This window comes from Chenopodium quinoa, unplaced genomic scaffold, assembly GCF_001683475.1.
Source record: "Chenopodium quinoa cultivar QQ74 unplaced genomic scaffold, ASM168347v1, whole genome shotgun sequence".
In the NCBI taxonomy this organism is placed as follows: domain Eukaryota; kingdom Viridiplantae; phylum Streptophyta; class Magnoliopsida; order Caryophyllales; family Amaranthaceae; genus Chenopodium; species Chenopodium quinoa.
Genome location: NW_018742914.1, coordinates 6,755,229 through 6,899,407, shown reverse-complemented (window position 1 = coordinate 6,899,407; position 144,179 = coordinate 6,755,229). Strand labels below are relative to the sequence as shown.

The window sequence follows — 144,179 nt, the reverse complement described above, 5'->3', positions numbered from 1 at the left end:
TATTAATGGTCCACAATAAATTAGTGTGAACTATTATGTTAAGTTTACTAATTTAACCCAAATATTGATAATGAGGCAAAATTCAGGAACGGATATGATGGAGTATGATACTGGATAACAATACAACAACTTTTATTACATAGAAAAAGACAATAGATAAAGCAATACAACTATCATGAGAATTGAGAAACATAACATGAATGATAAATCTTAAGATTCACCTAAAAATTAGCATTACTGCGAGTTAGCTGATCGCCTATTCAAACGACTGAATCTAACCCTTTTGAGTTTTGAGCTCTGCCCCACTGCACACCTCAGCGCTGGCCAAGGTTCATCCGGTTCATTGGCTATAGCTATAGGTCGCAATCATGCCAATACCAGGGACCAGTACAACACAAATAATAACCATAGATAGAAATGGGCCACAATCTTCCGATACAATCTAAACCTTCGCAACAATCATGTTCACCATAGCATTGATTACCTTTCGCGGTGCATGTCTGCCCTAACACCATACCTACAAAATCACAACACCAATCAATTAAAAATAATCCTACAAATTAGTAGTTATATAGGACCTTTGTTTTTATTTAGTTGATACCTTTCTATTATCACGCTTGCCAACACACTGTTTTAACGATTAATATCTCTAATTTTCGACATTGTAAATTACAAAAAGTTGATATTAATAAAATATACATTGAGATGATTCAATCAGGATCTCACTTGATTATGTTTTATTGTAGTTATACATCACAAAAGCTAATCAAAGTGTAGTTTGTGAATAGTGTAAAAGTCAAATGGTGTCAAACTAAAAAAACGGAGGAAATATACATCATTTATTCTCAATATACTGCAAAATGCGGAGCCACAAGAATTATGAAAGCGGGTAAAGGTGGAAAGCACTACAAAATTATACATGTGAATTATTTAGGGAACATATGTAAGGAACTTAATAAATGTCAATACGAGTATATTTATTGGGTATATGCAACGTGAAAAGAAAAGTTGATTTCTTTGAAGAGAAAATATTTAACATTTGCGAAAATCCCTAATTTAACATAAACTTGCTAACTAACAATAACTTCATGTGTTCAAAAAAAATAAAATAAAATAAATAAATAAATAAAAGAATAATAATAACCTGATGTCATTAGGATTAACATCAATCCTATGATAATTGGCTTTAGATGTTTTAGAGACACCATATTCACAAGCAATTGTTTTTTAGTTAACCTGGTTGTTTCGAAGTACAATTTTGCTAGTTTAGTTTGTGGTTTGGTTGGAAAGCGCATTCACATCTTCTCTATTTAATGCCTTAGCTTTTCAAATTATTAAAGTCAACTCACTTAAAATAATTAAATTGTGTAGTTTACTTTTTTTTTGGTAAGACATGTGCTATGCCTCGTCCAAAGATGCTTCGACATTGATGATACATCTTGCTGAAGATTATAATATAGTGCCATGGTATATAAACTTCACTAATAGAATATAAAACATATTCCTGGACCTCAACCATCAGCTTAATCTTTTGGTTGAAATGGTCCACTAACATGATATCGAATATGTTTTATACTCTCTATCATTATAAGAGAAGCCATTAGTATAATAGGAGTAGAAGTTTGTATTGATACTTTAATTTAGATCTAAATAATATTAGAGTACATTATTGTTATTATGTGTGAAGTTGCATGAATTATTATTAGGTTGGTGTAGAGACTAAGAGAGCCATAAATTAAGGGACAAATAATGTGGACGAAATTTAATTAAATCTTGGTTTTTGAAGTGGGTATTATAACCTAAATCTTTAACTAGTTATAATAGTCAATAACATTTACATTGGACTTAGGTTACACTATATCCTCGTTTCTAAATGATGATAACACCTTCCTTTGGCCTATTTTGAAAAAGTCATCAACAACCTTACTTGATATTTGAATGTGTGATGATGGGTCTTAATTAAGTCTCATTTCAATTGATGCCAGGCTTGTTAGATTAGGTAAATAATCTAATGCATATTATTAGTTTGTATTTTACTAATGTATCTTTACAGCTAATCCTAGCATACAATTGTATAACCCTAGTATATCATTGTATACACAATATACAATCGTATGCTATGGTTAGGGCTAAGGATACATTAGTAAAATACAAATTAATAATATCCATTAGATTATTTACATAATTTAACAAGGCTTACTATTGTTATTTAGCACAGCAAGCCTTGCCCAAGTAGCTCACTTAGCACGTACGGATGTCTAAATGGTGACAATGTGGGGTGAATGGGTGATGGCTTGATGCATGCATGGGGTTGAATGGCAGATGATGGACCGATGACCAATGGAGGCTGATTCAGCTTAATTGATCCACTTCAATCAGCTCTATTTTCATCTCATGAAGATAAAAAAATAAACTATAATTAAAATGGAATCTAAAAATCCAACCTTTGGCCGGTCTGACAATAAAAATCCAACCTTTGTTTAATCTCCAAAAATCCAACCTTTATACCCCACCTTCTTTGACAGATCCATTTGACCTTTAACCTGTTAAACAGGTTTTTTTTTTAATTCTCACTCCCCTTCTTTCTCTCTCCTCTCTACACCACCACCAGTCCACCACCTTTGCCACCACTTACCCACCCTACCCAAACCCGAAACCCTCTTCCTCCTCCTTCACTCTCTCTCCTCCCAAACCAAGGCAGCCTCCTCTTACCTCCCCATACCTCTTCTATGCCCACCATAACCACCACCCCAGCATCTCCCTCACCCATACCCAGTGCGTGTTGAATCGAAAAACCCTCAAAATGAAGACGGTGAAGTGCATGTTGGGATGGACGGCGGAGCTTGGACTACAATTTCAGGTGGTGCGATTTTGGGGGTTGAGTAGGGACTGATTTCCGCTGCAATTGGGCCAATTATTGTTGTTGGTGGTGGGCTAGGCGAATTGAGGTTGCGTGGGGTGGTAGGCTAAACGGGCTAGGCGAATTGAGGGTGCGTGGTGGCTGGAGGGAAGTGGGGAAGGTGGTTAGGAAGGAGGGTGGGGCTGGTTTTTGGTGGGTTTGGTTGAATTGGGTGTTTGGTGTGGTGGTTAGGGTATAGATTCGTAGGGGGTTTTGGTGGTTGGGGAGGTTGCAGCAAGGGGTGGGGGGGGAGATCGCCGGAATCCGACGACCCCGATGGTGGGGCTGGTTGGGGTTGGGGGAAGTTGCCGGGGAGTGTGGGAGTGGCTGGGGTGGTGCGGGGGCTAGGGAGGTGGCTGGTGGTGTTTTTTTTTTTGTTTGTTTTTTAATGATTAAAAAAATAATTGACCAATTAACGACTGACACGTGCCACAAACTTACAAAAAACGGTTATCAACAGGTAATGGATCTGTTGGAGAAGGTGGGGGGGCAAAGGTTGGATTTTTGTGAGATTAAACGAAGGTTAGATTTTTATTGTCAGACCGGCCAAAGGTTGGATTTTTAGATACCATTTTTCCTAATTAAATGTCATGTACTTATGTGATAAATTAACTGATAATCTTCATTATCTAATTCTATGTCAATTGCGGAGTATTATTCTAATTGAATACATAAACTACAGATCGGAGTAACTAATCATCTTCAATGCAACTGTACTTATGCAAGTTGATACATTTGTTTATATAAATAAATAATAATTACTTAGGGTATGTTCTCATCGACTGACTCAGCTGAACTATGGGCTCAGGGGTTACTCTTGAATAAGTTGATATAGGCGTCAAGAACGGTCCACTTCGTTGTTGTTGTTCCTCTTATGTGTGGGGTTTATGGCACGAATGCTACCCCTAGCCCATGTAATTGATCCGCCATGGGGGTGTTCAACATCCCGCCTGGCTCGAGAATTAAACAACGGAATTAAATATTGTAGGACTTTAGAATTTGGGATGCGTTAATATATATTATTTGTGACTTTTATTTCAAAAGTATATATTGCACTTTCTTAGCAAATGTGGAACATATTATCTAATGATTAATGAACTTTATACCATAGTAAATATATTTGCGAAGTAGCTAGTTACATGATCAAACAAATAGAAAAATTAATTGTAACGAAATTTCAAAACAAGTACTTAATTGCACGATTACAAGTACATACTAGTATACTACTACGAATTAATTTTGATAGTACTAAGCAAATAAATTTACTTCTAGCTAGATGCATTATTACAAATACTAGGACTTAAATTTGGAAATATGAATTTTTTTTCTTCACCGTACTTCATTTTCCGTCCTATCATAACAACTGGTCAGCATCGACGATGGTAGAGACATCAACCATACCCATCAACTCGTACATAAACCATGGTAGATCATCATCAAAGGTAACATTTTCTCGAAGGTACTTGGAAACCTTGGCACTCACGTAACTCAAAACACCGTGACTCACGTAAGCCGGAAGATCATCCTTCTTACAATTAATTAGGGCATTTGCAAGGTAACCTTCAATCATATCGGACTTCTGTGGTGTAATGACAAACATAGCCCTATAATACTTGTTGGTTGGTTCCGTCCACAAGATATTATGGTCTTGTTGGTAAATGGACTCTGGATCATTGCAATGTTGGTGGATCTCAAGCTTATGGTGAAAGAAAAGGGAGACTCCGATCTCATGACTATCAATTTTCGACGAGTAGGGTAATCGTTCAATGGGTTCAAGGGTTATGGAACAAACTTTGTAATTGTTATCAAAAGAGTTCAATATTGAAGGTTGATGATGGTGTTCCATTGTTCAATTGGTTTAATTCTTGATGACTATGGAGATGAAATTAAAGGTTAAGTTTATTTTTGGTTTTGTAGGTAAGAGATTGTAATATAATTGTTCGGTTGAAGGTTAGCTAGATTTTAACAAACGTAACAATTTATGAATTAATGAGAAGTGTTTGAGTTATTGGGAAATTTATTGGGGATTTTAGGGTTGTATTGGTTTGTTCATTGCACAAGTTAAAGTGTCCAAGAAAGATTTTGTTAACTAAAGTAAGTATACGAGTGATATAAAGATTTTCCGTAGTATCTTTTTATTTCTGTTTTCAAAACAAAATCTTATTTTAATACATATGTTTTTCTTGAAAGATTTTTTTTTATAATAAAGTAAAGTTATTTTTACAGCATATTTTATCTTCACTATTATTACATTATACCCTTAAGTGTTACGGAGTCTATTGAACTACTATATCTGATCTTTAACAAATAGATATATTGTCAATATTTTTTTTTTTTTTACAAAATCTTTAAGCATAAGTAAGTAAAATTATTCCTTTCGTGTCAAGCAATATGGAAATATCTAATCTCTGATCTAAAAATAAACTTTTTTAATTAGTTTAATTTTTGGAAAGATGTACATATATCCCTAACGGCTAGATAAAAAAAGCTAAAAGTGACAAAAATGCATGAAATTATACGAGTATTACATTTTCTCAACCTATCTATATTACATTTTATACCAAATTAGAGTCTATTCTCTTCAGATTATTTTCTGTTCAGTTTAGTTCAATTCAGTTTAGCTCCAATAAGTTTAGTTCATTTCAGTTCTTAATATTCTTCTCTTATAAAATATGCACTTCAGTTCAATTCAGCTCCAATAAGTTCAGTTCAGTTCAGCTCACCTCAGTTTAGTCAATCAAAATAGGCTCTTAGAATAATATAATATTAAATGTATAATATATAGCTCTAAAGACTTCATATGAGATAAGCTAAAATACGATCCCTCAACTTTGCCATTAGTTACACATTTGGTCCATTATCTTTCAAATGAGGCAAATTAGTCCCTCTACCACCCTTACCTCACCATTTATGGAGGAGGAACTTCTGAGTCAGCAAAGTTTAGGAATTTCTGCTGCCAACTAAGCCAAAGTTCAGGGACTAGCAAAGTTTAGGGACTGGGAGTGATATCTGACTAAGCAAAGTTTAGGGACTAAGAGTAATGACTAAGCAAAAGTTTACGGCCTTTACAATTAATGTTGAAGGATTTTAGTACAACCAAATTAAAATTAAGCTGTTACCCTTTGTGCTCTTTGGATGGATAATTGATTAGCATTATCTAATTAAATAATGACAATATTAACATATCTGACAATAAAAACAATGGACAATATTAGAATACAAATAATTATATCATTTGCAAATAAAAGATAAATAAATATCATATATGAATTATAAGTTAAAAATGTTATAAAAATAAAATTTGATTTACATAAACAAATTGATATATTCACACATAAAAATTCTTCTTAATAAAAGCATCTAATAAATTGACACACTTCTTTCAATTGCACTAGATGCTCAATTGGGTCTCCCAATCAATCATTGGGAAGTCGTGCATAACAAGAACATCTTGACATGAGAAGAATGGGTTAGCTAATTATTAAAAGAAAGGCGCAATAAAAAAAAAGGTACACAGTTCATTATAGTCTTTTATAAAATAATAAATATGAATTTTAATTATTTTTTACATTTAAATGTAAATAAAAAATGCTTTTATATCTTTCAAAAAAAAAAAAAAAAAAAAAAAAGCTTATATGTATATTTTCAATTGAATTTGATATGATTTTTAAAAATATCTTAACTATATTCTTATAGTTTGATATAATATGTTTTTCGAAAATAAAATGTCTTTGCCTAATTATTAACCCTTAGGGCCGGTTCACATTTACTGAAGTGAGTTGAAATGAACTGAACTGGACTGATTGAAGCTAAACTAAACTGCGATGAACTTAATAGAGCTTAAATGAATATTTTATGAGAGAAGGAAATAAGGAGCTAAACTGAACTGATTGTTGCTGAACTGAACTGAAATTAAGCTGAAGTGAACAGGCCCTTAATATCAACATAGTCCAAGCATTATAAAATTCATTAAAATATGGGTAATTCCCTAAACTTTCCCTTGCAATTATGAGCTCTGCCACATAAACGAACTTGGTCCCTTAACTTTCGATAGTGTAATAACTTATGCCTAGTTACTCAACATCAGAAGGTCCCTAAACTTTCTTTAAAATATTATTTTTATTTTTTGCCACATGGGCACTTTGGTCCCTACACTTTGACGACTCATCTTCTTTCCACCAGAAAAAGTAAGTTATGGGTGCTTGAGGGATCAATTTGCTTCATTTGAAAGATGAGGCGCCAAAATGCTACAAATACTAAAGTTGAGGGACAATGTTTTAGCTTAACACTACTTCATATACATCATCACCCTATTTTATTGGAGATCGATATGTACAAGATTTTTTTTATTTTTTATATTTTATTTTTTAAGGCAACTGCATATATGCATGTACATTAAACCAAGTTACTATTTTAAACGTTAAAAAGAAAACCTCAAGTTATTAGACTTACCAAATTGACGACCCTAGCATTATTTTACGGAATTAAACACAAAATGCCAAAAAAAACGAAAAAAAAAAATTATTCTCTTGTTAGATATCAAATACTTTATGTTGATGGGGAACTTTCTTTATAAATCTAATCTTTATCTAAAAAAAAAGAAATAATTTGACATAAAAACAAATGTAAATTATCTAAACTTATCTGAACTGATCTGATCTTATCTGAAATTATCTAAACTTATTTAAGTGCTAAAAATCAGGTAAATCAGGTAAAAAATGAAAGAATAATTCTACGCATTTAAGAGAGTATAGTAACTCCTCTTTTTTCATTTAACCTACGTACGTTAAGATAACCCCATTTGCTCATCATCATGACCCCTATTACTTAATTAATTACCTTATATTGTATATGATTATGTGAAGCGGTCGTTTTTTGGACGTTAAGATAACCACATACAACACTTACCTGATTTTACCTGATTTTTACTATTACGTAGCGTTCTATTTACCTAATTTTTACTTATCTGAATTTATCTGAACTGATCAGATCTTATCTGAAATTATCTAAATTTATTAGCCCTTCAAAAACTTTTGTATACACCCGGTTTACAATAATATTTGTGTACATCAGGCAGTATAAGTGTAACTTTTAGCTAATTTTAGGGTAACTTTTTGCCTTTTTTTAGGTAATTTTAAACATAATACACTTTTTTATATAAATACACAGCAAGAAAAGTTTTATAAAGGTAATTTAATTACATTCAATCACTTATATTTGATTTTTAGTCATTCAATCACCAATAAAGCGTAGATAGTTTTTATTTGTATTGGGTTTTATGCCTATTGGGGTAACTTTTATTCATTTCAGGGGTAACTTTTGGTCACTTTAGACTATCTTTATAATGGATGTACAATAATTATTGTACACCCGATTTTTTAAAAAGTTTGTGTTAGCCCTTATTAGAAACTATTTTAGTTATAAATTATACTGGATAGCCCTAATTAATCTTATCACAACTTATTTTTCATGAACTTATCTTATCTGAACTTATTAACCTTTATCTGAACTAATCTAAAATTATTAAACCTGAAATAAGTGGAAATAAGGTGAACAGAACAGGACCTAACTCGAATGAACAAATGGGGTTACTTATTTCTAAATCAATTGATTTTACTCGTATAATGAATGTGGGTTATCTTTATGGATAACATGGGGTTATTTTTACTCCCTCCATCCGTTTTTAAACACTTGCTCCATTTCTCTTGGACACGCATGTCGATACTAATCTTTGATCACTAATATCTTTAATTATCAATAAGTATAAATTCTAACAACTGAAAATTAATAATCTATTTATTGATATGATTCCAACAAGTACCATAAGACTATATTTTTTCCTATGTATAAATCACAAACATTAGTCAAAGTAGAACAAATGAATAGTGCAAAAAATAGAAATGGAGCAAGTATTTAAAAACTGAGGGAGTATGAAAAAATGAGGTTACTATACATTTAAATGTAAATAATTACTCTTATAAACCAATGTAAACACACCGTGTGGCTAACCACATACAAGACTTACCCTTAGTCCTTTGAGTGCTAAACCTACATCTCAAGATAGGGCCGGCCTTCCCATCAAATGGTCTAATCGCTGCACACTTGCTGTAAACTCCACAAATACTCGGAACAACACGCAATCGCTGCACACTCGCCGTAAACTCCACAAATACTCGGTACAACACACAAACGCATCCGGACCGAAGTCAAGAGCGCATACTAACCCTTGGCTACAAGGATTTGAAGTTCCGCATCGAGAAACTCTCTGGTTGCACCCCTGCCCTAATGCCAACCCTGCAAAATTACACCACTAATTTAATATAATGAAAATTTAAGAGTAAATATATTTATCAAATTAGTTGAAATTGACAATTACCAATTAGTATTAGGTACTCCTGGAGTACCTAGTATTGTACTCTATGGCCCAGCCCAATCTAATAAATGGGATAAAAACCCAGTTAATGAAATTAAAGCATATAAGGCTAAATTTGACAAAATAACAACTTAGGAAAAGCAAATAACATGAAACTAACTCCATATACTTGTAAAGGTGGATGAAAAAATATCAAATCATTTCATTTCTTCTCCACTATCTTCACTTTCTCTCTCCATTTGAACTAGTCCTGCAAATTTCTTGTCCATTAAATCAGCAAGATCATGTCCAAAAACAACATAAATTATCGAAATGCATATCAAGGGAAGTAAGTATTTGTTTAATTATTTAAAAAGTATTTTGCAATTGTACAATTATAACATGAAATTTGCAATTAAGACAAGCAAGTATGGAAAACCAATTAAATGATAATGAAAAACTAGATGAAATTGTATATTTAAAAACAAAAATTATAGATAAGTTCTTGTTATTTTGATCAATTTTGTTTCTAGGCTTATGTTATTCAGCATTGTATATTATGTTATTTTGATTGTGAAGTCGGATCTATATTTCTAAAATGTGTTTTAATTTGTTACTGTCATTCTTTAAAATGATTTTATTTTGCTCAATATATAATGTTATTCTACTTGAAATCTAATGTTATTTTGGGTTGATCATCATGTGTTGTTTTAGTCTTTGAAAGTAGATTTGTTTTGACGGAATTATTTAACGCTCTTCTAAAACATAATTTTTTAATTTTGTTTCATAATTTAAATTATATATTTTGTTTTAAGCGTAATGTTATTTTATTTTTATCACGTGTTATTTTAACGAAATCCTAACTTTGTGTTGTTTTGTTATTTTAATGTATCCTTTATTATTCTACTTAACCTTTGAGTTAAGTTGTTATTTTTTTTAATATCTTATGTTATTTTCAATAGAAGTTTAAGTTATTCAGTTATCAAGTTATGTGTTATTTTAGGTCGAACTTTGAGTTACTTCATACACAAATTGATGTTATTCTATTTAAAGTCTATTGTTATTTTGTTTTAAACATGTGATATATTCAAATAAATCGTATCTTCTGTTATTCTATTTTAAATTAGTGACGTTTTTAATTTTCAGAAATTACAATTGGAATAAAAAATTGATTGGATTCACAAAAATTAAAAGAAAATAGAGGAAAAAAAGAATAGCATGAAGAAAAAGAGGAAAACAAGGGAGAAGAAATTCACAGAAATTGAAAGAAAATACAGGAAACAAAGTATAGCGGAAGAAAAAGGGGAAAACAGAGAAGAAGGAAGGGATAACAGAACGATGTCGTTTGACCCTAGAGTATCATGCTCACGATACTCCAGGAGTAGGGTAGATATTGCGCATTATCTCTATTAATTATATAATTTAAGCTAAGCAATCAACTGCGTGGTTAGACAAATAATGCATCCACCACCCTTTCTTTTATACTGATTTCGATGATTAATTCAACTCTTTCTATGATGATAAGATTATAACTCAAAATTATTTAGCTTCAATTGATAATATAGAAATCGTGTTTTCCTAATCTTCTTATATTCTAATCAAGGTCAATTTGTTGGTCTACTTAAAAAGTACGAAGTACTTAATTATCATAATTGCAAGTGGACACTAACATATCTGAATTATTTTCAACGCATAAGTCTAATACAAAGTATATTAAATTAATTATTGATTTTGTTTACTAGAGAATCAGACCTTACTTTTACTCAATTGAAATTATGTTTAATTTCATAAGTGAGACGTACAATCTTTAAATTATGATGAAAACTAAACATTGTGCGTTTGTGCATTGGAGTCTTCATTGTCCAAAATTTGGTATCCATCATAAAAAAAATTAAGTGATTATCACATTATCACATTGATTATTGATATTAATTGGACTTTTTTCTAAACATATAGTACCAATTAATAATGCACTCTTATGTACAACTAAGAGTTAAAGATCTTTTAAGGATTATTTCAACACATTGTAGTGCAATTCATTTGGTTTTCTAATTTAGAATGAATATGCCCTAAATAGGTTCACATAGAGCCTTATCGGGTTAGAGATACCCTTTATTTCTTAATTTGATTATGAGAGCCGACTCAACACCTTGCCATGAGCCGTGAGGGTACACATTGAAACAAAGAGCTGATTTTCATTAGCGGTGGTTTGTTGTGACTTGTGAGAGTTAACAACTCATAAGGGATTGCAATTCGGCGCTAAGGGTGTCCATTTGATATTGGGTTTGGATTTAGGTCAGGTTCGATCCAATAATCCGAAATAAAATTTGGTTTTAAACTTTCAAATCCAATCCGATCCAAATTTCTCATCAAATACAATCCAAATTAGAATAAAATTATTTGGATTTGATTCGAAAATCATAATCAAAATACGTTGCAAATTTTAAGAGCCTAGTGTGATTATAAAAATAAAAGGCCAAGTCTTCAAAACATAATTTTACATGATTAAAACAAGTATGGAAAATATATAGTTTTACATGATTAACATTAATGTGATTAAAAACTTAGTTTTACAAGATTAATATAAATCATCTTTATTTGTGAAATCATTGTTTCATTTTTTTGGTTATTTCAGCTTTTTTGGATCCAAACAAGGTCAATCAGATTCCATCTAAAAATCCGATTTTTTACAAAATTTAAATTAATCCGATGCGAATTAATTTGGTTTGAATTGGAATGGATTCGATTTTAATCCAAATAATAATAGACAACCCTACTTGGTGCTCTTCATCAAGAAATGACTAGACTAGACATAATTCCATAACAAATAAGTTCATTGTATAAAATCACCTCCAATATTATTCCAAACAACATTTACGACATAAGTACCGACATATACGCATGTACTCATATAAGAGTAACATATGCAGGTAATTTACAATGATACTAGTACAACTCTTTCTTTCAAAAAAAAAAAAAGTACAACAACATAATCACAAGAAAGTAAAAATGCACAACATGGAAGAAACGTAAAATTCATCGCTTATAACATAAATTCAAATGGAGATGCTAGCAAGCTAAGATTGCCAAGCTAATCAAACAAGCCCGCCTCAATCCTTTGCCTCTGAGCCAGTGTTGAACACGCCCATGCTCAAGCGGGCGATCTGATCACATATTCACATCTACGGTGATCTAGTTATTGCAATCGTACCACAAACCCCAGACATGAGTGGAACAACAGTAATACGTAGACGGAGGCTCAATCCCTCCAAGATTATACGAACAAACTAATCCATCACAACAGTCGCTATTATGATTGCATTGATAACCTCTCAAGGTGCAGTCCCCTGATACCATACTATCTGCAAAATAGCAACCAACACTAATTAATTAGGGTTCATTTTTGCATCACTATGGCCTTGTTTGGCAAATGGTTGTTGGCGGTTGGTTGTTGGCTGGTTCACTTGGCTTGTTTGACCAGCTGGAATGTTTGGCTGTTTATAATGGCTTTTGAATTGACTGTTTAAGCTGGCTATTTATAAAAGTGTTTGGTAAATTAATTGTTGGTTGTTAGCTGTTTATTAGATAATTTGTGGGCCAACAAGCCAAAAGCCAATAAAAAAGCTACTCAAAACAACTTTGTCATTTTGGCTTAAAAGTCAGCTCTTTCGCTGACTAAAAAACCAATTACCAAACACACTTTTTGGCAGTTTGACCACCTAAAAAAGCCAAAAGCCAAAAGCTAACCACCTTTTTCTCGTTTCCTTTTTTGGTTTTTTGAAAACTGATAATAAAAATGTAAAAACACCTTTTTTTTGTTTCCTTTTTTGGTTTTTTGAAAACTGATAATAAAAATGTAAAAACACCTTTTTCTTGTTTCCTTTTTTGGTTTTTTGTTTTCAAAAAAATTGAAAACTAAAAACAGAAAACAATATCAAACAAGCCGTAGTTAACATTATTTTTAACAATATACTAGCTATATTTTACATGATTATTATGAGATTAATACTTCGATCCAGTATATAACTAACCTGATGCCATTAGGATTAACAGGAATCCTAGGATAATTGGCTTCAGATATTTGATTGAATGAGATGCGGCCATTCAATTCTCTTGATTATCAACTGATTACTAGCAAATATAATCTGCCCTTCTTTGGAGGATACTTTACTTAATTAGTAAATGGATCGAATGAATTACTTGGTTGGATAATGCATTAACATCTCCACCATTTATACAATGTCTATGTATGTTATGGTCAGTCAAGTTATTATTGTTTAAGCTAAGCATGCAACTTGCGAAGTATAACTATATTATCATGAATTTATACAATAATCGAACATTAATGACGACGTTAATTACACCAACAGATTGGTCAATTGTGAATAAGCCCAGTATTCTTATACGTTGCTCATAATGGTACTCCATATTAATAAAAATAAATAAAAATGAAAACTCAAGTTATTGATGATTATGGAGTATTCATTATTAATGCACTGTGCTAAGGCATACAATTATTATTTTTTATTTTTTCGATGCAATCCAGGAAATTGTCATTAAACTAAAAGAGTAGCAAAATTAGGGAGGTTTATTTTACCATCCTTAAGCTTGTGCAATGTGGTGTACAAGATTATTTCCAAAGTAATGGCTAACTGCCTCAAGACTATTTTGCCCTCTTTGATCTCTCACCACCAAAGTGCCTTTGTCCCCGGCCGCTTGATCACGGACAATGCAATTATTGCCTTTGAAATATTCCATGCTATGAAAAGAAAAGGGGAGGGTCGAAGAGGTACTATGGCGCTTAAGCTCGATATGAGTAAGGCGTATGACCGTGTTGAGTGGTCTTTTCTGGAACAGGTTATGTACAAGTTCGGATTTGCGGAGGGGTGGGTGCGGAGAATTATGGACTGTTTATGCTCGGTGTCCTACTCTTTTAAGTGGAATGGCAAGGTGTCGGGGTGTGTCTCTCCTGCTCGTGGTCTCCGGCAAGGGGACCCCATCTCCCCCTACCTCTTTCTCATGTGTGCCGAGGCTTTCTCTTCGTTGCTTGTGAAGGCGGCTAATGATAATTTGATTAGTGGTGCGAGGGTGTGTAGAGGAGCTCCGAAAATTTCTCACATATTTTTTGCGGACGATAGTATCCTCTTTGCTAGAGCGACTACCGAGGAGTGCTCCAAAATTGTTTCCATTATTTCAACTTATGAGCGTGCTTCGGGCCAATTGATTAACTTTGACAAGTCGGAGGTCTCCTTTAGCAAGAATGTTAGGGCCGATCGTAGATACGAGATTATTAGTTTGCTCCGGGTCAAGCAAGTTTCGAGACACGAGAAGTACCTTGGTCTTCCCACTATCATTGGCCGATCGAAGAAAGCTGTTTTCTCATGTTTGAAAGAGAGAGAGTGGAAAAAATTACAAGGGTGGAAAGAGAGACTTTTGTCTCAAGCCGGTAAGGAGATTCTAATTAAAGCGGTGGCCCAGGCAATTCCGGTGTATATGATGGGTTTATTTCGAATTCCGGACTGTGTTCTTAACGAAATTAACAGTATGATCGCCAAGTTTTGGTGGGGTTCGAGGGGCTCCGAGCGCAAAATTCATTGGGTGAGTTGGAAAAAATTATGCCTCCCGAAACAACTTGGTGGCATGGGTTTTAGGGATTTGGGGACTTTCAATCAAGCCCTTTTGGCCAAGCAAGGGTGGCGCCTCCTCAACGACTCTAAGTCTCTTGTCTATAGTGTTTTAAAAGCGAGATATTTTAAGAACGGGGAGTTTATTTCGGCGCCTAGAGGATATGATCCTAGTTTTGTTTGGCGCAGCATTTGGGGAGCTAAGTCTCTGCTTGTTGATGGATTGAGATGGAGGGTGGGTGATGGGCGTAGGATAAATGTATGGGAGGAGGGCTGGCTTCCAACTGAGAACACTGCTCGTGCCCCTTCTCCGAATATTGACAGCCCTGACGATTTGATGGTGGCTGATTTAATCGATCATGATCAGGGTTGTTGGGATGTAATAGCTCTTAACCAACACCTTACTGCTCGTGATGCTGCTCTGGCCCAAGGAATTCCTCTGAGTTGCAGATCTATTAGTGACTCTATGTAGTGGTGGCCTTCGAAAGACGGGTGTTACTCAACCAAGTCGGGCTATTGGTTGGGTCAATTAGGCGTTCATAATGATGTGGGGGTATTATTGGGCTGCATGACTCCGAGGGTTGGAAGGCTGTGTAGAATATTGATGGACCGCCTAAGCTTAAAAATTTCTTGTGGAGGGCGTGCTCTGTGTCTCTGGCTTCAGTTGATAGACTTGCTATGCGCCATGTCCGGAATGATGGTGTTTGCCCTCTTTGTAGACGTGAGGATGAAAGTATAATTCATGCTATCTTTGATTGCCCCAATGTTAAAGGAATTTGGGACTGCTCGCCTTTCGCTAATTTGTTGCTTGATGCGCCTGTCTCTTCCTATTTGCTGCGCTTTGTGTGGGTTAAATCGAAGGTTAGTTCTGACGAATTTTTATTGTTTGCCTCGCTTTCTTGGGCTGCTTGGGCGTATAGAAACCTCTATACATCTTTGAGGAACCGTGGAAAAATCGGGATATTGGGGCTATGGGTTTTGTTCGTTTGGTTCGTGACTACAAGAAATACTCTTGTTTGGTGGGCAATACGGTGCGTGCTGGGGGTTCGCCCTCCCGTTCTGTTTGGGCTCTTCCGGCTGAGGGACGTATCCGTATCAATTCCGATGCTGCTATGCTCCCTGGTGAGGTTGCAGGGCTGGGATCTGTGCTGCGTGATGAGACGGGTAAGATTGTAGCTGTGGGTGTGTGTAGAATGGCTGGTGTTGTGGATGTGCAACTGGCTGAATCTTTTGCTGTCAGGATGGGATTGTTTATTGCCCGTAAGCTTGAGCTGAAGTTGATCGAGGTCGAGTGTGATGCTCTATCTGTTGTGAATGCGATCAACTCGAATAATGTGGGTTTTGGCCCTTTGGATCTGCTGTATGATGATATTCGTTATCTTAGTAAATTGTTTGATTTCTTTTCTTGTAATCATGTGAAAAGGGGGGGAAATTGTGTGGCTCATTTGGCTGCTAGGCTAGAGGTTGATGTTGGTGTTGAACTGCTGTATGTTGACTCTTTTCCGCAAGGTATTTCTACCTTGGCGGAGCTTGATCTTCTTTAAATTCTAATCCGTGCTTGCTGAGCGCTTTCTTTCAAAAAAAAAGGAGGTTTATTGTACAATTATTTTTAAAATCATAATGTATAGAGTATATTTATTCGGTTAAATTTAAATTGCAATAATAATATGACTTTGAATTTTGTACTTCTCTTAAAATTGGGGGAAATTTTCAAATTAAATTACATATTCTTGTTAATTATTTCACGAATTGAAATTTTTCCCAATTTTAAGTGGAGTTCAATATAAGAGAATGAAAAAATGAGAGAGAAAGAAAGAAAAAGAGGGAAATAGGGTGGGAAAGTAGTTAGTGGGCCTCGTATGACGTCACACTTCACTTCATAGCCTATTTTATTTCCTTTTAATTTTTTGATTCAGAATTTTCATAACGATCTTATTTTTGAAATATAGTAACTCTATTTTTTTATTTTTTTTATTTTTTTTACTTTTCTATTAGTTACATCTCTCCACCTGGCCGCATGATCCCCGTATTAACCTTTTTTTTCCGGCTATTTCACCAAATCCCACTGAGTACTTTAAAAAATCACCAAATGTCATCGGATTTTTCAAAATTCACCAAATGTCACGGACAAACAATATATTGTCATGGCGTGCCATTAATGAGCTATGGCCGTTAGATATCTGTTATTGTAATTTTTAATTCACCAAATGCCACCGACTACTTTTGATTTTTCATGATATGCCATTACTTATACTTCCTCCATTATTTTTTTATTGCACCATGATTTCACACTTCCCAATACGTTATTTTAGCTATTAATTATCTTCAATTTTACCTTTGTAAAAATTATAAAAAATTGATATTTGAAAGTAAATTTCGAGACGTATCTAATGAGATCCCACATGACTATGTTTTTCCTATTGGATAAATCACAAATGATGGTCAAAGAAGATTAGGTGAATAGTGTAAAAGTCCTTATGGTGCAGTAAAAGAAAAACTGAGGAAGTTTAAATTATTACACAATATACCTCAGACCTAATGAGTTATAACGGCTAGTTAATTTCACCTTTTTTGATTTTTTTAAAGGGTAAACTAGCCGTTATACCCAATTTGTTGTGTAAATTTGATACTTAGAGCACACATATTAAGTAGCCCTCTATTTGCATAATCATGAGTATTGCCCGCTACAAAAACTCTTTTGTGACGAATTTAATTGTGCCCATTACAATTGAGGTTTTTTCTACTAGTACACCAACAAAAATTCTCAATTCTGTTTTTAAATTAGGTGTACAGATGTGTGTAGCGGTTGTGACCATAATGTTGAAGTGAACTATTGTAATTGCAATTAAATTGAATAAAGTGGGAAATTGAACATTCATTTAAGCATAATTGCTTACTGTTTAAATCATGTGCTGGAAAAATTGTTTTCCCATTTACATCAAAATGCCCAAAATATAACAGAGAATTTGTCCATAAAAAATATACCAAAAAATATACCACACTGTTTTTTGGGGATTTTGTGTTCAAACAAGGGTCACAAAGACAGCAAACAAAATTAACGGAAAATTCTTTGAGGCGTGAATGGGATCACTTTCCCAAAAGTAATTTCGACCCTATACTGTACAACCGAGTATCACGGACTCAGGAGATACAACAAAGGCCAATTGCAAACAAGTAGGATGATTACAAAAATGTAAATAAGCTTTGTGATTGGTGATGATAATTCCTTTAAAGAAACCTTGTAAACAAGAGAACGAAAAAAATAGAGAAGTTACTATTTTATCTTTCATTCTCCAACTCCCATCATATATATAGTATATAATTATAGAGCAAAACCCATCAACTTAACCGTCAAAATCAAGCAGCGTTAAACCCAGAAATTAGAGCTGATCAAAACTAGCTCGGCTTGATTTTGGGCAGGTTTTGGGAAGCATTTTCTGGCTTGAAATTGGGTTGGGCCCGACCCAAATTATATATATTTTTTGGTCGAGCTTGGGAACGCTTTTTTATGTTGGGGATCAGAACTTTCTTTATTAAAGGCAATCTTTATCCATTAAAAAAAAAAAAAAATAATTTGAAGTTAAAAGATAAAAAATTTCCTTATTTTAACCCATCAAAATTAAGGCACTGCTTTAACAATTCTTGTAGTGCAAGAATAATAAATCAAAGAATAATAAATCACCTCTATAAATATAAGGTTTAAACTCATATTTTCTTATGTCGTCAAAACCTAATCTAGCCAAAAAAAAAAAAAAAAAAAAAAAAAAAAAAAAAATTATTTACGTGAGTCAAACGAGTAGCTTCATCGAAAACCGATACTCATGAGATTCGTGTCTCTCTTCTCTTTCGCCATTGGCGTGAGATCTGCCTAAGTAATCCAGAGTGCCTTGCTCAAGAAGACCGCTACATCTTGTGGAAGGAGCCATTTAGCAACAAAATTTTCGAGGTAGCTTTTGTCATTAAACCCGAAAATCCTAATATGGTTGAATGCTACATGACTAATGCCCTAAGAACTTGTAAGAAGAATCTGCCTATTTACGTGAGTCCCGGTGTTTTGAGTTTTGTAATTGCAAAGGTTTCGCAATGCCTCCGAGAGAATGTCGTCTTTGATAAAGATCTTCAAGGGTTCCGGTTCGAGTTGGCGGGTGTTGTTGATGTATCTACCGTACTCGATGTTGGTCGTGATATATATGACGAGGGAATGGTGAATATGATAGCTGTCTAGGTCTTTAGGGGTTTAGTTAAGAAATAAGTAAAATTTAATTAATTAAAACCTAGTACTTGTTAATTTGCTATTATTCTTGTATGTTGTTGCAAATGTTAAAGATGATTTCAAGTTTATAAATTCGATTATTTTTTTAATTACACAAATTATTATATATGTTGCATTTTTGTACCCATTAATAATCGATATTAACTTATTAAGTTTTGTAACTTAATTGACATGTGAGTTAGTTACTCTATTTTCATTATTGTCTTCATCGTTTGTAACTTTGCAAATTGAGATTCTTATTTTTGAGTATTATATCTTTGATTTAAATCAAAATATTGTTATATTGCATATCATATACGTAGTACATACAATAAAATAGAGTGGTGGTGAAGCATTTAATTAACAAAAGTTTAATACTCCATTTATGGTCTAATTACTTTAAGTTTCAACAAAAAAAAAAAGTAATTTTTAACATCATATTATTTGTCTTCGATCATTTTTTTTTTTTTTTGAGAACTCGATCAATATTATATTCTACAGAGTATATTGTTTAAAATAAAACATCTGATCTCTAGCTACTCTAACAAATACAGAGTACTTATTTTTTTGTTGATATATTTTGGTGATAATTCTTGGACATAATCCTTTCTTAACTAAGGCAAGTTTCTTTGAAAAACTAAGGAAAGTTCATTATTACATTGTATTTTATCCTCAGTATCATTTATTTCCTTATCTAGGTATTAAGCAAATAAGCAAGAGGGAAAGTTACTGATATTTTTTTGTTGATATTTTTCTACTGTATTAAGAAAATAAGCAAGATAGAATGATATATTGCATCAATAATTAGGCAAGCCTTTTTATTTGTTGCACCAAGTGCCCATGTCATCAATCATACGATGCATATGACTCAAAGAGGGTAATAAACAAACCGTTCTTAATATATATATATATGATCAAGAATAATGATACGGATTTATGTTTATCATTCTTGCATTGTTTGTAGGAACAAATGTAGTACTTGTGCTTATATAATGTAAAAGCTGTATTTTTCTTTATCAATTTGATTATTATTTTTTAATAAATATGGAGTTCTGTTATCATTATTCTTGTTTGTAAGAACAAAATTTAGTACTTGTGATATATTAATGTTCATAGTCTTCATACTGTATTTTTTTTTTTTTATCAATTTGACTTTTTTTTTATAATAAATATTGCAATGTTTATATATATTTATTGCATTAATCACTTTATTAACTTGATACTTCCTCCGTTTCATATTATTAGTCTTATAATCTTTTGACTATTAAAGATGAGAGGTAAATATAGTTATATTATATCTAGTTTAACTTGTGGTAGGTGTTAGTGAGTATATTATAAACGTTTTATTTTATTATTTTCTCTAGTGTGAAATTAAAAATATTTGCGACCAACGGTACAATTTCTGTAAATATACCTATTGATGATCAAGATGGGCTTGTCCTAGTCGGGTTTTAGACATAAAATCAGATTTGAAATCATGCTTGGCTTTAGGGCCGTCAAACGGGTTGTGTCGTGTCGGTTTCATGATCATGTCAACATTAAATGGGTTGATAAAGCTCTGACCCAAACCTAACTCATTTATTAAACAAGTTAAAATGCCTTGATTCAAATCTAACCCGTTTATTAAATATTTAAATGGGTTAGTCTTGTAACCTTTTACCTACTTACTTTATTAATTCCATACAATACATTATATAGTTTAGTACTTAATAAACTAAGTAATATTCATATTTAAAATTAATAAAAAGAGTAATTAAGAATTAAGGGTGGGTGGCTAAGGGTAAGTCAAAACTATATAAGACTTTAAAGTGAAAGAGTAGTAAGATTTGTCCGCCTAAATAAAAAATTTTGTCCCCCTACAAGTATTTACGTACTAGAGTTTTTATACTAACAAATTATGTAGTTAGAAGGGTTAGTAAGATTGACATAAAAAAATTCAATTATTTTGACTACTTCAATAGACAAGTTAAGAATGTTGAATTCAAGTTAACAAATTGACGTTCAACCCATTAATATAATCGGGTTATACGTGTCGGTTTCGGGTCGCAATTTCTATCTTACTCCCAGAGTACCGTGCACATGGTAGTCCAGATTTTATAAATTCATGTTATTTTGATATTAACTTCTTATTATTTCAATTTATATATATGTTATTTTTAAATAAATGTATGTTATTTTTCCTTTTTTCTCAGTCATCTTCCTCCCATACTCTCTCTTCCTCTCTCAGCTACTCCAACTCAAAATCACACACATTCTCTTCCCTTCTTCATCCAATTTCCTGGGTTTCCCAAAAATCAACCTCTCACTCTCTCTCTCTCTTCCTCTCACTACTCCAATTCTAAATCAAAGACACTTTCTCTCTCCTCTTTTCTTCTTCCAATTTTCTGGGTTTCTTAGAAATTAATTGATTTGAAGTCATTTAAGGGTTCAGATATGTTCATGTCAAGAAATTTAGTACCTCTTGAAGTGTTCGATTCTCTTTAAACTCAAAGCTGCTAATGTTATTTTGATGTAAAACTTATTATTATTTCAATGGAAAAATTGACAGGAATATTACGACCTTTACTCTGTCCGCCCAAAATAAAACGACCTTTTGAAATTCCCCCAATAAAACGACCTTTTACCCTTATCTTCTTAAAATAGAACATTTTACTGGTTACCGGCTACAACTTGTTATACTGGTCCACGCTAAGGGTTGACCCTTCTTTTCCCTTGTAATTTAGCCTACGTGGCATTAATTACCCAACTACCCTTCTTATTAAAGATGAGAGGTAAATATAGTTATATTATATCTAGTTTAACTTGTGGTAGGTGTTAGTGAGTATATTATAAACGTTTTATTTTTATTACTTTCTCTAGTGTGAAATTAAAAATATTTGCGACCAACGGTACGATTTCTGTAAAAATACGAAAGTGAACATTATGAAACAGAAGTACAATATACTGATAAAGAATCCCATAATTATTGCAATAATGATCACATATATTGCATTACCTTGATATCTTAATTAGTTGTAAATCTCTTATTGAGTTCATGGCATTTGTGTCTCTTTGTTCACCTAGTATGTCTACTAATTCTAGATTTAGGTTACTTTGAATCATTTTCTTTATAAAAATTGCAAAGAAAATAAATTCATCTATATGAAGAAAAATACCATAGTGAAGTACAACATGTCGATTCATTGTGAACTGATCCGACAACTCCTTTAATGTCTAATTATAAAAATATAGAGTATTCTTCAAAAAATAAAAAAGGAGTACAAATATGGAAATATGTTGGAATGTGACTCGAGAATCAATCGAGGCTTGGCATATAAGCTAAGGGGATGAATTACGTGTGTTAAGCAAGGAAGCATTGGATGGGTCAACTTCAACTGGTCATATCTCTCAAACTGCTTGGAGTTTTAAGGTGATTCAAGTTGGAGGTGAAAGCTTATTTTAAGAGTTTCTAATGATAGGTCATAAGCTTAATTCAGATGAGAACGAGGAAGTTACAGCTGTTTTACTATGAGCTATCTGTGCTGACCCGAACAGGGGATGCACGTTCGTGCCAAACTTGGCACGTCCGTGCAGCTCAGAATGATTTATCTAGGCTAGCACGTCCATGCCATATTTGGCACATCCTTGCCTACCTGATACCCTGTCCAAGTTCGTCGGGGGTATAAATACCCATTAAGGGTTATTTTGTTCATTATCTCCAAATTAAGTGAAACACAATTAGAGATAGGGTTCTTGTTCTTGAAAACCCTTGTGCTTTACAGTGGAAATTAGTGAGAGATTACTCTAGTAAACACTAATTATAATTAATACAATTATTCTCCTTGTTCTTGGGTGGGTTTTATAGTCTACAAGTAATTGCTTGAAGGATTTTCCCACAATCCAATTTCTTGTTTCTTTTACTATCAAATTTCTTAAGTGTTCTTGCTAATTACTTCAATCATCAACCATTTTCTCTAACAAATTGGTATTAGAGCTAGGTTAGATCCTTGGGTAAAATTAGGGCTTGTTCTTAGTTGATTGAAAATTGAAGGTATTTTGGCCATGGGAGGTTCAAAATTTGATATTGAGAAATTCGATGGGTCAATCAACTTTGGGTTATGGAAGTGGAAGATGAATGTCATTTTGGTTCAAAATGGAACTTAGCAAATCAATTGCCAGACTCATTTACTGACCCAAAGAAAGTGACAAAGTCACATATACCAGCTAAAAATGCTCCGATTAAGATTGATGTCCCAGAAGGACAATCCCAAGTTGTTGCAAATGATTTTAAAGCACGCTTGAAGCGTGGTAGACCCATCGGTTCCAAAGATAAAAATCCTCAAAAAAGAAAAGGAGAAACAATTGACAATGGCTAGATCGAGGAAGCTATTAATGTTGAAGGATCTCCTGAAGAGACCTTAGACATGATGGAAAAGGATATTCAGGTACCTGACAATGAAGAAATTTCAACAAATTTTATAATGTCTTGAATTACATGAAACCGAAACCAAATCGACGTCGATGATGTTTTTGCATGCAATGTAGCATTAGATGTCATGAATGTTGATGAGGATCATGAGCCAAAATCCATTGATGAATGTGGACAAAGAAGCGATTGACCAAAATGGAAAGAAGCAATGGAAACTGAATTGAAATCTCTCGAAAAAAGAGGAGTATTCGGACCTATAATTCGTACACCTAAAGGTGTAATACCAGTGGGATATAAATGGGTCTTTGTACAAAGAAGAAATAAAAATGTTGATATTGTAAGATATAAGGCCCGATTAATTACACAAGGATTCTCACAAAGACCTAGTATTGATTTTGAGGAGACATATTCTCCTGTGATGGATGCAACTACTTTTAGATTTCTAATCAGTCTGACAATAAGAGAATGCCTTAATTTACGCTTGATGGATGTAGTCACAACTTACTTATATGGCCCACTGGATACTGACATTTACATGAAACTCCCAGAAGGATTTAAACTGCCAGAAGCAACAAATTAAGGTTCTCGAGAACAATACTCAATAAAATTGAATATATCTCTATATGGGTTGAAACAATCAGGGCGCATGTGATATAATCTACTAAGTGAGTACTTGTTAAAAGAAGGGTATAAGAATGACCCTATATGCCCATGCATTTTTATAAAGAGATTTGTATCAAGATATGTCATAATTACAGTATGTGTTGATGATTTGAATATTATTGGAACTCCTAAAGAGATTTCAAAAACTGCAGAGTGCTTGAAGAAAAAATTTAAAATGAAAGATCTTAAAAAAAACTAAGTTTTTCTTAGGGTTACAAATTGAACGCCTTAAGAATGGAATCCTTGTGCACCAGACAACATACATAGAAAAGGTTCGTAAAAGATATTCTATGGATACATCATATCCTTTGAGTAGCCATATTATGGTTGTTAGAGCACTTGATGTAGAAAAAGATCCCTTTCATCCTCGCGAGAATGATGAAGAAATTCTTGGTCCCGAAGTACCATATTTAAGTGCAATAGGGGCATTAGTGTATCTTTCTAGTCATACATGACCTGACATATCATATCATTTTCAATAAATTTGTTAGGAAGAGTTAGCTCATGCCCTACCCAAAGGCATTGGAATGGGGTTAAGCATGTACTTCGTTACATTCAAGGTACGAAAGATATGGGTTTATTTTTCTCTAATCTATCCAAAGAAGGTTTGATTGGTTTTGCAGATGCAGGGTACATGCCTAATCCTCATATTGTTAGATCACAAACTAGATATGTGTTTATGTGTGGAGGTACTTCTATTTCTTGGCGTTCTATGAAACAAACAATTTCAGCTACTTCTTTTAACCATGCATAAATTTTGGCAATGCATGAGGCTAATCGTGAATGTGTATGGTTAAGGTATGTGATTCAACATATACAGACAGATTGTCGCATAAACTCCGAGAAAGAAGTTCCAACAACCTTATATGAGGATAATGCAGCATGCATCCCCCAGCTTAAGGGTATATCAAAGGTGATAGAACAAAACACATGCATTTTACCAAATTTCTTCTACACTCATGATCTCCAGAAAAATGGCGATATAAAAGACTTTAAGATCCACTCGAGTGAAAACTTGGCAGATTTGTTTACTAAGGCTCTCCCAACAACCACATTCAAAAAGTTAAATTACGGCATTGGATTGTGTTGTCTTAAAGATCTCAAGTGATATAGTCATGAGGGAGAGTTAATGCACGCTGCACTCTTTTTCCCTTAACCATGATTTTTTCCCACTGGGTTTTCCTGGTAAGGTTTTTAATGAGACAGCATCTTATGTGCATTATAGTGTATTATTTTGTACGGGGTTTTTTTAGTAAATTTTAGTTATTGTTTTATTTAATATATATTCATCCAAGGGGTAGTGTTATGAAATATCTAAACATGGATGACTATTATCCCATGTACAATCTAGAACATTCTAGAGTTGGGTATTTGATCTTATCCGATGATGGAATCATAGATAATATACATGTATATATACCCCGTACTAGATGGAATAATATACAGAACGTAAAAATATTTCTCTACTCTCTATATTTCTCATTCATATTTAACAAAAAAAAAATTTTTTGACAAACAAAAAAAAAAGAAAAAAGGTGGTGCTAGACTTCAACTCACTTAGCTATCTTTTTTTTTCCTAACAATCTATATAAATTTGTTGGTTTTCATCACTTGTTTGTGATGGGTTGGTAATCGACATTATTTTATTTAATTAGTCAAGGGAGAAATTAAGGTCTTGTTTAGTTCAACTTATTTTTACTTATTTTAGAAAAAATAAATTCAGATCAGATCAAAAAAAAAATGAGTTCAGATCAAATCATCGTTTTAAAATTATGAAAATTACATATTAATAAAATACACATTATTACGAATCTAACAAGATTCGATCTACTTGATACTTTTTTTTCTTTATAAATTATCGTACACTTAAGGCCAAAGTTTGGTAAAAAATCAGAAAATAAGATCAGATTAGATCAGATTACATTAGTTCAGGTAAGAAAAAATAAGGTGAATTTAACAGGACCTAAGTTCAAGGAAATGAGGTAGATTGATCCCACTTAATTTTTGTAAAAATAAATTGTTACAAACATTTTAAAAAATAAAATACGAGATTGATAATTGTCATTTATGTCACTATTTTACAGGATTTTCTAGTTAGTTTTTCATAGTTTTGATGTCTTTTTACTTGGTTTTAATAACGTTTTATTACATTCGTCGTGTTTGCGTGTAAAATGTCATTATTGCTCAATTTTAGTTTTTCTTGCATATTTTTTTTTCTTCTTGCACTAGATTAAACTTTATTGGTTTATTACTATGTTTAGGAATACTTGGATAAGTTCATTGCTCAAGATTGAAATAAAACATAATTGAAGAAGTAATGAAGAAATGTGCACATGATTTGCAAAGATTGAATTTCAAATGTCTATATCTTTTGATATACAAAACACTTTTTGAGTGATTTTAATTGGAGATGAAATCTTATCTCAAGAGCTTTCCAACGACAGGTCATATGCCCAATTTTGATTAAAAACGAGGGAGATATGTTTGTTTGAAGTTGAGTGGTTTTGCCCAGCGCGATAAAGAGCGAGCACGCAGTATATGAGGATCACCCGCTCGAAACTTTCTGGAACGATTCTAGTGCAGCTAAAAGCGCCCGCACACAACATTTGGAGTGCCTGCTCCTATGCGTGCTGCTCGAATTTTTGCGGAGCTTCCTAGCAATTTAGATTTTTTTGCTCATTTTAGAGGGGGGGAGAATTCTTTTTTTTTTTCTTGTAGTTTTTAGGTTTTTAAAGAGAGAAACTCTCAAATTTTGGAGAGCGAAAGTGAAAAACACAATAGTTCTTACTCTCTTTTCTCTTTATGCTTTCTTTAATTGCTATGTTAATCATTTTTGAGTAGATTTCCTTCTACTAGTTTGTTGTTGAGTGAAGATTTTTAATATTTTATTAAGTTATTTGAGATACAATTGAATATAATTGTGTGATTAAATTGATTGAATTAATGATGGCATGTTGTTTGTTTTAGATTGGATTGATCTCTCGTAATACCAAAGTTAATTGCATATTGGTTCTAGTTTGACAAGGGATTGTGAATAATAATTAATATATTTGACTGCAATTTGGGTTAAATTTTTTTTATGCACCTAGTCATAGAGGGATCAAGGCTAGGAATTTGAGAGATTTCTCTTGAGTGTAATTAATTCCCATTTTAATTCTTTCATGCATGATTGATTATCAATGGATGTTCATTAGCTTAATAATTGTTCAAAGTGAATCTTTGCCCCTAATACCTTGCCCTTTTATATGTGTGTTAGTGTAGTTGTAGTGTCCTCTATCCATAAACTAACTTTGGCCTAGCTTAAGCATTAGATTGAAAATTATCTAGCATTACCGTTCCTTGTGGTTTGACTCCGAACTTACCACTAGACTTTTACGTTTAGGGGTTAGTTTAGGATTTATGAATTTGTTTCACCGTGAGGAGGTTAGTGAATTACCTAATTTCCCCGTGTTCATTTATCAAAAATCGGAGAAATTTATCAATGTAAAACATACATTTTTGTATGTGTATATATGTACAATATATAATACTTCCTTCGTTTCTTTTTAGTTGACACATTTCTTTAGTCACGTTTGCCAATGCACAAGTTCAACCATTAATATCTTAGTTATCGATAAGCAAAAATTATGAATAAATGATATTTTGAAAATATGTATCTTGATGAATCTAACAAAATCCCCCTTGAATATATTTTTTATTACGTATAAAGAAAAAAACACGGTGAAAGGGAAGTGTGTGAATAGTGCTAGTGTCAAATCGTTTAAACTAAAACAAACAGAGATAGTATATAATAAAATATGAATTTGTTTTTAGGATTTTTTTAAGTCATTATCAGCTTATATACATATTTTCATTCATAATTTTAGATGATAAATTCATTTACTTTTATTTGAAATTTAATTTGAATCCACTTGTTGAAAATCTTGTTCCTCTACTGCAATTAGTTGGGTTTTTTTTTAGAGAATGAAGAGGACTTAGGGAACATTTTATCACTACTAAAATTTGGCCAATTTGCGACCGTTTTTCTACGACCGTCATGAAAACGGTCACAAAATAGTAATTTTGCGACCGTTTTTTAAGGAGTCGCAGATTTGCGACCGTTTTTATAGCAGTCGCAGATTTGCGACCGTTTTTGAGTTAAAAAATGGTCGCAAAGGTATTTAGATATTTTTTAAAATTAAAATATATGTCAAAAAAAATTCAAAATAAAAATAATGTTGTTGCGACCGTTCGTGGCGGTCGCAAATTCCCACAATTGCGACTGTTTGAGAGTCGGTCGCAAAATTACGACCGCTAATGTCGGTTGCAAAAGATCTATTTTTTTTTAGGGTACTATTAAAGAGGAGCATACCCTAACCCTAATCAGTTTCGGCCGCTCCTCTTCCCCTCTCTCATTTTTTATTTCTCTCTCCTCACGCCTCTCTCATCTTCCCCTCTGTCTCTTTCCTCATCTTATTTCCCTGATTTGTTTCCCCTTCTCTTTCCTCTTCTCCCAGATCTCTTTCCTCTTCTCCTTTTCCTTTATTCTCTTCTTCTCCTCCCTCTGTTTTCTTTTACACCAGAGCTAGCTCGCATTTGCTGATTCTTCACTAAGCAATTAACAAAGTTTGATAAATTCAACAAGCACCAAACGAATTATGGTGTTAATGGTCGAATTCGACCATAAAAACTCCAGATCTGGAGTTTTTATGGTCGAATTCGACCATTAACACCATAATTCGTTTGGTGCTTGTTGAATTTATCAAACTTTGTTAATTGCTTAGTGAAGAATCAGCAAATGCGAGCTAGCTCTGGTGTACAAGAAAACGGAGGGAGGAGAAGAAGAGAATAAAGGAAAAGGAGAAGAGGAAAGAGATCTGGGAGAAGAGGAAAGAGAAGGGGAAACAAATCAGGGAAATAAGATGAGGAAAGAGACAGAGGGGAAGATGAGAGAGGCGTGAGGAGAGAGAAATAAAAAATGAGAGAGGGGAAGAGGAGCGGCCGAAACTGATTAGGGTTAGGGTATGCTCCTCTTTAATAGTACCCTAAAAAAAATAGATCTTTTGCAACCGACATTAGCGGTCGTAATTTTGCGACCGACTCTCAAACAGTCGCAATTGTGGGAATTTGCGACCGCCACGAACGGTCGCAACAACATTATTTTTATTTTGAATTTTTTTTGACATATATTTTAATTTTAAAAAATATCAAAATACCTTTGCGACCATTTTTTAACTCAAAAACGGTCGCAAATCTGCGACCGCTATAAAAACGGTCGCAAATCTGCGACTCCTTAAAAACGGTCGCAAAATTACTATTTTGTGACCGTTTTCATGACGGTCGTAGAAAAACGGTCGCAAATTGGCCAAATTTTAGTAGTGATAAAATGTTCCCTAAGTCCTCTTCATTCTCTAAAAAAAACCCAACTAATTGCAGTAGAGGAACAAGATTTTCAACAAGTGGATTCAAATTAAATTTCAAATAAAAGTAAATGAATTTATCATCTAAAATTATGAATGAAAATATGTATATAAGCTGATAATGACTTAAAAAAATCCTAAAAACAAATTCATATTTTATTATATACTATCTCTGTTTGTTTTAGTTTAAACGATTTGACATTAGCACTATTCACACACTTCCCTTTCACCGTGTTTTTTTCTTTATACGTAATAAAAAATATATTCAAGGGGGATTTTGTTAGATTCATCAAGATACATATTTTCAAAATATCAACTATTCATAATTTTTGCTTATCGATAACTAAGATATTAATGGTTGAACTTGTGCATTGGCAAACGTGACTAAAGAAATGTGTCAACTAAAAAGAAACGGAGGAAGTATTATATATTGTGGGTTTAATTGTCGAAATTAGGTTCGAATTTTTTGTTGAATTTAGGTTCGAATTTTTGGGTTTAATTGTCGAATTTACATTCGAATTTTTTGTTGAATTTAGGTTTGAATTTGTGGGTTTATTTGTCGAATTTAGGTTCGATTTATGAGGGTTTATTTTATTTTATTTTTTTTGTACTAAAATTCTGGGTTTAATTGTTGTGTTTGAATTTTTTTGTTCGAATTTCTGGGTTTAATTTTTGTGTTCGAATTTTTGGGTTTGTTTGTTGTGTTCGAATTTTTTTGTTCGAATTTCTGGGTTTAATTGTTGTGTTCGAATTTTTTTGTTTGAATTTCTGGGTTTAATTGCTGTGTTCGAATTTCTGGATTTAATTGTTGTGTTCGAATTTTTTTGTTCAAATTTCTGGGTTTAATTGTTATGTTCGAATTTCAGGGTTTAATTGTTGTGTTCGAATTTTTTTATTCGAATTTCTGAGTTTAATTGATGTGTTGGAATTTCTGGGTTAAGGGTGGGTGGGTGGTGGTGGGTATGGGTATGGGTGGTTGAAGGTGGGCGAAGGTAATGGTGGGTAGAGGGCGGCGGCTAGTGGTTGTGTAGGGTGGGCATTGGTGGTGGTTTGGGTGGGATCCAGGTTTAAGGGGGGTCTTTTTCTTTTTTTTTTTGTTTTTTTTAAATACTTTTAGCGACAGCTTATGACGGTCGCTAAATTCAATATTTGCGACCGTTTCATATGGCGGCCGCAATTTCTAATATTTGCGACTGTTTTTTTTAACGGTCGTTGAAAATAGGTAAAACGGCCGTTAAAAATCTGCGACCGTCAAACGGTCGTAATATTTGTTTTTTTTTTTGCGACCAAGATAATAACGACCGCCATGTTACGACCATTGACGGTCGCAATTATGTTTTGCGACCGTTTATACTATTTTTGCGACCGTTTGCGCCGGTCGTAATTTGGCCAATTTTTAGCAGTGAATGTTAAACAGAACTTAAAACAATGTGAAGTTTTTTCACAGTTTCATCAGAATAAAAAGTCGTCCCATGCATCATAGTCATTATTAACTCCATGTAGGAAAAAAATATACAAAAAGTTGATTTAATTTATTTCGTTACATTCTCATTTCTTTTTCCATGTCCCATGGATACATTGCATGCATCTTGAAAATAACCCTAACTGAATTTCCGCACCCGTTTAAAACTTTTTTTTATTTTAATCATTGAGCTTTGCGGCAACCACAATTATGTGTGGAGATGTTGGTGCGGTGGGACTCATGGGAGGATAAGAATTATTGTGATGGAGGTTTATAGGTGGGTGACTAGGTCTGATTAGTGGTTGCTGAAGGACGTGGGTGTCCAGGTGGGCAGATGGTGGTTAGGCGACGGAAATGGAGGTGTTTGCTACTATATATGATTATGGAGGTGTTTGTTTTGTTTTTCTTTGTAGTATTTTTTATTTATTAATGATTAATGAAAATGGGAGGAAAATAAAAAGAAAAAAAAATAATATATACCTATTAATATTTTTGTAACAAGTCACCGGTTAGAAAACTCATTCAAAGTTGAAGAGTAGCAAAGGTCAGTTTATTTTGAGTTAATTGAAAGCTTGACTTATTATGAGAAGATCAGCTAAAGGTTGGCTTATTTTTGACAAATTTTCCTAGAAAATATTCTCTTTACAAAATAGAAAGGTTGGATCAACGACTTTTTACACTAATAGTAACTAGTAAGTTAGTAACGTAGTAGCTAATTGAGGAAGTACTAGTGTAGGTTTGTTTTGCATTGGCAAATACATAACAAATACTAAAATATTGAAAAACATAGGAAAATTTGATTCTAACAATCCCACCTTTGGCCGGTTCACTATTAATAATCTCACCTTTAGATTATTATTTAATAATCCCACCTTTATAGGGGATCTGCTTCTGTTGGTCCTTAACCTGTTGGTAACCGATTTTCATAGGTTAATATGCCTTGATTTGTTTTTTAATTGGTTGAAAAATAAAACCGAAAAAATAAAAAAATAAAAAATGAAAAAATAACAAACAAAACTGAAAAAATTAAAAAAACAAAACTGAAAAAGTAAAAAAAAAAAAAAAAAAACCTACCAGCCACCCCCACCCACCGTGAACCTAACCTTACCATAGCCCAACCAAAAACCGACCGCGATCGACACCCTACACCCTTGAAAATGGCCAGCCGGAACCCCCATTATTGAAAACCATCCCGCCGACCAAAAGCAACCCCCAAAATAACCTCCTAACCCGAATCCCACCCCCGAAACTACCACAGCCTCCACCCTAAAAACCTTAACCATCCGTCGAAACCCCCCTCTAACCACCGAAAATCCCCTCTAACTGCCGAAAACCACTGGAAAACCCCCAAACACTTACCCAAATTCATCCTCAGGCCATCCCCTGAAATTGATTCATTGATTTTTTTTAATTCATTAAAATTAAGGGCTTTTGGAATCGAGCCGGTTTTAGTTGGGTAAGGGTGGAAATAGGGTTCCGACGGTGGGGATGGGGGTTCGGTGGTGGAGGACGGGATGTTAGCGGTTGGAGTTAGGGACCTTAGGTTGTTCATTTGGGGTTGGCTTGGTTTTTTTTTAAAAATAACATAGGTTTTCTTTTTATTTTTTTGACCAATTATTTAGCGGCACGCGTTACTCAAAAAAAAAAAATTATACCCAATGTTTAGGTTACCGGTCATAAGGGACCAATAGAAGAAGATCCCTTATAAAGGTGTGATTATTAAATAATAATCTAAAGGTGGGATTATTTATAGCGAATCAGCCAAAGGTGGGATTATTAGAATCAATTTTTCCAAAAACATATGTGGGTGAGGGAAAAGAGGAGAGAGATGGATAATTTGGACCACTTTAAAATGTACAAATACCATTGATTAAATTATGTAATGATACAATTTCTACATGTAATTAGAACCACTGAATGGATATATAATACCACTACACACATACATAATACCACTGAATTGTTCAATGGTACTATTTGATCATCCAGTGATACTATTGATCACCTAATGATACTACTCTAAATTTAGAATATGCATTTACGTGAAATGACCCCATATCATGTCACTCGTTATGCATTTACTCATACATCACTAATCTCCCTTTGGAAGGCCTCGTAGCTAACTATACATGACTCTATGAGCATCATTTTTTTAGTTACTAGATGTAAGCCCGTGCGATGCACGATTTTTTGGTATTTCATTTTGTATATTATTTTTTAATTTCTTATTATCTTTTATATTAGAAGTAGAATATTTAAAAAAATAATCAAAATAAATAAATTTTTTTTAATAGAATTAAAAAAAAATCTTTTAATCGATCTAAATGATTTTATTTAACCACCCGACGAATGAGATAATATTTTCATAGTTTATTTCAATTTAACAAATTCAAGTTTTGCATACTTGACTAATGAATAAGAATAATTTTTTAAAAAAAAAAACAAACTTATATTGATTTTTTTTTGTTTCGTATGCTCAACAAAAATATTATTTCAAAGCTTTACATAAACTCATTTTTCCTAATAAATATTTTAATAAGAACTTTAAAAAATACACATAAGCAAAATGTAAAAAAAAAAAATTATTAGATACACATAATATATGTAAGAAAATTATTATAACCTAATAATAAATATCGATATAATTGTTGCGGAATAGATCTAAAAATTGTAAATGTATAAAATCAAATCTATGCATTGGAATTTTTTCATCATTAATTATTGAATCATTATTTTGTTGTCGATATCACAACGCGATATTGCTTATTATTTGGAACGGCTGAAAAGTTTCTAATAGAGTAAACATTTCATAGTCTTCATTCACGTTTGGACAAAAATGTTCAACACAATTGGCTTTAAATTGAGGCATGAACTTGTGTAATCATCCTGAAATTAAAAATATGAGATTAAATTAATTTAATAAGTTGATTATGCAATCCAAATCACAATATTTTTTTTTAAAAATACCTCTTCGTCCAATATTACCATATCCAGACTTATTAAGCTATTTTGTTTGCGGAAATTTAGTACATCAAACAGGTGAAAAACTCGTACTTTGAATTTTTAATCATTTTTGCTCGAATTTAAATCTCTGATCTACATGTAAAACGAAATTCATCAAACAAAACATAAACATATGAAATTAAGCTAAAAAGTACCCTACCATTGATGACCTAAAACTGACACAAAATTACTAATACAAAATTTTCTAGATATGAATTTTGTATAAATATGAAATTTTGTTGGTGTCGTATAATGTGTTTATTTATAACAGTAGGTATAACAAAATTTAATTTAATTATGATTAATGAACAATTTTAATTTCTTATCATAAACACTATCAAAATTTATCTTATAATGATTCTTTATCATATAAATATAATTTTTTTTTCAGAGGTATTATTTAGTATTTGTGATATAGTGTCACAAGCTAGATAATTTTCCCTTAAATTTTTATTTGACCGGAAGTGATAAGTATTAAAGTGGAATTATCATACTTATTATACTTTAATGGTAAAAAAAAAAAATCATTTATAAGATAATTTTGATTCGGTTGCATTATTAAAGTGGAGATAAATAAAGATAATGATAAATAAAATTTGTGGTTTTTAATATACGTGACATTAAGTTTTTCATCCACGTGCCATCAAAATTTTAAATACCATATCTTATTCGCTACTTTTACCTACGTGGCGATACAATTTTTTTATTCAAAATTAAAATACAAATCTAATTTATCATTGGACGAAATAATATCTTTTATTATGTGGCGCGTCAAATGCTCCCGAAAAATGCCTACTTTATTTGTATATATTAGATAGATTACAAACATAAATTTTTTTCTCTCTCTTATTTATTTAAAAATTTAAAAATAAAAAAGTTACGTGATTCATTTTCTACTCGTATCGATTTACATCCTTAGGAATTGAAACTTTCAATTTCCTTAAAAAAGGAAAAATGAAGACAAGAATATTTGAAAGTTTATATAATCCCAAGAATAGCATTCCCTAAGTTTTTGTATGTTCCTAATATCTCTTATAAACACTTTCAAATAAAATACTTGCAATTTCGCCATTACCGTTGCCATAGGAAAAAAAATTGAAGAAGAATATTTGAGAGGTTATATAATTATTGCACCATTCCCTAAGTTTTCATATGTTCCTACAATCTCTATAGACACTTTCACATACTTGCATTTTTCGCCATAGTCGTTTCCTTTAAGCTTTGAAGACATTCATTTCGCTGCCATCACTGTAACAACGCCGAGGTATATAACACTGATCAATATTTGAATAATGTTTGATCTTTATTGATTTCTTTGGTGTTATTTACTTACTTGTATGCTTTATTGGTATTATAAAAATATTAATCTTAATTAATTGATATTAATTTAATTATAGTACGAGTAGTAGAAACTAGAAAGAAACTTTGACACTCCACCATAGGGCGACGGACGAACATCTACATGATAGGTTGTCGTACACCTGTCAAAAATAATTTCCTAACAAAACCAACTAATAATGTAGTAGAATAAGTAGGGTCGAATCCACAGAGAGATGGCTATTCAATCTAGCTTACAAGGTATGGAGAAACTAAACTATGTCGCGAAATTGGGATAAAAATATAGTCTAAATTAAAAGAGGGAAAAAATAATAAATAAAAAGACCTAGGGTTATGGTTCACCATGTTTATAGCTCTAAATCTATCAAATATCATATCTAGAGCAATTGCTAAGCCTACGGTTGGGTCTTAACGCTCTCAATTCAACATATGTAGTTCGGTCGCTAACATAATCAGAATTGCTAATTGTAGGTAAGCCTCTAAAAGTACGATCTTTCAATTCAAACTCTTATTAACAAGAATTAATCAAACAATTGATCAGGTTGCAAGATTCACTAGTAGAATAAACGTAATGGCAAGCGGTTCAAACCTCCTAATGGGAAGCGGTTTTGAACCGCATTGGCTTAGGTGGCTTGCCATTAGCCATTTAAATGGCAAGCGGTTCAGAACCGCTTGCCATTACTAGAGAAAGGGCAGCGGTTTTGACGCCAAACCGCTGCCCATTATGGGTATAAAAAATAAAAAATAAAAAAAAAATTGGGTTTTTTCCACAAAAATTGATATATAAACCAAACATATGTAAAAACATTAATATTTTTATTAATTATTTGTTGTAATATTACATTTACATTAAAAAAATTAATAAATAAAATTAATACAAATAATAAAAAAAAATAAACTGATGTTATAGATCAAACTTTCAGCCACGACCACCAAAACCACCGTCCAGCACCACCACCCCCACGACCCCCACGAGCAGCCACCACCATCAGAACCCCAACTGATGACCCCCACCCACCAAACCCTCACCGAAACCCACCAAAACCCACCACGACCCCCCACCACCCCTCACCCACCAGAACCACCAACTAACCCCCACCCATCAAAACCCTCACTGAAACCCACCAAAACCCACCACGACCCCCCACCACCCCTCACCCACCAGAACCACCAACTGACCCACCCACCAAAACCCTCACCGAAACCCACCAAAACCCACCACGACCCCCCCCCACCCCTCACCCACCAGAACCACCAACTAACCCCCACCCACCAAAATCCTCACCGAAACCCACCAAAACCCTAACCCAAACCACAACCCTCACCCACACAACCAGACCCCCAACCAAACCACGACCAGACCCCACCCAAACCACGAACAGACCCCACCCAAACCACGACCCACCACCCACCACGACCGTACCCACACCAAAAATAAATCTAAAATCGAAATTTAAAAAAAAAAAATCGACCCACCTTAAAAAAAAATCATCTAGCCCACCACGACCTCCACCCACCCCCATGAAAAGCTTGAAATTAAGGTTTTAAAGGTCAAATTCGACCATAAAAACTCTAGATCTAGAGTTTTCATGGTCGAATTTTACCTAAAAAACTTGAACACCCAAACGCATGCACGAATTTGCTTGAAATTGCACTCGAAATTCGCTCGAAATTGTCCTCAATCTGCTCGAAAACTTGGTGTTTTGGTTGAATTTGCTCGAATTTTTTTGGTTTTGGTTCGATTTTTTGGAGATGAGAAAGAACAAAGAAAAAAAGAAAGTGAAAGAAGAAAGGATTGAAGGAAAGAGAAGAGGAGAGAGGGGGAAAACGGGAGAAAGAAAGAGGAGAGAGATAGAGCACCGAAAATGAAAGAGGAGAGAGAGAGAGAGCTGAGTAAAGAAAGAGGAGAGAGAGAAATAATGGGAAGGGTGCACGGTTTTAGGTTTTTTTTTTAAATGGCCAGCGGTTTGGCCTTGAACCGCTTGCCAATTTAACTAATGGTAAGCGGTTCAAGGCCAAACCGCTGGCCATTAGTTAAAAGGGAAGCGGTTCGCGCCAAAACCGCTGGCCATTACACTTCCCTCTTTTTTTTTTTTATTAATCTAATGGGAAGCGGATTTTGTAAACCGCTTGCTTATAACCGCTTCCCATCACATTTATTCTACTAGTGATTAAAAATAAAACAATATCAATTAGAGAAACCAATAATCAAAATATCAATAATATCAATCAAGAGCCATAGTATAAACATGGATTCCCAAACCCTAGAAATAAACTATTCAAACATGAAATAAATAATTAAAGCTAAATCTAATAAAGAAAGTATAATTAAAATAAAGAAATAAAATTACCTCAATGAATAAAATAAATAAACTCAAGAACAATCCATGGAGTTGTCCATGAGAAATTTAGGGCTAAGAGAACGAACATAAAAACGGTCTAAGGGAAAAATAATAATCCCTTCAAGTATTTATAAACTTCTTAAATCTTATCTAAAACTAATTAAAGAAAAGAAATAAGAAAATATAAATTACATAAGTTGCAATGCTATAGGGCGATAGATGATGACGTGGCATAAAACCGTAAGTGAGGTCGAGGGATCGATACAAGTTATATATGCAACGATAATGCTTTGTGGGTTTCTTTGGCTGCTCGGCAGAACCTGCGGGTGCAGGCACAGCCTTTGGGCTGGCAGTAGCACCTGCTGGTGTCGAGTGGTCGCGGGATAAAGGCGCAACAATTATCCCGCGGGTGGCTGACCGCATCACTCGGATTCAAACCCCTATAACTTATGTTCTAAGAATATTCTTGGAACGTGTGACATATAATTGGAAAGCTTTTCAAGTCTAGTTTCTAACGCAACTTGAATCGTTTCAATCCGATCTGTAGAACTCAAGTTATGATCAAAAGAGTGGACAAAGGTCAGTTTTGACACTTTGTAAACAATCGTTTAACTTCGTTTCTAACTCAAATTTGACTATTTCCAACCTAAACGACCAAAATTTTGGAGAAACCTTAGAAAAGAGAAGGATAGAGGAGAGTTTTTTTTTTTAAGTTTATGTAAAATAAACATACATATTTGTATGTTATGTGCAATATATAATATATAATATATAATATAATATGAATTAGTTCTTAGGATTTTTAAGTCATTACCAAAGTTTATATAAAATGTTATTTATTAATAATTTAAGATAATGTATTTATTTAATTTTGGTTAAGAATTAATTTAAATTGATTTGAACTGACTTGTTGGAAAGCTTGCACCGAAACTACAACTAGTTAGTTATTTTTTTTTTTGGGTGAGAGTACTTGGTGTATCCCTTAAAGTTTCTAACTGTCTTATATAATACTACTTCACTATCACACATACCACTTGCGAGTATGTCAGTCAGGTTTGTTAAAAAAAACCTAGAAGAATATGTGTCCGCCATGAACACACGTTCTCTGTGGTGTTTTTGGATGATACACGGCCCACTAAAAAATTATCCCCTAATGCCTTATAGAAAACGCTAATTATCGATACTAATAAAACCCAAAACAACACAATATCTTTGTACCCCATTTTTGAGCTTCCTGCAAATTTATATATATAGATAGTATAGATTCATAATATATCAATCAACAAAATATAGATAACTTTGTTGTAAAATTGAATTTCAAGTAAACCTTAATTGAATGTCATTGAATATCAATTAGATGAAATTAGATAAACTATCCTTCACCTAATTATACTAATCATATCTTACAACAATATATCTTTTATCAAAATAACTCACATAATACCATCTTAAAAACAATAATTAACATCTTAATTATCAATTCACATTTAAAAGAAAAAAAAGTCATATTATATATTTAGATTAACACATGTATGATAAGTTTGAATTCAATCTAATGCGTAGTAATATCTAACCGAGGCTAACAAAAAGACAAATTCAATTTCTTTTTCTACACATGATGTGAATAATCTACCCCATGATTTTTAGACAATATCCAAGCGAACACTATATTGTGAAATTAAAATGCAATTATTAACAAACATAAGTTAATAACAAACATAAATTAACACTAATTAAAATGCGATTATTAAAAAAGGCCGAGGGGGAATTGAACATACAATCTATAAATTATGCTTCAACGTAGGAGGAAAACGAGGAAAGTTCTTGATTTAGGGTTGTGTTATTTTTTTTGGTGTTGAAGAAACTGAACAAGGTCAGGGGTTCAAACCCCAATCAATACAACTTTTTTTACTAATTATGTTTTAATATGTACCAGTTTGTATGTTTTTTTTTTATAATTCTAATTAAGGATGATAACATGATAGAAGACTGATGGAGTTCATTTGCGTTTTAATTTTGTGAGATAAGTAAATTTTTTTGACACAAATTACTTAATCTTAATTTGTTTGACACAAATTAATCTTGTGAGTTCAATTAAGCATGCCTAGGTCACCTACTAATGAATATCAATTAACATTATTTTTTTTAACACAAATTAATTAACCTAATTTTTTACACAAATTAATTAACCTTAATGGTTGTACTACGGAGTAGAATTTTACTTTATTTATAAACCTTTCATTATTTTTAATAATTTTTTTGGTGGGTTCAAATGTCAGAATATGATGTAATAGAACAAAGCTAAGCATTTCAATATTTCAACCTTTTTGTCTCTTTCACTTTAGACTTTTAGAGAATTCCTCAGTTAGTTTTGTTTTTTTATCCCATTTACTAGATTCTAGTTACTCCGTACCCGTACGATCGTACTAGCATTTCATCCATCCATTACCTTTTTTTAAGAATAATCATTGGATTCTAATAGTTGAGCTTAGATCACTTATCCTGTCATGCTTATTGACACCAACTTTTTATAAAGCTAAAATAATCACCCTTAACCTTTTTGGAGTATTAAGTGTTTTTATTCTGATTATATCACATTGTTGCTATTTATGAAACCTTTATCGTAGTCACTTTGCTACCATAATTTTTAAAATTGGACAATTGGGATTTAATTTATTTTAAATGTCAAAATGAATTAATATTCATTTTTCTTATTTTAGGAATTCAATTAAATTTTTGAAAATTAATTATTCTAATCGTCAATTTATTTTTTCAAATAAATTTCTGATTTTCAAGAATTTATTTCACTTTTTTTTTTATAATAACGACAACCACAGAATCATCCCGCTATTTGTACTAATCAATATTCTGTACATTTTTTTTAATTTTAATGTTATAATTTGATTTTTTTTTAACAAGGAATAAACAATTTGAAATTAAAAAAACAAACTTATTACTAATACAAGTTTTCTTGATGAAGCAAACACCTAGATTATATTGATTACCCCATTACCCCCGTCTAATATTTTTAAGCCTATTAGTGAAAGGTCAAGATTAATTGTTCAACTTCTTTTAATTTTTTTTTTTTTGAAAGAAAACTTCTTTTAATTAGTACGGAGTATATTTTCTAAGGTGGGACATAATGTAATGTAATTATTTCATATTAACAAATTAATTAGCATAAATCTATACATAAATCACATAATTTTGTAATAACTCTTTAAATATTATTATTATTAATCAAACACATGTAATATTGTTGTTGTTTAGTAAAATAATGTAAACAAGAAAACAACAGATGGTTAACCATAGTTAGGAAATCAACATCACTCATTCTACCATAAGAACCAAACGAATAACCAAACACAAAGAAACAAATTAAACCCAATCAATTTAATTCCGCATCAACTATACATTGGAAATTCAATCAACAATTTAACACCATAAACATGATTACAAATTAGGGTTCCATTAACATTGTCAACAATATATTTAAAATTCATATCGTAAACATTCCTGCATAATAGAGTACACAAATATGAAAACTGAAAAAAAAAAATTATCAAAATTAGGCCTAAAAATGTACCAAATAATGTACTTGAAGATGAAATAACCGCACTACACCAACGATGACGAAATACCCAAAATCACCGCACTAGACCAGCGATGACGAAATATCCAAAGCAGTGTCTCACTTAAAGATGCAATTTTTTCAGCCTCCCCTTTATCAATAATCTAACAGCAACAAATGAGAAAGTAGAATTTATCAATGATGGAAAGAAATAGCGAGGGAAGGGAGGTATTTAAAAGGAAGTTGATGGAACTTAGAGGGGGCATTTACGTCTTTTCCAGCTTTTTCTTAACCATGGTTCAGATTTTGACCAAGACATCCTCATTAATGTCATAATTAAGATTAAATAGATAATTAGAGCGAGCCATTTTTCATAATTCTAAAAAGTGGAGTACCATTTCAAGATCACAATAATTGGGGGGGGGGGGGGGGTTTAAATTACTGTTGAGAATTTCCTATTACACATAGTTTTACTAACAGATTCTACTCTTAATTAATACACATAAACGTAATTCCTAAATTCAATTCACATATAATCACAGTAAAAGTTTATCTTATTAATAGTAATTACTCTGTATGTATTTAATCAACTATAATATAATGGTAGTGATGCTAAGTCAAAAAGTATAACGGTGCTTCTAGGCAAACCTCTATAAATGCCGCCCTTGCCCCATGAGTATTGAATGAAACACAACACCAAGTTTGCCGAACCACCAGATGAACATGACTCAAGAGGGAGAACTCGAAGAAGGAAGTAAGCTCACTCAAGTGCGTACCAACGTAAATTAGAAAAGGGAAATGGAAGGAAGTAAGTTCACACGAATAGTGTATTTTTCGTAAGTATTAACTATATACTTCGTACATAGTGAATTGAAGTAGGATGATTATTAAGGGGTATTATAATCTTTATTGGTATTATAAAATAATTAGTCTTAATTTATTAATGTTAATTTAACTATAGTGCGAGTAGTAGAAACTAGAAAGAAACTTTGACTCTCCACCATAGGGAGACGGACAAACATCTACACTACTTGTGTAGATTTATTGAAACCTAAATTGCAAAACTAAAGAAAATTAAGGAAATTAAAAAGGGTCAAAAATAGTTTAATTTCCGAAAAATTTGACTATTTTCAGCCTAAACGACCAAAATTTTGGAGAAACTTTAGAAGAGAGAAGGAGAGACAAGAGTTATATATATATATATACATATATATATATATATATATATATATATATATATATATATATATTATGTGCAATATATAATATATAATATAATATGAATTAATTCTTAGGATTTTAAAGCCATCATCAAAGTTTATATAAAATGTTTTTAACTTTTTATTAATAATTTAAGAAAAGAAAATTTTCACATTTGCTACCAGGGAAAGCACCCTGCTTCACATTTACTATCGGTTTAATTTTTATTTTTATCATACTATCACCCAAATCCCATAGTTATAAATATTGCTACCACTTAACAGAATCCGTAAACGAATTCCGTTAAGTGGGACCCATTATTTATTAAAATAATAATTTATTTATTTTTTTAAAAAAAAAAAGAAAAACAAAACTTTTTTAAAAAAAATTCCCAGCCACCTCCCATCCCCGTCAGCCACCCTCCCCTCTCCCGGCACCGGTGCTCAAACGTTGTTCTCACGACACCGGCGAACCCTAGACCTTTACGCGACACCGCCACTTTGTTGTACCCCCTAAACACCTTTCCCTCCCAAGAAATCCTAGTATAACCCCTCCCCTACCCTTGAAATCTCCTGATTTCTCCTCGCTTAGACGCGAAACAGGATTTTCGAGGGTGGAAGAGGAACGATTAGGGGGTTTTAGAGGTAGGGGATGATGGATTTTTATTTCTAAGGTTTCGTGGGCTTCGGGATTGTGGTTAAGGTTAAGGAGGAGAGGCGACAGTAGTGTGGGGGGTCAGAGCAGAGGAAGTGGTTGGGCTCGTACTAAAGGAGCTAGAGAGAAAAATTAATGGTCGGTCGCCGACAAGGGGAACGGGATTTAGGGTATCGTTTATGGTGGTGTCGGGGCTGGTGTTTAAGGGTTGGGGTGGCTGTTTTGGGTGGGGGAAGGGGAGGGTGTCGATCCCGGTGTGGGGTGGGGGCAGCGAGGAGGGGATTAGGGAAGGTGGTGGGCTGCCACCGGTGCCGGCAAGGGGTAGGGGGTTGCTGGGTTTTTAAAAAAAAATCATGGTGGGTCGAAGGTGGCAAACGGGCAGCTGAGGCAGTGAGGGTGTTCAAGGAGGGAGGGGTGGCAGTGAGGGTGGTTGATCTCACTAACGGAAATTGTAACGGAAAGTTTTAAGTGGTAGCAAAATTATATTATGTGATTTTGTGTGGTAGCAAAATAAAATAAAGCGTTTGATGGGTAGCAAAAGTGAAGCAGGGGTGTTTGAGTGGTAGCAAATGTGAAATTTTCTTTAAGATAATGTGTTCATTTATTTTGATTAAGAATTAAGTTAAATTCCTATCAAAAAAGAATTAAGTTAAATTGATTGAACTCACTTGTTGGAAAGCTTGCACCAAAACTACAACTAGTTAGTTAGTTTTTTTTCTTTTTTCTTTTTTTTTTTTTTTTTTTTTTGGGTGAGAGTATTAAGAGCTTGGGGAACAATTTATATAAAACATAGCTTAAAATAATGTTAAATTTTGTCATAGTTTCATCAAAAGAAAAAAAAGTCCCATAAATGTCATTACTAACTCCTTGTAGAAAAAAAATAAACAAAAAGTTGCTTTAATTTATCTCGTTACATTCTCATTTCTATTGACATGAATACGTTGCATGCAAATAAATTGAATTTCCTACCATTTCGATATGAAAAATATCTTCAACAATCAATCAAGTCAATAGAGAAGTTCTCCCAAAACTCTTCAAGCGGACAACCATGACCATATTCAAAGCACCCCATTTCAATTTAAGTTGTTAAACCTACGCTACGTTAACATTGTTTTATAAATTGATATCATTGGTGGCCCATTAATGACTTTAGCTCATTTTTCTTTAAAGTTGTTAGCTAAAAAATTTCTCTAAATAATTTAGGGTTCGTTTGGCATTGCTGTGGTTTTCTGTTTTTCGGTTTTTTGTTTTCTAAAAGTATATGATATGTGTCCCATAATGAATCAAAAATTATATAAACTTATCAAAATTATGATAATTTTGAAAACTGACAACAGAAAAGTGGAAACACCTTTTTCTTGTTTCCTGTTTTTGGTTTTTGGTTTTCAAAAAAACAGAAAACTGAAAACCAAAACTGATACCAAACAAGCCCTTATATATTAGGTTTCACAAATCACTTTTCAAAGTAATAGTTTCTAAAAAGGTAGACATATAAAGGGTAAGGGACACAAAGTTTAGTTAAATGTTTATGGAGAAGGTCTAGCGCATAGCTCCTATATGCAAACATTGCATATAGGATGACAATGTAGTAATAAAGTTGAAGTTGTAATAGGAGTACAAAGTATCATTTAATAGGTAAATAATACCATTAAATGTTGTAGTTGTATAAATAGTACATATAACTTTTTTTTTTTTTTTACAGAAAAACAAGTTGAACCACTTCATTAAGCAAAATTAGCAACAACAACTGTTACAATTGAGGGCTAAAGTCCCCAAACCATACTTTAGGATCATCATAGTTCCTGCTCAAAAGAGGCTAAATTTTGGGCTACAAAATTACCTTCCCTCTTCATAAACGAGAAAGGCCCCGTTCTTTAGAGATGCTCTGCTGAGTCTTGCTCTATTCAGCTGTGCTATGCTTCAATATGGTCTTCTATGCTTGAAAATAATAATTAATATTGAATTATTATAATAATTAATATTATTTAATAATAATAATAAATATTTAATAATAATAATAATAATAATTAATATTTCTTAGAAAAAGATGTTGTTTCGTTGCTGAAGCGGGTTACTACTAAAGCTAAGCCTACTGCCAAATAATGAAAAGTTGTTCCTTGTTCCCCAATTTACTGGCTTTTATAACCCACAGAATATGAAGACCGACTTAGCAAACTCAAAGTCGGTGGATGAAATAAAACTCGCCCGATCGATTATTGTGAAGCCCGATCGGGCCCGCCTATTCTCACGCCAACTTAGTTGATCACTTGGGGTTGGGCTTCCGTTTTCTTAAGGCCCAAACCTCTCTCTAATCACCACTTGGCTCATCTAGTAAGATATTGTGATACTTGTTTGGTCCGTACTAGTAACATGAACTTTGTAGCTTGCTTATTCAATCGAGCCCTTAATTAACGAACTAAATTTATGTAGCTCGACCTTGGGCTTATAATACGGTCATAAAATACGATCCGACACCAATATCTTTATAGTGGCTCATTAAGCTCGGGAATTATCATAAATGTGCAAATTCCTACAAAATAATACTAACTCTACAAAAACACTAGCAAACGTATATTAGTAATAAAAAAAGCTCCACGGAGCTCAATAAGCACAAATATGACCGTGGGACAGGGAATAAAAATATATATAAAATAGACTCATCAGTTTGCTTTGTCACTCTACTAGTTAGAGTAGCATACCTAGATAAAATCATAAGTCTTCTGTTATGTCGATGCCTAGAGCCTCACTAATGCCCTTTTGAGTAACCTCATTAACATTATGAGAGAAAAAGACCCTAGACTTAACTCACTTTCTGCTTTGAAGCTGCACAAAACCTATCAAGACAGTCCCTTACAACCCCAGCTTGTTCAATGAAAGCCTCCGCAAAATGAATCAAGTCGTTAGCAAAAAATAAATTTGAGAGAAGTGGCCCTCCCCTGCTTTGGCTTCGTTCCACTTGTTTGCCATGATTGATTGATTCTTCAATAACTTGATTTAAACGTTCCATACAAATGACAAAGAGATATGGGGAGAGTGGATCTTCTTGTCTAATGCCACGGGTGGGGTAGAAAGCATCCGTCTTTTCACCATTCCACAAAATAGTCATTGATGGAGTAGTGATGCATTCCATAATAACCTCAATCATTCAAATAGGGAAATTCATTTCCATCAAGGTATCACAAATAAAAACCCACTTGAGATGATCATAGGCTTTTTCAAAGTCTATTTTGATAGTCATGTACCCTTTTCCACCCTTCTTTCCCTTCATAGTGTGCAAAACCTCTTACATGATGACAATGTTGTCTGTTATCTGGCATCTAGGGACAAAACTTGACTGAGTGTTTGCTATGGTTTTGGGAAGCAGAGGTTTTATTTGGTTAACAATTGCCTTAGTAACGATTTTGTATGCCATGTTACAGAGGCCTATAGGGAGAAATTGAGAGGCAGAGTCAGGATTATCAACTTTCGGGAGAAGAACCAAATAAGTCTCATTCAAGGAATCTGGCAGCCCCTTACCATGAATCACATCCTTAGCCAAATCGTACACATTCTGAGCAACTGTATCCTAGTTCTTTTGATAAAAAAGAGCCTGGAAGCCGTCTGGCCCAGGAGCTTTAAGAGAGCCCATTTTTTTTAACAACCTATTAATGTCACAATTTGTGTAAGGTCGATTTAGGCTATCCCAATTAAAATTTGAGCTAGAAAGAAGAACAAACTCCAGAGGGGATATCATATGCACCATCAACACCATCATCTGTGTATAGTTGAGAAAAGTAAGACACTACTTGATTTTTAACTTGATTATGATAAAAAACCCACTGGCCATCAGCATCAGTAATCGATACAATCTTATTTCTCCAATGCCTCACTACCGTACTAAGCTGAAAGAAGGTAGTGATGCGGTCACCATGTTGTAACCAATCAACTCGGGCTTTTTGGTACCACAACATTTCTTCCTGGTTTAGCAATATATCCAATTCCCTTCTTAATTTTTCCTTGAGTTTCAGCAATCTCGAGTCCCTTCCATTGGCTAAAGTTATTTGAATCCCCTGGATGCAAGCCATTAGAGTTCTTTTTTCTCTAAAAATGTTATGAAATACCTCTTTATTCCACTGCTGCAGATCAGTAGAAAAAGATTTGAGAAGATTCATGAAGGGGATGTCAGTTCGCCATTTATCACAAAGAAAATTAGAGAATTTTTCATGTGATAACCAAGCAGCCTAGAATCAAAAAGGGCGGTTCATGGCTTCCATAGGAGCAAATCCATTTGAAGATATTAATAGAGAATAGTGATCGGATTGAATGGATGGCAAATGCTTTACACAATCCTTGTCAAAACGCAATCCCCATTTAGAATTACAAAGGCATCTGTCCAATCTTGCACTCCTTCTAGTAGCTATGGAATTTTCTCTAGCCTAAGTATGAGGTGAGCTTGAAAAATCAACTTCGATTAATTGAGAATCTTCCACCCAGTGATTAAAGCGCTCACTTCTCCTAATTGTTTCAGTACAAATTGAATTTTTTTCCTACCCAAACGAGTTTCATTAAAATCAACAGCTAGCAACCAAGGTTTGTTAATCTGTCTTGCAAAATCAGAGAGTTCTTGCCATAAGTCTTGGCGTTTGGAAGGGTCAAGACTAGCATAGATTGAAGTGAAGTACCACGATTCTTCTCCTCATCTAGTTATTGTCATTGTGATGTATTGGTTGGATTTTACAATGGGATCAATGTAACTAATTTTAGCTTCCAGTAAACCCAAATTTCCCCACTAAAACCCTGAGCATCCACCCGAGTGTGGCCATTATACCCGAGCAATGAAGCAATCCTTTCAGTATGATCACCTCCCATGTGAGTCTCGACTAAGACAAGACAAGGGGTTTATTAATGTGAATTACTTCACATAAAGCCGCAATAAAATCTCTACTACCAGCACCTTGAACATTCCAAACCAAGCTATAATTTGGGCCAACTATTTTATTATTCAACTCCATAATTTTTATAAATCCCAAACCTACCTAAAATAGGATGATTGACCTTATTGTGAAGATGAGCTACATTTAAATTAAATACTTATTGGCCCAAATGTTAATACTTGTATTATTTAAATCCCATAATAAAATAATTTGACCCAAAATATATTTTAAAAATAAATAAATAATATATAAAAATACATTAAAATACGGGTATCACAGAAACTATTGATTTGGGCAAATTTTCTCAACCAATTTATATTCTTTCCAACGATAACTCTTTCAAGATTGGGAAGAATATTTCGAATCCCTTAAGTTAAGGGAATGGGCAAGGTAAACAACTTTCCCCTTTTCTTTTTCTCTTTTTCCTTTTTTGCCCTTTCTTTTCCTTTTCTTCTTTGTTTCATGCAGGAGCTGCCACTCGCCACCGCTGCTGCCACCATCTCACTGCTACCGCTGCTCCACCGCAGCTGTCCGCCGGCGTCGCTGCAACCTCCGGCCAGCAGCAGGCCGCCAGCCACTACCCCCCTTTGGCTTGATTCTTCTCTTCCTCTTCCTTTTCCTATTTTTATTTATTAGTTTAGTTTTGATTTTATTGATTTCAAAATGATTAATTTAGTATCAAATCATGTTTTAATTGATTTAAAGATATAATTTTAGATTATTATTTTCAGATTTTTGATATGATTAAAGTAAGGGTTTCTAATTTATTAAAGACTTGATTTTTAGGGTTCTTATACAAATTGATTTGGGACTTTTGTATACCTAATGATTTTATTGATTAATTGGGCATAAAAGTATGTTTTAATAAAGTTTTTAGGGGAGTTTTAATCAAATAATGTTTTGGAATTTTATTTAAAGTAGTGGAATTGTGATTTTAATGGAAGGATTTAATTACCCATCAAAGAAGAGTTTAATTAAGGGGTTTCAAATAGTTTTCAGATTATTTTAAGTAGTCTAACTCTAAAGTGAATTTAAGTTGCTGGAAATTATGTATACAAAGAGAAGTAATATAGTGTTATTGTCCCCTTTATGTAGGAGACTTGATTCGGGAATTATTGTAATCAGTGGCAGATCCAGGAATTGTACCTAGGGGGTTCGAACTTTTTCAAACACCCGATATTTGAATGTGCGGATATAAATCGGGTATTCAAGTATAGAGTAGAGTGTTCAAATAAATATCAATACACAAATACACAACAAAATAAGTCCAAATTTCAATAAAATTGCAAATGAAAATGATCCGATACAATAATACATAACTTCAATTAAATGTCATCAAAATACAATACATAAAATTAGTACTACATCTGTAACACCCCAATAATTCTCCCTTTTTCAAACCACTTAATTTAAATAAAATAGTGAAGAACTATTGGCATGTTACCGCCACGTGTTAAAACGTTAAGGCTTTATCAAAGTATCGCAGCGGAAAATCAAACTTAAGTCTTTAAAATAACATAGTTTAGAAAAAACGAATAAGTCAAAGCTTACAAATTGGAACCATAAAGGCCCTTATTTAAAACCAATCCAATAATCAAAATCCAAAACATAAATGAATAGCAAATCATAAATGAGTTCAGCACAAGAATCGAATACTCTCAATCACACCAATCCCTTGACAATGCGTATGACAAATCTCGAACTTCACATCATCAAGCTAACCTGTGCGATACTGCTCCCCAATAATACAAGTATAATAATTGGATCATCACAGGGTCATTAAAAGGCGAAGGCCATGACCAAAGAAAACACACATAAAAGCACGCAATCAGTAAAGCTAAGTACATACAAGGTACAACGCACAAAACCTAGCATGCTCAACTAATTAAATTAAATAAACATACAACGTGAATTCATTAATCAAGACTCCACACTTAAATAATTCAATTGACTCAACATACTTACTAACCAATTCCAAACACTTGACCTTTATATTATTTAATTAATTTAATTTGGAGTAAGCAATAGACGAGGTTGTCCAATCCACCAAATCATTTTGGTCCCAAATGACCATTTAAAATAAAGTTTAGTGCGATGTAAGAATGGGCGCGACTCCATTCTCACAAAATTAGTCTAGGATCCCATCTAACTTTCATTGTAAAATAAAATGTAATTACCAAGAGAAGAGGACATGTTGATCAAACAAGCCTCGAAAAGCCATGGGCTACCACCGTGTCCCCAACCCATAATTGTCAATACTCTAGAAGTGCACGCTTTCAAGAGTTTTATTGCTCATCCACGTTTCACTTCACGTGATTACAATTTTAATTAATAGCCGACTCATTCAAGAAGACCATACATAACAATCATACCTCAATTCACTTTTAATCTTATTTAGGAAAATGGTGATCACATCACAAGTTGACCTTTAATTCCATTAAACTTCCAAATTATCTAAAATTGTTGAACATAGTCAAACCACCTAGCCATTCGGCTTAATCCACCTTTACTCAACATACTAACAAGTCATGATTGAATAATAAATAAAATAAATAACAACCTTGTGGAATAATTAATAAATTCATTCCACTTAAATAATTCAATTCCAATCCTTTAATAATCCAAATGTGGTTAACAAACCAATTTAAAAAAATTATGCTTGTATCAACTAACATTCCATACAAACAATTAATTAAATATAATTCAACATGTTTGCATCCATGATTCCATACAAACATAATCAATTCACCAAAACATGTCTCATAAACATAAGCACATGAATTAATTCAATGTATAACCAAACAATTTCCATACAAGTGTTCCCTAAACATGAAACTAAGTTCATTCCTTTTGGTACCTAAACATGATACTCCGACTATTTACAACGAAGTAGACATGTACGTACCTCGTATAAACAATCCTTTGTGCCACTTTTAATTACTTAAAAGTCTCTATGTAATAATCACTTCCTAGAAAACAACCAACAATAATAAATTAATACTTAACCAAATTTCCAGCAATATAAATTAGATTAAAAGCTCTTAAAACTTCCTTAAAAACATGTTTTTATGCTTAATTAATCAATAGAAATACACAATAGGAACAAAAGCCCCAAATTAATTGATCATAAGAACCCTAAAATCCCAATTTCAATAAATTAAGACCCTAGGTTTATAATTCATAAAATCTGAAATTTATAACATAATTAAAATCTGAAATTATTAGTTTAAAACATCAAAAATATGATTTTGATACTAAAAATATAATCTTTATACTACAAAATCAAAACCCAAAACAAATTAATAATAAACAAGATAGTAGAACAAAAATAAAAGGAGGAGGAAAGGGGGCAGCCACGGTGGGCCACGGCTGGGCCGCTTGGTGGGTCGCCGGCGGTGATCGGCGACCGGCGGTGGTGGGCAGCAGGTGGTAGCTTGGGCGGCAACAATGGGAAGCAGTGAACTATGCTCACATGAAGAAAGAAAAGAAAAGAAAGAAAGAAAGAAAAAGAAAAAAAAAAAAAAGAAAAGGAAAAAGAAAAGAAGAAAAAAGGAAAAAGGAAAAAAAAGGAAAAATAAAGAAATAAAATAAAGAGAAGAGAAAGTAGACTAACCTTTTGTGTGGGGACAATTTTTGGGGATATATGGGGTATTTATAGGAGAGAGAGTGGTGTAGGTAAGTAGTAAGATTGGGCCTTATAAAATTAATGGGTCAATTAAGTAAGTAAAGTGAGGTTGACTTTGATAGTTTGGACATGAATTATAGAATTAAGGTACATATAATAATTTGTACCAAAATCATTTTCGACCCAAATTAAAAGTTGAAACTTTTGAAATTAAATTCCGGAAAAATACAAATAAATATAATAAATAAAATATAATATCATTTATAATATATTTAAAAAAAAACGGGAGATTACAATATCTACTGGCTACTGCCCATTTATTCATAATTCATTTAATAGTTAACAATACAACAAATGAACAAAAGTTAAAAAAAAAACAATTAACAATCAACATATTAACAATTGAGAAATTGAAAACTTAAAATCTCAAAAACAGATTGAAAAAAACAGATTAACACTTAAATACTTTTTTTTTTTTGAAGGAAATTAACACTTAAATACTTAATAGAAAACAAATTAACAATCTACAATATAAAATTTTAAACAAGTACAAATGAACAAATTAAAATACTTAAGAAATTGAAAGAAAAAAAAAGGAGAAGTGAGAAAAGATAGAGAAAGAAAGTTACCAGAAAAAAGTGAGAAAGAAAGTTAGGGTTTTAGCTTTTAGTTTTGTCTATGAGAATTGAGAAGATAAAGTGAACAAAATTTCTAGAGAGAACGAAAGTCATAGAGGAAAAAAAGGAGAAAATTAAAAAGAAAAAAAAAGTTAAAAAAAAAACTTTAAAATCGCTTCCCGTGAGAGTCGAAACCTAGAACTATTGTCCACCTTCAGCTTTACTTATCCAACTGAGCTCGCGTGTGACATGGTATAAGTTTGTTTCAGATATTTTATATATAGTTTTTCTGTTTTTTTTTTTAAAATACATTCCTATTTTTTTTTTCCCGGATCTAACGGGGTTCAGTTGAACCCCGGTTGGATCCGCCACTGGTTGTAATGTGTTTGGCTACTTTAAGAGCTTATTTGAGGTACGTACGCGTACTCAGAAATTTATTAAGCATGTAGAAACATGCTAGGAATTTATTTAATTGATTCCAAGAAGTGTCATGCTAGGAATTGGTTGGAATGGTAGAATTGAAATGAGATTGGTGATTGGAGCTGAATTGATTAAATTAAGAATGGTTTTGGTGAATTATTTGTGAAGCATGATTGGTTGAAATAAATTATTTATTGGATTTGGTGGTATTGGAAAATTCTCATTGAACCATATTTTTTATTTTAGCATGTTTGAAGGTTTGTTTAATTAAACTAAATGTTTAAATTGGTTTAGGATATTGAAAAGGAATTTTATTATAGTTCATATAATTTTTATTGATGCTTTAAGCATGAAGAAGAAGCTATTTAAGTGTCTTTGTACATGATGAATAAATTATATTTTGGTGCCTTAGTGCACTTAAGGTGTTTTTAACACCGCGAGATAGGATTTGTGGCGCTTTATGCGTTTAAGGTGTCATTGACACCGACATAAAATTAAAAAGGGTTCGACATTAAATATTATGTGGTCACTAATTATTCAAAAATTAAATTGGTATGTTTGATTGTTTGAAAAATTATTGTTGATTGAATGATTATCGTTTGAGAGTCATCACCAAGTCTAATAATCTATAAATAACGTAAAGTAAAAGAGATTACCCACCAAAAATCTTGGAACGTATATACCTTGAGTATAAACATATGGGGTGAGTTATGGGGTTTTATATTTAACCATAACTTCTACTGGAGTACAGGGCGCTGTACTTTGCTGAATGTGTGTTTTGTGTGTTTGTTGGCCTTGTCTTTATCTTGCACCTATGATGGCCCATTTTAATGGAGAGTAGTGGAAACAAGTAAAGAGAAGCTTTTCAGGTGATTGAAGCATATTCATGACGGGGCATGAGTGAAGAGCGAATCATGCTAGGTTCTATTAGTTTATGATGTGTTATTGCTTTGATTATTTTATGATATTATTATTCATGAGACTAACGCAAAATTTTGAAGTTGGTTTGGTTTTAATAAGGGCCTACAATGGTTCCAAGTTGTAGGATGATTTTATTTTACTTCGTTTGACTTTGGTTTTGACTTTACTTTCGTTGGTTGACTTTTCAAGTTGACTTGCTTTAAATGGTTTTGAAATTAGGCTTTCGCTGTGTGTCTTTGATAGTTGCCTTAGGCGTTTTCACGGTGGCGATAATATCTTAGATATTCCTATTTAAAGTTTTAAACAGGGCAAAACAGGTATTTTAAAAAAAAGGAATTTATAAGGTGTTACAGTTTCCATGTAAGTCTCGGTTCCAACTAGAACCTATGTTGACAAATTAATATCCTCCCCCTTATTATGTTCTTCCCTTTCCTGATTTTGCTCATTTAAGATCGAAATCTTGAACCCCCTTGGTCAACATGTTGACTTTTCCCTCCATGTTGGGCTTTCCCTGGAGGTGCTTTCTCCACTGCTTTTTTGGGATTTGTTAAACATCGCCCACAAATTACTACATAAAGCCCACAAAATTAATATGATTTGACAGTTTTGCCCCTTTGTCAATTTTCTCTGAAAACGAAAATTTCACTCACCGAAAAATGTGGAGTCGTACGGGGACGCCGGGGGAGGCCGGAGATCCGGGGGACGACGAATGTCATCGGAAAAGATGGCTGGCGTCCGGAGGAGCCGCCACCACCGTGGCACTGGCGCCTGGCCGGGACGCCGCCACCATGGCGGTGGCGCCTAGCCAGGACGCTTGTACCATGGTTGAGGCTTCCAGGCCAGGCGCCATAACCATGGTATTGGCGTCCCGGCTAAGCGCCACCACCATGGTGGCGGCGTCCCGGCCAGGCGCCGGTTCCAGGGTGGTGGTCCGGCCATTTTTTTTTTTTTTTTTTTTTTACATTTAACTTGCTTAAAATTCAAAATAAAAAATTTTCTCAATTACCAAAAAAAAAACAAAATATTAAAAAAAAACTAGAAATATTTTTTTCTCAATTTCCAACAAAAAAAAAACACAATATTACACAAAAAAAAGAAAACAAAAAATTATCAATTTCCAACAAAAAAAAACATTTTAGATTGTTCTTTTAGCTTCCAACTTAAACATATTATCATTGCTGTTTTTAAATTTTGATATAACCGTTCGTGGATCCGCGCAACTTACCCATGCAACATATAGAATGCAGTTAGCAATACAGTATAAAAGATTAATGTTCTCATTAAAAGAGCAACGTACAAATAAGTTTACAAATAAAGAATGTAAACATGAAAAACTAAAATGCAGCTAGGGTGTTCCATTCGTGGATCCGGTCATGATATAGCGCATCCCAACCCTCTACGCTCGCTGTGCGAATGTTGTACCACCGAGGTATAATCGGTGGCACTGGAAAATCGGATGACATGTCTAGTCGGATGAAATGTCTGTATGACGACCCAAGAAACGTAATAGCTAGCTCTCTGACCGGTGTGGTGACAGTTTCACGCGACCGCCAAGGGAGAACCGTGGTACAAGGATAATAAGCTTGACTATGCACTCCCAGGCCGAAATGCATGACTGCGCATTTGTAAATGTTTGCAACGGCAAACAGATCTAGGGGCGCGTCAAAATAATGATTTTGGCCGCAAGGTCCACCTCCCCACCGGATACGCCGCAGAGCGCCATCCAAGTCATCCTGGTACACATGACGATAAACATTTCGGTTAGAGGCAATTTCGCTGTACATCAACTGACGCACCAAACCGTAGTTGTCTTCGCCCATTTGAAAAACATCAGCCACAACCCGGAATCCGCAGTTACCATCTCCGACTACATCATTCCACCCTTCCAAGTACGACATGATGATCGCAGGTATCCTTTCCTTGTACGGAAACTGATCAACATCGTTTCTTCCTATTCACCATATAATTATAGACAGTTAAGAAGGCAGGAGTAACACTTTAAAACTATGTGGAATGTAAACAACCAAAACGTACCAGTTCTCTGGGGCATATTCACAGACGATGAAGATTGACTACGACTAGATGACGATGTCCGACCACGAGCACGACCACGACCAAGACCACGGATATACTCAAACGCACTCCTGTTCCGCCGTTGTCGACCTCGAGGACGGTCAACTCCTTCGGGTTCCTCATAATCTAAGGTAGACGTGTGGAACATGTCATGAAGTACATGAGTAGCGTCACGAATAATAGAAGGATGGCTGGAGGACACTCGGTCGTACATCGAACGAAACTGCTCCAACTCCTCCTGTTCACGGTCGGCCGTTTGAGTGTCTGCATGCTCACCAATAACAAGCGTCCTCCAGAATGAATGGACCTGATCAACATATAACGACGCCCTTTCTTCTGTAATAACGCGGTGAATGGTGCATGCGCAAGGTAATCCATGAGTTACTGAAATAGCACACCCACACCGAGCATACACTTCGTCAGCCAAGTCCCTCATCCTGTTCAGCTCAGTGAGAATCAACCCCAAGCAATAGTGCGACACACGACCATGGAGAATCTTAAATATAAAATGGCTATACATCGTACCATGTCGTCGTCTGGAGTCCTCTAGAGAGTTCCTGATGTCGTTCTTCTGAGTTTCAATTGACTTGTTAAGTCTATCGAACAGTGTATCCAAAGCAGCGGTCGATGAATCAATCCAGTCCTTGGTAGCTCTATGAGCGCTCTCAACTCTACATGTTGTAGTGTTCCCAAAATGAAGTACCTGGTTTGTCCAATATTTGACAAACTTTTCCCTGTGAGGGATCCATTGCTGCATCACATAGTCCACCAGTGCCGGACACCACTGGTACGAATCCCTGAAGTTAGCCAATGCTCGCTCATACGCTTCCTCTGTGGTAGCCTGTAGGATCTTCCGCCACTTACCATTCACCAATCTCTCTGCCATTTCCAAATTCTTGTTGAAAAGGTTGTAGGCTTTCACTTTCACGCAGTTGTTGATGTGCCATGTGCACAATAAGTGGTTCGATTCTGGAAACAGCTCTACTATGGGGGCAAAGAGACCTCCCTCACAGTCGCTGACGATGGCTGCTGGATGAACATTAGGCCCGATGTAGTTTCTCAGCTTCTCCAACACCCAATAATAACTTGGAGCCGTCTCATCCTTGATGATTGCATGACCAATCAGAAAGTTCTGGTTCGTTGGAGTCATCCCCATGATCTCAACCAGTGGGAACTTGTACTTGTTTGTCTTGTACGTTGAGTCGATCAAAATCACAAATGGCCAAGACTTGATCATATCAGCACAATCAGGATGCACAAGGAAAAGATGAGTCACCTCCGCTGTATCTTCATCAGAATCAAACCAGAACAGGTAACCACGTGATTGTGCCTGGTGTAGCAGCTGCTGTATAGGGTTCCTTCCCTCTGACCGTTCAAACCTGAGTTGCTGTCTGACGTTGTAGATGTGTCTTCGGTTTGGATGGTCTTCTGGAAATTTCTCTAACACAGATGCTAATATTTTAGCAGGCTTCACTTGAGCATCACTCATTTCTTTCACAACTAGTTTCGCAGCAGGACTTAAGCCGCTCAGTTGTCGATGACCCTCTTCATATACTATCATCTCATGGTTGTGATACCCCCATTTAGAGTAACCAATCACTTCCCAACCGTCACGACTCCGTAGTTGTCGAACCTTTACTCTGAACTCACACCCACAACCTTTCCGCTTTGTATCAAACCGAGTGGCTGTACGAAAATCTCTTTCTTCTATTTTGCAATAACGGTCACATCTCAAAATGCGATCCATTCTACCATCCCGTTGAGATTTATGAGTTACTACTACCAAGCAAAATCCAGCTGCAATTGCAACCTGTTTTGCCCAATCAATCGCCTGTTGAGCTTCTTCGAATGGACCATCATGTCCAAATATCCCACTGTAATCATTTCCGTCTCCACCATATTCCTGCATCAATTATATATTACAATAAATACATTTAACGGATAATACATTTAATTTCTATATTTACACAGAATTAACACAAAAAAAAGCATAATTATATATAATCAAACTTAATTTTTATAAAAACCCAATTCGAATTTTCAAACTAAATTTAAAAATATACCATTTCGAATTTTCAAACTTAATTTTAAAAAAACCTATTTCGAATTTTCAAAATTAATTTAAAAAAAACCCATTTCGAATTTTTTTAAAAAATCATTTTCGATTTTTTTTTTCAAAAAAAAAAATAAATAAAAAACAACAACAAAATCAAAAAAGAAAAAAAAAATTAATTTATAAGGGTGGCGTCTGCCAGGGCTGCCACAGCCACTGGACTGGCGCCTGGCAGGGCCGCCTCAGCCAGTAGAGTGGCGCCTGGCCAGGACGCCAGTCTGGTGGTCTGGGCGTCTGGGCTGGACGCCACTCTGGTGGTTCTGGCGTCTGGCTTGGACGTTCAGGCTACGGTTTGGGCGTCCATCCTAGGCGCCGGAGCCACTCCGACGGTAAACCGTGAATTTTAACGGTGACTTACCTCGTTTTCCGTCGACGACGACGTACCTCCGGCGTCCCCCGCATCTCCGGCCTGCCCTCCGGTCTCCCCCGGCGAGCCAGTACGACTCCACATTTTTTAAACCGAGATTATTTCAATTTTAGAAAATGGGCATAATGGTCACACCAAATCATATTTGTGGGCTTTATATGGTAATTTGCGGGCGATGTTTAGCGTTTCACTTTTTTTTATCCTGCCTGGGTTTTCTTCTTCTCGGTGGAGGTTTTTTCACTAATATCCATGCACCATGCATAGTCTTGGACTTCAACTATAGACTTAACCACAATTGATGGATGCTCGTGAGACTGATTATGGACTTGTTCTTCAGCATTCGAATTGTTAGCTTTCTTAGGATAATTGTTGCCTTGGTGCCCAATTTTACCACAATCAAAGCAGATCATCTTCAAGCCCTCATATTAAATTCTCCAAACTTTTCCCTTCAACCAAAACTTAGATAAGCAAGAGTTTGCTCAAATTGAGTTCAACACTCAATCTTGTGAATTGCCCCCTTTGATCCAAAGTTGTGTTGTTATCTATTCGAATGACTTTTCCAATTTTGCTCCCTATTTTATGGAGCAATTCTTGATCAAAGTATTCAACTGTCAGATCACGCAGTCAGAAATCTAATTGGAGAATAATCGGGAATGAAATTAGGCACCCATTTTCGAATAGTGAGGTAGTTATCATCCAACAACCATGATCCTTGGGTGAGAACATGGTTATAACCCCTCAAATTAGAAAACCGAGCAATAAAGAAATCATGGCCAATATCAGTGAGTATTAACCCCCTATTAATTCCCATTTTTCCTTCAATATTTTCAAGAGAGATATGTAACCATTTTTGCTATCATGCATCTTAATGATTAGTGTATGCTGTCATGGTTTACGAATGCGCTTCTTTTCCTCCTTTGAAAGAAGGATTACATCCATGTCAGGTGGAGGTTCATCATCTGAAACCTCATCCTCTTCTCCCCTATCCAGGTGATGGGGAGATTTTCCATACAACTCAGTGTTGCGAACCATGTCTCTGAAGGACAAGGTCGATTGAACATTTCTTGAGGTGCTATCATTCTAGTTCAGGGGCAATTGGGGATTGTCGTGAGTATTCTCTTCAGGAGGTGGATCTTTATTGAAGATCAGATGAGTGATCTTTCTCTTTGGTTTTTTGTTTGAGCTTGTTAATTGGTCTCTTTCTTCAGTGGAATTTTCATGTGCATGGGTTTTTTCAGCCATGGCAGAGAAAAGCATCGAGAGAGAATTTTGCCGAATCGTTCTCACTACATGTAACTCATAGTAATATAAAAATATTTGTAACATTTTTAAGGTATGGAATAAAAATTAAGCATTTCAAAGTTTATATTCATGATTTCTAACAAACAAACCAGATTGGAGTTTCAAGGGTTTTAGACCACCAAAGACCATTTTTTAAAATTTCTCGACCTAGAGACCAAACTAATACTACATATCTTAGATACGGTCTAGTCTGGTCCGGTCTATTTTTCCGGTACTGGCGTACTCCGTATCAAAGGCAGCGAAAACAACACACAATAAACCCAAAACCCTGGTTTAAAAAAAAAAAAAACCCAGCTTTAATACTCAAATCAGACCAGAGTATTCATTCATTCATCATTTGGAATTCTGCAAATTGAAATTGTTTCTCCAGCATTTCAATTTGCAGAATTTGCATGGTTTTTTTAGGGTAATTTAGAAACCATCACCAACAATGGCGGCAACCGATTCAAGTAAATTGGAATGCAGCACTTGCGGCTACCTTGGTCTTTACATGGACGAAGACGATGGCCGCTTCTACTGCACCAACTGCAACTCCCAAGCCGCCGACATCATCGACAACGCCAACGCCGACGAAGATTTCATCGACAAAGGCACCCATGGCGGCGCCATCTACAACGCCGCACACAGACGCGCTGCCCCTGTTCCTGCCCCCGACACTGAACCCCACGAAACCCATCTGGGTCCCACTGAACCTTCCGATTTTGGGAAGACCCCTAAAAGGGGTGATTTCAGTGAAGAAGATTACTGCAATGCTATTCGTCAGAGATATGTTTTGGGTCTTCAGTTAATGCTTCAGTTTCAGTGTGAATCTCTTGTGCAGAATTTTGGTGTTACTCCTTTGATTTGTGGGATTGCTGCTTCTATTTGGTTGCGCTTTCTTGCTTCTACTCGGGTTTTTGACGATGATTGGGCTGATAAAACTATCATGGATTCTGAAACTGGTATAATAAATTTGTTACTATTTGTCAATTTTGTTGTTTTTTGTTTTGTTGATGATTTGGGTATGGTTGCATTGATTAATTTGTGATTATCTTATACTATTGACTTGTGCTGAATATAGTACAGTGATTGATTTAACAAGTATTGTTGCATTGGTTATTTTGAGAGTTTTATTGGTTATGGTTGTAATTTGTTATCTTGAGAATTCCATGTGCTACCAAATATAGTGTAGCAATCGATATATTGGTATGACTGCATTGGTTATCTTGAGAATGTCTTAGAATATTGACTTGTGCCCAAAGTAGTGTAGTGATTGATTTTTTGGGTGTGGTTGCATAAGTTAAATTGAGTATGGTTGCATAAGTGTCGATTAGTGCTGCTTGAGTAATTAGAGTTTTGGTTTTGCGGTTTGAATGTAGAGTAATTATATATGCTAGGTGGTATATCATGTATTATTAAGCTTAAGTTGAGACCAGTCTGTTTGAACCTTTGTTTTCTCAGGCACTTCAACATTTATCCATTTACTTCGTATTAGTTAGTCATTTGGCCTACGTATTCATGTAGAGGGGCTTGTTGTTTTCAGGTGAAAAGAGATTACAAGTCGGAAGCCATTGTAAAAAGGAGCCTCGAAATATGCTTAACGAACGTATGGTAGTCATATGGATTAAATCTTTGAAAAAAAGGATACCCTTATCATGCTCCTTGGCTGTTTCGTATTTGGCCTGTCATATTGCTAAAGAACCGGTTCTTCCAACCGATATTATAAAATGGTCTATTGAAGGGAAGCTTCCTTATTTTGGTGCTTTTCCTAAGATTGCTGAATCCATCATACAGATTGAGAAATACCATCAACATGCTTCGGTGGTATGTCCATTAAAAGCAAGTTCTATGTTTAAGCCTAAACAACTTCCTTTACAGAAGTTGGAGTCAATGGCAGCATCTATAGCTCAATCTGTAGGCCTGAATTTGCCCCCAGTCAACTTTTACCGAATAGCTTACCGTTATCTAAAGCAGTTATCTCTTCCTGTGGAAAAAATTCTTCCATATGCCTGCCGCATACAAGAGTGGTCAATGCCTCCTGATTTATGGTTGTCTGCAAGTGAGGAAAAGCTTCCGTCTCGTGTTTGTGTGATGTCAATACTGATTGTCACAATTAGGATTCTATATAATCTCAATGGTTTTGGCAAGTGGGAATCTACTTTGTCTCCTCCAATTGTCTCTTCAAAGGATGGTCAGGCAGCAAGTTTTGACAAGTCCAATGCAAAGAAGGGGGCTGAAGAAGCACCTACAAAATTGAGTGGAGAACCTGAGACAAATTTGTTGTCTGTTCATAAATTTGAATCTGATAGCACTGAGCTTTTGCGAAACCTTGAAAAGAAATACGATGATTTGGGTGATAAATTTGGTAATGTTGGAGCTCTTTTTTCAAATGAAAAAATATTCACTGCCCTAGCTATCTACTTCCAAATATGTATGTATGTTTTGTTGTGTTGTTTCCTTTGTTACTTTCTCATTGCCCTTTTATTATTCTCTCGAGTTGGCAGAATATTCCAAAGATTTACCAACCTATCTTCAGTATTGCAAGGATGTCGTATTTGCTGGTGTTGAGCCATTATACAAGGATCCTACTTTTATAGAAGAACTTTGGGATTTTTATGAGAAAAATCGAGAGGTACATTGATTATTTTTCCTGACAAGCCATAGCCTTTCTTTATCAAAATATATATATCTGCATTGGCTACTATCTTCGATTTACAGATTTCTATTATTTAGATAATAACTTGATTTATGCCTTCATGAAGTGGTTGGTGCTATGGCTTGAATACTTTGTCACTAACACTCCAATATCATGCCAAATCCTTCTTTTTCATTCATCCAACATCTAATTGATGGATACTTCTAAGAATTCAATTCTATGGAAAAATCTGAACAACATCGATTGAGCAGTTAATTCTCCTGGAGCTTAGTTTTTACATAGAGGAACATTTTACATGGAAGCACTGACTTCTTCACAGCAACATAGTGTATTTGGTGAAGTGCGAAACTCAGTGCAACAAAACAAGCTACTTGATCTAAATTCATCACTTCAGTCCTTTTTTGTCCTTCTGATTTTCTGAATTAATTCAATTAAATTAATAATAGCTCAATTACTTTGGTAGAATGAATGTGAATATTTCATTATAATACTCCCTTCAACTCTTTTTTATTTTTACAAAAGGGTTTGGTACAATTGTTCGCTTTAATATTGGTGAGGTATCCTATCAAATAATAAGGCAGGGTAAAGCATGTAATTGTTTGAATATTTTTAAATGGAAAGTGGTCAGTGGAGCATATGACATACTTTGAAAGAGAGATAAATTTGAGTAAATGTTTGTGCCCTTAAAGTATTTTGGGGAATTAAATAGGTGATTTTTACCCCCAAAAAGAAATTTGAAACAATATAGGATACCATTATTAAGTAACAACAACAACAACAACAACAATAACAATAACAGGGCCGTAGTCCCAAAATGATTTGGGGTTAGTTAAATAAAATGGGCAGAAAAAAAGAAATGGTTGTATAAAGTAAGAACAAAAAAAAGGGTATATACAAAGTAATACAAGAGTTCTAATGGACTGTTAAGTAAGTGTGAATAAATTGAGGGATGGAGGTGAGAGTAGCTATTATTTTACTAGTCAAAACAAACATGTTTTAAATGATTTATAAGTATTCTTGCAGAACGTGGTGCCTCTAGTCTATGATGTGTGTGCCACAATATTATGCTTTGGGCTTCGATTTGTTTGCCTATGCTTAAACATATATGGGAACAACTTGTAAGGTTGTCCAGATTTTCCAGTAGTTTAGAATTTGCTGTGATTTCTTGTTTTTGCCAACTCTTAAGTGGTAACTAGCATTAGTAACTCTTAGACGGTAGAAATTTAGTTTCTTTATTGAATTTAAGCACTTCTATTGTGATGAATATACTGAGAATATATTGTACATCTTTGTTCTTATTGTTGTATTTTTTTTTGAAAGAATCGTCGTATGTTTTTATTAACAAGGAAGTTCTCTTCAGGACATTAAAACATCTGGGAAGTTTGAATCTGGATCAAATCAGAAGAGGTCAAGGGACAATGATAAATTTTTCAGTACCCCATCAAAGGGCAGCAAGAAGCATAATGATAAAGAAATTTCCAGCTCTCCAGCAGCTGATAGTGGGTTTCAGTCTAACTATAACAGCCCCAACTGGGATCCAAGTGCTGATAATACTCAGCAAAGTTCACAAACATGTCAATTTCCAGCAACTATGGATAGAGATGAGTCTTCATCTCAAAATTTGGAAGATATAGCTCTTAAATATCTGAAAATAGATATGGAAGAACACCGTTTCTGTTACATACCACCAAGGGTGGAAGTCAAGAGACGCGACCACCTGCACTATTCACGGAAGAGGGGTGATGGTTCTTTAGGCTACGTTGCCCATGCTGATTACTATATCCTACTTAGAGCTTGTGCAAAAGTGGTCCAGGTTGATATTCGTATTATGCATATCGGTGTACTCAGTTTAGAAAGAAGATTGGGATGGATTGAAAAGTGGATTGATCATAGTTTGGTGGAAAAATGTTCTGGTGGCCCTGTTGAAAATGTGGATGATTCAGAAGATGAATCTGTTAATTTATCTAATATTAGTATATAATTTGTTGGTGGGAAAAATTGCTAGACTTTGGGGATCATCAGCTAATGAAGTCATCAGCAGTCGTTAGTGAGAGGTAGAGACAATTTTCCAGTGTTTGCTCACAAGAATGAATATCTAGAAGAGGCTTCCCAGTATGCGCAGTGAGATATCCCTGCTGTCTTTTACTATCCTAGTGTTGAAAAGGTGTGGTGAGGGTGGTTTTGTGCTGGTCAAGCTTGAAGAGAAACAGCTTCCAGCTGCAGATTGGTCAGGAGAATTTTCCAGAGCTGCTACAGTTGCAATGCGTTTTGGGGGGATAAATATCAGAGAACTGCATGAGTGCACTTTGAGATGGTCTTTTGTTATGTACAATTGTACAGCAGGCAGCAGAAGTGTGCAGATTTTCTATGATTATCATGAACTGTGCGAGGACACTGTGAGACAGTCTTTTGTTATGGTTCGGCTGGCTGTAAGCTATCTTGCAGCATACCAACATTACCAAGAGGCAGTAAGCATAAATGGTTCTGGTTCAGGATGGTGCAGACGGGGGCAGTGACTCTTGGTAGCCCCTTTCAGCATGTCAATCAAGGATAAACACTGATGATGTGTTCTAGGCTCATTGGATTTGTGGATAAGGGTTGTTTTCCGTAATCAAGAATGCTTGCAAGCTAGTGAAAGAGCAGTGAGAAGTCTTTGATTTTTGAGGCAAGAGTCATGGACTTGGGACTCTTGTTTTCGCAAGACATAGTGATATGCTGCAAGGCTTGCAACTAAACTTTCTGCTATACAATTATCTTCAAGTCATTAATATGCTCAAAGTGGTTAATTTTTTTTTAATTTTGTTTTAATTTTTTTTACTATTTTTTTTTGTTGGGGGGGGGTGTGGGGGAGGAAAGAGGTAAAGATCTTATTTGTTTTGTTCCTTGCTTTTCTATATTCATTGCGAGTAAACCAAATGTTTCAATTTCTATCTCATAGGAAGCCCTAACCCTTCATGTGTTTAGGTGGTTAGCAGTTTGACATCGATTATGGATGTAATTGCTTCTGTTTTCGTTTCTTTATCTATATCTATATATTACTATAAAGTGGAGTTTGGCAACGCTACTCTAACAAATTTTAATGAGTAATGTACAATAGATTTCTCTATGGTCATGCCTCATGCTTGCTTTTGATCTTTGTTTCTATATAAAAGAAAGCCTGCTTTGTTCTCAATATTGCCTCTTCTCCAACCTCTTATGTATATAGAGTTGGGATTTGTACTGTCAAATAGAAATTGCCCATGCTTAAGATTTAGCTTCTCCCTGTTCTCAATTGTAATATACTCCATATATGCATCACAACTAGTTTATTTGGTAAAATAGGGATGAGTGGTGGTGGTCGTTGTGCCTATGACTCTTCATCAGCATCCTTTGGGTTTCTTTTACACCAATGCACCATAATAAATGTGAGATTCACGCCTTCAGCATAAGTTTAGATTATTTAAATTTACTCATCTGGTGAAGAAATACACAAGTTTCTAATACAATATTCTGTTTTTAAACTGCAGATTTGGAAATATGCAAGTGAAAATTTAATTTTATTTAAAGCTAAAACATAGGTGATGTGATGCTTGACTGCATGAAGGTAATAGAGTATTTGAAATCTTGATTACTTGCTATTTTTGCTTATTGTACATCTTCCTAGAAGAATTGGTATTTGGCATTTCTTCTTTGATAATTTATAGCTTATAACCCTCATATAGGTTTTATTAGGCGTGTTCAATACTGTTTAATTTCTTCCATCTTTTATGAAGATTTGTAATCATCATCATCAAGTTACTCCATAGTGGATTGGTGGGTTTCCTCCCGGCACTCCGGCTCCCATGGTAAATTCGTTCTTATTTCTTTGCTTTACTTGCTTTCGTTCTTCGTTGTTGTTGATTGTCGTTAATCATAAACTTGCTAGCACATTCGATAATCCTTTCACGCAAAGGTAGTAAAGTAGATTTTAGTTTGGAAAATTTGAGTTCAATTTGTGCTTTTCATGTGTATTTTAGTTGAAAAGGTATCTTTTAATTTTTATGTTTTTCTAAATATATATTTGTTTTTAGTAATTCGGAGAACTCATACCCTTTTTCTTGTAAATTTTAGGTTCTAGGATTTTGGGAGAAAATAGATAGAAACTTGATTTAGGTTGTATAATTTGGATCATTGGTTGCAAATGTAGAAAAGTAGAATTAAGTTTGGAAAATTTGAGTTCAATTTGTACTTTTCATGTGACTTTTAGTTGAAAATATCAATTTAGTGTTGCTTTGATTGGGGAAGAGAAATTGTGTTTGTTGTTGGGAACTAAAATTTGCAATTCCCAAATTGGTTTCTGATTGGGAGTTTAAGTTTGTGATGCTTCAGAAACAGTTTGTTTCTAAAGGTTTTAGTTTTTCTAATTTCAATCTAGAGCTGTCCAACTCGGGGGAGTGCAAGTGTGTATATTTTTGGTCCCTTTTTTTTTTTTGGTTATCTGATTAATTTCATGAGATCTTTCTTCTAATATACTGCATCAATGTCCTGTAATAGTGTAATTACAGAACTTATGATAATTTTGGGGTTAGTGCATATCTTGAGAGATGTTTCTTGCTACATTTGGTAATTGACATTATTTTCTTTTGTTTTGTTGGTAATCTATGCTAGGTTTGTGTACCCAAAGGAGCCTGTCCGTTTTGCAAGTCATAAGGTAAATATGTTAGTATTAACTCAGTATATAGTATATTTATGCTCTTTACACTATCTCATGAGGCACCTTTTTGCAAATTGGTGTGATCACTAATAAAGTTTATGTTTTTTTTCCCAATTAATGATGCTTTGATTGTTTTTGGGTATCTTGATTCTGTTAAGGTTTATATAACAAGTTTTGACAATGTGATTCCTTTTTATTTGTACTTTAGAGTTTAGATTATTAACTTTCTGCCTATCTACTGTACTTTAGAGTTTAGATGTTGGGTCAATATTGGTGGTTTGTAGGACATTTGATTTTGTGAGCTTTGCATTGATTGAGATTGGTCTTTTTCCAAAAAAAAAAAAAAAAAAATCATCGTTTTTTTCTTTTTTTTTTAAAAAAAAAAAAATGTATGTTTTAATTTTAAATTTCACATTGCTCCAATTATCTCATTTATGTTTACCATTTTTCTACAAATATTTTGTTTTCTCATGAATCCCTCTGTTTTTGTTCCATATTAAGTGTTTGCTAATTTCTAGGTTTCAAATCCCCTACATTAAGATGCTTGGATGCAGTTGCCATTGAATTAGAAGAGGAAGTTGACTCTAATGGAAAGAATCAAGGTAGTGAAACAAACTCTTGAAATTTATTTGTTGTGTTAAATGCTTGCTTAAAAATTCAAAATTGACAATTAATATCCTCTTTTAGGCAAGAACTTATGTGCTAATTCCAATTTAAATGTTAGGGGCCGTTTGGTGGGGGGTATTCAACAAAGGGAATGGGAATCAACTACCATGAATCCCTTTGTTGAAGTTTGATAGACAAAATCAATCATTCCCTTTACCCCTCCCATTACCCCATTTTCCTCTATCTTCATTCCCCACCACCCCCAAGGGAATCACTCAAACCCCCAAATTCCTCTTCACCCAACTACCTTGACCAAATTTCTAACTACCTTGACCACTCTTAAAAACACCAACTGACTACCGACGCCACCACCTAGCCACCATCCAGCCACCCTAACACCACCAGAACCACCGCCTAGCCACCCTAACACCATCAGAACCACCACATATCCACCATCCACCCACCAGAACTACCAAGTGACCACCTGAACCACCGCTAACATCGTCGACGCCCCTGCCGCCACCATTCAGCCACCAACGAAACCACCTAAAACCAACATTCACCACCGAAACCACCCAAATCCACCCGGAAAAAACCCATCTTCCCCAAATTACCCAATTTCATTCGAATTTACCTTCAACCACCACGTTCACCACTCATTACCCACGAAATCACCACACCCACCATGAAAACCACCCCAAAAACCCTAACCATCTCAACAAAAAAAACTCATAAACAACCCCCAAACACCCAAAAAACAACATATGAAACTCTATTAACAATCAACCCAGTAGATCTATCAAACAAATCACTTAAAAAAGAGAGAGAAGAGGGACAACATCAACAATTAGAAGGAAAGGGGCGGCGGTGCGGTGGACGAGGGAGGGCGGCAGCGCGGTGGACGAGGGGAGTAGGTCGTCGGCAGGGAGGGGTGGGGACCGACGAAGTGGGTGGGGATCTCGGCGCCGCTGGGGGGAGGGGGTTGGAGTTGGTTGTTGGCAGTGAGTTGGTACTTCCATGTGAAGTTCCATTTCATTCCCTTTCTCCTTTGTGAACAAACAACCTATAATAAATAGGGGAGTTGCTTTCCATTCTCCCTCTTTCCCTTTCTCTTAGTCATTCCCTTTCCTCTTGGTGAACCAAACGGCCCCTTAGTATACTCATTTTATGATTCTTGATTCTTCTAAGGTGGAATATTGAACTTATAATACTCCCTCCGTTTCTTATTTCTTGCAACAAAGGGGGGTTGCACATTTCCCAAGTCAAAAGATTTTAGGGAATAAATCACGAGTAAAGAGCATGTGATTAACTTTAAAAAGGGAGGGAAGTAATAAGGGACCAACCTTTTTTTTTTTTTTTTTACTTTAACATGGCAGAATTGGGGGGGGGGGGGGTGTACTTTTCCCTCCCAGTTTTTCACCAAAATTTAAAATTTCTGTTTTCCTCCTTCAAATATTTCCCTCCTCTTGCTTTTTCCCCAAGCAAGAGAGGGTATAAATAGCAGTAGTTTTCAGCACAAAGTACAATTCATATTTGTTCATTACACCACCATTTTAAACTACCACCTAATGAATACATTTTAGCATTTAAATCAACAAAAGTTAGCACTAAAACAAGTTCAAAAACTACCATAAATACTCCCAGCCTACATCCTAACATCTAATTAGTGCTAAATTAGGGGCAGCGGCTTCATTTTGAAATCTTCAAAAATCAGGTTCCGTTTGAGTTGTCCAAAAAGTTGCATCCTCCACTTCATCACCATCGCCAGACCTAGTTCAGAATAAGGTAGTATCTGTTAATGGATATGGATATGGAAGATTTTTTTTCATTAGAACAGTTGCTAGGAGAAGAACAAGAAGTTTTATCAAGTAAATCATCACTGTCCAGTACAGATTAAGAGGATGAGTATGCTGCAGAATGGGCATACTCTCAGATTTTACAGAATCAGCACACAACCCAACAAGGAGAGAAGAGGAGGGACCTTACCATTGAACAAAAAAGGCAAATAGTGGATGTCATTCTGTTAAAAATGCAAGGAGGTGAGCTGCCAAAGGGTTTTTTATCACAACAAGCAAGACAACATGACATTCATAGATCTACAATTTCAAGATTGTATGCAGACATTAAGAAGCAAATGGCCCAGGGGAATGTCATTGATGTCAGATCAAAAAAATTGGGAAGGACTGGTCCAAAACCCAAAGAGTACTCTGATGAATGGTTGCAATCTGTCCCATTATACAAAATAATGCACTGAATGTTTCACATTCAACGATTCACAGATTAAGGAAGAAAGGAAGACTGGAAGAAAGGAAGACCGAAGACACATAAGCACAAACCATCCTGCATTGACATCCAATCATAAGGTGGCAAAGTTGAAATGGGTATTAAGTCACATAAACCCAATTCCAACTCAAGGGGACCCAAAGTTTGTTGACATGCAAGAAGTAATTCACATAGATGAAAAATGGTTTTACTTGAACCCTGAAACCAGAAAATTCTACCTCCTTCCAAAAGAGGAAGATCCTTACAAGTGTCAACAGTCAAAGAAGTTTAAGATCAAGGCCATGTTCATGGCTATGATAGGCAAACCAATTTATGCAAGAGATGAGACTCTAGTGCATGATGGAAAGTATGGTATATTTCCATTTGTGAAAAAAAGATGGCAAAGAAAAAAAAGCAAAAACAGAGAAGCTGGTACATTGGAAACTAAGGCTGTACAGAATGTCAACAAAGATGCAATAAGAGAAATGCTAATGGAGCACATCATCCCAAAAATACACCAACAATGGCCAGAGATTGTCCCTAAAAATGTCAAAATACAATGGGACAATGCAAGGCCTCATCAAATCCCTAAAGATGAAGAGTTTATTGCTGCTTGTCATGTTAATGGTTTTAATATAGAAATGGTGTATCAACCAGCTCAATCTCCTGACTTGAATGTCTTAGACCTAGGGTTGTTCAAAGTCATTCAATCCCTACTATATCAATCCTTCCCCACAACTTTGGATGACTTAATCAAAGAGGTGACCAATGCATACAATGCTTTTGAGGCTAAGGCAAAGAAGTACATATGGCTAACATTACAGTCAGTCATGATAAAGGTCTTGGAAAAGCAGGGAGGAAACAACTTCTCACCACCTCATATGAAGAAGAAGAAGCTTGAGAAGTTAGGTGTACTTCCTAAACATCTACATGTTCCTAAGCAGTTGATACATGAAGCTGTCAATTATCTAAACACCATGTTCATCCCAACAACAAATGCAGCAGAAGAAGAGCAACAAATGGAAGTTGATGCTGACTGAAGACAGAGAAATGCAAACACCCTTACAAGTATGTATGACTGCCACACATAACCTTCATAGTATTTTGCTGACCTAGGTAAGATTTAGTGTTTGTTATTTAAATGTTACTAGTATTTGTAGGTAATGTTTAGGTTATGTGTATTTTGATCAACTAAATGCAACACATGTAAGGCAGTCATGTTAAGTAAGGGCATTGTTATTTTGAAAACTGGGGTGTAAATGGTAAGCTGTTGGTTACTATGATATGAATGCATGAATTGAACAAATCAAAGATTGAATTACCATCAGCAAGGGTATGTGTATATCAATTAGTTCAGCTAGGGTTGTTACCTCAACACCAGGGCCATAAGGCCATTGATGGAGCAATGCTACCACTAGCAACTGTTATTCAAATGAGTCCCTTCATCACATGGCTCAATCTACTAAGGCTTAGTCACACAAAACCTAGGTTGGGACTCAAACAAAACATACATAGGTTGGGACTCAAACAAAACATACATAGGTTGGGACTCAAACAAAACATACATAGGTTGGGACTCTTCACACCAAAACTTCATAAGACAACAGAATAGCATGGAAATTAAATGAAGTGGGTAGTCAACACACCATCAGTCACAAAGGGGGGTTGCTCAAACACCGAGAAACATAGGTTATGTGTCCCAAAAGCCAGTCATTGTGCATAAGAGTGGGACTCTTAGTAGCATAAATTCACAAAGAACACAGTTTCACCAACAATATAAAAAAAGGCTTCATCATTCATCAACAGCCAATATCAAACCAGCCTTCAAGGCATCACAGAACAACCAAGACAGACAATACTAGCAAACCAAATACCATAACACAGAAAATAACAATCATGAAAATGTTAAACCAACTAAAACAGAGATTACCAGAAGCCATATTCACACAATAATGAAACAGGGACTCATAAATCAAGTAAAGCAGCAACAATAAAACAAATGGAGAAACACATAAACATGAATTGAGGAGAAGAAAGGTTATACGCTGCAGGGTTAATTGACAGAGAACCACTCAGGGTGCATATCCCTCAGAAAATCCATGTGATAATCCTCATCACAGAAAAGCTCCGGATCAACAGACAACCCAGAACAACCCAGAACTACCCAGATCTGACCCTTTTCATCCCTGAGAGGGACCCTTTCTTCTGCTGTTTGACAGACATAGACTCACCGCCTACCACCACCGCCTTAGAACGGGACTCCTTCACCTCCCCTTTGGAAGACCCAACAGCTTTCCCCTTCACAGATCCCTTGCCTTCAGTTTCCCCTTCCAAATCTGTCACCTCAATAGGGTTTTTTAGGGTTTTTTCGGCCAATTCAGACTGGACCCCACTCTCTTCATCAGAAAGTACATCAAGTTTCGCACCACGGCGAACCCTACAGGAGAGCGGCCTCATCCTAGCATGGCGCAAGGGTTTGATCTTCCCAGAACCCCTCTCACTGATGTATCGAGTCGCACTTGGAGGGAGGTCATCCTTGGGTGATTCAGGGGGAAGATTCTCAAAGCAAAACAAGCTAGGATCGGTTTTTTTCCAGAGGAACTCATATTGTTGCAAGAGGAAATACAGTAGATCTAGAAGGGGAGTAAGGTGGAAAGTTAGGAAGAGGGAGAAAGCGGCGAATCACAGCAAAAGAACTAGGGTTCCAAAAAAACAGGAGAGAGAAAGTTTCGAATTTAAAGGGAGATGAGAGAGACGAGGAAGCCATGGAGTTATTGCAGGTTGGTGAAAAAACTAGAGATGAATTGAATGAAGTGGTTGGGAAGATGAATAATTTTGTTCTTCAATTAGTTGGATAAAAATAGAGGGGAGATAAAAGGTTGATGATATTTTTGGTGGAAATGGTTAGTAGTTGATGATAAGTTAACAATGTGATTACAAATAAGTGAGGGTCATTTATCAAATAAATGATACATAAGCACGGGTAATACGGTAAATTTACCTTCAAAAATTTACTAAATAAGGAAAAAAAAACTTGTTGCAAGAAATGTGAACCATCCATAAATGGAAAATGTTGCAAGAAATAAGAAACGGAGGGAGTATAACAAGTGTCGTTATGAAAGATTGGGAAATTTTGGCAATCAATTCTAAATGCCAAATAATGATTTTTAGTAAAAAAAATTTAAATTAAAAACAAAGAGTTGGGGGGATATCATAAGGTCAGTTGACGTTTGTTTATTTTGCCTTAACTGATGTTAAAAAAGAGAAGGTTTGCATCAATTTTAATTATTGCTGACTCTGTACCCTGTAAAATATAGCACAATGAGTATGGAAGTTTAATAATTAAACTTACATGGTAAATTGGTTATGCAAGAAACTATTTCTTCATAATTTCTTGATAATGTAATAATTTCTTCATAATTTCTTATTTAGAAATTTAGTTATATCTTCGTGATTTGTTAATTGAACTCAAAGTCCGAAGAAGATCTAATATGAATTAAAAGTGTTGCCAAACTTGATTTGATGGATTTCTAAACCCCCACCGGTGTCCCTCCCCTTTGTGGTGTTAAAATTGTAGTAACGTTCTTGCCCCACCCCCATCCCCCTGGTAACTAATGGGAGTAGTTGATTTGAATTTCATTAGTTATTATGTTGCTTTTCTTTGCTTATACCGATGTCATCTCCCTGTGTGCAAGTGTGGTTTTGATAGTTTGATAGTGCAAGTGTAATCCAAAATATGTCTACTTCCTTATTATGCCTTTTGTGTTCCTTCTGAAGAATGTTTCTAAATATTCTTCAAAATCTTTTTGTTCCCACAAAGATTGAAGTAGTGAAGAGTATTTGATAGAACTGCTTGCTTTTATCTAAAGACTGCTAATTACTATTGTTAGACTTGATCAATGTCAATTTTGCAGCTTAATACTTATCTTACTAATAACTTTATGTGCTTTACACCTTATATGATTTCCAGTGTGATATATATATTCAGTGGGAGAAGAAAAGAGAATAGCTGCAATAGAGGGAAATTCAAGGGTTTCTGCAGCAACCCAGTAATGGTAGTGGTTGCGGTGGCAGGAGTTTCGTCATAGGGGATTGATCAATCAACTGGTTCATTTCCGAGTCCCTGCAGCATAATGGCCTGTGGTCTAGAGAGGATCCCCTTTCCTGGGCTTCCCTAGCTAGCCACTTGCACCAGGTAGAATAAGGGTGAACACTGACGCTGCAATCTTGGATGGAATAGGGACAGGATTGGGAGCAGTGTATCGAGATGATAGTGGCAAGGTTGTAGCTGGGGCTGTACGAAGAGAGAAAGTGGACAGTTCTGTGGAGTTGGTGGAAGCTTTGTCGGTGAGATTTGGGATCTTGGGGTTCACTCAGGTGGAACTTGAATGTGACGAAATAGATGTTGTGAGGAACTAAGGACGGTCAATCAATGAAAATATGGTAGGTTGGCAGGAAGCCTTGTGTCATGTTTGTTGAAGATATTTGCCTCGCTGTCGATGAATTTGTTACCTTCTCTTGTTATCACACTAAACGGAGTAGGAATACTTGTGCCCATCTTGCTGCTAGATTAGAGCCTTTGAATTGGTTGAAGCACGTTTCCGTTGACGCATATCCGCGGGGTGTTGTTGTTGGCAGGGTTCAACTTGCTGTATTATGTTCTTCAATGCTACCTAATTAGAGGGTGTTCTAATGTTAGATTGATTTGACCTTGTATCATCAAATGAATACTGATTAGGGGGGTTTCTAAGAATATTTTCTAGGGAAAAAAATTGAATTCTATTAGGGGGGTTTCTAAGAATATTAACATTTGAATCATCAAATGTGTTGGAATTGTGTGCAGAATCTCTTGCAGTCCGTATGCCTCTAATCTCTCCAATTTGTGAAGATGTAGCCCTTTGAATCTCACTTACATATTTTCCGTGATTGCTTCTCTTCTTCTATAGTTTGGAATGATATTTTTGCAAGGCTTTTTCAACCACCAAATTTTAATTTATCTCTTTTAAAATGCTGATTGGAAGGAGTGGTTATATTATGATTTGAGTTTAGACAAAAAATGGAAATTAATCTTTGTTACTGCCTTATGGCATCTGTGGTTACAAAGAAATTTGATGATTTTTGAGCAATAAACTACTAGTCCCTTATCCTTATTCACGAAATTTCTGGTTGATTTTTAATTTATTGAGGTTGTTTTCCAGGTTTCTAGTCAAAGTAACAATCCAAGGAATGATCAGATTGTGAACAAGAAATGGAGGAATGATCAGATTGTGAACAAGAAATGACAGGCACCCAAAGAAGGATTCTTCAAGATCAATACAGACGGTGCTTAGGTAAATAATTAAAAGCTCTGTTGATTCATGGTATGTTGGATTTTCCTGCAAGTATAGTGCTGTATCAACTCTTGCAGCAGAGCTCTATGCTATGAACCACGGTTTAGCCATAGCTGAGGACTTAAAGCTAAAGAAAATCGAGATTGAAACAGATGCAGAATCATTGAGGACAATGCTTCTAACTTCAGGCTCCAATCCACACCATAAATTAGCTGCTGCTGTGTATGATGTAGCACAGATTTTAAGGAAGTTTGAAGTGGCTATTGTGACTCACGTTCCAAGGAAAGAAATAAGTTAGCTCATAGCCTTGCGTTGTTTGGCAAAAATATGGCAGTGGGCTATAAGACACACTTCATAGTGCTTGAATGTGTTCAGTTCCTGTGTGAGGAAGATTTGGAAGGCATTGCAGCTGCTTCAGTCATCTAGTTTCTGCGATAGTTCCCCTCTTCTTGCTTTATGGAAGTTTCTTTTGGGTATGGGTTGTATGACTGTCAGTTTAGGTTGGTTGATTAGCTTTGTTTTATGATAGATCAGTGTGTTGGTCTGCTTTTGTTGTGCATCAATTTTGTCCCTTGTACAAAGTGGGATGCAGTTTGTAATTAAACTATGGCAGTTAGCCTATTAATCTGTCATCTCTTTTATTTTAGGAAATTTTGTCAAAAACCACCCGTTAAAAACACTTTTTTGCCAAAAACCACCCACTTAAAAATTTGTTGTCCAAGACCACCCAAATTAAAATTTTTGTTGTCAATGACCACCTGACTCAACATTCCGGCATTGACCATAAACTTCGGCGTTGACTTGGGGCACACGTGTGACTTGCACATGACTTTTAATGGCCACCCACCAGACCACATCACCACCATCACATACCGCATCACCACCATCTCAGACCCAACCACTGTCACAACCGCCACAACCACCCCAAAAACCCAGCGAAGTCCACGCCTGATTGGGCTGAATCCACCCCTTCACCCGAAACGAACCTAGAAAAACCCATCTACCTAGCCAAAAAACGCGCCCAACTCCAATCACGAAAAGTCGAAAACCCGACCACCTCCACCACCTAAATTTTTCCTTCTCTACCTCCACTAAAGTGTTGCATCGGAAATGATACTAGTACCTCAGTCAACCCAGACCAAATCACTCCAAGGACAACAGAATTAACCTTGATATTATCTTTTGCCCATTCACCTGCCAAATTCTTTGCTAGTGCCATGGCATTTGATATTGGATCTGTTAATGGGGCAGCAAAAGGTCCAAAAACCATTCGTTGCTAGTACGATGTTGCCTTGTCTTGAGGCCGTAAAGAGTGGATATGCAAGTTGAGATAAATTGTATACTGACGACGAAGACGAAGTGGGTATCATAGTAATTCGAGATCCAATGAGAAAGCCATTAAAGAAACAGAGATCGGAAAATCGCTGGTTGTTTTCCGACGAAGATGAAGTGGGTAAATAATTGCACATTGGAATAGGAAGACGACAAGGAGAAAGAAAGGTCGGAGGGAAGAAGTGTATTGGCCAAAAGGGTAGACGACGACGAGAGAGCAATTCAGAGAGAAGAAGTGAGCGCCGGTGACGGCTTTTAGGGGCTTAAATGAGGTGAAATGCGAGATGTGAGAGAAAGGGGGGTTCATTAGCTATCACATGCAAGTTACGTGGGGTAGGTCAATGCCGGAGTTTTGGGTCAACGCCGGAATATGGATTCAGGTGGCGTTTGACAACAAATTTTTAAAATTGGGTGGTCTTGGGCTACAAATTTTTAAGTGGGTGGTTTTTGACAAAAAAGTGTTTTTAACGGGTGGTTTTTGACAAAATTTCCTTTATTTTATTTTTTTTTTTAAAAAAAATCATCAAATGTGGCGGTGTATTCATATTTTACCTTACAATGAATTTAGCTTTAATCTCTTGCCTTACAATGAAAATAGAATAAAGTTTGGGGCATAATGGGAAATGTTCTAGCCTTGCTTGTATATTGAAACCATTGAAATACTAAAGGTTTTGAAACCATCCCAATACCCTTGTTGTGTGATCTCATAGGATCCATTCTAGAGGGCTTTGGACTATTTGACTAGCCCAAAGATCATTTATCATAATTTAGCAATAGATAATGACGAACCAAAAGAACGAACTTATTATCTCCATAAAGCGGAAAATACAAATTGATACCAGATATCTGTAGGAATTTATAGGTACTATAAAGCGGAAAATCATGAATCATATTCATAAACCACCTAATCCCAAGATCGCATGCATAACACACAAGACACATAATTACACCTTTGAAGCATGATCTCCACGAAACTAATCGACTGGCAAACCAGGGAGAGAATAAAGCCTTAAGCGTTGTTTTTTTAATTAGTCCGCGAGCTTCGAACGATCCATCCACCAATACTAGATTGGTCGAGTGAAAGGGAAAACCACGATCACCACCTTTAATGGACTAACCGACCACCACGAACCACCACCACCAAGAATCACCACAACCGGCGCCAAGGGAGGAGGAGGAGAGTGCCGTGAGAGAGAGAGATTTGAGGGGCTTGGTCTCGTGTTTTCTAACTCGGGTTTTGATCTTACTGATTAATCGAATTGCTATGCAAAATCCTAGGCAAATAGTCGATCTACTTATAATCACATTATAATTTGACTAGGTTAGGAAGCCCAAAACCCTCCAACCTTCTCTAAATGGCCGGCCATGCTAGGGGATGAGGCCCATCATGGGCCTCGTCCTCTCGTGCTCGATCTAGGCCCTTTGTGTGACCTTATAGGATTCATCTAAGTGGGCTTTGGCCTATTTTATTAGCTTAAAGATCGTTGGTACCTATGATACGAGTGCTTGGTAGATTCTAACAAATGTAAAACCCCCCTGATAAAGAATCGGATCAACTAAGTCTAAAATTCTCTTTCGGTCCTCCAATATCCAGCAGACCTGATGAAACAAACGTTGTATCTCATAAATAGTTCTAGTTTTAGGAAATTCCGAAGTTAAACTTGCATTTGTATATATAAAACAAGGGAAATAGAAACTAACCCAAGATTGCCAATTGCCCTTATGCTCCTTATATGCACTTGCGATTTCATAGGATCGTCGCCCTGACATTAACTCTAATAAAACTAATCCCAAGCAAAATACATCTGTTTCCAAACTCAACACACCTTTATAGCCAATACTCCGGCGCAAAATAGGTTCCCACAATCCTCTTGGATACCACCGCTTCACTATGGAAAGGCCCAACCTTAGATAACCCAAAATCAAAAAGCTTGGGATTAAAGTTGTCGTCTAGGCTGACGGTAAAGGGACATAGGTTGTGGTAGATGATTGGAGGGTCAGCTTTGTTGTGCAAATATTCCAACGCCATAGCAATGCCCGACGCTATCTTCATTCTCCACTACAAGAAAACAACAAAATTGCGACGGAAAAAGTTCGTCGTAAACTAGGTAAATTCCGTCGTAAAGTTGGTTTACGACGGAATTCCGTCGTAAATGGTTGTCGGAAAACCCTTTGTAGGAAAATGGCCATTTTACGACGGAAATTCCGTCGTAAACCAACTTTACGACGGAATTTACGACGGAAATAATATCTTCGGACTTGGAATTGGCCTTGAATGAAGTTCCGTCGCAAACTTCCGACGGAAAAAGTTCCCTCGCAAAATATAATTTGCGACGGAATTTTCCCTCGCAAAATACAATTTACGACGGAAAATTCGTCGCAATGTATATTTGTACGATGGAAAATTCCGTCGTAAATTGTATTTTGCGAGGGAATTTTCCGTCGTAAATTGTATTTGGCGAGGGAAAATTCCGTCGCAAATATGTAAATTACGACGAAATATTCCGTCGCAAATTGTATTTCCAGCCCAAAACAAATTTTTGTAATTTTCTGCATTTTCAAACCTGAATTTTTTTAATTTTAAATCGACAAAAAAAAAACTAAATATTGAGTCCTAAAATTGTTGTTTTAAATAAATTAATTACCGACCTACGAAATTAGGGTTATGTACATATATATATAATAATTATGTCCTAGTACAAAAGATAGTCCACATTTTGGTATCTATACCAAACAAAAGCTAGGTTAGAGTGATTCTATGCTAGACTAAAGCTAAGCTACGCAATCGCCTGGAAACCCTGACCTGCTCCACCACAACCCGGGTCGTTCCTAGGGTCTCGATGATGAGGTTGAATGGTGGAACATGAGTCGTTGTTGTTGAGACGACTCATCATCTCATCGAAACTCTCCTTGTATCTCCTCTCCATTTCAGCCATTCGAGCTTCCATTTGAGTTTGGAGAGTTTGCACCCTGTGTTCCATCTGGTCTTGCATTTGAGAAATGACAGACGTCGTGTATTGCTGTGAAGAACAGGAACCTCGACCCTGTTTTCCATAGTAGAGCTCTGCACTTTGGCCAAGTCCCTTCACACGCCACTTCTTAATGCGCCCACCCATCGACTCCCAGTACAACTCATTGGGACTCTTCTGAATCCCCTGACTCCTTGTTTCTTCGAGCTTCTTCTGGTAGGTGTCCTACAAAATATTGAAGATAAAAAAAATATTGTTAAAAAAACAACCAACAATATGGAGTTATATCGCATAATTTTAGGTGCCTAAGGATAGAAATTAAGAAAATTAAGCACATAAGTCAATTTTCAACCCTCACTCATCCAAAATCATCCAAATTTGGGCTATATCGCTAAAACCATGCCTATTTTCTAAATTTTCAAGCAAATAGACTCGTTCTTTCTTCTAACATTCCAATATCAATTGCTTTTAAGTGCCTAGGATAGAAATTAAGAGAAATAAGCACATATGTCAATTTTCAACCCTCACTCATCCAAAATCATCCAAATTTGGCCTATATGGCTAAAACCATGCCTATTTTCTAAGTTTTCAAGCAAATGGAGTCGTTCTTTCTTCTAACATTCCAATATCAATTGCTTTTAAGTGCCTAAGGATAGAAATTAAGAGAAATAAGCACATATGTATTTTTAGGGTTTGTAACAAAACCAAACCAAACCAAACTAACATATATACGTTATATTAGAGTTTGTAATGTGACTAACCTTTAGATCTGCACTCCTTTTTGACAATTAAACCAATTGTACAAATCCTACATACAAAATATTTAAAAAAAAATAATTAAATTAAATAAATAAGGGTTTATTATTAAAAAAAAAATTGGGGAAAGGACAACTTACCAACTGCTTCAGCCACGGCGAGGGAAGGGAGGAGGCCGGAGGTTGCGGTTGTGGTGGTCAAGGGAGGCTGCCTTGTGGTGGTTAATAAATCAAATCATTATTACTAGTAGTAGTGCCGGAAAAAAAAAAGAAAAAAAAAACAAAAACAACTTACTGAATTTTAAGGGGGAAGTGGCGTCGCCGGAAACAACCACCACCAGTCGGTTCAGTCACGGTTAGGGGACGGAAGTGCGCCGCTAGCTAGGCTGCATTGTGGTGGTTAATTGTTAGCCGGTGGTGGTTTTTTTGCAAAATTAAAAAAAAAAACTAATTTAAAGTTACCTAGACGTGGCGGCGTCGCCGGAAACCACCAGCGCCGTTCTTCTTCCTCGACGGCTCTCTCTTCCTCCTTCTCTTTCTCTTTCTCGTTCTTCTCTCTCTTTCTTTCACCCTTCTTTCTCTCTTTCGTTCTCGGCGGCGAGTGTGGGTCGACGGCCGGTGTCACCGTCGCCGATTACGGTCGCTGGAGAGCCGCCCTCTTTCTCTCACTTCTTCCCTTTTTCTCTCTCCTTCTCTTTCTCTCTCTGCTGCTTCAATTGCTCTTTCCCCCTTTTTTTTCAGGTCGAGCCAGATTGTTATTTTTCAAAAAAAAAAACCAACTTTTGTGACGGAAATAAATTCCGTCGTAAACATATTTTTCCGACGGAATATTCGTCGGAAAAATATGTTTACGACGGAATTTATTTCCGTCGCAAACTTTACGACGGATACAGCCTCGTAACTCAACTATTCCGTCGCTAAAGTGCGATGAAACAAACTCCATCGTAAAATGTGAACTTTGCGACGGAAAAAGGGGTTCGTCGCAACAATTCCGTCGCTATTTAGCCTATTTCTAGTAGTGCTCCTGTCCCAATCTAAAGGTCACTTTTGCAGGGATGACCTATCTGAAATTTCAAAATTTTCGACGACAGAAGAAATCAGCTTGAAACAAATAAGATTTTGGTAAATAATCAGATAACAATGTAATAAAAGTTGATAAAAATTTTACCGTGTAGATACTTGTCTAGGGATCCCAAAGATAGATATTCATGCACTAAATATCTACAATCATTTCCTTCATTACAATATGCTATCAAACGGATCAAATTTGGATGATTGAGGCAACTCAATATCTTCACATGTAAAAGATAGTCTCTACCTCGTCGACGTGATCCCCTCCTGTCCAAATGCTCAATAGCTACGATCTATTATCAAGCAAGCAATCAAGAAGAACAGAACATAAATACATGATAGAAAAGCACAACGTAATAAACAGAAAAATGAATTTGATTCAATTCATTTAAAAACAGGCAGAAAAAGCATACTAAGGTCCATGTTTAATTGTTTATACCTCTATACACTTTTACATAGATGCCAGCTTCCTCCACTAGACACTCCGGATTAAACTTCTTTGTAGCAATTTCTATCTCTTGATAAGATAAACGCTTCTCAACTGGAAGACTATCGTCAATGACCTCAATATCATCTACTCTTTCAGCTGTATTAGGCTCTTTGTTGTCTGAAGAAGAAAATAGAAGAGAGTCATCAGTTGATTACTTATATCCTTTGGACAAAAATAAACATTTTATGTAAGATAAAGGCATGAAATTTAGGGGAGAACTTCAATTGATTAGTAGCTTATTGTATGTTAATGACTTATTTCATGTTAATGCATGTTAAAGCATATTGATGACACATAAGTACACCCATATAATATTGTAAAAGACATAATATATGGTGATATAAGCTAAAAAGAGATCAGAACATGAAAATTTTAGTTAATAATCTAGAAATCAGATGAAATCGATACAATAACATTGGCAAAACAAGCTTGGTAATGTAAGCAATTCCGGAGAGATCACTAAGTATAATTGTGATAGATTGTGCTTGAACATTTTGTGCAATTACTTTTGTTTAAGCAAGTATTAAAATCTAATCAAGAGAAGACTTGACATTGATTATAAAAAATAAAGGGCAACAAATAATAAGCTAAGATGCATAGTAAGGGCGTAAAAATTAAACAATATTTTCGAGATTATTATGCAATTTTTAACAAAAACTATAAGGAGGGTTTTGGACATAAACGAGCAGGGGAATACAAAATTATTAAATTCATTAACACGACCCAAAATTTCATATTCAAGATTTCAATTTAGGGCTAACTATTGAGTAATATAAATAATATATAATTCAAAATTTCAAATTTAAAATTGCATTAATACTTACCTAGTTTGCCAGTAATCCTTTTGGATTCTTTGCTGTGTTGGGAAGATGAGCCACCAAAACAGAAACAACTCATAATTTTCGAGGCAACGAACTCAGGCCAACTCCCAAACTATACTTGCCTGAAATTATTTTCAATTAATCAATTTTTGTAATAATAAATTATATTCCATCAAAGTTAAATAGAGTTGATTATACAGGTTGAGATTAGTGACTAATTAATTAACATTCATGGCATTTTAGAGGGCTAATGGTAAAGAAGTAAATAAGTGCTTTATTGATTACACTATATCATACAAAAATTTCTTGTATACAGAGAGAGCGTTTTATCAAATTATGCATAAATGATCTTAGCAACTATAGTATCTCACAATTTGATTTAAAACTGTCATAAAATATCAAAACATGAACGAAAAATTGGTCACATGTATAAATGTAATTGTTAAAGTGGCTTTTCACATGCTGAATTTATCAGTTGTTATGGTACATTGTATATTGTTATTACTTGGAGTTTGTTAAAGTAGGTTCTCACAAGTCATTTAATGAACTATTAAACAAACATGTTTCTCATTTAAATGACATATTTTCTAGTTATAAATCTAAGTCTTATAGATAAACAGTAAGCCAGTAAGGTACCTATTCTCCAAGCAAGCTTTTGCCAGGCTCTCCAAGCAATGATCGAGCTGATGAGTTTAACACCACGCAGACTGTAGTATCAAATCTCGGCTTCGCCTTCTTCAAATTCATCTGCTGCAAACTCCTAGCTTAGCTTCACAGAACAATGAAAAACCGAATAAGCATGCCGCAAAAAGAAAGTAAATGTCCAATTACTTATATTAATAGATTGAGGCACAAATTTTACCAGAATATAATCCAATATATTTCTCAACAGTGCAACAAATGCCACTCCCTGCACAAACCCACAAAACATCATTAATGTACTAAAATATTAATTTAGACAAAATTAGCATGTTTAGTACTCCGTATTATTGACCCTTTAAAATTTACTCACTAGTATAACAACTTAAAATAAATTAGGAAAAATTAATTATAGCTTACCTCACACGAACCCAGCTGAAGGTAAGGTATGGTCTCCAACCCCTTGAATGTTGCGAAAAGTAATGTTGATGTGTTGATTAATGAGGAGGGATGGAAAGTGCTATTTGCTGCAGTTAGAAGGATCAAAGCGAGGTGCGAACCTAGAGCAAAGCAGTCCTGTTTGGCATAAAGAAGGCGAGAGATTTCGGCCTCAAGGATGTTATCCTCGAATCTGAATCTTTACTCTTAGTTAACAAGCTCAATAAGAATTCCCTTGCTTTTGCTTCTGTTGATGGTATTATTGAAGATATAAGTGTAGCTAGCTCTAGTTTTTCTTCTATTATTTGGTCTCATGTAAGGCGTGATGGGAACTTTTTTGCCCACCACCTCGCTAGGTTAGTGCCGTTGGGTTGTGAACAATGTTGGGAAAATCACGTGCCTAACGAGATTGCCCTGTATGTACTTTTGAATAATTAATGAACTAACCGATTTTTAGTTTCTACTACTCGTACTATAAATTAATATTAATTAAATAAAAATAATATATTTTTTTTGAAAAAAAAATATTTATATAATGCTGACATACCTCGTACTATAAGTAAATAACACTAAAGAAATCAATAAAGATCAAACATTATTTAAATATCAGTCAGTATAGTGTTACATACCTCGGGCGTTTACTATGGTAAAATGAATGTCTTCGAAGCTTAAAGGAAATGACAATGGCGAAAAATGTAAGTATGTGAAAGTGTCTATAGAGATTGTAATACAAAAGCTTAGGGAATGGTGCAGTAATTACATAACCTCTCAAATATTCTTCTTCAATTTTATTAGATGAAGCCCGTGCGATGCACGGTTTGTTATTATTTTCTTAAAAAATATTTTTCATATTTATGTGATTAAAATTGTTATTATATTAGTTTTATAATATCAGATAAAATTTCTAATCTCAAAAGATAATATTTTGTATTTAATTAATTTAAACTTTAAAATCTCATTCGTTAATTTTGCTTAGGTGGCATTTAAATTATTTAATTGTAAAAGAAATTAATAATTTCTTATTTAATTGGCTATCACTTAAATTTATAATCCTACATGACGCGCTTAGAAAATTAGAAACGACAATGACGAAAAATGCAAGTATCTAATGTGAAAGTGTTAATAAGATATTGTAGGAACATACCAAAACTTAGGAAATGTTGGGGATTATATAATCTCTCACATATTATTGCGTTCGTTTTTCTTTTTTTAAGGAAATTATGTTTATTCTTTAAAAACTTCCTATGGTTGTAAATCAATACGAGTAGCAAATGAATCACGTAGGTTTTTTTTATAAATAAATAAATAAATAAGAAGAGAAAAAAAAATGGTTACGCATTTGCCAATGCATAACAAATGAAAAAAAAAAGAGAGAGATAGGTAAGTGGGACCACTTTTAATTGTACCACTATCATCAATAATCATCAATAATATACTACCTCCGGTTCATTTTACTTGCAACAGTTTCCATTTTGGGGTGGTTCAAATTACTTGCAACAATTTTTTTTCCTTATTTGGTAACTTTTGGCCTATAAAATGACATATATGCCCTTACTTTTTTTTTTCTTAAACACCCTTATTAAATTACAAATCTGATTTCATTAAATTAAACCCCAACCTTAATTAATTAAACTCTCATCCCATTTAATATTCTCTATCCTCCTCCAACCCCATTTTCATGGTGGCTTCATGGTGTTACGGGCGGCGGGGGGTTGCTGTGGGTCGGGTTTCGCGATTTCAGATCGGCGGATTTCATGGGTTAGTTACACGGGTTTGGTTTCATGGGTTTGTTGGGTTGGTGAGGTTTGGTGGGTATGGTTTCATTGGTTTGGTGGGTTGGTGGATCGACAATGCTAGGTGCGTGGGATGGTGGTGGTGGGTCGGCGGGTCGCTGGGTTCGTGGGGTGGCTGGGTTCGTGGGGTGGCTGGGTTTGTGGAGTGCTGGGGTTCGTGGGTTGCTGGGTTCGTGGGGTGGTGGTGGTGGTGCGTCGGGGTTTGCTGGGTGTGTGAGGTGGTGGTGGGGTGCGTCGGGGTTTGCTGGGTGTGTGAGGTGGTGGTGGTGCGTCGGGGTAGCTGGGTGTGTGAGGTGGTGGTGGTGCGTCGGGGTAGCTGGGTGATGCTTGGTGCTTGGTAGTGTTGCTGGTGTGGGCTATTTAATTTAATTAAGTTTGAATTTGTTTTTTTTTTTTGGTTAGATTAATAGTTAATCACATACCCTTATTTTCCCATAATCATGTTTTCAATCTTTTGCCTTGGTTTCCGAAAATTTGTACTTTGTCACAAGTAAAATGAACCGGAGGTAGTATATACTAAAAGACACACCAGCAATGATATGTGTCATTTCCTGGTGTGCCCTTAGTTTTTTTTTTATTTATTTTTTATTTTTTATATTTTTTAAAAAAATTGTATTTAAAAAAATCTTATACAAAAATAACTTCAAAATCTTATATGATATAGTAACTTAAAATAATATATACTAAAAGACACACTAGTAATGACAATTGTCATTTCGTGGTGTGTCCTTAGTGCTTTTTTTTTTGGTATAAAATTGTATTTAAAAAAATCTTATACAAAAATAACTTCAAAATCTTATACAATATAGTAACTTAAAATAAAAAAGATTTAACATATTTTTAACTCAAATATTTATGTATTTATAAAAAAATATTATTGATATACTTTTGATTATAATCTACATCATTTTATATTTAATATATCTTTCGTAACCCTTTATATTGATCAAAATTTATCAACTATATTTTAAGATTTTTTTTTATAAAAAACTAATTATAATTAATGATAGTTTAATAGTAATTATTGAAAATTATCGTGCATGGCACTGGAACTAACCTAGTTTAACAGTAATTAAACACATCATCACATTCCAAAAAAAAAAAATCATTATCACATATTTTTCGAGTAAATTAATAATAATATTACAAAATACTACGTAACTAGATGAAGCCCGTGCGATGCACGGTTTGTTTAATTTTTTTTAAATAATATTTTTTTTTTGTATTTATGAGTCTAAAAGTTGTTATATATTTAGATAAAATTCCTAATATTAAAAGATAATATATAATATTTAATTAATTTAAACTTAAAAATCTCATTCGCCAATTTTGCATACATGGCATTTAAATTATTTAATTCTAAAAGAAATTAATAATCTCTTATTTAATTGGCTACTACTAAGATTTATAATCCTACATGGCGCATTGAGAAAATTAGATCCTACGTGGCTCTCTAAAAACTTGGGAAAAAACTCTCCTTTATATACTTCCTCCGTTCTTTTATTATTGCACCATAAGGGTTTGACACAAAATTGATAGTGGAAAAAAGGATGAGAGAGAAAGGTAGAAATACCAAGTTGTCCATGTGATTGTATGCACAAAATAAAAGTAAGAGTTGAAAAGCAAGGGTATATTAGGTATTTATAATGTGAACACATAAATTTCTTTTCCTAAAATGGATATGGTGTAATAAATGTGAAACTTTCTTAAAAGGTAAGTAGTGCAATATTAAAAAAACGGAGGAAGTATATATATTAGATTATTTAAGGTATAAAGTAATTATGAAACTTAAATTTAGAAGTTTAATTATTTTTTTGATAAGTACATTTAAGTGAAAAAAATTATTATCAAATCGATATTGATCCGGCACCCAGGATTTAGAACTGGGTAGGGTTTGATGCTATAAAGTAATAAAGCGCTCCAATCAAAACTAAAGGGAATATTGAATTAAACTAGACCAATTACAACAAAACGGTATTAGAAGTATAAAATCTACTTTTCCCAAAAGCATTTTCATTTTTCAATAAACCTAAACAAAATTCTGTCCCGTGGGCCGTGGCCAATCAAAAATTGTCCGTGAAAAATAAACTTTCCATTTAAGGAAATAGAATATTTTTATTTTTAGTAAAAGGAAATTAAACCATATACGGAGTATTTATTTATTATAATTATGCTTTTATCTTTATTGCTTTTTTCATATGCTATATGCTCGTCTTTTTTGTCTTTTGTAGAAAGTTTGCCGGTCTAATTTGTCTTTAAAAGAATCTATGCAAGTAGTTAAAAAAAAAATAATAATAAAAATAAAAAAAACCAAACAAATAAACTATGCCTTGTCAAAAAATATACTTTCTTTGTTCTAAAGTATTGCTTTAAAAATGAAATTATGCATCTCAAAACACATTTTATATGTTAAATATTTATAATTATATAAGAGTAAAAGTTATAAAAAGTTGATATTGTGAAAGTATTTTATAAAACGAATTTAACAAAATCTCACATGACTATATTTTATTTCACGTATAAATGATAATTTGTGGTTAAACAATGGTGCAAAAGTCCAGCTATTGCAGTATTACTAAAACAGAGGAAGTATGTGGTATCTTTCTTCCGTTCAAAAATAAATGTGGTATCTTTCTTTAGGTTTGCATAGTGCTCGTACTTGGTATATAAAATCAAAAAATTTTCATTACTCCGTCTAACATAAATTACTCGCAACATTTTGACCTTTTGTCTTATTTGCACATCTCACTTTAATTATTTTTTTTAGATATTATATAAAGTCAATGTAATCATGTTAAATGTTATTGGATCTATTTTAATGTATAGTTTCTTAATATAAATTTTTTTTATTGGTTTTATAAATATATTATAAAAAATATCGATAGTTAAACATGTGCATCGACAAGTGTGTCCAGCTAACATGTTGTAAGTAACTTGGAATTAAGAAAATATTACAAGTCGATGAGACGATGACCATATGTATATCAGTGTATCATTTCACTTTATTTTATTTATTTATTTATTTATTTATTTTGAATAGATATTTTTATTATTTTATTTTGTTTGCAAATAAATATTGCAAATTACTTGCTTTTTATTAATTTATTTAAAGTTATTTCATTATAGAATATTACCAGAATTTCTCGTTAAAAAAACATATAACCGAAACTTATTTTATTTTATTTGCGCTTTTTTTATTTCCTGATATATGATAAAATGAGATGAAACAATCAACCCAAGGTCCCTAACATAACCAATTGTCCGCACCGTCAAATAATGGTATCAAGCGCTATGAATTCATGTTTTTCTCACAACTCTATCATTGGTATCAAGAACTATTAATCCATATTTTCTTGCGTCCGCTATTACTAATCATTTCCATGGTTACACCATCAAAACCCATTGTCGATACTGTCCATATTAACTTTAGTTTTGAAAAAAAAAAAAAAAGGTTTAGTACACCACAAAAAAAAAAAAAAAAAAAAAAAAAAAAAAAAAAAAAAAAACCTTTTGAGTGTTTGAAAAACCATTCTTAAAAGTAGCTTCAAAATCTGCTAAAGAATAGCATTTCATAGATGAACCTATATATATATATATATATATATATATATATATATATATATATATATATTTATATATTTTTCTTTTTCATTATTCCAAAATTTTATCATATTCCATCATTTAAAAAAGATAAATGGAAAAAAAAAAAAAAATCAAGTACGACAGATAAGCTGAGGGAGTTGTATGAGTCTATAATACAGATTATGAAAATTCCATCAGTAGATCTTCAAACAATGATATGAGGTATTATGAAAATTCCGGTGTTAAATAATACAGATTTACTAAAGATAAAACACTATCAAAATTTCGGAAAGTTAAGCTGGACGAGGTGAGATTACTAACTCTTTAGTCATCCTCTTCCATCGGCACTTCTGGTATATCATATCTGTCTTACTGGATAATTTTATTGGTAACTGATACTGGAAATGGTAAATAATAAGTCAAGGGAGACAAGCAAATTGCATGAACAAGAGACAGCTATTCATGACAAAGGGATGAAAAACTAGTACACAAAATCTGCGGATAGAGGAAACAAAGATGACATTATGAAACGAAGCAATCACAATTAAGTTAAACCAAACTTCACTAGGATGAGAAGCTGATAGCATTCAAGCTCGTATAACTCTAACTAGAGTACTAGACAACAGGATACACAAGGCTTATTTGCTTCCAATAACTTGCAAATGATACAGTAGAAGCATATGGGTTAAAAATACTATGGAGCAGGCAAGACTGCTAAAAGTAGATGAAAACAAATGGAAGCGTTTCCACAAAAGATTTTTCTAAATCGCACCTTTCCAATCCCTCCCAATGTTATAGGACTTCCTGCCCCAGATAATCAATGAAGACCGAATTATAACGAAAACCTTAACACTTACTGATACATTTACTGCATACCCCCACCCCTGTAAACTCTTTGTTTTATAGGACCTCTGAAATTAGCCATACATCTTCGCATTTATGGTCCTTATTTCCTTAAATGCGCAACACGGTTCCCCTCTCTCCATTCCATTAACCTTAGAATTAACAGTTTGTATCAAAACAACACCCACTACTTCTTATCATTTTTTGTCACATTTAAGAGAAATAAACATGCAGCAAAAAAAAAAAAAAAAAAGAGATTTAGCAGGAGTAAGCTGGCTGAGCATTCTCTTTTCCAAAGCAACTCGTATATCAGGTGATTATTAACATATCGAAATAAGAGCAAAGCAACGTCTTAAACCTTACAATATCCAAAACAGAACTAATTAAATGTGTAAAGCCGAACCAAAACCATGCACGTAGTATATACTTAATAGTTATAAATCATGTAATCAACAGTTATATACATTCCAAAAACCTCAATCATTTCAAAACCAGGTTATCAAACCAGAGTATGATTCGGAAAGAATAATTTAATACTAACACCAGGAAAGGAAAAAAAAAAAAAAAAACTACATATATCGAAATAAGAGCAAAGTATAAACCTTACAATATCCAAAACAAAACTAATTAAATACTCCGTACCAAGTATGAATAAAGGCGAACCAAAACCATGTATATAGTTATAAATCATGTAATCAACAGTTATATACATTCCAAAAACTTCAATCATTTCAAAACCAGTACAATAATCAAACCAAAGTATGATTCGGAAAGAATAATTTAATATTAACACCAGAAGAGAAAAAATTCATAAAATCTCTTTCCACACACCTACCCCTCACCCTGCTTGTAATGGACGAGGGCGAACACCAAAAACTACATTTCTAAAGCTAATAAATGCCACAAATGAATACCCACACACGAACACCACGATGCATTTTTCACACCATTTACAGAATACACAACAATGAATTTGGAAATACCAAGACCCTCTATAAAGATCATTGGCCAGCATCTATTGGAGTCCCCGTTCTAGCTTGTGAGATGCGGTTAGCATAAATCGTCACCAAACGCAATTGAGTACTGTTAAGTCCCTCCAGATATGGCAGGAATGCTTTCCCAAGCATGATATAAATGTCAACCAGACAAAATACAACTGTCTGCAAGAAAGAAATAAACAAAGAAAAAAAAATCAGTAGAAAAATAGCTTTTTAAATAGCTTTGTTTCTTTTCCTCCAAGATACCAAAGTGTTTTTCTAAATAGCCTAGTTCAGCTAGCAAGCTGCTAAGTTCATTTCAGTACTTTAATTTCATTCAAAAGGCTAAGCTGGCTTATATTTTTTAGCAGTAGTAGTTTCGACATCAATTTTGACGTCCAAATCATGTTTAAGCTTTATAAACTTGTGAGAAATTATATAAACAAGTATTTCTTTGGTTTTCATTCTTGAACTCAATTCTTCTTTACAAACTACTAAACTTCAAGTTTATAAGATCAACAAAGTTCAAACTTGGATGTAACCCCACAATCCTAGTTCTAACATATAGTACAACAGTTACCTTGCGCACATCAGCACTCTGATTCCCAAATGCATCAAACAGAGCTGGCAAGAAAGACGGCAACTGATTCATCAATTCCTCTTGAGACAACCTGCCCACAAGCTGAAGGAAGGAAATACACTGACATCATTTATTTGAAAAACGTGAAAGCCAAAAGCCCACGTGTAACATTCCTATTTGAAAAGTAGCCAGCCAACCTTGAGTAGAAGCAAGATAGCAAACAAATCCAGACAGATTAATGTGGTTATGTAAAAGAGAAATACCTCTTTCCTGAGTCAAATCTCTCATGAATTCTAAATTTTGACCAACATTAACCTAGAACTGAGCTAATCCCTCATGTTCAGCTATACTTGATTTATACAGTATCTAATATGAAAGCAATCAAATAATAATCACACAAAAAAATTTAGTTCATAGTGGAACCCTTCTCCAATGTACTTATTTTCTCACATCATTTTTCAAGCAAGAACCCACAGGAGAAGACAATCTCTGTTAAAAAGAGACTACAATGATTAATAAACTTTTTTTTGGAATGAATTTTGATTTATAGTGAGAATTGAATTTAAATAACTGAGCCTTATTCAATCTTGAACCCAGATTTAGTCCCTAAGGGCAATATCCTAAGTGTGAGGGTACTGGTGTAGTGGTGATTGCAGTTACCTAACATTCTTTCCAAGTTTCTATTGTCCTTCAAAAGAGCAGGCTGAAGAGAGGACATCATAATATAGGTCATACAGTCAGAAAAACAAGTAATGGCAAGATTGCACAAAACCCAAAATTCAATATCCAACCATACTTTTAACTTTTTAATAAGTGAATTTTGTGCATCAAATAGAAGATAGACAGCAACAAATACCTTGGTCAAACAATTTATGGAAGCAACAAGAGTCTTCTCATCCTCTGCAACCAACAGAGGAACAATCACCTGCAGAGTTGACAAAAAAGAGCATCACAAAGCATGCAAGAAATATTTGAAACTTTGTTATAAAAAAAAAAAAGAAATATTTGAAACTTCAGTGGGATACAAATCTTGCTACTTACACTCAAGCATCTAAATGGGTAGTACTGGGCCAACAACGTAGTCAAGCAGTTCTCTGCTTCATTAGCAACCTGAATATGAAGGTATATTGTTAGACTTGAAAAATAATTATAACTAGACATGATCAATGGACAATTCCAGGCTAAATTGAGCCAGTCCACAGAGCCAGGCAAGATAGGCAATTTCTGTCCACAAGGCTTAAGCCAGGCCCACTAGGGAAGGCTTGGCCAGATAAGATCCCAGTCATCCTACATCGATTGCTGGGACAACAAAATATTAATTTTCATAAAGAAAATACAATTTTAATGATTTCCCACAGAATGTGGTGACCAGCTAGTCCTCTCTGGGGGCAGGTTTGTGATTCCACAAGCCCAAGGGTTGCTAGGACTGGCAAGTGCAGTGAGACAGGCAATTACAGCCCATGCAGGGCAGCTCATTATGTCTAACAAATGCGTACATGAAATAAAATTTTTGTAAAAAAAAACATGAATTTACCTTGGGAGCAGTATCCTTTGAAACATGAAGCAGCTTTTCCATTACAATTTCAACAGATTCTTCCATGGCTTCTTTCTGGATTTTGGAGTCAAGTGGCAATCAACATGTTAAAAGTAAGATATGTCTTGGGAAGTAACCATAGTCCATTGGGAACAAATAGTATATTGACAAAGTGAACAGCTCACCTGATTTCTTAGCATTTCAGCAATCAGCAATAGTACAAGTTCTTTAACAGAAGATTCAGGATCATCTAATACCTCAAGCACAGCAGTTAAGATCTGATTGAAGTACTGCAAAACAGGAAGCAACAGTACTTAGCATACCCTTCATACTTTCAATATCAACCAAAACAAATTCTCTATTTATTTTAACTAAAGGCAAATACAAAAGATTACCTTTCAGAGCCACTATACATGTCAATAGAAGATGCCCATACATAATTAAGATGCTATACATGTCAATTGAGATTCAAACAATGAAAAGAAATAGAATTTTTTTTTACATTGAACCTCAAACTTACAAAATTTCCCAGAATAGAGACAAGGGGGAAATCTCAGTGGAACAGAGATGGTAAAAGTCCATCCATATTAGCAGAAGCAAAATGACGAACAATAAGAGAAAAAGGGGAGGAAGCATCAAAGGGAAGAGGAAGGAAAATCTCAAGAGAAGGAAAAACATATAGCTAAGAAATTGGAGAATTAATTGTAAATATGAATAAAAAGGGGGGGAGCGAGGAGTAAATGAGAATAGAGACAGGAAGACGTCAAGAGAAAGGAAGAGAAGAGATGAAAGGGAAATCTCACTGCATTATGAGCAGAGCATGCAAAATCAAGTGAACAACACTAAAGAAAAAAAAGTGAAGCCAATGCCACATTAAAGAATCCCCCACTTGTCTAGGAATTTGTTTTCCTTAGACCTGATGTATTCATCTTCAAATCAAATACTTTTATCCAGCTAAACACAATTTTCATTTCCAGGTTATTTTTTCAGCAAGAATTTTTAATTTCTACATTTTTTAAAAAATAGTTTCATGCTATGGAGCTTAAAGGATAACTCTTCTAACTTTTGACAGCACAAACTCTAAAATGGAGTCCAGTACAAGCATACAACAGGCCCATGATCCTTATCTGGTTATCTTACTCAAATTTACATGAATTCACATTGGAACATTGGCTGCACTGCACATAGTGACAATGAAAAGGGCCATGCGAATTTAGATCCAGAAAAATCACAAATTCCCAGCTTACCAAAATATTGGAAAGAACATATAAAACCAACTCAAGAATATAACCAAACAACAGACACAATATATGTCAAGGGTTCTATTATTAAGAACATAAAATCTTTACCATCTGGATGGGAAACATCATGATATACCTAAATGCGATTATACAGAGTACTCAACAAGTCAACAATAGTAACACATGAATGTAGAACCCTATGTTACCAAAGAGTTATATCATCAGGGTTGGAAATTGAGGAGAAGGTGATAAGTTAGTCCAAGTAAGTATACCTTGCTCCACATGGAGGAATCATTTGATACAGATGCTTTGATCAATTGATGAATTGCACTTTGCCTGCTGTCGGCGGAGCTTCCTTCATTCCCGTTGCAAATCTGTAAGAAAAAATGACCAAATAATCAATCATGAAACTTGTTCCGTTCATCTCTTGCACAAGAGGATCATCTAAGGCTCTAGGCTAAGGAGGAGACAATAGAATGCAAATACGAATAAAATAAAATAAAATAAAGCCCATGAAGAAAGATACCCCATTGCAGCTCCAGGTGAATGAGTAAAAGGCTAACAAATCTTTTTCGAGAGGACCATATTATTAATGTTCTGTGTTTTCTCTAACCCTTTTAGCCCAGTTTGGATTATGCAAGCACAATTCATGATTTAGATTTCTAGACAAGGAAAATTACAAAAGAGAAGCAAAGCAATATTATAAACAAAGGACATTGAACTCACTGAGTGAAGAACTTGAGGAATGCTCAGACCAGATTCTGAACTGGAGGCAATCTTCAACACTCCAGTTTTAGTATGGTCTGTAGCCAAATCATCTGAGAAACCATTTTCATGTTGCAATTCTGCGCTGGCCCCAATACTGTCCGAACTCTTTTTAAGTCCATTAGTGTCCATACGTGGAGTGGACAAAACGCCTGGATTGTCACTACTGTCCACATTTTCCAATCGACTGGCCCAATATCCTACACTTTCACCACTGTTATTACCCATATACTTATCTTTAATTCTTGAATCTAGAATCTCGTGACCAGATCCACTTTCATGACTCTCGTACAGGTTAGCGTGCGATTCATCAGTAGTAGCGTGATTGGTACGACCACTTGAGTATGTTGAATCCAGCATTGGATTCCATTTCCTGCCTCCATCACTGTCAGGGGAATTAGCAGAATATCTTCCAAAATAGCTCGTTTTCTTAGATACTCCCATATAGCCCTCTTCAGAAGACGTCCCCACAACATCAGATGGATCATAAGCAGCCTTTGAACGCTGTCTCTCTTTCTTGCTTTGCAAATAGTTCATCAAATCCACTTCTATACGAGGTGTATACTGCTTCAGAGCTCGCCTCAATGAATTTTGCTCTTCAACAGATAAGCTTAGGATAAAATTCAATACATTTGTGGGATCATAGTGGGTATAGACTGATATAAAACACGAAATAGCAGCCTCCTTAAGTTTAGTATTTTTATCATGAACTAGAGGTGTCAATTTTGCAAGCCACAACTTCAATATGCCAATGTTACCAGCACCTTCAGACGTAACAGAATTCTTATTAAAAGAGCCAATTGCAAATTCAATAACAGCCAATTTTGCTTTAGGTGATCGCTGTTCATCCAGTGAACGAAGCAATGCAGGCAACAAAGAATCCACCCCATAGGTTTTGCCCACAATATCCAATGTTGTCGAGCAAGGCTGACGAACTACCTCTTTTGGATCAATCAACCGGGAGAACACATGTGGCAAAATCCTTTCCATGTAACTTTCAAAAGGTCTTCTACAAGCGGGAATTATCTCTGCGAGAGTTAAAAGAGCAGCCTGGGCAACCTTATGATGAGGATCATCCAGATGCTTAAAAAAGAGCTTCATCACCTTTTCAAAATTTTGAACAATGTCCTGAATACCGCTTGGGCCTTGCTGCAGCAGAGATCGTATATAGTTAAAAGCAGCAACTCTGGCACACCAGTCAGAGCTTGGACTTAGTCCCTCACCTAGAGCCTCATGAAGAGAAGCTGGGCCTTCCACAAAACTTGGTGTTTCCCCAAGAGGAAGATGGCTGTCATCAAAACTTCTCCTCCTGCTTGAAGATGTACTCCTACCTGTGACATTTTTTCTTGATAGTGGTCTCTGAAAATTCGGAACATAACTTGAATCTCTAAAAGTTGATTCTCTATAAGGTGTATCAGCATATTGCCTATCCATGTGTGAGTTCATGTATCTTCTAGAATCTCTGATGTCAGTTTGATCTTCAGTAAAGTTTCTCTCGTGTGCTCTTTCTGAAGCTCTCTTTGCTGAGTATGACATCAATGTTGATGATGGCTCATTCATGAGACCACTAAGATATGATAATTTACCAGCATCTTTCGAAGCATGCAAATGAGAATACATGTCAGAATGAGCCATGCCACCATTGCGGTTTTTATTTCCAGTGACTGATGACAACTTTGAATCCAGTGATAAGCTTGTGACTTGATTTGAAGCAGGAACGGCAAGGGGATATGGAGGATCACGAGACGAAGGAGGGTCAACTCCTGCACTAGGGGCAATAAAAGAAAAATTTACCCTTTCTCAATGTAGTCCAAAAACATTTTTTAAAAAATACAGGTTTTCCTGTAGTTCTAACAACATATTTTCCAAATAAAAGTAGTAAAAAAATCACAGAGTAAATAGAAAAGAAGTTATCCATACCTAGATCAAGGCTAGAAGATCTAATAGTTGACGAATTATGTTTTGAAGACAAATCTAGACCTCTAAGCAAACTTTCAATTGCCGAAACTTTCTCTTTGCTGGAATTCAGTACACTTTCCAGGCTACGGTCAGACCCTTTATCAAGAGACTTTGATTGAGACAAAAGCATCCCAGAAGAAACTGATGCTCTAGAGGATAGAGTTGCAGTCTTGTCCATTGCAACAATAGCAGAAGTACCATAACCAGGCATATTTAAAGAAGCAGATGACTGAGGTGTATTTGGCACATTTCTTTCGCGAACAGAAGGAGATGCATGCCTTCTATGTAAACCCCCATCTTCTTCATTAATTATCTAAAACAAAAACCAACTTCAATTTGCTAAGAAACAAAGGGAAAAGCAGGAATAACCATTGTCTTCAATATCCAACCAATAACAAAGACAGAAGAGTTCCCAAACGTAGGAGAAATAGACCCTACCCTCTGTATAACAGGATCAAATGATTGAAATAGCCTTCTAGAACGATCAGGCCAGGTTTTCGCAAACATTCTATAGCAAGCCCTTGCAGTTGTTCGTACCTAAAACAAAAACATATTAGTTATGAGAATAAACATACTTAAAACAACATTTGACAAGGAAATTCCCTTTCCCACAAATATCATGATCTAACAGTTTAAGACAGTCCTAATTTTATAACTTATTTCTGTTCAATTTGTCCTTGGTACTGCGGGATGGTCAAAATATTCCATACATTAATGCCAGGATTGTCACCTCTGAATATTTGACCATCCTGCAGATGGTATCCTATGTTCACCGGACTCGGCCAAAATCCTGAAGTGTCCGTGTCGACACGACACGACGCGGATTCGGACACGGAATTCGTGTCAGATTCGGCAGTGTGCACTCGGACACTTCAGAGAGAGGCTGAAACTCCATTGTTGGTCGGAGTTTTGTGGTGGACTCCATTGTTGCCGGTGTGTAGCAACCACATGAATGCATGATAAAGAAATAGAGAGTGAAATATTGAGGAGTGAGGGCTGATGAAGTGATAAGAATGAGGTTTTGTGGTAAGTGGGAGTGTGGGACAGCTGTATAGATAAAGAAAAAGGGTGGACAGCTGTGTGATGCTTTTCATTTTGCCATTTTGGTTATATTTTATTTTTTAACCACTCAAGACTCAACCTCTTTTTTTACTTTTAATATTTTGATTTGGTAGAAAGCTGTAGTTACTGACAACATTTATTAGTTTTTTAACCACTCATCCTCTTCACTTTTAACCTTTTTTACTTTTTTCACTTTTTTTACTTATAATATTTTTTTGCACCAAATGAAAGTGTCGTGTCCCCGCACCCGTGTCCAAATATAGGACAGAGTCTCCGTGTCCTAAAATTTTGAAAATTGACGAATCGGACACTCGGACACGTGTCCGTGTCCGACACACGTACCCGAGTCCATGTAACATAGATGGTATCATCATAGAAAAACCAGTTTAACCATGTAAAAAATAGATATATACATCTAAAAAAGGTTACAGCCAAAAATTTATGAAGTGTTAATGAGATTAAAGTTGCCGAGAATATTCAAATGTGCTTTACCCCCTCTGTGTTTTAATAAGTGTTACACTTACCAAATCTGGCCGTATTTTAATAAGTGTTACACTTCCTTTTTTGCAAAAAGCTACATTATAATATTATATCTCTCTCCTCTCATGGTCCCCACCCAAACCCACTATTACTTTTTTTATTATATCTTTCCTCTCACATTCATTACTTTTCAATAAACTATTAACCCCACTATCTTTATTTTACAATTTTTTTAATACTCCAACTACCCACTTACCTCTCATGTTATTTAAGTCAATTAAATTGCCCATAACTATGTGCCGGTCAAACTGTAACACTTAAAAAAAACACGGAGGGAGTATTTATCATTTTCTTTAAGAGACTAATCAAAGATATACCTCGCTCACAGCATCACCAACACAACGTCTAATCATATCTTCATATAGATCAGCTGCTCGCTGTATTTCAGGTTCATCAGGCCAATGTTCTAGGACTAACAGTGCATAATCACAACACCTACATCAGAGGACAAAAGGATTAACATCAATTCAGAATCTGAAAGTTTTTCAAATTTCACACTTTGATTGAAGAATGCAAACCTGGCACGCAGCGCTGCATTTCGGTCATTCTTAGCACAATCTGCTATTCGAGGAAGTACACGAGCAACTTTGCAGTTACGCAACATCTTGGATTGCAAAGATTGCAACTTATATCAAAATTTTATACAACAAAAGAAAAAAATAAAGAGAATTGAGGAATTAGAAAAGGTACCGTCTTAATGCAATTATCAGCAGACTCTGCAATTACGAGCACTGTTATCACAACAAGCTTGAAAAGAACCTACAAACATAATTGAAATGTCAGAGACAGCCAAGTGTAGTGCAACCACAATCATGAACATAAAGAAAACTTTATTTAAAAGAAATAATAAAAAAGTTACTAAATTGAAAAGAAATTACAGGAATAAAATGCTCCGCACAAGCCTCGAAGTCTCCCAGCAACTCCTTTGACAAAAAATTCAATAAATGACAAGCCTGCAGATAGTGAAACAGATAAATATGAGAAAACCAGACATTAGAAATAATAATCTCTGCAGCTATACAGAAAAAGGAAGAAATGGAAAAGACAAATAATTAACTGAAAATTTAGTTGACAACTGGACAAACAATCCAGACAACTGGTATCTTAGATTCACTATTATTAAAAAGCATAAAATCATCAACTGTGAAACCCTGGTGTTAGCCCCATAAGAATCCCGCAACTTCAAATTACCCTGCAAGGCTGCAACAGTCATCCATCCAGGAGCAGAATCACTTTCACAGGCACAGTTAGTCAATTGCCAGTGGAGTGTTTGCACAGCATTCTCTGGACAACTGGCAATAATCAAGGCAAGGAGCAGAGAAATAACCATACCACCCACCCTTCAATTCTTTCCACGTATTTGACATGCTATCGCTGGGCTCCATCATAATAAATTTCAGGATGCATCGATTTTACTTATGTAAAGTGTCCTCGTATCATCTCAACTCAGTCCTTGAAATTTGACAAGATTGGCCACTGGGAGCATACTTACTCATTCCTTATTCCTGAATCTGAGTATCATACTCATCAACCGCCTCATCATTTCAAAACATCTTCAGACTTGCCCATTTAAAGAAAGTTCATCTCAGGTAACATTAGCCAATCCAGAAAGACCAAAGTCCAATACTATTCACTTAAGAGTTGAGACCAAAGTTTACTACTATTCACCATTACAGGGAAGCCAACATTCCAACCCAATGCCTATCACAATTACAAAGATGAGAAGCAAAACCATCTTATAATAATAGGTAGCTGCATAGTGCACACATGATTGGCATTCATCTGGGACATTTAAGTAAGGAAAAAGAAAACAGGCTGCAGAAATATAAAACTAGTACCAAGACAATTATGAGGTTGAATGTAGTTTTAATATATAGCTTAATAACTAAGGGAAATTCTTTTTAAGGCATGGAAAACGGTCCACCAGGAAGCCTCACACCTTTAAAAAAATAGAAGAGAGGCAATATTCTACTGTAAGACCATAAACTGCTTGCATGAACATACTAGCTAATAGGTCCGAAAGAAGCAACTCAAAAAAGTTTGAATTCAAATGGAAAATAGAGCAAACTACACCAGAGTTTAGAAAGAAGATAAAGCAGAAACAAAGTATTCACAAGATCAATAATTTATAGGGAGACAACATACTTGCTTAACTATGCTTGACCTACGATCGGAAAGCTGTGTGCTCAAAGGACCAATAAGTTGCTTTAGCAATCCCCGGAAACATGGGTAATCAGCAGCACCTGAACAAGATATATTACAGAAAAACTTAACTCTAGACATATCTTCAATTATAACTATCTCACAAACACAATGACATGGTTGAAGCAAATATTATAACGTAGTGTTTGGTAATTTAGATTTGGGATTTGATATCTTTGGATTCAATTCCAGAATTCGAAATGGTGAAATTGAATTTCAAAACAATTGTATAGAAAATTCTAATAATTTCAATTTCACCCTATTGTTTGAGAAATATGTAGAATTTCATGTCTAACAATTTTAAAAATTCCATTGTTGTTGGCGTGCTAAGATGAATCATAACTATCATTAGACTTCACCAATGCCACTATCAGATGTTATGCCTAAATTGCTACTAGTGTTGGAGTAGAAGCAAAAGTGGGAGAGGCGATTGGAAGGAATAGTTTAATGGAGTGCGGGAGAGTGACTGAAACGATTATAAATTTATAATAGAAGAAATTATGAGAAGGCGAAAGTAATTGGTGGAGAAGGGAAAGAATTGTCGAAGGAAGAAGGATGATGGGGTATAATGGAGTTGAGATAGTAATGACGACGCTATTAACGATCATATTCATGAATAAATACCATGAAAATCGAGCAGTATTATGAAACAAACCAAGAAATTTGAACATAAAAGTGAAAAATTTAAAGGAAATCAATCTTGCTATGATGGAAGCTGAGGAGAAAGAAAGGATAGGACTACTGAGAGAGCAAGAGGGTTGGGACTAAAAGGTGTCATGAATAGAATAGAGGAGAGAGAGAAGTTGAAGTCTAAATTGGATTTCAAAATTCTAAGAATCATGTTGTATTTCATTTCTAATGATTTGGCTGGTTTTTAAAACGACATGGAATTGGACCCAATCCAAATTCTTAGAGAATCCAAACAAGTCACTTGACCCAATCCAGAATTTGAAATGAATTCTATGTCCCCAAACAGGCCATAAGACTAATTCTACTCAATTCCATTGTTTCAACAAACAAAAATGCAAGACAGCTGTTCGTAGACTTTGTACAGTCATCACTAGACCAGCAGACAGATTATAGCATCTACATCACATAAGTAATACTCCCTCCGCCCCATAATCAAGTGCATGTTAGGTATCCCAAAAGTTAGTGCATGTTTCTAAAACTCTCAATCCACAAACTTTTTTACCTTTCCCATATTAAATTCTCCTACATATCCATAAATTTTTGTGATATTAAATGCTTTTTAACATATCCCATACAAAATACACATATATCCAAAATGTCATTACTCACTTTTTACCTTTTCCATATAATATTCCCCTACTATCAAGAATACTGCATACTCCCTCCATTCTTCTTTATTCCCATGAAATATTAGAAATGGGCACTTAATAATGGGACGAAAGGAAGTATTAAAAAAAGGATAAGCCCATGCCTTAGGACAGACTAAGAACATAAACTGGTTGGGAGATCAGTCACATCAGTGTAAAAACTTCCTAGTGTGGGTAGGCAGCAAGAGGGAGATAAAGGGCATATGTAGTTAAAAAGTATTAGTTAAGGTACTAAGTCTAATCGTCAAAACCCACTGCACCATGCTATAATTCCTCAATCTAAGCCTTGTTCTCCTCACCTGATATTTACAAAATATAATTTTTTTTCAACCGGCTTTGATTATTTTTAATGAGTATCTCTCAATCTAAAAAAATTTTCCTGAAATTAAATTATTTTTACTAATTAAAACTTAAGATTCACCATTATATTTATCTTCACTGTAACTTAACTAATTCTATATTTATCAAACATAACTTATTATTACTAAACATAAATTTTTAAATTTAAGAGAACATGGCCTTAGTCAGACATGCCAGTAGCAGAATTAAAGACCAGACCAAAATAGGAGATCACAATTCACGAGAAGTAAAACAGTTTTTGGTACACATGATAACAGAAAATAGAGAGGAAACCTCCAATTACAAGGCCTTCAAATCTCTGCATGGCTGCAATACGGTGAGACCAATCCTTTTCTGGTACAAGTGTCGAAGCAATTTTCTCAAATTCCCTGATTAGCTCCTTCTCTGAGTAAACTTTTACAGGGTCTACTGGCTTTTCAGTAACATCTCCATCAGCTGCAAACCAGAAAAACGAATCAAGGTTTTGCCAAAAGGATGCTAGGAATTCCTTTAACTATCGGGAATGATGCTGAAGAAATGACAATTAAAAGAGCTACATACACAAGCAACATACAAACGCTTGTCAAAAAAGGTTCAAAATAAGCTATTCTTGGTTAGTTGTTTCGAACTTAAAGATAAATAAAAACAAAATGTCAACTCACACAAAATACTGTAAAAGCTTTCCACATCTACATATAAAAATTTAAAGGAATAGAGTCCAAAACTGAGATAGTTGAACAAGCTAACCTCCGAACAAAGACGTTTCACGAGAAGAATTTTTCGCTTTGGGACTGTTTCGCTTGGGATTATGATTAGTAACCTTATGCTCATTAACAATACTACTACTAACAGCGCCATCAGAAGAACGGGGCTTTGGTTCAATCCTCTCCAACCTCGCATTAATATCTTTTACCTGCAACCCGGATACCAAAAAAAAATGATAAGAAGATACAAAACTGAAAAACAAAGTTCAATGGTGAAGACCTCAGACTTTACATCATAATCAAGGAGAGAATGAAATCTTAGCAATTTTACAAATTTAACAAGCCATTCCGGAAAAAATATCTCAGATAAAATCAAAAAGAAATTAGTGTCAATGACATTACCATATATGATGGAAGCTGATGCCTTTGTAGTTCTTCTTGGAATTGAGGCCCAATCTGCATATACATCTCCTGCAGATAACAAGAGAAAAATGTATTCACTTTAGACATAGGAAACATTTGTGTCGAAAAGAATTGAATAGATCGGACTCGGTAAAAATACATAAAAACCACGAGAGCAACCACAAGCGTACTATACTAAACTTCAAATTCTTGCCTTTCCTTTTATTAGGATTCCCTGATGAAGAAAACAGTTTTCCACCCTTCTTGGATGAACAAAGATTATGAATTTATGGTACTTGCTAAATCAAAGATACCTAAGAATTTGACTAATTCCAAATTAAGATTTTAACAGATGATTTCATTTTGAACTGACTTAAATCTTTGTATGAAAAAGACATACATATACTATTTTAATTTACCAATCTTGTTTCACTACCCACCAGCCACTAGCAGCTTGCAAATATGATAGTTGAATTACGCCAACACTCAAACAAGCTACAATTACCAGACAGCTATGAAAGCTAATTTCCCAATACATCAGATTTTACAAGTGTAGGAACCATATCCCTCACAATAGTTTTCATTAATACGTTCGACAGCTTGTGGGTACATTATTTTGGTCTTAGGCCTCCTAATGGAAGCGGGTCCACACTCCACATAGAACTAAAACTTGGTTGTTCTCTAAGTTGAAATGAAAATGGGACTTGCTTTTTATAAATATACCCAGTTATGAGTCAAAACACATGATTAGGGACAAGGCACTTAATCAAGCAAACCTTAAAATTTTAAAATCTCTATATTCAACCTCAAAGCTTTTAAATAGTCGAAACCGACACATGAAATAATGGTAAAATGAAATGCATGATATATCCTTCCCTTCTTAAACCCCGCCAAATTCTTCCAATTGAAAACCATCTTTAGTAAACTATCAAAAATATTTCTCCTCTCTCTACCAAATATCAAGGGAAGTTCCACTATTTTTTGGCATCTACATTATACCTCTAACAATCACATGTTACTTAATGAGTAACATATGACTTGGCATAACATAATATTAGTTGTCTTCTTGCAAAGAAAAAAATAAACAAAGGCCCACAATAATTGCACCTAAGGCCTCTCAAAGATTGTCTAACACAACCACTAAACTACAGTTGAACCTAACCAATTATCTCATCATATGCTACCCCAAAAATGAACTCCCTCCTCTCTCACAAATCGGCACCATCTACACCTCTTCCATCTTTACAACTCTCTATTACTATGGTAACTAAATCCTTCCAATAATGTTGTGATAAGTATGCGATTCTCCTTTAGATGAAAGTGCATAGCTATGTGATGAGTATTCCATCTACATCTCCATCATTAACGGTTGGCCTTATGTCATTTAGGAGGCATGCTATAACCAAGGTATAATAACTAGTTCTTATATAAAAGAGGTCATATTCATTACTCCAAACGACTTATGGAATAAGGCCTAATGTAGATGACCTCAGTCAGCTTGGTGAGCAAAAAGGTTAATTTCCCAAACAAGACCACATCCCACACCATGCCCATAGTTGGCAAAAGTTGATTTGACAGAAAATTCAGACGAAACTGACCTGAAGAAAATGGATCTAAGCTCTAGAACACAATTATATGACCCATGACCTGAAATATACAGAAATAAAATTACTCGAAAACAGTGGGTCAGACCTGAATAGTGCCAGTCAACACAATGATTTAAGTGCTTTCCTTAGTTCAGTACATTGAATTTAGGTTTAAAAGACAGTGATGCAAAGCATAGAGACCCAAGAGACTACAAAAGCTTTTGGAACATCAAAAAAATCACAATATACGAATCATATTGTAATTTCTTGGAAAAGAACTCAAACTCAAAATAAACAAATTGAACAAGTAACTATTGCAAGTTTGGCAACTGTAAAATAAAAGGGAATAAATTATGCTGATCATAAAAATTCACCAACCTCGATGCAGGATATTGTAGCTTCCCTAACACTGTGATTGGGATCATTCAACATATGCAATATCTGAGAAGGTGCCAAAATTTTAAATCAGTTATAATTAGTGATAGGAATTAAGACAACTTATTCAACTATAAACGCAATGCATAGCAAGGTAATCAACAAGCTTACTGGAGGAAGAATGGCCCTTTGGAGAGGGAGCTCCGTAGATGCAAACAAATTCATTGCTGATGTCACTGTGCGAGCAAATTCTTCCCGGACTCTCCAGCTTTTATGCTCCCAAGCATAGGAACCAGCTCTTTCCACAATAATTGTAGGTGACGAAACCTGCAAAATGCACCAGCGTGATATGCACTCAATCAGACAGTGATCAAAAGACGCCATAAAACATCATAAAATCACTGAAACGAATTTGGTCAATTCAGTGAAAGAGGACTAAATGCACTAAATACAAAGATGTTCACAACAACCATGTATACCTTTCCTGACCACTATACTGCTTCAAATCGAGAAATTACAACTACACACAGTCCAGCTTTCTATGGAACACCCCTACTTCCAAAAAACAAAATTACTCCGCACTATCAAAAAATTAAAAATTTACATTTTTGTCTCACTAGTGTATCAAATAATAAGATTTCCTTCACATAATTACTAAAAAAAATTATCAGCTACACACAAGCTTCATTATTTAAGCCAATTTCTATTGAAAAGCATTGCATAAAAATTGAACTAAATCAGCCTCAACTCAACTAGATTTATCGCGCGAAAAATCAAAAACATGGTCATCTAACTCATCTTTGCTTTATTTCTAGTGAAATGGATTGCATATAAACTTCATTAAACATGACTACAAATGCAGCCAGATAATTGCATGAATCAGAAACAAATAAAAATAATCATAAACTAAAACCAAACAAATTATTTTTTTTTACAAGAAATCAAACAAATTATATAATTAAAGCAAAAAACAAATAAAAATCATCATAAACTAAAATCAAACAAATCAAATAATTAAAAATTTCCCCCAAATATTTATCAGACTTTTTCTAATTCCAAACCAAAATTAAATCCATTATTCTTCTCAATACCTTATAATTATTCACAATCTCTAATCTTATATAAATAAAAGAAATCAATAAATCAACATCGAAAAAAAGGAATGTTAATAACCTCCATAAGAGTAAGCAAGAGACGGCGAGCGGCATCGCGAACAGGCTGTTTAGCATCACCAAGACGCTCAACAGTAGCAGGAACAAGAGAATTAAAGTGAATTTTAAAATGGTCACCAGAAATAACAGCAGCAGAAGCAAGAGCAAGGAGAGAGCCTTGAGAAACTCTGAAATTGTTATCCTTAAGAAGATCTAAGCAAGTATCAACAAGAGAAGTAACTTCGGAAGAAGACAATGGTTTTCTGGAAGATTCGAGAAGGTGGTGGAGACGTTCGACGGCAGCCATGCGTTGTTTGGTGTCCTTAGCTCGGGCGAGTTCGAGAGCCTCCTCCATTGTTAGGGTTTGGAGGAGATAAGAGGAGAGAGAAAATGGAGCAGATCTGGGGAAGAGAGTGAATGCTGTTGAGGAGAGAGAAAGTGAGAAAGGGGGGTAAAGGTGAGGGAGGAGAGAGAAAGTGGAGTAAAGAGTGAGTGGGATGTGGGAGTGTGTTGGTGGTGGTGAGTGAAAAATGAGGGTGGCTAGATCGACGGGCATAGACGAGGCGAATCTATTTTCTAATATACGACTACTGTTTGTGGATTACGAGATTATTTTCAACCATTGTTTTTCTTCTCAAGGTTACTTATTTTATTTTATTTTTTGAAAACCAAGGTTACTTATTTTTAATTTCGGTTTTCTACTTGAATTAATAAATTAACTTTCCAAAAAAAAAGTAAAAGTGAGGTATACCTGAAACAAAATTATATTTGCTGAACTTAAATTAATTTTACAGAAATGAAATTATTTTTGTCGAATTGTAATTATTTTTACTGATTTTCTATTATGGTTCTTAGAAAACTGAATTTTACTGAACTGAATTTATTTTTACTAAACTGAAATTATTTTAACTGAACTGAACTTATTTTTACTGAACAAAAATTATTTTTACTTAATATTATTTTATTTTTTTTAAGTGAAGAGAATAGGGTCTAAGTTAAGAACTTTTATTGAATACGGGTCTTCATTTATTTACGAAAATGTAATGCTGATTGGGATATTTTGTTGATTTATTTACACAAGCCATTATATTAAAGATTTTTGTTTCTCATGAATATTAAGTGGGCTCCCTTCTATTTATGATTGAATTTATATTGTATGAACTTATTTTATTCTTTATGAACAAATTTTATTTTGTCAAAAGTAGTTTTAGGGCTTTTTTTGGTGTGGCCAGCCACCCCATGCAGCAAACAAACACACGTCAAAATATTGATCTGGTAATTCCTGACTGACCAAGTAACTCCGACCACATTGTATGCCCTGCTACATATGAAAATTTGTGTGTTATTTTATCTAAACTAATTTATCTTTTTTTTTTTTTGAAAAATGTATTTTCTTTTATTTTTCTAAACTTCTTTTCCGATATTATTTTATATAATCGTATTAAATTGAACTTATATTCAACTCATAAGTATGAACTTAATTTATTTAAAATTTTACATGAACCTACTTTTCTAAAATAAGATAACATGTCAAAATAAGATGAAACTAACCGATCTTGAGTATTGTAACTGTTTTCTTTAAATTGATTTTACTGAACGAAATAAAGGAGATATTAATTTCTTACAAGTTCAAACAACATATGTTTTTTCAATTAGTAAAGTTGTTTGTATTTAGGTAAAATCAGATTTTAGTGGTAAAAATTGAAAAATTCGACCAATAAATACATAATATTCCATAGTAATTAACTTATATTTAGGGTCAGTTTCGATTTACTGAGCTGATTGGAGCTGAACTGAACTAAACTAAATTGAAATGAATTGTTTATGAGAGAATGGAATGAAATTAGGAGCTAAACTGAATTGAATTGATTGGAGATGAATTGAACTGGACTGAATTGAAATTAAGCTGTAGAAAATGGGTTAATTATTTATTGATTAAAACTGCAATTTATTGATTAAAACTGCAATTTATCAATCAAGTGATGCAAACTAAAAAAAAATATTAGATCCATGCATGTGAGATCTTGTTTAGGGCTGAGCAAAACTACCCGAAAACTCAAAAAAACCGATCCGCAACTGTTTTGAAAATTAGGGTACCCGATTCGATAACCATAACGGTTCGGGTACCCGTTCCGATAATTTGTTATCGGGTATATATGGTTATGGGTATCATTTTAAAATTAACGGTTACCCAATCCGATCCGATAAACATTTTTTTTTGCTTTTTTCCCTACTTAAATCTATTAATATAAATCTAAACTTTTACTTTACTTCATAATCACTTTATAATATGAATGATTAGTAATATTATTAATAATTTGGTCAAGATCATATGGTATTGTTTTTAATTAGTTGTAAATTGTATCATAATAACTACATAATTAAGTTTAATTATCATTATTGGATATCTTATTGGGTATCCGATAACCGATCCGAAAATCCGGGTACTTGAAATTTGGGTACCCGAACTTATCCGATCCGGTTATGGGTATCACTTTTAGTGATTTTGGTTATCGGGTACCCGAACCGTTAGTACTAAAACGGTTCGGGTACCCGTCCTATGCTCACCCGGCCCCGAACCGTTAGTACTAAAACGGTTCGGGTACCCGTCCTATGCTCACCCGACCCCTACTTGTTATATTCAATAATTTATCATGTTAATATGTTATAAACTATAGCTTTAACTTAAAAGCTATTAGAGATATAAATGACATAAAATATGCATTGACAAGCATGAAACCAGCCTTCTCAATAACTATGTAGGATTGTAGCCTTTTAGGTCCTTCAACAACACCAAATTAGGCCTAATATACTATATATGTAAATGCAACTTTGTGATTAGTTTTTACTTTTTGGAACTACATCAAATATACATTGTGTTAATTACTAGCTAAGCCCTTGATGACCCTTAGCTTGTGGCCTTGTAGCTTGCACAATGAGTCAATGACAAATATATCTTCCTAACAATTGGAACGAGCTTAAAGCAAAGGAAGATTAAGCTTTAGTTAACGGCTAATTACTACTATTAATCAAATAAATGTTGGTTGTTGGCAACTGGCCAAGTCATGTTATTTTATACTTCAAGTTTTCATTCATCTTTTGTGCAATTTGCTACATACGCAAACCTTCAATTAATAATACAACTTATCAAGTTATCATCCTCTACTATACTACTATCTAGGCTTTCAAACATTCTAAAAAGTACTTATACCTTGCTTATTATTAATTGTACCATAATGGTGTTTGACATTATTCAAGTACGTACTTCGCTTTGATCATCCTTCTTTGTAATCTTAACGTGGTACGCATAATTTCAAATCATCAATTTCTTTTATAATTTTCCTATTAGACAATTAATGATATATTAAGCGTTAAATTAAACAACTTTATTTTTGTGAAGTCGAGATCAAAGTTGAGATCAACCTAGGTAATGATTCAAGTTAGGATTGATCATACATTTTACCAAAATTCTAAACCACCAATGTTTTGTCAACGAGTCTAGCTATCAAAGAGACATTCATAAATATAAAAGTTAACTAACCATATTATAAAAGATGAGACCCTAAATAAAAACAAAAGATTGTTGTAGAGGGCGTGAAAAACACACAACCAAACAAGAATATATAAGGCTTAATTAACTTGATGGAAAAGCCAAGCCAACCACCCTTTCTTTTGGACAATAATGCTTAAATAAGAAAAAAAAAAAAGAAAAAAGAAAAGATCGTCCACTTTAACTTTTGTTCAATCATGTTTCCTGTTAGGTTTTGTCATGTTAATTAATACAACTATCTTATACTACTATTATTCAATTATTTCTGATTAAGTGGTCATTACAATCTGGATTAATGTATTGTATTATCATAAGCTTTTACAGGCTGGATGACAAAGGATGTTGGTATGGCCTAGGCATCATCAAGCACAAGGGGTATGACACGTACTCGTGTAAAACAGTAAGTATTTTATTACATTGTCTTTTTGTCTGAAATTAATAGTCGCATATGCTAATTTACTATTGTCGTGATTTTTCAAGCAGTAGTACTCCGCATTAGCTTAGTAAATATGTTTATATTTACAAATACACTACACCACTATTTAAATAGTACGAGTATTACAACTATTATTCCGTATTGAAGAGTATTTGTAAAAGTATGTCTTCTTATTAATTATAAATAGTTGAATACGCAAACATAATATGACAACTAATTCTGAAAAACTAAAATATTGGGTAAAAGAGATGTAAATTATGAAGACATGAACTAATTAGATGCTCATCATTTTCATACCACAAAATTATTCCAATAAGGTCAAGCTTCCCATTATTATTATTAATTAGTTTTGAACTCCTTGGCTCCACGCCTCCACATATATGACATTGGATAAGAAAATTTATGTTAGTTTATGTTTTTAGTGTTTAATAAGACTTAGCTTCACCTAATCTATCCATTAGGTGCAACCAGCTGGAATCTAACATCTTACTTAACGAAATATTGTTATCCTTAATGTCTTCAAAAATTCAATTCATTCAAGAAAAAAAAAAAAAAAAAGAAAGAAAAAAAGGGGAAGTACTGCGTAAATGAAGTCTGTGAAGATAACTAATTGGTAAGAAAAACGTGTAGAGGCCAGGGAACAATATTCTTTGATACTTAATTCCAAAATTGCATATTTAGGTATAAAAAGAAAAACGATAATTCTTGTGTGTGGTTAATCATATGATGTGATAATATGAATTTATAAGGATACTTTTTATATACCTATATATATTTTTTGGTGTTCAGAAATTTACGTAACTCTATTTATGAAATTAAACCCTATTTCCTATAGGAGCAACTCTGCATCGGTCGAGGTAATCCTATTAGCTCATCACGTTAACTGTTACTTGTATTACTCAATTAATACATCTTTTTTTGTTTTTGAAAGAACTCAATTAATACCTTTTATGTAAAGTGGTCACACTATTTGAATAGACCCATATAAGAATTTATGAATAGAAAACGAAATTTAAAATAAATAAATAAATAAATAAACCAAGGCTTGAACATAACTTTTCGAATATTATCCATGTTATCAAAGGGAATAACATTGAAAAAACTTGTGAAATGTAAATTTAGAAAAATAAAGAATCACAACCTTTTTTTTTTTTTTTTTTTTGAAAGAAGAAAGAATCACAAGCTTAGTTAGCTAGGTAAGTAACGAACTTTTCAACAGTCAAATACTTTTCTTCATATATTATTATACTAGCAATTGAATTTCCATCCCAAATTAACAAGTAATTTTGGTTTTGAAAGGATTGAAGCTAAGATTATAAATGGGAGATTTAGATTGCGGCGATTGCAACTGCGACGGCTGCGATTGCGATTGTTGCTGTTGTATAGAGGACTGCTGTTCGGTACGAACTCACTTAACTGATTTTATTGCTCAGTTTTGCCCTGTTTTATTGTTTTATTTTATTTTTATTGTTCGTGTTTGTTTGAATCTTTTGGTAATTCTTCCGATTATTTGGTGATTATGTTGGAATGAAAGCGGGTTGTTTGAGGAGAGGCTAAAGAATGATTTGGGAAGAAAATTTTATGTTTAGCTGAATCCGAAAAATAGGATAATTAACCTAGTTCATATTTTCAGATGATTTGAATAAAATATAATTACTTGTATTATTATCAATAAGATAAAATTAAATAGCTAAACATATTGTTGATAAAAAATGAATCAAATAGATATATGGCCTTGCTCTGAGGTGACTTAATCTCGTGATAAGTCAACTATCGACTTTCTTGTACTATACTTTGTCTTGAAGCATAAAAATCTACATAGTCTATAGGAAGTTCATGCCAATAATCACTCTTGTCATGAATTACAATAACAAGTGTCTCTTGATACATTTATGGTTGATGTTGGTATAGTTATTATACTAACATAAAGTATAAAAATACCAACCATTTTGTTGGTATATTTAGACCTTATATTGGCATATACTTGTTATTATACTCCGTATCAACATAAGATTTAAAAATATCAACGGGGCCTTGTTATTGTCATTAAAAACAAGAATAGTTATTGTTTCAGACAATCTCCATAGTGTATATCAAATAACTGAATAAGAGATGACTCACCCAATAAAAGTACCTCTTCTTACCTTAGAGTTTAGACGCTATAGGTTTAGATTCAAATTTAACCAAGTTAACGTACATAATTGAAGGTGGGGATTCCCTTATATATTGTATACATTAGTTAGTGTTATATTGCATGTGCAGGGTGATCAAAACAATTTGATTCTATGTTGTTGCTTGTTTCCATCCTCTAATGGTAATGCAAGAAGAACAAATAGTGGAGCATCTACAAATACACATACAGACTGCTCGCTATGTTGTTGCTGTTGCACATCCCCTTCTCCAACAACTAACAGATCAGAGGAAAAACGATCTAAGTGTTTTTGTTCACGCCTTTTGGTTGTGGTGCATTGGGAGTAGTAGTAAGCCTTCTCCACCTTCTTCCCCGTCTCGAGGGCAATCATCGTCGGATATTCCATCTCCTGTTCCGGTGGATAACACGGGACGTCGCACCGGAAAGCAAGCTAGCTGGGAAGGGGTTACTAGTTCCCGGAATGATTACAAGATGGATGGAAGATGGTCTAGGCCGGAACGATATGGTGATCATTATCAAAGGCAATTCCAATCATAGTGTTGTTGTGTGCATATATATAATCTCGTTTTTACTCTTGTGACAAGGTGTTTACTATACTTTATTTTATTAATTTGTTAATAATTTGCAAAAATAAAATAAAATAATAATAATAAATAAATTTTCATGTACCTATTCAAGGAGAAATTGACCATAGTGACAAACTTATTGACGAGGTGCATAGAACAAAATATATAACTTATGCATTAGATTTTCATAGCATCATCTATAGATTTGGGTGCATATAATGACATAAATTAAAGGAGACAAGAGGATGGAATTTCAACAAAAAAAAAAGTTAAATCATGGTTTTTTTTTAAAAAAAAAATTCTTTTTTTAAATGTTAGTTATGTTATATCAAACTAAGTATAGTGTCTATGTAATACACGATTTATAAATCATTAACTCTATGATCTATAAGATTAAAATTCAAAGTGATGACAACATGCATGCTATTTGTCACGTGTCAAATTTTCTTGACTTGGTACCATATACATTTTGACATGGTGAGGGTCTGTTCTCATACGTTGAAATTCAATTCAGCTCAGTTCAATTCAGTTCAGCTGAGCTCCTAATTTCCTTCTCTTATAAAATATTCATTTTAGTTCAGTTCAGCTTAGTTCAGTTCAATTCAGTTCAGCAGAGTTCAATCAATGAGAACAGACCCTAGAGTCCATAAAACCTTTTATTTAAAACTTACATAATTACTTAACATTAGATGGGTTATTTAAAATTGCAAGCAAGTCTCTCGCTAAATACAACCATTAGATAGTAAGTTATCTAATCACCCTAATAATAAATACCTCCCTAACTTATATGCGCTAATACTTTATTTGTATTTTTATTATTTAACTAACCACATACAAGGTATTACTTTAGAGTCTGGCTTATGCAATTGCATGTTGTTATTATATCAAATATATTTTTAACCTATTTAAAATCCTTAAAAACAAATACTTAACGATAATTATATTGTTATATTCTAACGACTCCAGACATTGTCTAGGCTAGAAAAAAGATTTTACTTACAGTTTTATATATATTCCAATCCTAATAATCATATCAAAGCTAGAAAAGTTAGACTTAGTTATTGGTTAGAAATCAAAGGCCATTATACAATTATAGATTTACTTTACTGGAAAAATTAAATAAAAGAAAACAAAAAAAATATGAAGGAAGGAGTATGAATTAGGCTAACTATGGGCAACCATATGGTCCATATCTAGTCATCAACAATGCTACTTGGAGTTGATTTCAAGTCAGATGGTTTGAAGAATTTTATTCGGTTGGACCATTTAACTTTTTACCTTGCTTTAATAATTTTTTAGTGCTGTTTTGTGGATATTCAGAGGCTTGTTTATATTTTATTTTTAATAAAATACAATAAAGAAATACTTCGTACATAGTAGCTCTTTTCTTTAATTTGTACTCTCTCTGTTTTTAAATACTTGCTACATTTCTTCATGCGCAGAGTTTTAGGAGAAATTGGAGAAAGTAATAAAACATGGAGGTAGTGGGGTTGGTGGATGAATAAAAATTTGTATAAAATCAAAAGTAGTGGAGAGAATTGAAGGAGGGAGAATATGAAATTAATATTGTTGGTCCACTTGGTGAGAGAAATTAATTAAATATTGTAAAAGCTTTCCAAACAAGGAAATGAAACAAGTATTTAAAAATGGGCGAAAAAGAAAAGTGGAGCAAGTATTTAAAAACGGAGGGAGTATGAAGCAACTAATTTATACCGTATCTAAATAATAGAACCTGTTAGACCATCGTTTACAAAAACTTATCGATTGCAAGTTTCAATACTATTTCTACTAACATCATATAGTAATATGAGTAGATATTTTCCAACTTTAAGTGTTCGAGTTTAGTCAATTTTCGGAGTACATTGTTAAAGCATGATTCGGATATTAATTTAGCTACCTTTTAAATTCATGATTGAACACAAGGAATACAAAGTACGTTGTACTAAATATTCAATTGATGAAGCTGAAATGTTCATTGCTTAAGTGACAACAAATTAACAAGAAGCCAATGTTGTCGGTTTAATACAAATCATATTACATTATATTGACCTTATCTTAATTTATAAATATATAATTTGAGGCCAACATTTTCTAGTATAGAATAAACTCAACATTCTAGCTAATAATAATAATAATAATTTACTACTATAGCTAAAAACAGAGTTGTCAATATCTCTAGTACGCACTTCTACGACTGAGCAGAATAAACAGCATGGTATGGGGCTACTGCATAGTGCATATATTGACATATTATGTGCATGAAAACTTTGTTATCAACGAACAAGGACATGCAGTAGTTTAATGTACTATAGCCAAAGCAAGCAGCCAAGCAGTCATCCTTTCGTGTCGTGTTTCGTGTATAGACGACATCCATCCATGCTCTTGGGTCTTGGCATACAAATGTAGCCAAATCTTCACCTTCAGTATAATTCTCGAGGTTATGAGATCAAGTTTTGTAAGATATGGACCGTAAGGTACTATGGTGATTGGTGAAGTATATAGTACTTACGATACACATGTACTTAGAATGGCATACACATACTCATTGCATGCATCTACTATGAATTTGCAGTATGATCCTCTCTCGGTGTGTGCTTGAATTGGGCGTATATGATGAAAAATGAAGAGAACAAAGTCGGATGTTAAAGGGATAACCTAGTTATTGTGAAGAGGAGCTAGTGATCCAACAAGGCACGATGATGGTGTGGTTTATCGTACATGACACTAGTGGTTGGTCGGTTGGACCTATCAAAGGGGAAAATGTTTAGTAGAGACAGTATCAGAACACATATACTCATACCAAGTAAAAATCACTCGAGTCATGAACGTAAACCCAGTTTGCCCAAACCATCTCATGACGGCCTTTCTGAAATGCATTCCAGGAACGTAGCGCAACCGACAAGAGAGCCAATATGCTACACGTTGCCCCTTTCCCCTGTCAACTCGAATAATTGATAATTGGTACAAGATGTGGTAATACCAGTGAACAAGTTCATGACAGTGGGGTTATCATTAAATGAAGCTACATCCCCTCAACTGTTCCAAGTGTGATTGATTATATCACATGAACAAATACTACTGCCATTTTGGCATTTGTTACTCAGAGCTTCAGACTGTGAAGCCAAAATAACTGCGAAGTACAGCAAATATTAAACCTGTTACATCTTATGGATAAAAAAAAAGAGGAGGTATATTACATTGTTCGTTTTAATTTCTGACTTTTTGCTTCAATGATCCTGCTGCATTGTATATGAAAAATATTCACCAAAAAAAAAAAAAAAAAAAAAAAAAAAACTTGTACCAAAAAATGTAGCAAAAAGTTCTGCATGCTACTTGCACTGCCTATTAAGTGATGAATTGACATCACAATGAGAAACCCTATAGATGACATTCATGGATTGCAAAAAAAAAAAAAAAAAAAAAAAAAAGAGCAATTTTTCTCATGGATGTTGTTTTAAGTAGGGAACGTTTGTCTAATTCATGCCATTATGTCACTGCTCTATGGATCATCATCATAGAGCGTGTCTTGAGAAGGCGAGGTTGAGATCATCACAATTGATTCTCCATTGTATTGAAATTCAGAAAGTGCCGATATGTAATCAGCCTGGCAAATTTTGTGGTTTCCTGTAAGATCAATACGTTGAAGATTCCCTGATTCAAAACAATTTAAGTTCATTTCAGAACCAGATATATAACCTGAGATGAATATGATCAATTACATCAGTGTAGAAGAAAATTCAGCATTGGTAAATGCTGTCGCTATCTGAAAGTAGCTACTCCAGTAGGGAATTTGTACATTTTTAATAGTTTACAAGGTACAGGTTGTACACTTCTCTGAAGCAAGGGTTCTTTCTACTAAGAACTATATTTCGATTTTAACAACCCAACCCTGATTAATAATTCCCGACTTCCCAGGTTAAAGAGCATAAACAGAATATAGGCTGCCAAATGAAGATTTGATCAATTTCTGAATTTCTATATCCTTTTGGCAACAACCTGGCCCCATGATCAACTCTAGCCTAGAGCAGCTACTCCAAAATAGTCACTTAACAAGAATGTTGAGAATATAGACTAACATGGAAGGTCAAAGCATGAGAGCTATACGAAAGTATGCGTCGGAACTCGGAAACACAAGTTAATAATTTTAATATAATCATATTAAAAATCACTACAAGATAATAGGAATTTGTGGACTGAAATCAAGATATATGGCTATTCAAAAGTAGGCCTGTTTTGCACCATCTTAGAGCCATCCTGACCCTGTTGATATTTCTCTTTGAAGGTTGATTTGAAAGGACCAAGTTGAAGTTTAGAGTTTCACTCAGACTGCAGTCCCAAACAGAATAGAACAGATTAAATATATGGCAAAGGGCAACACAAGGCAATGTTATGTTTGTGTTTCTAGAGAGGGCCGGGGCTCATGCTGAGAACTATTTTCAGCATCATCATGCCTTTTGGACCTAGGAGGAGCGTTAACTCAATGTCCCCAGCCTGAGTTCAAGAGCTTTGGGAGCTTCATTGACTACTAAAATTAGAATTTGGGTGGATTAGAAAAACAGTTTTCCTTACAAATCACAATCTCATCCCGGCAGGGTGCTTAGAGCATATGTTTAAATTGCTTATTCCAGGGAGCTCTTATTCCCTGATAATCTGGACTATGGAATGATTTTTTTTTTCCAACATAGATTTTCTCTATCGTAAGAGGCCAGCTGGTCCTTCCAGTTCTATAAATGACATAGGCAACCAAAAAAGAATTTTATTTAAAAAAAAAACACAAGAGACTGCAAACTATGTTGATGTTTATCAAGCAATATAGAGTCAATCAGTCAATTAACAAATTTGGAATGCTTAAGCAGTAAGATGCAGTTTCCTACTGATAACAGGGTGACTTCTGGTATATTTCCAAACAAAGCAGTTGCTCATGAATCAAAAAGTAGAAGAAAATTACTTGGCAGTGGTTACCATTTGAATTCTGCTATAATTTTTTATTATCACTGTAGCATACCTTTAGCTGTTGTGAGGGCTGAACATATAATTTTCAAGGATTCCGAGGGCATTAAATTGTATCCTACATGCACATCAACAAGTTCTGAAGCTCTAGAGATAAGATCTTCAAGAAATTCCGCAGCTTGGATACCCCCACGATTTTCACTGTGAAAACATAGCAATTCAACATTCAAATTGATTAAAAATTATTGGAAAAGTCGCAAAAAGGGGTCCAAGAAGTACCTTATGTTAATGCTGATTAGCTTCACCACATCTGGCATATTAATCCTCAGTTCTAAAAATCCAGATGAACCTAGGCCAATGTCCCTTATATCAAGCGACCTTATAGATGTGTGCATAAAATCTCCGAGTAATGGTGCTATTTGGCTTCAAAAATATGACAAGACATCATCATTTACAAGTAAAACAACAAACATTCACCAAAATAAATAGAGATTTCGAAGGGAAAAAAAGTAACCTTCCAAGATCATTATCTGCCAGAGAAAGAGAAGTCAGAGGGTATTTTAATGCCAAAAGAACTTCCAGAAGTTCAGTTGCTCCATTACAGGAGAGCTTACAGTTCTTCAAATTAAGATTGGCAAGGGGAAAGTGTTCAAAAGTCTTGACAAAGTAGGGGATTAAACACCTGCGATGTCAAGAAAAGTTTCATAAAACTATAGCTCACTGTTGAAATGGGCAGGAAGTTGTCAAAAAAAAAAGGCCAAGACAACAAACTCACTTGATCCCATCATCCTCAAAGGGATTGTCATCTAAATCCAGAGTCTCCAAAACTGGCATATGAATGAGTGCAGATGCAAGGTCTTCAAGGTCATTCTTCCGCAAATTGTTGCCCCTATAGTAAGAGATAGATCTTAATCAAACAACTTCCACATACACAGATGGAGAGGAGGGAACTTAATAAAGAGCAAAAAAAAGACAAAGTTTTATGACATCAATATCCTAATAACCAAAATAAACTAGTACAAAGCTAAAGCTTCCATAACAAGAACCTACAAAAATTGAAAACAAGATTTACTATCAGTCAGTTAATGCAGACACGAAATTCATGGAAGTAGTAAAGACTGAAAGTGGACACTTTTAGTTAGCTCAGAGTGCAGCTTCATCAGGGAAGTTTCACATAGGTCCCCAACAGATTGTTCTCTTCCATACCCAACAGCTTTTAACACCAGAGAGGCAGTTAGTTGTAAACAAATTCGCATAGTTAAGTCCTGTATGAAGTCTTCATTAAAATAATGGTGTATACAGATAGATGTGGCACGATATCTTTTTTCTGGGTACGTTACTTTTGCACGAGGAAATCAGCAAAAACAAAGCTCAGAAAATCTTTTAAGCCAGTAAAAGCATGTCGTAGACTAGGTTCCCTGTTCAAAATTTTGGTTGGCATTTAATACACCAGTCCAGTAAATAAAGTTTCTCATAGAGCTTTCATTCAATGGAATTCTGCCAAACAGATTCTTAGCCAACTGGGTATATAATATACTCCCTTACAACACATGAATACTTGTAAAACATCCAGAGGCAATAGGTGGATTAAATTGTTCCATTACTTCCATGGGTGCAAAAAAACCTGCCAGACTGTCACTGAGTTGAGAATATGAATTTCACAAATGTTTTGAATTATCTTTTTCCTTTCTTTGACAGTATAAAGTATGACTTCAACTAGATTCTGGGATATTAATCGATTTCATGTAATTACAGGAGGTAGCTGACGGAACTGTAAGAAACTCTAATTCAGAACAAAGAACCAGATTTGAATCAGATCAAGGTTATTTTGGTGCAGAAATGACAAATTGGGAATCAAAGAAAATGAAGTTAGAAAAAGCAGCCAAATGAGCAAAATGAGATCAATTGAGAAGCACTGAATTGGGAGGAAGGGGGTTTCTGTGAAAGGATTCATCTGAGATAAGAGTAAAATGTTCACATGTTCCACTGTTCGTCTCATTTATTATCCAAGCACTTTTGATCAAATCTGGTCAGGGATAATCCCAAAATCTTAATAAAATCAAATTCGAACATTGATAATAGAGAGTGGAAAGTATGGAATCAAAGAGAGTTTCTAAACCACTCCCTTTGTTGGAAGTATGTCCTAGGAAATGATAGTTCATAGGATTAGATACAAATAACGAATAATTAGTTATATGATCAGATACAAACGGATGAATTGAACTATTTTTTCCACCATAAAACATGTGAGAAGAGATAAAAGGGAGAAAAACTCTCCTTGCACAGTTGCACATCGATCTAAGTTGTCAACTTGTAATGGACCGAGTAATTGGGCCTGCTGTTAAGCCACCTATACTCAAGCAATATCAGAGGAGGGGTAAGGTCGTCCAAACTGGATTTCCACCAATCACTACAGCAGCAACATATGAGGAGGTGGCGCAAGAGGACAATGTCAATTAAAAGAAGCAGAGGGCAGTAGCAACTTTGGGTAGTGGAACCTTGGCAAAACAATGGCAGTGAATGAAGACAAGAATTAAGGGCAGCTAGCTAGTACTAAGTTGTAACCCTTGTGTATAAATTACGAGGTTAGGGTAAGCAGGAGGTTATGTGATTAGACTGATTTGAATTGAGCTTTGTATCCTAAAGATACTATTTTGGAGAGTGGTAGGCTGAAGCTACCATTTTATCTTTTCCTTTCATTAATCAAACACCATTGCTAGCTGCCTCATTTGCTCTGTTTTCATTATTGTTTATCTCTGTTTTCGTGCATATTAGTGTAGGCGAGGGTTGAGTCCCTCACAAGACTCTTGTTGCGGTTCGATGTTGTGTGCCAACCATCAGAGGGTATTCAATTGAAGTTCTAAATTTTGTAACCTGGTTGAATTGGCTAGGGAAAGCACGCATAAAAGTATATCAATTTCAAGATAGATTCATAAGTAACATGTGTATCATTCGATGCTTTTTGCAAACCTTGTTTTCATAATTCCAAGACCCTTGACAGCAATAACCATTCCAAATCTAACAAAAATGAAAGATGAAAAAGCCAAATGTATCTAACTGTGAGTTAATCAATAAGTTGATGAGAATTCTAAGATATATTCGCAGAACATTTATCTTCAAGGCTTTTCATTGATTACACCAATAATAGGTTGTTCTTGTGTTGTTTTACAAAAGAGCTCTTAGGGCTTGGTCTAGTAGAGTAAGCTGAACGTTAGGCTGGTTGGTTCGCTACATACATATTTCTAAGAGTAGTAACGTGGACATGTAAACGTGGAATGCATGACAAAGAAGAATGTGTTTGTGTCAAAGTTGCTGTAGATGATGAAGATTTGTTAGTATTATGCTTGTCACACATTGCTTATGCTAGAAACGTTTAGTGAATTGTTTGTTTATTTATTTTTTTTTTAATTTATTTTTTATTTTTTTTATGCATTAGTGGGCCAAGCCCAAAGAGAAAACAAGCAAACAGTAAGCAACAAACCGAAGTTCAGCCACCCTCACTATGTCCTCCCAATGTCGGTCCTTTATTTCGATTGGAGGAGTATCGAAATAAACGACCCTTTCTTCGAGAAGAACCCCTACATTAACAAGAGAATCTGCTACACTTCCCTTATTGGGAAGTTCCAAATTTATTAAGAATTCACTATATCAGCTAGAACAAAGCCTGAGAAGTTAGTTTCAAAGTGGACTACTTTTCTTCATAGTCATCGAAAATTGCATTATCAGTTGCATCACTTCAGTCTGCACCTAACATTTGATTAATTTGGTTGGTGAAGGTAATACAGTATACCTTAAATTAAGCACACGTAAAGACTGCAAAGACTTGCTCCTTTTGCAAGACAAGGCTTGATTGGAAGAGCTGCACCGAAAATCAGAAAGCCAGCCTGAAATCTGCAGTAAAGTGAAAACTTGTATTGATAATATGAACTTCACAACAAAGAGGACAAACATTTGATGTGAGTTGTTCCAAATTTTAAGATGATTCTGATTAAGAAAGAAAGCACACAGGGTTTTAAATAGGCAGATGATAAAGTTTGCTTACATTGTTATCTGACAGTTCTAGGGTGGAGAGAGCAGATGAAGCATCAAGAAGTGCCGTGAGAGTCAATTTAGCATAATTTCTCCCAATATGGTCGTCACAAAGGCTTAATGACTCCAGTGATCTGCAGTGACAAGGAAATTCAACAAAAAGCAAATCTGATACAAGAGGAAAGATGATTGAGAAGTAAAGCGTCATATTAATGATCCATGAGCTTGCTGATTTGAATTTCACTAAAAATGTTCCCTAACATGGGTCTCTGTTAAGACAATGAAAGTACTCCAACTTCAAATAACAAATTCTAAGAACAAAATAGGGAAATAATTACAAGGAATGCACCTTGATGATAGAAAGGAGACGAGCTTTGGCGGAAAAGACGCAGGATTTTCTTCTAAAAATTTTGATGCTTTCACAGAAAAATGTTTCACTCCATGTGCTTGTGTACCTTCCATTTCCAATGTATTACAGATTACCTCCAAAACTGCCAATGAAAACTTGCAGTTGACAAATTCCAGAGATGTTATTGTTTCTCTGTTCTGGTTCAGTATCACGCATAATCCATCATGCTGCAACAACATATGACATATACTCTTAGAAAACACCAGATGTACATACAAATGCCTCTTTCAGTCAGATAATGGCACTTTAACACACATTTTCTTTGCTGTTTCTGCTATGTGAAAAGGATCTATATCCCACAATCAACCTTGTACCATTTCAATGCATAATATTCAGTGGTATAAAGAAAGAATTAGATATTTGTCTAGATAGGGCAGCACAGCCATCAAAATTTAAGATTAGAATTAGGTTTTAATGTTTTATTTTGAGTTCCCTGGGTAAAGCATACTGAATCAGAAGTTACCTATTTCAAAAGGATTGACTACTTTCAAAAACACATTGACAATACAAAATAATGGTTCATAAATAATTGTCCATGGTGACAGCACATTAACTACTTGCATCTACAAATATGAACGCAATTAATCATTGAATAGGTTGAAACTTCGAGACAAATGAGCATTCACTCTTTCGCAAGCACTGAAATTAGAGCCAAAGTACTCGAAAGAGCCTACAATTATTGCTTGAAGGAAACTTACTCAAATATTTTTTTTTTTCTTCATGTTTTAGGAAAAGGGTCCATACTCTCCATAAAATGGGACAAACACATCTAGTAAAAACAATCTAGGAGTTATTAGATAGTTAAGTATTGTTAATAGTGCATTGACAAACTTTAATGTTTTTTGGGGTTTCAAAACTTCAAAAGACAACATCCAAATAAAGGTAAAAGGCATTCCATTTCATCAATTTTATTTAGTTCAATATGTAATTTAATGCTCATTATCTTTATATCTATAAATTACTACTTGGAATCATTGCCATATATCCGCTTAAACTACACCAATTAAATAGTTCTTACACGCCCTGGCCCAGCGCCTTAACCCGTAAAGATGCTAGATAAGTTACTTTGTCCTGTGCTAATTCAGAACATAATAAAACTCCAGAAAAGACACGGAAAATTTTGCTCCAACCAAAAGCACCACAAAATTGGCATAAGAGCATTGTCCCCTCTATTGTGCCACAACACCTTCTTTCCATTGTCCTTAACAAACCTCGAAAATTAAATTATTAGCCAATCGACCAATCCACCACTGTCAAAGGGTAAACCAATTAACCAACATTCAAGATCCTAGGCAAACAATCACTTCCAAAAGTAACTTGCCATTTCACAATAAAGGAAAACATGTGAGCAGGACACACTAGCGCTTCGGCACAACAAAAAAATATCAGGTGAAAGAACTATAGCATCAACGTACACCATTGAAGCATGTCAGTATAATTCTATCAAAATGCCAAATAATTGCCGATCTCTAAACAAAAGCTCTCACCTTTAAAGGAACTTTTCCAATCAAATTTACCATCAGGTCAAACAACAGAGTAAAGTCTTACTTAAAAACCTCCCTTTAGAGTTCCCCATCCATATCTTTAAATCCTATACTGCAGTCAATTGAAGGTTGAGATCCTCCAGACACAGGGGCATTATGTAGATAAGAACATTAGTGGTATAATCAGGTTATTAAACATAAAAAGTTTGCCCTCCTCTTTGAACATCTATTCAAGAACAAATGCAAGAGACCGAGAAACAGCCCCAATCTTGAACCTCAGTAGAGCCGTAGAGGGAAGAATAAGTGAACACCCCTGAAATAAATATTCATAGACAACCATGTGTAACTCTGGCAACAATTTCCTCTGTGGATCCCAACCATTTTGGTGCTAACCAGAATTTTCTCTTATGACTCAATGCCAAGGGGACACTGAATCACGAGGGGCGGGCCACAACCATCTATACACAAGCACAGTCTTTTTAGCCACCACCTTCCCAGATGACACGACACACGAATTCCAAACCCACGAGGTGATCTTTCTAACATCAATAGACCCAGACCACAGAAAATTCCCCATCATCTTCTCAATCCAACTATACACTCACAGGTGTTTTGAATAAGGAAAGTTAGTAAAGAGTGATACTATAATTCAGTTAGTTTTCTAGTACTTTGAAATTAAAAGCAAACATACAATAAGCAGCCGTAAATGCTTTTACAATTTCACAAACGCAAGGTACATATAAAAATTAGTAACTGCAATAATGTTTGACGCGCCAACATGAAGCTACTAGAAGAAGGGAGCTGAATATAGCTCAGACTTATGAAGAATCATAAAATTTTAAGATACAGGGACTCACGTGCATGTCAGAGGAAAGTCTCCTTAGCAACAAACCTTGCAGCTTGCTGTTTGCTAGTAATTGCTGCAACAGAGCATAATTATCAGAGAACAATATAAGATGCTATGTAAAAACCAAGAAATCAAAGCACACCCAAAAAAAATAAAAAATAAATAATAATAATAAAAAGAAAGAGATACAGGGAGAGAGAGAAGCAAAAATCAATCCCAAAACAAAATTAAAGAGAAAGGGAAGAAGTCAAGAGCCTGTAAACTTGGGTTAATTTCAAAGGATTAGCATAGTTTAACGTCTTGTTTGCGCTAGAGTACATTTGATAACAAATTTGACATTGAATTAGGTTTACAATTCACTAAGAGAGAGTCAGTCAGACCTTCAACAAAACGTTGTAGAGTAATGCAAATAAATAATCATGTTGTCCATGTAGCATATATAATATATTAATATACAACGTATGGACTTAATGGTTAAGGAATTTATGTTAAGGATGATGACCTTACAAGTTAATATGATATATATTTTTTACTTTATCTTGGTTAGGTTAGTTTTTATTCAAACCCCCTGCCAGGCTTCAAAATTTTCATATAAGTCCAATTTTGATCTCTTTTATCCTAATGAGATATAATCTACGTGACCAGTGACTATTAATGAGAGGTAGAAATTACAAGGTATTCTATAACACCGTTGGAGACAATCTCCCATCATTAATATCTATGATCCAAAATAGCTTCTTCTTCACCCATCAGCGCACTGGACCCTTTATATGTCATTTTCTGAGTAAGAATATAAGTTCGATGATCAAGATATAGATCAAAGAAAAAATCTGGAAAATGTAAAAAAGATTTTATCATAAAAAACAGACACATCATACCAAAATTTGGCCCAAACATGATAGATTTCAAAGGGATGACATCAAAGGGGATTGTTGAGGAGAAAATACGAGCAGTTGACAACTAGCAACTCCGACAGTTAACAATTAATCTGTACAGCATAATGTGACAATCATCATGCTGTTAAACTTGTATACAAAATAAAAAAATTAATTAAGAAAAGTTTAATAAGCCCTGGGAAGGCCTTGACATACAACGACCAGGAAAACAGCTTGATCCCAAAGAGATGAACAAGACTAGAAGTAGTAGCTCAATCAAGGATTATTATATCACTCCTTTACAACACACATGGGCATACAGCAACCATGAAAGCAGGCTGCCAGTTCTCCCAGCCCGTCCAAGACCCAAACCAGCATAAGTCACCAGGAAATTATCAAATTTAGAAACTTGGTAAACCACCAACTCTCCTTATGCTGTAGTGTCCTGGTTTTAAGATAGATGCCGACATTTTTTAAATAAGGCCATGTTGCACATCATTGCAAGAGTGCAAGAGTGCAAGTGCAATACTTTTCAGCTTTACAGATATCTAATTTACTTGTGACTAGTTTTTAAGAGAGAAATTTGCACATAACTGGTTCTACATACTGCAGACAGTATGTGCAAAAACAGTTTAACTCAAATGGGACTGCCCAATACATATTCTGGCAAGAAGGTATCACCAATTTTCCAGAATCCACAAGATCCTATTCCTCAAGTCTACATACCAAAGCTGATTATTAATGCTTTCTCAATGTTCCACCAAAATGTCATCGAATATCAACAACCTACACCATTTTTACCCCAGGGATACAAACTAAAGCTGATAATAATGAACTCTATCATCTTTGATATCTTTAACCAAAATAATCCGCAATTCCAAAGCGGCAAAGCCTATCAGCCACACCAAAAGGAACCTGTGCCAAATAGATTATGCTTAAAAGAAAATTCGGATGAGAGTGAGAGGAAATATAAACTCATTTTTACTTGTATAGCCTTTATACAACCACAGGGCATTGAACTCCTCACCCACCACATGGATAAAAACTCGAATTATTAAGTGGTGATAGGCTACCATTTAAAACCAGCCAAGAACAAAACCTCAAGATGGACAAACTACCATCCCTCCCCTTATTTATTTAAAAAGGACTTGGCCAGATAGATGCTATTTCCACACCTAATAAGCTCAACATACTGAAAAGAAATACATTCTTGAACTTATGTACATAATATGGAAAGTTGGAATATTCTTTATGACAAACTACAAACAGTGGCAGAGCCACATTGTGTCCTGGTAGGGACGTGCCCTGCCAGGTTTAGATATAAAAATAAAAATAAAATAAAAGGTCAAAATTTTGTTTAAATAGAATACAAAGTGCAATATTATGTTTGAGCTTACTAGTAGTCTAGTGGTTAGAGCATTACCTTTTCAACCAAAGGTCATGGGTTCTAACCTCTTGCCCAACATTCTTTTTTTTTTTTCCCTCTTTTTTTCTTTTCTTTTCTTTTCTCTTAATGTTCTATTCATCCAATTTCCCAAATAACACAAAAACTTACCAACATAATAGTTTGATCACATTGGGCAAGATTATTGATGATATAATGATATGCTTTCAAAACTTGAAAACTAGAAGTTTTATTTTAATATTTATTTTTACATGTATGAGTATACTTGAATTATTACTTATAAATCCTTATAATTAGTATTTTGGATCATCCTATTTGATACGAAAAATCTATCTAGTGATTCCAAACATATTATAAACGATCTAAAAAAACACGAGGTTATTGTTTAAAGTCTTGAATAGGGGTAACATTTGATGTATTTTTTGAATAATAAAGGTTTAACAAATACGATTGCCAAGTAATTTTGAATCTTGATATTTTGAACATTCTTTCACAAATGTGTCTGGATTTTTTTTTTTTATATAAAATCCTGGCTCCGCCACTGACTACAAATATAGCACATAGACCTCCTACCCTTCCGCAAGTGAGCCATTCATAAAATGGACCCACCCTCTCCTTACCCCCCCCCCTAAAAAATAAATAAAAAGAATCCGTCTCCAACCACCAAACTACTTCTCAGATATCATATTTGTCAATATCAAGAAGCAAAGGAGAAGAAAGAAGATAACATTGAATACACCTCCCACATTTGAATTTTCCATTCCAGCACTAATTACTTGATGCAAATAGCTCTAACTATCTCTAGCACAAGCTTTTTCCGGATCAATCCAGCACAACGACCCTTATTACCTATGTTCATTGTCCACTGCAGATTACATTTGAACCCAAACCAGAGTCAAGCTAAAGAGAAACATCAATTTGACTGACCATATATAGCCGATTTGGTCGTTAACACAAAGAATAATAATTAATGGCAATCGAAAGGGGGGAGGAGAAAAAGTGACTATATGTGGTTTTCTGCAGCTGACAACGGCTGGGATTCTGGGATGACAAGAAGGGAGAAGGCAAAAGGATGGAAGACTGGTTAAAATACAATTTACTGAAAATAGCTAATTGATGATGAGATGTAACAAATAATGATACACAAGAGCGAGACAGAGCATTTGAACTCCCTCTAAAATTGAGTCAGTGTTAACATCTAATGCCATGAAAAATAAAACAGTAGAACGTATGAATCAAATCCTAGATCAGTGAAATGCTCAAACTTGACCAGAAAAAAGTAAATGGTAGCTTTCTTGTCACATTTTTTACTCTGAGTACTCACTCTACTCAGACACCAGCAGGAATAACAAAATTTGTCCAGCTTACAAAAGAATGCTAATTTTCCTATTATTATATCATCAATATGAGAGCACATATTTTACTTGCAAGTGATATAAAAAGAATTATTTTGTAAAGAATACATTCAATCACTAGTTAAAGCTTTACCGTACAATACTTATCTCTGCCGCAACCCCAAAAATCAGAAAGTAGATCAAATATTACTTCAACTAGAAGCCAAGGTTATCTACTAAGTGTGAATCATCAGGATCCAAAAAGTTAATTTTCAACTAAACCTTCCAAAAGAGATAGGAAATTATCTCTGATATCAAGAAACACACTTCTTTTTACAGAAAACGGTAACACTATTTTTGAAAACATTATTGAATCTTGACAATGTAAAGCAAGTTTCAGTTTATACATCTTTTGCTTTTCAGAACAGGAGATAAGACAGCCACTTACACAAGTTTCCTTATTGCAAAATATGTTCTGAAGCCTCAAAGATCTGCAAGCACAAGAATACCATTTAAGCACCTTCAACTTTCCCAAGATAATTGAACTTCAAATTACAACATGATATTAACCATGCAAACAGATCTTTGCAACAACATAGATGAACAATAACAGGGTCACCACTATATGCAAGTAAAACCTCAAAGAACACATAAAGTGATGAAAAAGATGATCAAAAGATCTATCCCATAAAATTATCAATTAACCAGGAAAACATGGATACGAACAGCTAATGTATTCTACCTCACATAGCATCCAAAGTCTTTGCAGTGACCACGCAATCTGGAGTAATGATGCATTGAACCTTTAGTTGGTTCCTCATAACCCATGATTTTGATTAGTCCATCTAGAAGTAAATCATAACAATAGGTTAGCACATGAATATGCAAAAGAAAAATATTCAACTAGAGATCCAACAACCAAGTTACACAGCAAGATGAAAGACATATGAGAGCTGAATACATATTGGAACTGACAGGAAAATTACTTTTGTCGGGAAGTTTCGGGACAAAATTATTTATATTTTCATAAACTCCTAAAGAAGCAAAAAGAATAAACACAAGAAACCGCAGAAGCATATAGATGAACACAATAGCAAACCAAAGTCAAATGGGCAATCTGGGCTGGACTGCTGGATCATAACATCAGTTCAACTAATTACCAGAGCTTCCACCAAATAAAGTTTTTATCCCATGCCCCATGTTCAATAATTGTATGGCAGATGAATTGGCTAAATAAAAAATATTGGTAGCCCACTATAATAATGTTTCAAAATAATATAAAGCCAATCTAACACATCAAAACTTCACATCCAATTAAACCTTGAAGAAAGCATCGAGGTACCTGGAATTTGAACATCCCCAACACATCCATTAAAAGACGGTAACATAGCTCTCTCTGCAGCTGCATCAAAGCAACTAACATTTGGGTGAGAAGCCTGAAAATAAGTAATGATCAAATGAAATTTTGATTGAAAAAATGAGCTAGCTTATTTTGTCGTTTCACATACTTCTGAAGATGCAGTTCCCAATACTTATGTTGCCAGTCAAATGTTGCTTCACATTCCAACATACTTTTTTGTGACGAAAGGTTCTCTTGGGAATGCTTGACAAGTTCAGGCCAACGCAAGGAAAATAATGCCTTCCATGCAATTTCGAACTTGCCATATCTGAGAAAGAGTACTGAATATTACAATCCAACTTTGCCGGAAAGGAGAAAGAATGCCATTGAATGAGAATCTTACCTCACACGCTTCCTTCCATTTCCAGAGCAATCATACTCAAGGTCAAACTCAGTCTGTCTCTCCAAAGGCCTGCCAGGATATATAGAATAACACAAAAATAAATATCTAAAACTTGGGGAACTATTTCCAACACTCCATAGACGAAAATAGGTATCCCCTCCTTCGCACCTAGAAGATGTTCGTTTTCACAAGGGATGATATTGATGGATGACGGGTATATATTCAACATCACTAGTCATAAATATGTCAAAATTGATGTAACAAAGACGCATAAATAGATAAGTAAGGCTAGTCATTAAAAAGCTAATCTTGTTTGCTTAATAAACATGAAAAGCAATGCAGCTCAGCATTCCACTCGAGCTTGGTTCAAGCACAATTGCAAAACTATGATTATATTCAGCAAGCTTGACATCCGCAATAGAAGGTTAGGCTTAATCGGTCCGTAGTCCACACCCCTCTTACTATCCAATAAACTGTTATGAATTACCGCCCATTTTAACTCAAAGACTGAACACATAATTAGCCCTATTCCAATAGTCCTCACACTACTCTAACTTGTCAATACCAAACCAAATTCAAAGAGCCAAGCATTATTAACTCACTAAAACTGGCACATAAGCAATACAATGAACAACATACAAGATTATCTACACATAAGCAATACAATCCCCGCCCCGCCTCCCCATAACTTGATAGATCAAATTAAAAAAAAACCAAGCAAAATCATCAAATAAAGAGAATTGAAGCGAAAACAAACAATAATATAACCTAATCAGAAGTTGGGTTTTTTTTTAATTTTGTGAATTGAAGTGGAAATCAAAGAGTACATACATTTGTAATTGCAATTTTTGGAGGGCTAATGCAGGCAGCTTCTTCAATAAACCATCAAACAGCTCAGTGGGTAGCTCATATATTCCCTGCACAATCTCATCATCTTCCCCTGCAAAAATTTATATTTAAAAAAAAAAAAAAAAAAAAAAAAAAAAAAAAAAAAAAAACCCAAGAAAAAAGATGAAAAATTTGATATACAAATTAATGAATATTTTAACTAAAATTAGGCAAAAAGAAAATTAAGAATATTATTATACCATAAAGGATGTGACTTTGAAGGGCACCATAGCAGAGGTTCACCAAAGATGGAGTTTTTGCCATTGTTTCGCAATAATTTAACACGATTATGCTGCAATTAGTAAAGTAAATGATGAAATTTGAAAAATCAATAGAATTTGGGTAATTACTACTAGCAGTAAGAGTTAAATGGGGAAAATGAGGCAGTTACCATATGACAATTAGTGGTTTGTGGTGGCGGATGTATCATGCGCATGATACATCCGTTCCAAAAAAAAAAAACGGAAAGAACATTATATAGAGATGTAAAGAACATTTAGCTAAAATTAAAAGAACATGAAGAATATAATAAAAGAACATAAAAAAAAAAAAAAATTAGAGCTATTAATAACAACGAACATAACACTATCTTATAAAGAACATAATCTTCAACCTTTGTCACATTATTCTCAAATTCAACATCCAAATTCATCAAATTTCAAAAAGGAAAATAAAGGGGGTTGCTAAACGCAACCTAGATTTACTTGACGTAACCCTTTTTCCCTTATTTTTTTCAATTCTAAAAGCCCTTATTTTTGTCAATTCTAAAAGAACTATAAAATTTATATTTTATCCTCCTCTTTCAACTAAGTAAAAAAATCTTACTAAATTTTAACTTTTTGTCACAAGAGTATAAAATCGATTTAAAATACTAATTGGGATTGCAATGGAAGATAATTTTGACAAAAAAGAACTCATAATTGATGCAAGTATTTTGTTGTTTATTTTTATTTTCAAGTACACTTTGTGTAATACGAGTGAAACGTGCTGCTCTTTTTTATTTCAATCACATTGAACAAAATCAATATCTATATTTCGCACATATTAAAATAACATACTCTATTTCGTAAATATCGAACAAAATAGTATACTAAATTTCATACATATTGAACTAACAAAGCAATAGACAATTTTTCGTACAAATTTAACAATATATAATACTATATTTTACACAAGTTGAACAAAGTTACGTTGGATGTACGAGGATGAACATCGATGGCCAACCATGAAACATGAACAACTAGTTATTAAAATTGAAAATAGAATTATAGATATGCCTTGTACTTCGATGTATTAGGAGACCACTCTTGACACTTTGTAAATCAATTTTAACCAAAGAATGCAAGCTAACTATCTATTATATTCCAGATTTCCAGCTATATGCAATAGCTTCATTTATTCTAGCCCAACTATACAAAACATGCAATCTATGGAGTAATTCACTAATTCACAGCAGTTATCTGAAATAGATATGATCGTATTACCCATGTTATACGAAATCCTACTCTTTTTTGTAACCAAATATTATCCCAATTCAATTCATTCAATGTAATGAAATCAATCTCATAAATTTATATGCTACACTATGCAGTCCTAGCAAAATATCAAAAATTCTGAAAAACAGAATGAAAACACACAAATTTAAAATATCTTTTACAATTGTTCATTCAAGAGAAGATAATGTCAAAAGTTTTTTTTTTTTTTTTTTTTTTTTTTAAAGAAAATGAAACTAACACTATTTAACAACTGTGCAATTGAAACTTAAACCCCCCAAAATTCTCAAACTCGAGCGCAAAAAATCCAGAAAAAAACCTTAAGAAAAATTAGAGCAGCAAAAATGAGGGAGATCGTAAAGTTTAGCTTTACCACAAATGAAAAATTAGTACCCAAAATCGAGCGAAAATGATGTCACAATTTATGATAATTAACTTTTAACAGATTTTCTCAAATTGAATTGGGGCAACGGATTATGAACTGATGATTATAAAATTGATGATTTTGGGGTTTTAGGTTGATAGAGAGGAAAGCAACGAAAGAATGAAAATATGCGATGGTAAGGGTATACTTGGGTTTTTGGGAGGGTGTGTTAAGTAAGTAAGGATTGTATTTAGCAACCATGAAAATGGACAATGAATTTTATGATTACAAAATATTCTAGTTCAAATCTAAAGCAACACAATTAATGAAAAATAAACACAAAATTTCATTCAAAATTACCTTCTATCATTGATTAACAAATCCACATATTCACCTTCATTAATAATCACTCCATTAACAAACCAATGATCAAAAGCACCACGAAACTCGGTCTAAATGCGCAGCCATCGTCTTTTTACTCTTCTATTAGTAGAATTTCTTTTCCTCTACAAATTTTCTATTTCTTTCTCTAAGATTTTTATTCCTCTCTCTAAAGCTTTCAAACAAGTGAAATTAAAATATGAAGAAATATACAAATTTTTAAATTGTGATTGGGAAATAATCACCAAAACTCTTCAATTATGGAACAAATAATTCATCTAAAAATTGAAAAGCTAGACGTTCTTTGAAAAATACCTACTGTGTATTATGTTCTTTTGTTATTATTTGGTTGAATAAAAATAATATTCATTACATTATATTATCATGTTCTTTATTAATATTACGGATGTTCTTTAGATATATATATATAAAGAACATAAAGTTGGATGTTGTTTTAAGAAATAGATATATGTTTTTTAAAAAATAACTATATGTTCATTACAGAACAACTATATGTGATGTTCTTTATAAAATAGCTATATGTTCCTTACAAAATATTATATGTTTTTTACTGAACAACTACATGTTCATTCCGCCTTTTTTTAAAGAAAATTGGATGCATGAAGCATGGTGCATCTGCATCCGCCTCTAGGGAAAAAATTTCATACCATATGATAGTAATTATCCACTAGTAATAAATGACCGATAACGGCGTGCTTTGGTATGTATTTTAAGTTAGTTTCCTTACCACTTGCAAAATGCAATGTCCTTGATGTGCACTCTAGGTAAGCTTTAGTAGGGTTATTTTATCTCCCTCTAGTTGTTGGTATGAATTTGATGAGGTGCTATAGTGGATAAGAATATGATCATATCATGTCTGTGAACAAGTCGGTGTGTCTTTATCATCCCTACTTACAAATCTAAAGAACTTGTTTTTGATAGGGTGTTATAAGTGTTGGTGAAGCATTAGAGAGTTAAATTACAAGGGTTAGGAATCTTAAGATGCTAGGTAAACTATTCATGGGAGTAAAAGAGAATTGTTTCGGGTCTTTTTTGGATCTCCTGGATACTGGTCACGCTTTGCTGGCAATACGTTGGTCCCACCTGCAAAACCACGAATATTCCGTTCAACGGAATATTCGCCTCCGACGATCAAGTCAGTGATCAGAACAGAAAAAGGGCTAGAGAGAGAAAGTAGAGAGAAGTTGGAGCTATTTAATGCTATGTGTTTTCAATTGTCCGAAAAAATCCCCCCTCATCATAAATGATTGGGGTATTTATAGGGGTGGGATTCGTGCCCCTCTAGGGTTTATACCCTAGATTTGCGTGACGTGATTGGCTGCGCAATCAGCGATCGCCACGTGCCCCTCTAGGGGCGCCGTTTTGCGGCTTTCAGTGTCATCTCTCAGAATTTGGGCCCTGACGTTGTTAAGGCTTTTTGGCGTGCTCTTTTTTAGAAGCATCTTCCCGTGGTACACGTGTCACCCTATGGCTGGGCCACGTGTCACCATGGGATTGGTCTGAGACCTTAAAAACTCTGGATTGCGTGGCATCTTCCCGTGGTGACACGTGTCACCCCATAATTGGGCCACGTGTCACTGTGAGATTGGTCCACGTATACGGGGTATTTTTACCCTCAACAAGAATGACGGGCCTAATTGGACCTGCTTGATATATCTGCTGCCTGAGGATATTTCGTATTAAATTTATTTAAACTACGTCCTTGCTTATTTTTGGTACAAAATTCTTCATAACTTCACCTTAATTGAAATTTTGTGTTAGTATTGATAAGAGTGGCTTATATTATTGTAATATGATTTGTTTTCACCTCTTTTCTTTACTATAACTTGAACATTTGTAGTGCAACTAGTTTAGGGGAATCATAACCATATTGACCTTTGTTAAATTGTGACTCGAAATCTAGTAGGGTTTGACTTTGAACGCAGATATCTCTCAAACTACAAGCAATTTTGAGGTGATTCAAGTTGTAGGAGATAGCTTGGTTCAAGAGATTTCCAACGATAGGTTATATGCCCAATTCTGATAATAAACAAGAAAGTTATGACCGTTTTAGGAAAACCTGACGAAGCTGGAAATTTGCAACGAGGCTGCGAGCTATAGCTCTATGCGAGTGAGCTATAGCTCGGCCCTATGAGGACTTGCGGCAGGCATGAGCTAGCTGCCGAGCTATAGCTCGGTAGTTAGGTTATTCTACGATAATTTATGGAATATTTCTTAAAATTATATCTTTTCTATGACGGCTATTTGAATATAATTGGGGAACAATCTTAGGGTTTTATTAGGGTTTCCATGTGTTATAAAAGGACCCCTTTAGTTGATCATTTAGATCATATATTTTGAGTCATTAGATTTAGGAAAATTTGTCAAGAATATTGTGACCTTTGTCCGGTCTTCCAAAAATAAAACGACCTTTTGATTATCCCGGAATAAAATGACCTTTAACATATATCTTTCATAAATGGGGCGAAACTGGTTGTGACCTGCTTAATGGGTTAAGAGTGACACGTGTCACTTTATAATTGGTCAGTTGTTTTTTAACAATTTTCTTATTAAAAAAATTAATTTTGATAAAAAATGATTTTTTTTTTTAAAAAAGAAAACCCCTTTGCCCTTACAGCCCCCCATCCCCGTGAAGTGAACCCCCACCGTAGCCTCCACCAGTAGTGAAACCCCACCCAACCCTCACCTATGGCCTCCACTAGCCATGAAATTCAACCTCAATAGACGCCACGATAACTTTCACCATTATCACAGCATCCACCCTTACACTCGCCACCTGCATCGATTCGAAAACACCCAGAACCTCCCTATACTTATTGCATTGACTATTACGAGTATTACCCACAAATCAAAGAGTTCCAAATGAACAAATCTCTCTCAATCATTTCATCAAGCACCTTTCATGCAAAACTCATTTCCCCACATAATCTGATGATCCATACATATGTAGCATTTAACACAAACAAATATGATTCATACCCAAGTTTTAATCCATGAACATGAATCTTTTTACCCTGCAAAACATCTGAAACACGACTACATGCCTTAAGAACAAATTTAAAAGTCAAATTTCCCAACCCATAGTTTCTCATATCATTATACATTTATACATATAAATTGCTTTAATTGGATCATCACTTTTGGATAATCCCTTTATCAAATGATTCCATATTAACAACGGGGGTCGTTGAATTTGACCAAACACAATCTGGGCTTTGTGTAATGTGGTTGAGGAGAGAGAATATCATGAGCGCAAAACTAGATAAATTGAATCTGGGTCTTCGTGTTTTTGGGTTTTGATGAAATGACCATAAAGCTCTTTAATGGTGTCCGATCGATTGAGGTTGGGGGAAGACGTGGCTGCCGGATATGTTAAAGGAAGAGGGTGGGTATTTTTTTTTTATTAAAAAAATCAGTTATCTTAATTAAAAAGAAAAATGTAAAAATTTAGATAAAAATTCATAACCTATCACTATGCAACATGTGTCTAGGGTTAACCTTTACAAGAGGTTACCGGTTATTTGATCTATTTATGGAATATGTATGTTAAAGGTCATTTTATTCCGGGATAATTAAAAGGTCGTTTTATTTTTGGAAGACCGGGCAAAGGTCATAATATTCTTGACAAATTTTCCTTAGATTTAAGACTATTTGTATTATTCTCTTGTTTCTTTCTCCATTATAGTGAAGAAGCTCTCGAATCCCCCACCCATGGATGTAGGTCTATTTTGACCGAACCACGTAAATCCTTGTGTTTTTTGTATATCTTCTTTATTGTTTTTCTCGTCCTTAATTTCATTGACTTGTTCCACATTAATCAAACACAATTACACCCTGATTTCCTAACAACCTTAAACATCAACCTGGCTATTTTTCTATCAAATATTCAATTGCATTCATTTTCATGTACTTCATCTTCATTCTATATCCTGGTTCCCGGACATGTGAAATTTTGCAGTACCAACATCCTTCAATTACTTTTGGCTTCCTCTTCGTTCCTTTCATAGGATTTTAAGATTAGGTTGGTAAGTGTGTAGTGTGAATAATCCTTGTGTGGTATATATTCATGTTTTTTGTTCACTATTCTCACACTAGTTTAATTCCCCACAATTCTATACGAAGAGACTCAATATAAACCTACAAAAGTTCTGGACATTGCTGAAGCTGTGATTGTTTGTATTGAGGTGGAAAATAATAATTGTGGTTATGGGTTTATTTTGCTGAAAGAAGGAGGTATAACATGATACTGACATGCCGTCATGTCATCCAGAAAGCAATGGAGAAACCTGGAACTAATATTGAGATCCTCTTCAATAATTTGCACAAATCTGAAAAGGGTGAGTTTAAGCCAATTTCATTACTGGACCATAAAAAGGAATTTGGGCTTTTATTCGTTTATGATGAACGCATGATCAATATGAATCTCAAGTCCATTTGCTCGTTCGCTGAAATTGAAGATGCTTCTCAAGATGTTTTCTTTTGCTCATTTCCGTATGGCGTAGAGTATGCCATGAAAGTTGCAAAAAGATCGTCCCAAAATCACCTTGATAACTATATTGCATATAATTGAGAGTAGCAACTGGTTCATATGGGGCGATGACAATATTAAATATGCAAAGATCTCCTCCTCATCATATATCTGAATTTCAAATGACAACCATATTATTGATCTTCCTCAACATTCAACATGTGGCCATAACTCAGTCTCATCATAATACTTTACCCTCATTTAAATAATATTTGATGTAAAGTTAATATTAACACGAACTGGGAATAAAATTATTTATACATCATTAACAAATTACGTAAAACTATATGTTTACATTATATTGATACATACAATTTATTATGTTTTTATGTATCGACATAAATAATTTTTACATTATCTTTCTTGGGGAAATAAGTCAATCTAATGTACAAATTAGAATCCATGTGTTTGAAGTTAGATAATTAACCTGAATCCTGAATAAAATTATTGATACATCATTAACAAATTACGTAAAATTATATGTTTACATTATATTGATATATATAATTAACGGAAATTTCACCAAATGCCCTGAGTAATTTTTTTATTCACTAAATACCCATCAAAACTTTCAAATTCACCATATACCCTTCAATTAAACAAAAATGTCACCATATGCCCAAATTACTAACGGACGTTAACTCCGTTAGTCAATGAAGGTTAAAATCTGCCACGTGGCAGCTTCTTATAGGTTATTTTTAAAATTATTTTAATTTTAAAAAAAATTATCAAAAAATAAAAATTAAAATAAATAAAAACCCCACCCACCACAACCCAACCCCAACCACCACCCGACCCTATCCCCGCCACCCTGAACAGTTGCATTGGCGCACGGAATTCATCGATGACCCCCGCCCTTCAACGCGCCGGTGTCCGCACCTTTTCCCCCATTCGCCGGCGTCCTTGTCCTTACCCTAAACCACCATGTCCCGTCCTTAAAAGCATTGTTTTTTTTGCGGAAAAACCCTCCCCTTGCTCCCCCATCGCCGGCGTCCTAATCGCCTTCCCCGTGCCACATTTCCCCTTGAAACCCCTTCGCCGGCGGCAGCCCAACCCTCTCCCCCACGCTGCTACCCCCACTAAGTCGAAAACCACCACCTCAAAATATTAAAACCCCAAAATCGAAACCTAGGTTTTAGTTTTTGGGGTTTTTGATTTTGGGATTCGACGTGGTAGTTCATCGGTTGGAGATGGCAGGGGGAGGGGCATTTGGGTTTGGCGGCACAGGGAGGGGCGATATCGCTGACGCGAGGAGGGGATTTGGATGTCGACGGTGGTCAAGGAAAAGGAGGGATTTCCGAGGGAGATTTGCAAATCGGGGGAAGGGTGGTTAGGCAGCGTCGCCGACGCGAGGTGGCAGGGTAGAGTTGCCGGCACTAGATGGCTGGGCAGAGTCGCCGGCGTGAGGTAGCTAGGCTGAGTTGCAGGCTTGGTGGTTCAAGGCAGGCTGGTGGTGGCGGTAACGTGCTGGTGGTTTGGGTGGGGTTGGGGTTGGTTTTTTTTTTTTTTTAATAAAAAAATTAAATTCTTAAGTTGTTTTAAATTTAATTTAATTAATTGAAAAGACAGCCAATAAGATATTGCCACGTGGCGTACTTAACCCTAATGACAAACGGAGCTGACATCCGTTAGTCATTTGGGCATATGGTGACAATTTTATTAAATTGAAGGGTATATGGTGAATTTGAAAGTTTTGATGGGTATTTGGTGAATAAAAAAATTACTCAGGGGCATTTTATGAAATTTTCGTATAATTAATTATGTATTTATGTATCGACATAATTAATTTTTATATTATCTTTCTTGGGTAAATAATTCGATGTAGTGTATAAATTGACGTGAGTATTGTGTTTAATGTGAAGTATTTAATAATGGTTATCTAGTGTGTGTTTTGTCAACTGGTGATGAGAATGTAGCAAAAAAATTTTGTTATACCTTATAAATAAGGGTTGTGGAGAATGTGTGTGAGCGGAGTATGATATGGAATGGGGTTGTAAAATTTATTTCAGAGCTAAATGATGTGAGATCAATTGGAGATGAGTATAAGAAAACAAGCCTAAAGTAAATTAATAAATACAAATTATATAACTAAGCTAATACATATAGTAATGCTGTAAATTACAATAAGCCACATATAGTACAATAATACATCATCAACCAATTATTGCAATCTTCATTTTCATCTTCTTCGACCAATATAATGTAGGGAAAAATTAAAGAAAATTTTGTCTAGGGTCATTTGTGAACAACTACCCGTTTTTTTTATTTGTTAAGAACTACCCAGAAGTTAAGAAAAGTTTGGATAACACTACTCATTAACGTTTTCCATCCAAAAAAACGTTAATGGGGTCCACTTTTTCACTTTTTCCATTTAATTAACTCCCCTAATTACCTTATCTCTCTTCCCTAATTAACTTCCCCTAATTACCTTCTCCCTCTTCCCTAATTAACTTTCCCTAATTACCTTCTCCCTCTTCCCTAATTAACTTTCCCTAAACCCTAGAAATTAAAACCCCCAAATTTAGACATCATATCAATTACAATGGCCAATTAGACATCCTACCAACTGCAATGACCAATTAATAATTAAAGTGCAATTGAATACAATCTCAAAGTGAAAATAAGTGAAACCTAGAACTCAATTAAACCCCTAAATCCTAGAAATCAAAACCCCCAAATTTATTTGAACCCATAAACCCTAATCCAAATCCCTAATTTACACCCTAATTATGTTAATTGCGTTCAATTAAAACTTGTATACAAATACAATAAACAATGAATGAAAAGGAAAGTGTGAAACATTACTTGAATAATTGAGAATTTATGTTCAATTGATTGAGTATAATCTTTTGGATTATTGAGTGAGAATGGAGAGGAAGTTAATTAGAGAGAAGAGATAAGGTAATTAGGGGAGTTAATTAAGTGGAAAAAGTGAAAAAGTGGGCCCAATAACGTCTTAATTGGACGGAAAACGTTAATGGGTAGTGTTCACAAATGATCCTATCTTTAGGATAGTTCTAGACAAAATTTCCAAAATTAAATAGATTAAAGAGTTTTTATATTATATATCAAAAGGAAATAATAATAATAATAATATAAATGCTCGACTTCATCTTTCATTGGACATGAAATACATACATATTATTTTATAGTAAGTAAAAATATCTAAATGTTCATGGTTAGAGTAACTTATTTACAATTTTTTTTTTTTTGTTGATGATTTATACAAAGTATTTCAAATACCTTCTTAGCAAAATTTATGCAAGGATTCTTTGAAATATATATTCACAATTTTATTTTTTTTTGAGAAAAAAATTTATATTCACTATTTGACTAATACCTTGTGCGTATATATTATGATGAAATATTTGATTACTATCTTAACCAAATTTATTATATATTAAGTAAGGAGCATCAAATTTAGTGATTATTTCCTATGCGGAGTAATAGAATATAGTAGGAAGAAGTTTTAAATTAAGTAAAATATTGTAGGAAATATTTTAGTTTCCTTACAAATTAAAGAAATAGAGCATCATAAGTTTCAATTTTTTTTTTTTTTTTTTAATTTTATCATAGATTTTGTCAAAAATAAAATAAAAAAACAAAATCACAAGGATACATCAGGAGATGACACGTGTCATTACTGGTGTGTCTTTTAGTATATATATACTAGCATAGTGCCCGTGCGATGCACGGTTTATAAATCAAATTATTAAACCCATAGGAAAAATAAAAACAAAGGTAATTCAATTACTAATAAAGGAATTGGTTACTGATGGTCAATAAAAAAATAAAATAAAGGAACGTTATTTGAATAGTATTTTATGTTATTTGAATTTCTTTTAATCTTTTATAATGTTATTTTAATAATTGAATAATACTCCACATAACTATATAAGAGAAGTGCTCGTAAAAATTAAATAAAAAATAAAAAAATAAAATAAAATAAAATATCTACATAAGAGAAGTGGACTAATTCATTTATATCTCCCGTTGACAAAAAAACTTAAATTATCTTATCATACCATCCGCATCAGTAGCTACAATCAATCTAATATATACATGTTTTAATTACCCGTCACGCACTCACCAAATCTATAGACACAATAATATAATAACCCTATATTTGACCTATAAGTACATATATTTTCCTAAGTTAAGCATTGTGCCAAAAACTATATATTACTTCCTCCGTTTCTATTTAGTTGACGCGTTTGATTTAGGCACATATATTAAGGAGAGGAGAGAAAGTGAGAGAGAATGAAAAAACAAGTGGGGCAGCTCGTAAATGTAAGGTAAAAAAATTACCCCAAAAGGAACGTGTCAACTAAAAAAAAAACCTCCTAAAAAGAATACGTGTCAACTAAAAAGAAACGGAGGTAGTATATAATAGTCATATAACAAACATCTGATTAAATATACTATACAACACAAATACTTCGTATATAGGTATGGATTTATATAAATAAAATATACGGAGTATATATTAAGATTTATCACTACCTTAATTATAAAAAGGTTAACAAAACTCTTATAATAGTGCATGAGCATTTATATCTCTGAAATTGTTCTTTTACTTATATTTCTCCCATTTAGTTTTAAAAGCCTTAAAATTGTCTCTTGAATTCGCTAAATTGATTTAAAAGGTTATGTTTATTTCAATATTTAAAGCCATTTACTATTTTCATTTACTTTTGTTTTAATTATTCTATTTAGAATTTATTAGACTATTATATTTCAAGATCGAAGTCAATATCTTTTTACCGTACAATCACTAAATCAAAGTAGCTCAACTAAAGTTTTGAACATTGCATAGCTACACAACATCCAACACATTTAATGACTACATGCAAATAATTTTAATAAAATTATGCATTTGATATAAGTTATTAAACAATTGAACTATATATACATTTTGATAGGTTTATATTTTTCATATTAACAAAAATTTACAAATGTTATTAGATTTTGAAAAAAAAAAATATAGACTTTGTAGTTTTGTATAAGATAGATAAAGGATAAGTTAATTCCTGTCATATATGCATTGAGTTGCTCGATCATTTTTTTTTTGGGTGTTCTATCCGGTTCATCCTTTGGGCTAATCCAGATTCGAGGATCAGTTCTGGATTGTTAGGTTCCACTTCCCTCCCGATTGTTGTTGTAGGGGATCGAACACGGGTCATCTCTACCAAGTGTAGTCTCAATCACCACTACACCAACAACCTGTACACTTGGTATGGAGGACCCATGTTATAAAATATTATATTATATACATATACTTTTTTATATTATAAAAAATATTATATTATATACACATACTATTTTACACGAAATATATTAACTTTCATACTATACTTAATTACATAGAATGTAAAGTACATGAAAATAGTATCATACCTACATTTCAATAATATAATTAGAACTTTAACAATATGACTTATTATATAATGTTTAGGTGTAATAAAAATGACATGTATATTTTTTTTATTATAAAATGTTGATTTGAAAGTCTAAATTATAGTTAAAAGTATTATTATGTATAAAACAACATAAATTATTGAACATGATTGTTGTATATCTAGTATAGTACATGAGCAATGCACAATTTTTAAATAAAAATTTTAGTTTTTCTAAAAAAAAATTCATAAGTAATAGCATTGTTAATACTTAATACGAATATTACAATTTTAAACACGAGTAATAGTTATAATACATTTTATATCTATTCAAATGTCTAATTCAATTTAACTTTTATTCTTCTTGTTTAGATTGGTTTTTGGTTAAATTTTTTTTTTTTTTACTGTAAGAAAAAACAAAGGTCATTGTAAAAGGCATTGTATAGAAAATAAAAGGCGGATTAAAATTAAATTTATGTTCAAGATTATATTTTTTTTCCGAGACAACATTTCGGCTCAGCATTCAGTATTTGTCAAGGAGTACAAAAAACGATAAAAGTAATTTTTACACTATTTTGTATTTTTATCAAAAACTTTTGTATTCATCTGATAACTTGCATTGAGTTTAGGATAATTTATAGACTATTTTGGGTAACTTTTTTCAATAAAGCATAAATAACTTTCATTCATTACAGGGTAGCTTTTATAATATGTGCACAATATTTTATTATACATCTGATTTTTTTTTTAAAAAAATGTTTGTATTGATTTCATAATTGACGTCAAATTTAATTCTATTGATTTTGGGTAACTTTTATC

At 34.3% G+C, this 144,179-nt stretch overlaps 5 protein-coding genes and 2 long non-coding RNA genes across 12 annotated transcripts; 4 read left to right on the top strand and 3 right to left on the bottom strand.

The window, feature by feature from the left end:
• The first annotated feature begins 13,895 nt into the window (after nt 1-13,895).
• On the top strand, nt 13,896-15,347 carry LOC110727703. The gene has a single exon (XM_021907284.1). It carries the CDS (start codon nt 13,896-13,898, stop codon nt 15,345-15,347), a length of 1,452 nt encoding a protein of 483 aa, XP_021762976.1.
• A 206-nt stretch (nt 15,348-15,553) lies between these two features.
• Nucleotides 15,554-16,419, top strand: LOC110727702. The gene is made up of 2 exons (XM_021907282.1): nt 15,554-15,736; nt 15,796-16,419. Exons 1-2 carry the CDS (start codon nt 15,554-15,556, stop codon nt 16,417-16,419), a joined length of 807 nt encoding a protein of 268 aa, XP_021762974.1.
• Nucleotides 16,420-59,604: 43,185 nt separating this feature from the next.
• On the top strand, nt 59,605-76,984 carry LOC110728074 (TATA box-binding protein-associated factor RNA polymerase I subunit B-like). 3 transcript variants are annotated; one of them, XM_021907693.1, is made up of 10 exons: nt 59,605-60,459; nt 61,041-61,862; nt 62,002-62,129; nt 63,514-65,557; nt 65,660-65,736; nt 65,906-65,977; nt 66,780-66,822; nt 67,344-67,427; nt 73,664-74,136; nt 74,892-76,984. In XM_021907693.1, exons 1-4 carry the CDS (start codon nt 59,949-59,951, stop codon nt 64,132-64,134), a joined length of 2,082 nt encoding a protein of 693 aa, XP_021763385.1. In that variant the 5' UTR covers nt 59,605-59,948; the 3' UTR covers nt 64,135-65,557; nt 65,660-65,736; nt 65,906-65,977; nt 66,780-66,822; nt 67,344-67,427; nt 73,664-74,136; nt 74,892-76,984. The 3 variants fall into 3 exon arrangements, with proteins under 3 accessions (XP_021763385.1, XP_021763387.1, XP_021763386.1); XM_021907695.1 differs by lacking the exon at nt 73,664-74,136; XM_021907694.1 differs by lacking the exon at nt 74,892-76,984 and having other exon boundaries at nt 73,664-74,609.
• A 3,995-nt stretch (nt 76,985-80,979) lies between these two features.
• On the bottom strand, nt 80,980-81,737 carry LOC110727786. Its single transcript, XR_002512566.1, has 3 exons — nt 81,590-81,737; nt 81,248-81,443; nt 80,980-81,143 (listed from the first exon to the last, which is right to left on the bottom strand). It is a non-coding gene; the product is annotated as an uncharacterized LOC110727786 (long non-coding RNA).
• Nucleotides 81,738-90,200: 8,463 nt separating this feature from the next.
• On the bottom strand, nt 90,201-107,204 carry LOC110728073 (CLIP-associated protein-like). 2 transcript variants are annotated; one of them, XM_021907690.1, is made up of 21 exons: nt 106,533-107,204; nt 105,531-105,686; nt 105,363-105,425; nt 103,399-103,467; nt 103,040-103,205; nt 102,587-102,748; nt 100,560-100,657; nt 99,293-99,367; nt 99,105-99,173; nt 98,933-99,018; nt 98,732-98,849; nt 97,251-97,349; nt 96,774-97,125; nt 94,815-96,616; nt 94,361-94,462; nt 93,033-93,137; nt 92,848-92,922; nt 92,355-92,423; nt 92,170-92,238; nt 91,314-91,415; nt 90,201-90,916 (listed from the first exon to the last, which is right to left on the bottom strand). In XM_021907690.1, exons 1-21 carry the CDS (start codon nt 107,064-107,066, stop codon nt 90,758-90,760), a joined length of 4,530 nt encoding a protein of 1,509 aa, XP_021763382.1. In that variant the 5' UTR covers nt 107,067-107,204; the 3' UTR covers nt 90,201-90,757. The 2 variants fall into 2 exon arrangements, with proteins under 2 accessions (XP_021763382.1, XP_021763383.1); XM_021907691.1 differs by lacking the exons at nt 105,363-105,425; nt 105,531-105,686; nt 106,533-107,204 and adding an exon at nt 104,997-105,010.
• A 4,324-nt stretch (nt 107,205-111,528) lies between these two features.
• LOC110728072 lies at nt 111,529-113,225 on the top strand. The gene is made up of 3 exons (XR_002512639.1): nt 111,529-111,692; nt 111,796-111,896; nt 112,759-113,225. It is a non-coding gene; the product is annotated as an uncharacterized LOC110728072 (long non-coding RNA).
• Nucleotides 113,226-116,178: 2,953 nt separating this feature from the next.
• LOC110728070 (NACHT, LRR and PYD domains-containing protein 14-like) lies at nt 116,179-133,448 on the bottom strand. 3 transcript variants are annotated; one of them, XM_021907688.1, is made up of 17 exons: nt 133,044-133,448; nt 131,378-131,469; nt 131,121-131,229; nt 130,290-130,358; nt 130,056-130,214; nt 129,890-129,963; nt 129,290-129,392; nt 128,996-129,038; nt 124,944-125,006; nt 122,543-122,769; nt 122,207-122,327; nt 121,955-122,055; nt 118,940-119,053; nt 118,679-118,846; nt 118,444-118,587; nt 118,220-118,365; nt 116,179-116,865 (listed from the first exon to the last, which is right to left on the bottom strand). In XM_021907688.1, the coding sequence occupies exons 2-17, from the start codon at nt 131,439-131,441 to the stop codon at nt 116,714-116,716; spliced, it is 1,857 nt and encodes a 618-aa protein (XP_021763380.1). In that variant the 5' UTR covers nt 131,442-131,469; nt 133,044-133,448; the 3' UTR covers nt 116,179-116,713. The 3 variants fall into 3 exon arrangements, with proteins under 3 accessions (XP_021763380.1, XP_021763379.1, XP_021763381.1); XM_021907687.1 differs by lacking the exon at nt 133,044-133,448 and adding an exon at nt 131,569-132,266; XM_021907689.1 differs by lacking the exons at nt 131,378-131,469; nt 133,044-133,448 and having other exon boundaries at nt 129,890-129,949; nt 131,121-131,188.
• Nucleotides 133,449-144,179: the final 10,731 nt, after the last annotated feature.

Bases quoted from the DNA above. Each gene is read 5' to 3' on its own strand.
- LOC110727703 (XM_021907284.1), top strand. From the start codon at position 13,896: ATGGCTAACTGCCTCAAGACTATTTTGCCCTCTTTGATCTCTCACCAC.
- LOC110727702 (XM_021907282.1), top strand. From the start codon at position 15,554: ATGCGCCATGTCCGGAATGATGGTGTTTGCCCTCTTTGTAGACGTGAG. The intron at 15,737-15,795 runs GTTAGTTCTGAC...TTGGGCGTATAG, and splicing joins TTGTGTGGGTTAAATCGAAG to AAACCTCTATACATCTTTGA.
- LOC110728074 (XM_021907695.1), top strand. From the start codon at position 59,949: ATGGCGGCAACCGATTCAAGTAAATTGGAATGCAGCACTTGCGGCTAC. The intron at 61,863-62,001 runs GTAATGTTGGAG...TCGAGTTGGCAG, and splicing joins TGATTTGGGTGATAAATTTG to AATATTCCAAAGATTTACCA. The intron at 62,130-63,513 runs GTACATTGATTA...AGTTCTCTTCAG, and splicing joins TTTATGAGAAAAATCGAGAG to GACATTAAAACATCTGGGAA.
- LOC110728073 (XM_021907690.1), bottom strand. From the start codon at position 107,066: ATGCCCGTCGATCTAGCCACCCTCATTTTTCACTCACCACCACCAACA. The intron at 103,206-103,398 runs GTAATGTCATTG...TCCGGGTTGCAG, and splicing joins ATCAGCTTCCATCATATATG to GTAAAAGATATTAATGCGAG. The intron at 92,239-92,354 runs GTAAGTAGCAAG...TCAACTCTGCAG, and splicing joins ACCCATTTAGATGCTTGAGT to GTGATTGTTCCTCTGTTGGT.
- LOC110728070 (XM_021907688.1), bottom strand. From the start codon at position 131,441: ATGGCAAAAACTCCATCTTTGGTGAACCTCTGCTATGGTGCCCTTCAA. The intron at 131,230-131,377 runs GTATAATAATAT...AAATTTTTGCAG, and splicing joins TCAAAGTCACATCCTTTATG to GGGAAGATGATGAGATTGTG. The intron at 122,056-122,206 runs GTAAGCAAACTT...ACTTTACTGCAG, and splicing joins TAGAACTGTCAGATAACAAT to ATTTCAGGCTGGCTTTCTGA.